The following is a 119,356-nucleotide window of genomic DNA, read 5'->3' as shown; positions in this document are numbered from 1 at the left end:
ACATGTTGTGATCTTATAGTTTATTATTCATAATGGGGTAAATTGAAAACCAAAAATTCAGGAACATTTTCCCTGTATCCCAGTTTTTTAGGGGATTTTAGGGGATAGTTGATAATTTAGTTAGCACTATACACTATCCTTTAAAATCTAGCTTTCTAGTTGACAAAGGTAAGTTCTTCAGTATCACTAGTCTTGGAAGTTGCCTCCAGAGTATTCCTAGATTAAAATACTGAAAATCAGACCTTCTAGAGAGAGGGGAAAAAAAGGAGATTTTCCAGAAAAGAATCCTTTTAGAGAAAGAACAGGTTCATCCACATGGCCCTATGTGCAGAATATCACTGCTATAGTAGTGACTGTGTCACCATGAGCAAGTCAACTAAACTTGAGTTTCATTTTCCTCTTCTAAAGAATGAAAATAATACTGCTGTTATACCTCAGAAGGTTGTGTCAAGGCTTGAATGAGGATTTGTAAAGGCCTTTGTAAACTGTATAGTGCTATGTAAATTATGAACTGCCACCTCTATCAACAGCCCCTAGTTTCCTTCAAGAGACCATGTGACTTCCCTGATAGACCCCTAGCTTTATCCTCTTCTCTGTTCTGAATTCTGGGTGTTCTGAGTCCTGAATCTTGACAGCAATGTGACAGTAGAAAGAGCATTGAACTATGAAAACCTACATTTTGCTCCCCATTTTAATAGTGAGTTTGGGGGATATTTTAGGATTGGTGTGAAGGGGATTGTCTGCCCAGAAATCCCAAAGTGTGTTTGCCTCCATATATTTGAACTGTCTGATGGTAGCCAGTTCATTTTCCTTTGGAGGAGTTTATGGGTTACTGTGAATACTTACTGAATTTTCTATATTTATTTATGGGCTCCTATGAGATGTTTGTTTTTCTGTGATTAAAAAAAAACTGTCCTGTACCAGATATGCATTTATTATCTTGTTTTTATAATTCCTAGGGGTTTGTTATCTACATCTATGAAAACCTAGACATATGCTATATTTAAGCTACATATGGTGATTCAGAGAAAATCTGGGTAGGGTCATATGAATTAAAAGAGAAAATTGCTTTTAGGGCCAGACTCTGAGATTAGAGGTCTATATGAGCCTGGAAAATGGAGGTCTCTGATTATGGGTTACAAAATTAGTCTTCTTTTCTTGGGTTGGGGTAATCCTCAGTCATTTTTTCTCTTCTGAGATCAGGATGATTGAGTTCTCAAAAGGCAGTAATCCTATTGTCCAAACCAATCCCAATTTCGAGAAGGATAACTATAGATACATAAAATGGTAGAGCTTTTGAGATACTTTTATCTAATCTCCCTATTTTACATATGAGGAAACTGAAGCCCAGTGTGAAGAAGTGCCTTGCCCAAGATTTAGTACCAGAACTAGTACCAGGACCTTGGTTTCCTGATTCACAGTTCAAAGCCCCTTCTACTAAGTTACATCACTCTCAAGTGAATCTTGGGCTCAGAACACTCAGGATTCAGAACAGAGTAGAGGGGATAAAACTAAAGGCCTATCACATGGACTCTTGAAGGTAATCAGGGGCTGTTGTGGTAGGTGGCAGTTGATAATTTAGATAGTGCTTTACAGTTTACAAAGGCCTGTGTAATAGTTGATAATTTAGAGTAGGTACTTGAGGATTTGATCGTTGATAATTTAGTTACACTATATAGTTTTCATGAACCCTGACTCATTCAAGCCTTATTACAACCTTCTGAGATACAACAGCAATATTATTTTCATTCTTTAGAAGAGGAAAATGAGACTCAGGTTTAGGTGACTTACTCATGATGACACAGATTGAAAATGTTGGTGGGGTTTGAATCCTAATTATCTGACTGTCCATCTCAAAGTTGAGCAAACAGAGCAAGAGAGAAGTAAAAAGGAGAGTGGAGGGGCTGGGCAGGATTCTTGAGCAGGAGCTGTAGGAATACACATCTACCAACTCTGAAATTCCAGTTTTGGGTAGACACTTCCATCCCTATGTTCTTGGGGGAAAGGTGCCCCTTGCTAGACCCTCATATCTGTCCTTGAGAAAATGTCCTTTATATACATTATCTCATCTGAGCCCAATGGCAACCCTATGAAATTAATATATTGTTTTCTTCATTTTATTGTTGAGAAAGCAGACTTAGAGAGATCAAGACTGTTGGAGATTTCCCCAAGCATCCTTTGGCCTGATGTTCAACAGAATTACCAAAATTTGAGATTCACTTATACAAATACAGACACACTTGCTATGGGTTAGAGGCACACAACAGAAGGACACTTCCACACACTGGCTTCAGCAATGTCCTTTATTTGAACCCTTTAGTAGGTGACAGATAGGGTTTGAGGGGACAAGGACTTTCATAAGGAGAGGTAGCCCTGGGCTTGCTAGATCTAGGTGGTTAGCAACTGCTGCATTCACTGGGGTAAACATCCCAGTGGAAACCAACAGCATTGATGAGAGCGCCAGAGCGGCCACTGAAGAATCGGAGAACGGTGTTGGGGTACAGTGGGGTAGCATTAAAGCTGGTGCCTGTGTCCTTGCCAAAAGGCAAGTAGCGGCCCTTGTCTGTCACAAAGACCAATTTCCGAACATAGTATTTATATTTGCCAGACACTTGAATGACTGACTCCCCAGGATACAGGAAAATCTCCTCCAGGTCACCCTGGGAACCGCCAACATAGGTGCTCCACTCCTTGCCATATCGAACCTGGAGTCTGGGATGGGGTTGGAGAGTAGGAAGAAAGAAGGAAAAAGGGATATAGATATTTAGCATTCCACTAGCAAGAAAAACAGAATGATGTCGTAGTGGGCAGTGCTGGCCTGACAGACTGAACATTATATACTATAAGCATGGAAGACATCCATCAAGTGCCTACTCCGTGTAAACACAGAGGGGAGATATGTATTTAGATAGAATATTACACCTTTAATAATAACAATAATAAACATTTAAATAGCACCTTAAGGTTTGCAAAAGACTTTACAAATATTATCTTTTCTTTGCAGCCACCCTGGGAGATAAATGCTATTATTATCCTTATTTTTAGAGATGAGGAAACCAAGGCAGACAGAGGTTAAATGACATACTCAGAGTCATTCAGCTGGTAAATGTCTGTCTAGACTTGAACTGTGCCACCTAGCTGCCCTTCCCTTTTAGAGTTTGTTATTATTCTATGACCGAGGAAATAATTGAACTGGGGATATAAGAGAGGACCAGAATTCAACAGATGATGAAGGCATTCTAAGCACAGCCTCAGGGAAAAAAAATACAGAGGCAAGAGAATGTGCGGCATATTTGAGGGTCAAAGAAGACCAATTTGACTGGAGTGTGGGATATACAGTAGAGAGTAAAATGAGATATGTTTGGAAACATGACTATGAAAGTCCTTGATTGCCAAGGCAAAGAAATTTACTTAGGGAGGTAAGAGTGGACCAGAGTCATGAGGACTAACATGAAGCAGATGGTGGAGGAGGAAAAACCTCTAAGGAGGCTCTGACAGGAGTTTAGAAAGGGGAGTCCCAAGGAACTGACCCAATATAGCAAAAGTGAGGACAGAGAAAAAGAAAGTAAATAGAGAAGATGCCCTAGAATCAATACCTGATTAAGAGCTGAGGGACAAAGACAACCCTGGGGATTTGAAAATGGAAGGCTGAGGGGAGGCTAGGTGGCACAGTGGATAGAGAACCGGCCCTGGAGTCAGGAGTACCTGGGTTCAAATCCCGTCTCAGACGCTTAGTAATTACCTAGCTGTGTGGCCTTGGGCAAGCCACTTAACCCCATTTGCCTTGCAAAAAAAAAAAAAGAAAATGGAAGACTGGGTGAATTGTGGTGCTACCAAAACAGTAAAAATCAGAAAGAGGTAAAGGTCTAGGGTGAGGGGAACATGTGCTGTGCGACAGATAGATGGAAATATAAGTGCAAATTCCAGAAAAAAGGATTGGAATGGAATTTCCATTTCATAGCAATGGAAATAATGGATTCTGGAGTCATTTACATGAAGGGGATACTCAAGGCCATGATGGCAATTATGTGTACTGAGAAGAAATAATGTAATGAGAGAAGAAGAGAAGGACTAAACATAGTCACATGAGGAAAATTAAGAGGTGGAAAATAGGATGAGGAGTCAGATAAGGAACATCTATAGAAGTAGGAAGTAGGAGGAAAACCAGGAGAGTAGAATATCTGTGAAGCTGATGAGGGCAAAGTTGCTGGGAAGAGAGGATGGTTAGTAATATCAAAAGTGACAGAAAGGTAAAAAAAGAAGATATTGGGGACTGAAGAAAAGGTCATGGAATTTGGGAGCTCATTGGTGATCAGAAAGAATGGCTGCAGTAGACTAAAGTCATTAAGGTCCCTGTACACTCTAAATCTACAATCCTATGATTTGATAATAGGATTTATTTAACACTTTAAGGTTTGGTAGGCCCTTCAAATGTATTCTCTTATTTGATCTTTGCAATGTAGGTGAAGGTGCTATTTTTATGCCTGTTTTACAGTTAAGAAAACTGAGGCTGAGAGATATCAAATAACTTATCCAGGATCACAAAGCTAGTAAATGTCTTAGGCAGAATTTGAACTTAACGTTTCCCTGACTCCAGATCCAGAACTCCTTCCATTACATTATCTAGATGCTTCTTTAAACCTATATTTTGTTTATTTCATTCATTTTAGTCATGCCCTACTGTTTGTGATCTCATTTAGGGTTTTATTGACAAAAATATTTGAGTGTTTTGCTATTCCTTCTTGAATAAACCTATATAAACTCCATCCAAGAGAAGAAGATGAAAGGACCTGGGAAATACTTTTCTCTCCAGGTGAGCATGAAGAATGAAATTCTTTGTAGAATAAAAGAAGGGAATCAATGAGGAAAAGAAAAAGAAAAAGGATCTGAAAAAGTGGAGGGGAATCTTGATCTGTATCCTTAAAGCAGGAAAGCAGAAGAAGGTGACAAAAGAGAAAGGAAGAAGGACCTTTGAATAGTTGGAAGCAAAGTCATTAATAAGAGGGGCCTCCTGAAGAGGAGGAAGTATCTGCTTGTTTTCCAAACAGGGATGATAGACATCCACCAATATGATTAGGAGAGAGATCATTGGGTCGTGGTCAGAGGAAGAAAAGATGAATTACAGTGTTGTTGGCTCCCTGTTAGAAATTTTTGAGACAGTTCTTTGTCTAACCGATACCAACAATAATGAGAACCACAGTCAGGATATGTGTTCAAGAAGTTACAGAGAACCTCCAAAGACAACCCAATAATTATTATCCAATTCTCAAGATTCATGTGGGTACAAATGATACAGCCAGGAGGAATTTTAAAATCATTGCCAGGGATTATGAAGTTTGGGAAAAGAAATTAACAGGAAACTTTCAAATATAATCAAAAGATTTAAAGTTGAAAAAGAAAAAGAAAAAAGAAAACTGACTGCCTATTTTTTCCCTCTTTTTTGTTTTGATTTTGCAAGGCAATGGGATTAAGTGACTTGCTCAAGGTCACACAGCTAGGTCATTATTAAGTGTATGAAATTGGATTTGAACTCAGGTCCTCCTGACTCCAGGGCCAGTGTTCTATCCACCATGCCACCTAACTTCCCCATGACTATTTATTTTTTACAAAACTAGCTGGTATATAGAATAGTGACAACATAGGAAGTATAACAATAGAGATTTCCAGAGATTCACAGGAGACAAATTTCATAGAAGCCAGTAATAAGTATCCACACATAAATGCTCCAAGTATTAGTAACAAGTAAAACTAATAATCATAAAGCAAGAAGTGTAACTCAGAAATATGCCTGAGACATGGTAGGAAGGGACTCATGATTGGAATGTATTCCTGCAAGGAGATGCTTTATTAAAAAGCAACAAGATGGGGTGGCTAGGTGGTGTAGTAGATAAAGCACTGGCCTTGGAGTCAGGAGGACCTGGGTTCAAATCTGGTCTCAGACACTTAATAATTACCTAGCTGTGTGGCCTTGGGCAAGCCACTTAACCCCCATTTGCCTTGCCAAAAAAAAAGCAACAAGATAGGTAAATAAGGGAGGGATGGAGGAGTAATTGAAGAAATCTGAGAACAAGAAAGTGAGGAGGGTTAGCCCCACTCAGAATCCTTACCCCACAATGTAGTATTTGTTGACCCGGATCCGAATGGCAGTAATGGGGCCATCGAGCTGGTTGCCAGAGTGGGAGAACCGTTCTCCTCCTCCTCCCCCATATTCCCCGTTGTAGGAGGATGACCGTGGCTGAACTAGAAGAAAACCAATTGATTAGGGGGATAAAGAAGGTGGTAGTTCCACCAAGAAATCATCTCTAGGAGTCCTCCCATAGATCCCCTCTAGACCCAAGTTTGAATGTCCATCCCATACACTCTAGACCTAGATATCCTGTGCCCACAGATCACTTACCGGATTCAGCTGACACACAGATTAGGGCAAGGACAATCAATGCCAACATCCTAGGAATCAAAAAGAAAGGAGATGAAGTGGGTTCACCCTATCTGTTCTTACATTAGATTCAGTCATTCTATTTTCCTAATCCAGGCTCCCTACCCATCAGCCTCAGACATTGGCATCCCCACCAAAAAATAATGTAGACCCTGGCTATTTGCCTTCATAACTCTGGCATTCCCATATATCTAACAAATCTACAGGAATTACTCATTCTCCTAATTCAGGACCAGGAGACCCCATATCTACTCACCTGGCAGATCTTGGTATAAAGTGACCTTATGGAAAAGCCAAATCCTTTTTATCTCAGGCTTAGACCCTCCCCTATTTCTTATCGTGTGAACTTCACCTCCTGAACAAATACTCTAAAACTATTAGGGTCAGATGTGATGTACATAGCTGGATATCTCTCACTGGTCTCCTCCCTCTCTTGGGTCTCTTCCAAGGCTATAGCTGCCTAAACCAGGATCCTAAATCAAAAATCATGGGTAACAGAGGGGGCAAGGCCTAAGAGGGAGATAAAAGAAAGAACAGCCTGAATGTAAAGACACTGAAGGTACAGAAAAGGTCACTCTGTCTGAAATAAGCTCCCTTGTCCTATTTCTTACAATGCCTGAAATTCTACCAATAGATCAATCTTCCTTTAGATCAATCATTTTTCTCTATAGGCTTTTAAAAGGTAAATTACCCTCAGGCACAAAAGATATTCAGTCCCTGTCACCTCAAAGTAAATGAATTGATCAGGGATCCAACACAGCAAGAAAAGAGGTCATGACTGACAAGAGAAATGAGGGTAGCAAGGTTACTCAGCAACAACTTCATTTTCTTTACTCTTATTTGGTTGCTAGCACTCAGAACAAAGAGAGAATGTGGCCAGACTTGTTGATAATAACAACTTGAATTTTTATAATCTTGAAATATAATACTATAATTACAATCCTGTTATACCTACAATCTCCATCTGAAATAGTAAGAACAAGCATTAGTCCCATTTTTTTTTTTTTAGATTTTGCAAGGCAATGAGGTTAAGTGGTTTGCCCAAGGCCACATGGCTAGGTAATTATTAAGTGTCTGAGGTCAGATTTGAACTCAGGTACTCCTGACTCCAAGGCCAGTGCTCTATCCACTATGCCACCTAGCCACCCCAGTCCCATTTTTCAGATAAGGAAACTGAAGTTCTAAAATTTGAATTGACTTACCCAAGATCATACAGCTATTAGTGTGATACATTACACAGAGTTAGGATTTTATCCCTGATCACCTAATTCCAAATCTAACTCTCTTTCCACTTAAACCATCTAAAGGTCTTTGTGGATGACCCCAAGATTGATTCAGAACCTTCTGGACATCAGGAGTCAACTTCCCTTGTCCCATTATTTTGGGGAACCAAAGCATGATCTTTCCTCCTCTTTTCTCAGACTAAACAGGATTAAACATGAAAAACTAAAATCCCTTGGAACTCAACCACCATCTCCCATGCCTACAAGGCTCTAAGGGAATGAGGAAAGGTCAATGGAGTTGTTAGGGCTAAATTTGGGGCCACTGGAAGGGAGTAAGCCAAGAGGGAGATCAGGGAGAATTAAAAAAATGGAAAGAGGCTAGAATTATTAGTTAATCAACAAACATGCATTATGTGTTAAGGCATGGTGAGTTGGGTTTTTTCCCCTTACTTCACTTTTTTAGGGATTGGTAGGAGGGGGTGGAATGGGTCATTTAAAAAAGTGAACTGGACTGAAAACTCACCCCATATCCTTTCATATAGGTCAAATGACCATCTGGGACTGGGGAGCCATTATTACATTTCACATACCCTCTTTCTCTACCTCTCATCACTTTAGCTCCTCAGCTCCTAGGTTGATCATGCTGACCATCTGAGGTCCTATGCCTTAAATTTCCATGCCCATTATCTGTGGGTGTTGCCTAGACAATGTCTTGTGCCCTCTTCTCTTCTTTCTCTACAGTATATTATCTCATCTGTTGACTTCATCAGTTGATTTATACATTTAGCCCTAGTCTCATCTAAGCTACAATTCCAGACCGCCAACAACCTTTTGGACATTCAGAACTAGATGTCCCACAGGAATTTTAAACTCAATAGATACCAAACTGAACTTATTAACTTTCTCCCCAAACCTTCCCTTCCTCCCAACTTTGTTATTTGTGCTGAAGGCACTACTATCTTCTCAATTATCTGTGATTGCAATCTCACTGTCATCACTCATTACTTGAATTCATCCCACATATTCAGTCTGCTGTCATATTTTGTCATTTATTCTTTTACAATGTCCCTTATGTAAGTTTTCATTCTTGTCATTCACAAAGCCACAAAATTCGTTCAAGTTTTTATTCCCTCTCATCCAGACAAATGCCATAGTCTAATGAGTCTCCTTGTCTCATATTCTAAATGAGTCTCCTTGCCTCATGTCTTTCCTCACTCCAGTCTATCCTTTGCTCAGCTGCCATGGTGTTTTTTTTCAGTGTACATCTAAACATGTCAGGAACTCTAGTGGTTCTTTATGACCTTCAAGATCAAATATAAACCCACTATTTGGCATTTAAAACTCTTTATAACTTGGCCCCTTCCTATCTTTTCAGTTTTCAGTTGACTCCTTTCCAAACATTCTATAATCCAGGTACATTGGCCTACTTCCACTGTTAAACATGGTGCTCCATCTCCTTTGCACTGGTTGTCTCCCAGTTCCTGTCTGATAACCTACCCTTTTATTCTTAGTTTTCCTTGGTTTCTTCAACATTAAGCTTAAATAACACTTTCTACAGAAGGTTTTTCCTGTTTCTCCCAGTCTTTAGTGCTTTCTCTTCCTGGATTACCCTTCATGTATTCAATCTATATATAAACTAGGTCCCAGAGTTCAAATAATGAAGGAAGGAAATAACATTACATACCGGCTATGTACTCACACAGCTAATCAATGTCTAAGGTCAGATATGAATTCACATCTACCTGACCCTAGAGTCAGCACTCTATTCACTGCTGTACTTAACTGTTTCTAATGAGTTCCTTGAAGTAGTCCCATGTACTTTGAATTTACACTATTCAAAGTTATAATTATATAAAACATTGTGATTAATTCCAACTCAATGGAAATATGTAGTGCAATTTGAGTAATGTGTTCATTTCAAGGTATTTATTATTCTCAGTAAATAGTCAATCAATCAACATTTATTAAGCTTCTACTAGTGGCCAGAAACTGTGTATATAGAAACTATCTGTAAGCAGTGCATAGTTATTTGGGTATGGTCTTCCCCATTAGAACAAAGACTGTTTTAGGGGAAGGACTGTTTTTGACTTTCTTTTCATCACAAGCACTTAATATAATGTTTGGCATACCATAAGCATTTAATAAATGCCTATCATCTATTTCTGGCATCATAGATTAGCACTTTCTTTGCAGTATAGAGGTTTGTCTAGAACGCTGAGATCAGTGATTTGCCTAAGTTCATCCAGGCAGTATATGTCAAAGGTAGGACTTGAACCCAGGTCTTCCTGGCTCCTTGACAACTCTTTATCCTTCAAAATAGGCTCTTGCCTCTATATAATAGAATAGTCTGCTTTCTATATAACAATAATTTTACTTAAGGTTGGAAAGAGACTCACTGTGGGGGTAGAGCTAGCAGACTATATGGGGTTTACTCTGGCATCAATCATAGAATCTTAGAATATGAGAGTTGGAAAGGGCTCTTTTTATGTAGGGTTAGAGTCTGGGGGATGCCCAACCTGGAAGACAAGCAAGTGTAGAGAAGGGCCTCATAAAAGCCTGTAACCGGTAGCAATTTCCTGGTTCTACAACTCTTGTACATGTTATACAATTCAGTTATCTATACTCGTTGTTCAGGGTAGATAGTGTGAAGGTTGCTTTCTAGGTGCTTATGACAGAACCCTAGGAGCAATGAAGCATGATCCTGAGAACCAGACTGTGGCAAGAGGTAACATGATAGTTTGAGACTGTGCTGCAGAGCGTGATCAGAGTTTCTAAACTTTGAGTAGCAATAACGCCTTTGAAAGAAGTTGTTGGGGGGCGGAGCCAAGATGGCTACAGGAGAGGATCATCTCTTAGGTGCATTCGCTCAAAACTTATAAGCTAAGGACTCTAACTAAATTTTTGAGAGACAAAGAGGGATCTAGTGAGGCAGTTCTCCAGCCCAAGGTAACCCGGAAAAGGGTGGAAAGGCTCCCCTGCACAGGGCTGGAGGGGTAGCCCACCAGAGCGAAGGAACTTCAGCCTCCCACAGTCAGCCCCAGGGCACTGGGAGCCATGGCTCCCAGCGGCGAGGGCAGTTTCCTGATCTACACCCTGGGGAGCATCAGGCACAATTTGGGGGATCAGCAGGGGTACCTCTGCCAGAGCAAGCAAGTGAAGCCCAGCCCTCAGGGCACACAGTGAGCATCGTGGCCAGAGAAACTGGAAGCAGGCAGAGCTGGTAAGCAGGAGCCCCCAGGGCATGAGTGCTGAGCCTAGGGAGGGGAGTGGAGAGAGACTGCCAAGCTCTGTTCTCTGTCCCTGGAATAGAACTCTGGGGTTCTGACCACATTCAGATCCTGATTGCAGTTTAGGCCCCCCATAGAACAGCAGGGCCCCCCTCCACCTCAGCCCTGTGGCAGAGGGGTGCGCTTATGGTCATTCACAGACCAGGAGGGATGACAGAGCCACTGAAATCATTGTGGGAGTGTTCCAATAATATTCAAAAGTTCAGGAAGCACCCCCAAACCAGGCACAGGCTGGAGAAATGAGTAAGCAGAGAAAAAAGAGGAACACCATTGAGAAATACTTTGTCTGTGATCCCAAGAAGGATCAAAACACTCAATCTGAAGATGAGGAAGTGCAAGCTCCTGCAATTAAAGACTCCAAGAAAAACAGAAATTGGGCTCAGGCTTTGACAGAGCTCAAAAAAAGACTTTGAAAATCAAGTGAGGGAGATAGAAGAAAAATTGGGAAAAGAAATGAGAGAGATTCAGGAAAAACATGAAAATGAAGTCAGCAGCTTAGTCAAGGAGATCCAAAAAAATGCTGAAGAAAATAACATGTTAAATACCAGCATAGGTCAAATGGATAAAACAGTTCAAAAAGTTATTGAGGAGAAGAATGCTTTAAAAAGCAGAACTGGCCAGATGGAAAAAGAGATAAGAAAGATAAGAAGATAAAAGATAAGAAAGCTCTCTGAGGAAAACGAATCCTTCAGACAAAGAATGGAACTGAGGGAGGTTGCTGATTTTATAAGAAATTATGACACAATACTTCAAAACCAAAAGAATGAAAAATTAGAAGAAAATGTGAAACATCTCATTGAAAAAACAACTGATCTGGAAAACAGATTTAGGAAAGATAATTTAAAAATTATTGGAATACCTGAAAGTCATGACCAAGAAAAGAGCCTTGACATCATTTTCAAAGAATTACTACAGGAAAATTGCCCTGATATCCTAGAAGCAGAGGGCAAAATAGAAATTGAGAGAATCTACCGATCTCCCAGAGAAAGAGATCTAAAAAAAACAACCCCCAGGAATATTATAGCCAAGTTCCAGAACTCCCAAGTCAAAGAGAAAATATTGCAAGCAGCCAGAAGGATACAATTCAAATATCGTGGAGCTGCAGTCAGGATCACACAGAACTTAGTAGCAACTACATTAAAAACTCGTATTCCAGAAGGCAAAAGAGCTTAGAATGCAAATGAGAATCAACTACTCAGCAAAACTGAACATCCTCTTACAGAGAAAAAGATTGACTTTCTATGGACCAGGGGAATTTCAAATGTTCCTGTTGGAATGGCCAGAGCTAAACAGCAGGTTTGATTTTCAAATACAGGACTCAGGTGAAGCACAGAGAGTAGAGGAGAAGGGGAAAATAGGAGGGACTTAATGATAATGAACTACATGTATTCCTGTATAGAAAAATGATACTGATAATACTCATATGAACCTTCTCATTTAATAGAGCATGTAGAAGGAGCTTATATAGATGAAGCACAAGAGAAAGCTGAACTTGAAGATATATTGTGGTGTAAAAATGGAGTCAATAGATAAAAGGGAAATGTAATGGAAGAAAGAAAAAGGAGAGGAGGAATAGACTAAGATATTTCATATAATAAGATTTTTCTTTATTACAATGATATTGCAATGATATGGAAGGAGGAAGGCAAGGGGGAATGAGGGAATCTTAGCTCTCATCAGAGGTGGCTAGGAGAGGAAACAGCATATATACTCAATGGGGTATAGCCATCTGGAGTAAGAAGGAGAGAAGGGGGACAGGGGGATGGGGGGGTGATGTGAGTGATGGAGGAGAGGATGGATCATGGGGGGAGAGTGGTCAGATATAACACATTTTCTTTTGTACTTCTTGCAAGGGGCTGGGATTGGATGGCTAGTCCTGGACCATAGGGCCTAAGGGGTGGTATGTGGGCTTGGGGCCTCTGGGCTCCAGGGCTGGGGATCTGTCTGCTACGCCACTCAACTACCCTACAGCAGAGACAGAGTGAAAGGAGAGAGAAAATATAGGATATGGTAGTGGAGAAGTATGAATGGAGGGAGTTGTGATCAGCAAAAGGCAATGGTGGAAAAATATGGAAGTAATTTCTGTGATGGACTTATTATAAAGAATGTGATCCCCCTGTGACAGAGCTGGTGGTGTTGGAACACAGACTGAAGCACAATTTTATTATTATTATTTTTGGGAGGGTTGCAGGGCAAATGGGGCTGGGTGGCCTGCCTGGGGCTGCTTGTTGGGTGTCTGAGGCTGGATTTGGACCTGGGTACTCCTGACTCAAGGGTCAGTACTCTGTCTGCTACCTGGCTGCCCCTACTATTATTATTATTATTTTATTTTATTTTGGGTCTTTTTTTTTTTTTGCAGGGCAATGGGTTTGGGGTGGCTTGCACGGGGTCACATAGCTGGGTGATTGTTGGGTGTCTGGGGCCAGATTTGGGCTCAGGTGCTCCTGGCTCCAGGGCTGGTGCTCTGTCCACTGTGCCATCTGGCCATACCTACAATTATTATTATTATTGTTATTATTATTAAATTTTAATTTTTTTCTCTTCCCTTTACTTTATCGCTCATGCAGGTCTATATTTTTTGGGGGAGGGGGTATTATGTTTACTCTTAAACAAGAATATTTTAGTAATGTATAAAAAATTATTTGTACAAAATAAGAATAAATAAATAATTAAATGAAAAATTTTAAAAAAGTTGTTGTGCCTCATCCCCTTTTTATCATATAATCCATGTAGATAATTTTCCTAGATCATATTCTATTCAATAATATAAAGAATTTATTATAGTTTTTTAAATAACACAAATATTGAATCTGAATGTATTAATGTAAATAAAATATAAAATAATGTAAACCATCATCAATCAGAGATACTTAACTTTTACTGTATCCTGAATCCCTTTGAATCCCTTTGGTGGGAATATAAAACCCAAAAGCTCCTTCTCAGAAGAAAGTTCTTAGATGTGTAAATAAAAGACAAAGGATTTAGAAAAGAAACCAAATTTAATTGAAAGTTTTCTTTATCTCATCCAAATTCAAGTACCTCCTGAAATCTATTTACTAAATTAAGAATACCTATTTTTTAGCCATCTAACTCCCTCATTTTTCAGGTGAAGAATCCAGAGCTCAGAGGTTAATAACTTCCCTAAGGTCACACAAGTATTAAGTAGCAGAACATGACTTTGAACTCAGGTCTTCTGAGTCCAAATCTAGCACTCTTTCCTCTTAAGAAATTGCTGATGCTAATAGCTGCCCCTATATTAAACACTTTTGCAATTTCTTATAGCATTGTTATTTTCCATTACAATCACGTCCATAATTTTTTTTGATCATTCTCCAGTTGATAGGGATTGAGAAAAAGTGTAGATAAAGAAGGAGCAAATGGCAAAGCTGGTTTGATCATGATTCCATTATTGAATATCTGAAGGGGAGCAAGGAGACTGATGGGGAAAAGATGACTGGAATGAAATGACATAGCTAGGGCTTTTCTTGAAATAGTGCTCTGAGAAAAGCAGTCACCAATCAAAAAGTGGATTCCCAAGAAAAAAGTTTCTCTAGGGCAAGAAAGACAGGGTCTGAGATTAGAAAGTGAAAAGCAAAGTTAGAGTAGAATATCAGAATAATAATAGACTATTTGAACTGAAAGAGATCCTAGAGATTATGTCATCTATCTCCTTCATTTTGCAACTCTCATTTCAATTAATTAACAATCATATCCATGAATGTAATGGTTTCTAGACATACAAACACTAAAATGAAACAGTCCCTATATTCAGGTAGTTTAGACATTGACTGGTTATTTTTTAATAATATTTTTTATTCTGAATTTAAGAAACACCAAAATAAGCATTTTCAAATAAGTTAGCAAAATAGAAAAAAGAAGATTGCATAAAAAAACTATCTTTCTTTTAAACTACATAACAAATTCAACACGTAGTTTCAAAATTGTCTTTGCTAGACTAATTATTTTTGTCTCCTGTACTTCATTATGATTTAAAATAAATGGTTCAATAATCCTATTTGTTTTCCTTTTTAAAAGTTAAATTTTAAAGTTATGAATTTAAATATCCTCCTTAAAGGATATTTCCATATACATATCAGTATTAAAGAAAAACATGGACATCTATCTCATACCTCCAACTTTTTTGCTTTCTTTTGTTTTTTAAGTTTTTGCAAGGCAGAGGGGGTTAAGTGGCTTGCCCAAGGCCACACAGCTAGATAATTATTAAGCATCTGATGCTGGATTTGAACCCAGGTACTCCTGACTCCAGGGCCAGTGCTTTATCCATTGCACCAACTAGCTGCCTCAGCTAGGTAATTATTAAGTGTCTGAGGTTGGATTTGAACTCAGGTGGTCCTGACTCCAGGGCCAGTGCTCTCTCCACTGTGCCACCTAGCCTCCCCCTGAGAATGTGTTTTGATCTTCCATAGGACTGAAATAATTCTCTATGATCAGATCCTTCTTTTTCTGTTGTTTACTCATTTCCTCAATCCAAGACTAATTTACAGCACTTCCAAGGCTTTGGGGTTGGTTTTTTTTTTGGGGGGGGGGACACCCCACTGGGACCTTTATTCCTCCAAGGTCTTATGCTCTCTAGGCTGTGCTTTGATATGCAGATGACCCAGTACTTCCCTCTGCCCTGAGGCTATAAGGTGGAATCCAGCTATCTTAGTTGGAAGCCCAAACTGCAAACTGGGTCAGTGTAGGCAAACAGGAGGGTCCTACCCTTGGGAGAGCAGAGAAATCTCTGCAGATTTCCCTTACCTTCTCTGGGGGTGCAGGCTGCTTTCTCCCTATTCTCGCTGCAGATTCTGTGGCTGGGCTCCTCACTCCACACTCACCCAGGTGCAGCAGCGTTCTCTCACTGCCCCTTCAAGATGTTGTGGGTGATCTCTGGGCTGGGTTGGGCTTCCTTGTCTGGGCTGTGCCTTGGCTTTTTTTCTAACCCCATCCTGGTGAAACACACTTTTCCCTTGGAACTTCTAAGTTATCTTGGAGTGGGAAAATGTATCACTCAGTCTTTCTGTGGGTTTTGCCCCCCTCTAAATTTTGGCTAGAGCCATCCTTTGTTTTTTTTGGGGGGGTTTGGAGTTCGGAGTTGTTGGGGAATGCTGTCTTCATGCCGCCATCTTGGATCCCCAGATTTGCTTTTCTTTACAATATTGTTGTCTTTATATCAGTTGCTCTCCTGGTTCTACTTACTTCATTCAGCATCAATTCCTATATTCCAGGATTCTGTGACATCATCTACTTTATCACTTCTTAAGGGTATCAACATTCCATTACATTCATATATCATAAGTTGTTTAACTCTTCTCCAACTGGCAATTACCATCTCAGTTTCTAGTTCTTTGTTTTGTGTTTTTCTTTTCCCCCTTTAATTCCCACCTTTAGAATCAGAAGTTGGCTTTATCAACTGGCATATTTTTGATTATTTTCCTAGTATTATCCTCCTCTCCCAATGCTTACTTATTTCTCTGTTGAATTTAATGTATTTCCATACCAAAAAAGTGTGTATATGTGTGTATAAATATATATATATATATATATATATATATGTTCAACCCTGCTTTGTTTATTTCATGGAAGTTAGGTTCAGCTGATATTTGCTTCCCTGACCTTTCTTCTATTTTTAAGAAATAGTCTGCCCCCTTTCTTCTTTCTACATTCCTTCTTCTTCCCCTTTTTAAAATCCTCAGATCAGAACCATTCCATATTTAGCCCCTCTGTTTTTCTCATTTAACTCCCTAAATACCCTCTGAAGACATGATTCTGAAGAGACTAATTTCTTCTCCCCAAATTAGAAGCTGGCATTATATCATTATACAACTCCTTCCAATTGCTTAAGTACAATTAACTTTCTAGGTTTCTCTTGACTTTTGTTTGCATGTCAAAGTTCCTCCTCAGCTCTGTTCTTTTCACCAGAAAGACTTGAAAGTTCTCTATTCCACTAAAGATCTCCTCCCCCCCACCAAGGTTATATTCAGCTTTACAGGGTAAGTTATTCTTAGTTATAAGATTAAATCTTACTGATTTTGGAATGTTGTATTGCAAGATTGTCTCTAGGTTAAAGTTGAAGTTGAGGGCCAAGATGGTGGAGAGAAGCCAAGCATTGTCCTAAGGTCTCCTAGCTTTCCCTCAGAACTAATATGAATTAAGCCTCCATTTAACAGAATTTGGATCCACAAAAGTCAGGGAAAAAACCTAGGAGAGTATCTACCAGGGAGTGTGGGTGATCTGGGGGCAGAGAGCAGAGAGTGAATGCAAGGGTGGCAGGGTGAGTCCTGGGACTTACCTAAGAACAGCTGTGGAAGCTTTGGCTGTGTGAGCAGTGGGTAGGAGAACTCCAGTGAGGCTGGCAGGAGGGTTCTAGAATGTGGCTAGACATCAAACTGGTCAGCTCAGCTGGTCTGGAAGACCAGGGCTGCAAGCCCTGTATTTTCTTTTTCTTTTTCTTTTCCAAGGCAATGGGGTTAAGTGGTTTGCCCAAAGCCACACAGCTAGGTAATTATTAAGTATCTGAGGCTGGATTTGAACTCAGGTACTCCTGACTCCAGGGCCGGTGCTCTATCTATTGTGCCACCTAGCTGCCCCCAAGCCTTGTATTTTCAGTGGAGTCCCTGTTTTCAGTTGAGTCCCACCCCCCATCCCTGTGGGACAAAGTAACTCTTCCTAGAACAAATACAGCAATAGTCCTCCCCCACACCCAGGCTCAGGTGTGGGCAGTGGAACTCCCTCAGTACTGAGTGAGCATTAAGGATATTAACTATCTAGCCCTAGGACCCAACACACATTGTTGGAGGATAACCAGGATCCTGCTGCATACCCCCCCCCAGGGAGTGGGCCACAAATCAAGGTCACAGACAATCTAGAGGAAGCAACTAGTATCCCCTACTGCCTGGCCCACTTGGAGTTATTAAGCCTAGCCAGCAAAGCCTCTAGGGATTTCAACACCAAAGGTCTATGAACCAGCCCCTCCGCTATCACAAGTTCCTAAGAAAATGAAGGAAAAGCCAGCAGAAAGAGGAGGGTCCATTGAAAGCTAACTCAAAGATAAAGATCCTAACTCAGAAAGATCTAGAACTTCTGAGGAAACTATGAATTGATCTCAAGCCCAGAAAGACTTCTTAAAAGAGATCAGGAAGGAGCCTAAAAATCAATTGGAAAAACTGGGAAAAGAAATGAAAGAGAAAATTAACACCTTGCAACAAGAAAACAAATCCTTGGAAAATACAATTGGACAAGTGCAAAAAGAAAACAGTCCTCTCAAAATCACAATTGGGCAAATGGAAAACTCCTTCAAAAGTAGAATTGGCCAATTGGAAAAGGAATTACAAAAGATAAATGAAGAAAATTATTCTATAAAAAAGAGGAATGGGTGTGGCTGGGTGGCGCAGTGGATAGAGCACCGGCCCTGGAGTCAGGAGTACCTGAGTTCAAATCCAGCCTCAGACACTTAATTACTACCTAGCTGTGTGGCCTTGGGCAAGACATTTAACTCCATTTGCCTTGCAAAAACCTAAAAAAGAAGAGAGAGAGATAATGGAATCTGTGGAAACTAATGACTTCATGAGACAACAAGAATCTGTTAAACAAAACCCAAAAAATCAAAAAATAGAAGAAAATTTAAACATGTCATTGACAAAATAACTAACCTAGAAAACAGATCCAGAAGAGACAACTTAAGAATCAATGGGCTTTCTGAAAACAATGAGGATTAAAAAAAAGTCTGGATTTGATACTTCAGAATTTAGTGAAGAAAAATGCATTGATATCATAGAACCAGAGAGTAAAACAGTTATGGAAAGAATGCATTGATCTCCTCCTGAAAAGGATCCCCAAATGAAAACACCAAGAAATATTGTGGCCAAATTCCAGAACTATCAGATAAAAGAGAAAATCCTGCAAGCAACTAGAAGGAAACAATTTAGATACTAAGGAGCCACAGTAAGGATGATACAGGACCTGGTAGCATCAACATCAAGGTATCAAACATGTTATTCTGAAAAGTAAGGGAGCTTGGAATGCTGCTAAGAATTCACTCTCCAGCAAAGCTGAGCCTTCTCTTCCAAGAGAAAAGATGGACATTTAGTAAAATAGATGACTTCCAACTTTTCCTGATGAAAAGGCCAGAGCTAAATAGAAAATTTGGACTTCAAACAGGAGACTCAAAAGATACATTAAAAGATAAAAAATGGGGAAAGAAAAATAAATTGCTATCCAATAAGATGAAACTGGCTATATCCTCACCTGGGAGAAAGATTCTTATAACTCTTGAGAATTGTAACTCTATTAGAGAGAATATACTTAGCCAGAAATAATAAACACTCATGAAGAATGATTTAAAAACAATATCTCCTTAAAAAGTGGGTACAGTAAAGATACAGGAGGATGGAGGAGATTATTTGGGGTAAATCACATTACATGAAGAGGTACAAAGGACCTACTGCAATAGAGAAGAAGGGAGGAGGTGAGAACTGCCTGAATCTTACTCTCATCAGATTTGGCTCAAAAAAGGATTAACATATACACACTCAGTCAAGTTAGGAAACTTATCTTTCAAGTATTAAAAGGGGAAAGGGGAAGGGGGGGAAGAAAAAGAGGAACTAACAGAAAGAATGGAAAGAAAAAGGGGCAAAGGGAAAGGGGAAAGAAAGGGAAGAAGGGTTAGATTTTAAGGGGGCAAACACACTGAAAGAAGTGGCATTCAGAAACAAAATACTGGGGAATTTGGATAAGGTGAAAAGAGGGGAAAAAACAAAGGGAAGATAGCATGGAGGGCAATAAAGAGTTAGTAATTATAACTTTGAATGTGAATGGAATGAGCTCTCCCATAAAACATAAGTGAATAGCAGAATGGATTAAAATCCAGAGTCCTACAATATGCTGCATATAAGAAACTCATTTGAATCAGAGAGAACATATAAAGTAAAGGTAAAAGGTTGGAGCAGAATATATTTTGTTTCAGCTGAGGTGAAAAAGGCAGGGGTAGCAAATCTTATCTTAGACAAAACAACTACAAAACCTTATCTTAGACAAAGCATCTACAAACTCATTAAAAGAAATAAGGAAGGACACTATATCCTTCTAAAAGTTACCATAGACAATGAAGCAATTTTAATACTAAATATGTATGTACCAAGTGGTATTATATCCAGATTCTTAGAGGAAAAGTTGAATGAGTTACAGGAAGACATAGATGGAAAAATTGACCATGTAGTGGGGCATTAAAGCCTCATAATCAAATACAGAAAGGCAGAAATAGTGAATACTTTCTTCTCATATCATAATGCAATAAAAATCACATGAAATAATGGGCCATGATGAGATGGCCCTAAAACTAACTGGAAACTAAATAACCTCATTTTAAAGAATGAGTGGATCAAACAAAAAATTATAGATAGAATTAATGATTTCATCCTAGATAATGACAATAACAAGATAACATACCAAAACTTATTGGATACAGCCAAGGCAGTTATTAGGGGATGTATTATATCTTTAAATGCTTACATGAATAAAATAGAGAAAGGGAACTAATCATGCAACTAAACTAAGCATGCAACTAAAAAATTAGAGAAAGAACAAATTAAAAATCCCCAATTAAATATCAAATTAGAAATTCTAAAAATTAAAGGAGAAATTAAAGTTGAAGTTGCCAAGCCTTGAGTGATTTTGACTATGATTCTTTGAAGCTTGGACCCCTTTTAGGTGTTGTTGTGAGGTTTATGTAGTGGGCACCCTTCAGTCTCTATGAGGAGCCCAGGAACCCTCAAAGTTCCTGTTGTGGGAAACTGAATTGTGAGACATAGACCATGAAGTAAAAAAATCTTAGTCTTTTTTTAGGACAAGGAAGTGGCATGGGCCAATAGGTCTAGGTTTCCCTTTTCCTTTGATCACCTTTAGGAGAGGCTTTGTCATTGTCATTCAGGGCACAGAAAGAGCAAGCAGCTGATGGGATCAAGTTGAGATTTTGGGATTCACAATGATAGACTACAGAAGTCACAAGTTGTTAGCTTGGATACCTAATTGACCTATCTAAATATAGCTCAAAACTCCATTTTTTAAGAAATATTTTTTCCCCAATTACATGGGGAAATTTTTAAAACACTTTTTCAAATTTTGAATCCCAAATTCTTTTTCTCCTTCCTCTCCTCCCTCCTTGCGATGGTAAGCAATCTGATTTATTTTATACACATACAATTATTACTCTGAATGTGAATAGTATTTGTCATCATAGTCTTTTGGGATTGTCTTGGATCATTGTGTTGTTGAGAATTAGTTCAGAACTCTTTATCCCCTGGCTTTGGTCTCCCTGAGAATAAGACTTAAAAGCATGTGCATCTATACTGAGCAATAGATTTCTTATTTTTTTAACATTTTGAGCAATATTTAATGTTGTTTCCTAGTTTAAATCTGAAACCATTCATTGATGTTGCTGGGGGAGGGGAAGGATAGTAGTATATGCACCCTATTAATAATTTTTAGAAATCTCCTTGCTATTAAAAGTTCATGTTTCCTCTTTTGGATTCTATTCAGTTTGCCAAAAGGCTTTTGAAAGCCTTAAATGATTACTTTTTACATTATTGTATTCCAGACTTCTCTCTTTTATAGTGGCAGATGCCAAGTCTTGTGTGATTCTGATGCAAGGATGTGTGATCTTGTGTGATCTTGTGTGATCCTTGATACTTTGATCTCTTATTGACTACTTATTTCTTTGACCTGGAAGCACTGACTTTTACTGTGATGTTTCAGGAAGTAGTTATTTTGGTGTTTCTTTCAGGAGGTGACTGATTCTTTTTATTTAATTTTTTTTTTTTGCTTCACACTCCAGTTCTAATAGATAATCTATAGATAATATGACTTTTTTGAAATAAGGTAGGCAGGATTTTTTAAGAAATGATTTTCAGATGATCTCTTGATTCTAAGATTATCTGTCCTTGAGCTGTTTCCAGATTAGTTGTCTTTAGGAACATATAATTTACATTTTCTTCTCTTCTTAATCCCAACCTCTTCCTTTCTGATTTTGCTTTAATATTTCTTGTGTGAGGCAAGCCTTGCTTTCTGTCTAGTCCATTCTAATTTTTAAGGAGTTAAATTCTTGAGTAATGTTGACATCTGTTCTGTTATTAATTCTTCTTGCCATCTTTCCCAGCTATTTCCTTTAATATTATATTATACTCTTGAAGTCTTTGTGATCAGGACATTTTTTTTTGGTTTGAGGTTAGACTTGTACTTGTTTTTTAGTCATTTTTTTTTTCTGGGTTTAAAACTTGGGCTTCTCTCAATCCAATATATTTCTTTATTGTGTTTGATTTTTTTAAAAATCTGCCCTTTCTGAATTGTGTCTTTGTGTTTGAGTCTGACTGCTTCCTTCCATTTTCTTGGATTGTGTAGGCAAGTTCTGCTGGGTTCTGGGGCAGGTAGTTAAGACTAGACCCTCCGTTTTGTAGGAATGAATAAATTGTGTCTCAGTTTCCTGGTAATGCCTTAGTTTTTGGCCCTGACCTTTTTTTTGCATAGTGAAGAATTCAGTTTTGACTCTGCCTCTTTCTCTGAACTTGACAGACTTTTCTCAATGCTGATGGGGCTATTCACAGGTCTCTGAGACCATAGATCTCCTGATGCTACTCTTCCTCATGCTGTGTTGAGTTTTCTAGGTTCTGGTCCATTGGTAATGTTGGGTGGTAACTCAACCTAGGTCTGAGGACCCTGGTCTGAGCCAAATTCCTGTTATGCCTTGACTGGGACTGGTTGGGATTGAGGGCTGAGCTGGGGATGGGAGAGTAGTGATAGTAACTTAAGCATTTCTGGACTATTTTCTGGTGGCCATTGAGGTTGTTGCAACCTTTTGAGAGGCCATACAACCTAATGCACCAAAGATGGCCATTGGGTTGGTGAGTTAGAAAATATCATCTTGTGGCTATGTCAGATATTAAAACCTGATTCATACCTGAACACTGGACCTAGATGTCTCCAGAGGAAAAAACTAGACTGGTGATTAAGCACAACCTCCCCCTCACTTAAATCCAATTTATTTGTATATCATGGCAACACTTCTCTGATGTGATGGTTTTCTTCAAGAATGAAGGACAAATATTATCATCATCATCATCATCATAGTGACAGCATAGTCTTTTCTTTTAGGCAGCATCCAAGTTGATGTGGACTGCTCACAACACATTCTGTTGCAGAGTCCCATGTCTCTCACAGTGCACACACAACAACATACTCATGTCCATGGGTCACATCTGAATAGAAGAGTAAATTTATTTTCTCTTCTTGACTCCACCTTGCCTTGGTCTACAGGCTGTTTGACTTATCTCACTCAGCCACTCCCTTTCTCTTCCCTTTGATCTCAGGTCTTTGAGAAAATAAGGCCTTTGTTTGCTTTTTGGGCAGACCAGAGACACCTTGAATATCTGCTCTTCCCCTCTTTTACCTCTTGGTTCTCTCTCCCAAGAACCTACCTTCATAAACTACCCTGTATAAGCTTCTAACTGAGGATGACTTCCCTAAGGTTCTCTTTCCAGCTCTCTCCTTAATTTTCTAAATCGGTAATTTTGTGAACCCTAGAGTGTTCTAAAGAGTAGGGAATTATTACAGGGGGTCTGTGTATTAGTACCATTGAAGACAAACTATTAATACTGTACTCTACATTTTAGGAACATTTCTGATAGAAAAATTTTATTATTAATCGAATATACAAATAATTTCTGGTGTGTGTGTGTGTGTGTGTGTGTGAGAGAGAGAGAGAGAGAGAGAGAGAGAGAGGTTCAAACTGACTCAGTTTCCCTATGTCCTCCAACATAATTTTTTATCCCAAGATGATTATAGTTAACATTTTTTTAATTTATTTTTTATTCTCATTTTGTACAAATGTTTTTCTTTACATTAATAAAATATACTTGTTTACAAGTAAACAAAATACCCCTCCCCCCATGAATATAGATAATCTTGCTTGGGCAAAAAAGTAAAGGGGGGAGGAAAAAAATTATAATAAAAAAATAATAGTAATAATTGTAGCTATGGCCAGGTGGTGCAATGGACGAAGCACCAGCCCTGGAGCCACGAGCACCCGAGTCCATATCCAGCCTCGTAAACCCAATAATCACCCAGCCATGTGACATGCAAGCCACACAATCCCCACTGCCCTGCAAAAACCAAAAAGAAGAAAAAAAAAGACCCAAAATAAAATAAAATAGTAATAATAGTAGGGGTGGCTGGGTGGCAGACAGAGCATTGGCCCTTGAGCCAGGAGCACCTGGGTCCGAATCCGGCCCCAGACACCCAATGATCACCCTGCTATGTGGCCCTAGGCAGGCACCCACTTGCCCTGCACCCTCCCCCAAATAATAATAACAAAAAATGTGTTTCAGTCTTTGTTCCAACAGCATCAACTCTGTGGTGAGTGGATCACATTCTTTATGATAAGTCCATCACAAAAGTTACTTCCATATTTTTCCAACGTTGCCATTGCTGATCGCAACTCCCTCCTTTCTTATTTCTCCATTACCATGTACTATGTTTTCTCTCTCCTTTCACTCTGACTCTGCTGTAGGGTTGCTGAGTGGTGCAGCAGACAGATCCCTGGTCCTGGGGCCAAGAAGCCCTGAGCCCCCATACCACCCCTTAGGCCCAGAATCCACCTGGCCCTATGGTCCTGGGCAGGCCATCCAATCCCAGCCCCTTGCAAGAAGTAAAAAAAGAAAATGTCTTATATCTGACCACTGTCCCCCCATGGTCCATCCTCTCCTCCTTTATTCACATCCCCACCCCTTCCCCCTGCTCCCCCCTCCTTCTTACTCCAGTTGTCTATACCCCATTGAGTATATTTGCTGTTTCCTCTCCTAGCCATCTCTGATGAGAGCAAATGTTCCCTCATTCCCCCTTGCCTCCCCCCTTCCATATCATTGCAATAGCTCATTGTAATAAAAAAAAATCTTATTATGTGAAATAGCTTGGACTATTCCCCCTCTCCTTTTTCTTTCTCCCATTCCATTTCCCTTTTTTTCTTATTGACTCCATTTTTATACCATATTTTATCTTTGAATTCAGCTTTCTCCTGTGCTTCAACTATAAAAGCTCCCTCTACCTGCTCTATTAACTGAGATGGTTCATATGAATATTATCAGTATCATTTTTCTATACATGCAGTTCATCCTCATTAAGTCCCTCATATTTCCCTCCTCTCCTCCAATCTCCATGCTTCACCTGAGTCCTGTATCTGAAGATCAAACCTTCTGTTCAGCTCTGGCCATTCCAAAAGGAACCTTTGAAATTCCCCTGGTTCATTGAAAGTCCATCTTTTTCCCTGGAAGAGGACATTCAGCCTTGCTGGGTAGTTCATTCTTGGCTGCATTCTAAGCTCTTTTGCCTTCCGGTATATTGTATTCCAAGCCCTCTGAGCTTCCAATGTAGCTGCTGCTAAGTCCTGTGTGATCCTGACTGCAGCTCCACGATATTTGAACTGTATCCTTCTGGCTATTTGTAATATTTTCTCTTTGACTTGGGAGTTCTGGAACTTGGCTATAATATTCCTGGGGGTTGGTTTTTTGGGATCTCTTTCTCGGGGGGGGATCGGTGGATTCTCTCCATTCCTATTTTGCCCTCTGCTTCTAGAATATCAGGGCAATTTTCCTGTAGTAATTCTTTGAAAATGATGTCAAGGCTCTTTTCCTGATCATGACTTTCAGGTATTCCAATAATTTTCAAATTATCTTTCCTAAGTCTGTTTTCCATATCAGTTGTTTTTTCAATGAGATATTTCACATTTTCTTCTAATTTTTCATTTTTTTGGTTTTGAAGTATTGATTCCTGATTTCTGGTAAATTCATCAATCTCCCTGAATTCTATTCTTTTTCTGAAGGATTTATTCTCCTCAGACAGTTTTCTTATCTCTTTTTTCCATCTGGCCAATTTTGCTTTTTAAAGCATTCTTCTCCTCAATAACTTTTTGAACTGTTTAATCCATTTGACCTAAGCTGTTTTTTAGCATGCTATTTTCTTCAGCATTTTTTTAGATTTCCTTGACTAAGCTGCTGACTTCATTTTCATGTTTTTCCTGCATCTCTCTCCTTTCTTTTCCCAGTTTTTCTTCCAACTCCCTGATTTGATTTTCAAAGTCTTTTTTGAGCTCTATCATAGCCTGAGCCCAATTTCTGTTTTTCTTGGAGTCTTTAGATGCAGGAGCTTCTGCTTCCTCATCTTCAGACTGAGTATTTTGATCCTTCTTGGGCTCATTTGCAAAATATTTCTCAATGGTCTTCCTCTTGTTTCTTTGTTTGTTCATTTTCCCAGCCTAAGCCTGTTTTTTGGGGTGCTTCCTGATCTTTTGGGACACTCCCACAAGGGTCTCAGTGTGTGAGGCTCTGTCCTCCCTCCTGGTCTGTGAATGACCATAAGCGACCCCCTCTGCCACGGGGCTGAGGTGGGGGGGGCTGCTGTTCTATGGGGGGGCCTAGACTGCGATCAGGATCTGAATGTGGTCAGAGCTCCAGAGTCCTGTTCCAGGGGCAGAGGACAGAGCTCTGCAGTCTCTCTTTACTCCCCTCTCTCAGGTCAATGGGCTCATGCCCTGGGGGCTCCTGCTTACTGGCTCGACCTGCTTCTGTTTCCTGGTCTAGGCTGCCGAAAGACCAGGCTGCTGGCTGTGTGCCCTGAGGGCTGGGCTCCACGTGCTCGCTCTGGCAGGGGTCCCCCCCCCCCCGCTGTTTCCCCACTTTGTGCCGGTGCTCCCCGAGGTGCAGCTCAGGAGACTCCCCGCTGCTGTGAGCTGAGGCTCCCAGCGCCCTGGGGCTGCCTCCGGGAGGCTGAAGTTCTTTTGTTCTGGCAGGCCACCCCTCCGGCCCCGGGGAGCAGAGCCTTTCTGCTCTTTTCCAGGTTACCTTGAGTATGAGAACTGCCTCACTGGGTCCCTTTGTGGGTTCTGTCTCTCGAAAGTTTAGTTAGAGTCCTTAGTTTATGAGTTTTTATCAGAGAGCTCCTAAGACTCAATCCCTTCATGTCGCCATCTTGGCTCTGCCCCCCCTATAGTTAACATTTATAGGAATCCTGAGCAAAGAAAAAAATCATGTTAAAATACAGATAGGAGATTATTCACATTCTAAAATAATAGGGACTGTTCAGTTTCTTTGTGGATCACTATCTTCAAGTGTTCGGGACTTTTCTTTCTATTTCTCTTTTCTTTCTCACTAGAGAAGGTTGGGCATCAGTCTCTTCAGAAATAAAGAATACTGCTGTTTTCAACAAGATCAGAAGTATTCTGTATTCTAAGATTTGAGAGATAAGCTTTTTTCTTCCTCTAAACCTATTGTCCATTTCCTTAATGAAGTCCTTTTCAGTAAAGTTTAGAAGGATAAAGTTTTTTTGTGTGTGTGTGTGTTCTTAATATTTGCAATTTTACTTTAAAAAGTGTTGAGTTTTTTCTTTGTTATTGTTTTAAAATATTATTTTACAATGCTTTTTTCTGTCAAAGAGTCCCAGTTTCTCTTGAGGTTGATACAAAATAATTGAGGAGAATGAAACAATCAGATCCTCTCATTCACATTATTTTCTACATTTAATGGCAATTGCTATCTAAATGGAGTAAATAATTGTTAAGTAAATTTCTGATAGTGTGACCACTACACCAAGGGGCTTCATACATAAAATTTATCAATCAATTAGTACTTATTAAGCTCCTACTATATGTCTGGTCCTGTATTAGTTAACAAATATATAACTTCAAGTGACCAGAAAAGTCTTTGGACAGGTGGGGATGAGCCAGTCAGGTCTGGCTTTTAAGTTAAATTTCCACCAGCTATCTGAGCCTGTAGAAGTGTTACAGTGGAGGTAAGGGAGTAAGAAAAGGGAAATGGCAGTAGCTAATAGAGATGGTGGTTGTAGTTTAGTCTTTTTTTTTTTTTCTGAGGTGTGTCTAACTGTGGCCCTTTTGGGGGTTTTCTTGATAAAGATACTGAAGTGGTTTGTCATTTCCTTCTGCTTATTTTACAGATGAAGAAGCCAAGACAAATAAGGTTAAATGACTTGCCCAGGATCACTCAGCTATAAGTGTCTCAGGCTAGATTTGAATTCAGATTTTCACTGTACCACCTAGTTATCCAGGCATTTTGATGTCTGCTATTTCTAATAGTATCTAGTGAAGGGAAGGGAAGAGAGAAAGAAGGTAAACAATTCAAAATCCCATCCAAGATGACACAATATTTTTATACAAGAAGTGGGGTTGTATCACTGATATTCTTATTTGATTTTTTTTTTCCCTGATGAATGAATGATTGGCTAAATGGAACTGTGGCTTATCCTTTTTATTTGTAACTCTGCTTAGGATAAGAAACCTTTTATTTATGAGAAATAGAAAACTACAAATAATTCTCTCAACTGGGCTGAGCTGAGCATTATCACACTTTTGGACAAATGTTTCCTGCAAATTTGGAATGTAAGGCAAAATAGTGAAAGTGCTCAGGTAAGAGGAAAACATACAATGAAAATTTCCTAAAGGATTTTCATTGTCTCTGATTAGTTTGATAAAGGCTGAGTGGAATGTTTTGTTTTTCTAGGGACATCAATAGTACCTTTTTTTTTTCTTTACATTTTTTTGGCAAGGCAAACGGGATTAAGTGGTTTATAAAGCCAGTGCTTTATCCACTACGCCACCTAGCTGCCCCACCCTTTCCCTTTTCTACACACACACACACACACACACACACACACACACACACACACACACACACACAAACTTATGATTGTTGACTTGTTTAGCAAAATGTAGGAGGAGAAAACTTTCATTAGAATTCTAATGTTGAAGAGAATAACAATTATTATAAGAATAATAATTATAATGATAATAGTGGGAGATTGGTAATTGAACTTGTGAAACTCCTAAATAGCAAACACATCCCTTTATATATTACTTTTGTTTGTTTTTAATTTTTGCAAGGCAATGGAGTTAAGTGGTCTGCCCAATACCACACAGCTAGATAATTATTAAGTGTCTGAGGCCTAATTTGAACTCAGGTACTCCTGACTCCAGGGCTGGTGCTCTATTCACTGCACCACCTAGCTGCTCCCCTTTATACATTATGGATGAAAGTATTGAACCTCAGACATTCTGGATAGAACTGTAGCATTTTAAAGCTTTACTGGTTTTCAGCAGTCCTTGAATCCATATGCACAGGAGATATTAGTATTTTGACAATGTTTGACTGGTAAATACAAACATCTGGAAACTAAATAAATAATATCTCTTACTTATATATGTATTGCATGTGCATGGGTATGTATGTTTGGTTATGTGTTTGTGTTTGTGTGTGTGTGTGTGTGTGTGTGTGTGTGTGTGTGTGTGTGTGTGTGTAGAGACAGTATGTTGCAGCAGATAGATAGAAAACTGGATTTGGAGTCACCCAGACTTGAGTTCTCTACTTGCTTCTGACATATACTGTCTGTTAACTCTAGGAAGATCAATGGACCATTCAGTAATATAGATAACTCTTGCAGTTGTAGAGAAGTTGTTTATCTAAATTAGTAGATAAACAGTAAATCCAGTCCCTATCCCTATATACAGTATCATGATTAATGAAATCATTTAAAATCATCATTTAATGTTCAGTAGCTTTTTTGTTGTTAATATGTATTTTCTCAGACTATATGTTAATAGTACAACTATCGTGGAGATAAGTGAAACTTTTTTATGTGAAAACTGAGTCATATGGTTAAAGGATATGCAAAGGGAATTTACAGTTGAGGAAATCAAAGCAATCCATAATCATATGAAAAATTGCTCTAAATCATTACTTATTAGAGAAATGCAAATTAAAGCATCTCTGAGGTATCACCTCACACCTCTCAGACTGGTCAATATGACCAGAAAGGACAATGATCAATGTTGGAAGGGATGCTGGAAATCTGGGACACTAATACATTGTTGGTGGAGCTGTGAACTCCTACAACCTTTCTGGAGAGCAATTTGGAATTATGCACAAAGGGCAACAAAAATGTGCATACCCTTTGATACAGCAATACCACTACTGGGTCTATACCCTGAAAAGATGATGAAAAAGGGTAAAAAACATCACTTGTACAAAAAATATTTATAACAGCCCTGTTTGTGGTGGGAAAGATTTGGAAATTAAGTGAATGTCCTTCAATTGGGGAATGGCTTAACAAACTGTGGTATATGTATGTAATGGAACATTATTGTTTTATTAGAAACCAGGAGGGATGGGAATTCAGGGAAGCATGGAGGGATTTGCATGAACTGATACTGAGCAAGATGAGCAGAACGAGAAAAACATTGTACACCCTAACAGCAACATGGGGACAATGATCAACCTTGATGGATTTGCTCATTCTGTCAGTGTAACAATCAGGGAAAATTTTGGGCTATCTGCAATGGAGAGTACCATCTATATCCAGAGAAAGAACTGTGGAGTTTGAAAAAAAACAAAGACTAGTTACCTTCAATTTAGGAAAAAAAACCTGATATCTTATTGTCTGATCTTGCTATCTCTTATACTTTATTTTTCTTCCTTAAGGATATGATTTCTCTCTCATCACATTCAACTGAAATCAATGTATACCATAGAAACAATGTAAAGACTAACAGACTGCCTTCTGTAGGGGGTGGGGGTGGGAAGCAAAAATAGGGGAAAATTGTAAAACTCAAAACAAATAAAATCTTTCTTTAAAAAAAAACTGAGTCATATTGAAAATGTTAGGAACAATTTATCAGAAACTTAGCAACTGATGACGAAAAGCCAAGTATGGACTCTGATTGGTGACATGTATGAGCATGGGTTTTCTAAAGTAACACTGAAGAAAAAAGGTTGAGAGGAGGATGTATGGAAAAGATCAGGTGCAATATGTCCTGCTTGACTTGGGATGAGGAGGGGTTTGGACTTCCCTACCACCAAGGTTGGATGTTGTTATTGACCCAGATTCATCATTCTTGCTGATGCCGGGCTTGCAGACCTACTGTGGTAGCTACTGGACAGACCTCTGGACAGACTTTATCTCTTATACAGAAGAGAAGTTCTGGCAGACTGTGAAGATGCCTTTGTCCCCCAAGTGATGGGCAAGACCTACCCCTGCTCCATTTTCCCTAGATTAAAGTTCCTTCTGAGGCTATGGGACCTTGGAGGTTATGGGAACAGAAGACCCTGAACCAGAAGATCCCAGATGCTCAGCAACACCGTCTTTTGAGCTCCAGAATGGGGGTGAAATAAGAACCTTAACCTTGGGAGGTGATTATGTTTTCTATGCCTTATGTTACTTGTGTCTGATGCTTTAAGAAAATACTGTGTTTTCCCTTCTAACCTAAGTCAATATTTGCTTTTTTATAATACGATATCTAAATATTTTAATGACTGTATGTAAGACAAGTAAGTTTCCAGTGGGGTGGGGAGTTAGGCTAATATACAGGATCCTGAATCTGGGCCCTGAGAAGAGTTTCAGGGAGTAACTGTTAGAGAGTTTGCCCACATACTTCTAAATAATTGATTACATTTATGTGATAGCTTTTTCTGGGATCAATTAAAATTTTTTAGATTTTTTTTTGCAAGACTATTTGATCATGGGGTTAGATAAGTTGCAAAAACTATATGATCATCATCTATCTCTGTATTTATCTGTCTGTTTTTCTTCTGTAGCCAGTAGGGTTTTTTTTTTTTTTTTGCTTTTGTAACTAAATTCTTCCTGACCAGGCAAATTGTAGTTTCACTGTATCTCTTTATCCTATGGGTGTGTAAAGAATCAATTTGGTGTGTAGTGATATTTGGTGTGTACAGTTGCTATTTGGTGTATAGCATATGACATTTTACGCTGTCACAGAATAACTACTGTTATTGTTGAATGTTACTTTATTACTGCAGTGTTTTCTGATTGAGATTGAACTAAGAATGATGACTGCCTGAGGTCACAGAATTATAGAATTTTAGCACTGGACAGTGGACATTTAGTAGAACCCTTCCCAATCCTAAATGAATCTTCACTATAGCTTCCCCATTCCAACTGGCAGAAACAAATTCTTCCCTTCCTGAGGTGGTCCATTACTCTTTTGTACACTGTTAATTGCTAGGAAGTTTTTCTTTCCACCAAACCTAAATCTGCCTCTCCCACTTTTCACTTCATTTCTCCTGAATCTACTATATGAAACCAAATAAAGTAATATAATAAACTTGTAAATTCTGAAACACATCAATTATATCCCTTCTGAGACTTCTCTTTTTAAGCCCCTTCAGGAGATCACTCTTTCACAGACCCAGGGCCCGTCACTGAACTACTTCTGACATTCTTAGGTTTTATCAATTTCTTTCCTAAAAGGTTACCCTCAGAAGTGAATACAAAACTTGTTACAGTTTGACCAGGGCAGATCACAGATGAATCATTGCCTCCTTATTTCTGGAAGTGATTATAATATTCCTTATTTCCACGTAATGCAATAACATCAGCTTCTTTGGCTCTCATATTACATTATTTCATATTGAGTTTGTGGTCCAGACTACCTCCAGATCTTTTTTCAGATGGGCTTCTGCTGCATGTTTTCCCCACCATGTGCTTTGAAGCTGATTTTTTTTTAACTCAAGCTAAAGACATTTATCCCCATGAATTTCATTTGTTTACATTCAAGCCATATCTCTGGCTTTGTCAAGATAGATAATTTTGGGTTTGTTTTTGTTTGTTTATTTGTTTTTGCAAGGCAAATGTGCCCAAGGCCACACAGCTAGGTAATTATTAAGTGTCTGAGGCAGGATTTGAACTCAGGTACTCCTGACTCCAGGGCCGGTGCTCTATCCACTGTACCACCTGACTGCCCCCAAGATAGATAATTTTGGATCCTGATTGCTATCCAGGATGTTATAGTTATCCTTCCCAACAGGTGTCAACTGCAAATTTGATAAGCATATCATTTACACTTCTAAGTAATGGAAAAGACAAATAGTACACCTCTAAAGCAACCTTCTGACACATTGACATCTAATCTTTAGTGACAACTGTTTAAGTTCAGCCAACAAATCTATTATACACATAATTTTATTATCATGTAGCCCATGTCTTTAACTTTAAAATGGTATGAATTAACTTATCAAATGCTTTGCTAAAATGTAGACAAAATATATTTACAAAATCTACTTACTTTGATATAATGACACTATTCCCGTTGCCCCCCTCCAAAGGAAATAAAGTTCATCTGGTGTGACCAGTTCTTTAAGAAGCTACTTTTTTTGGCTATTTGTGGTTGCTGTTTCCTTTTTTTAAGATGTTTACCAATCTACTCTTTAATCATTTGTTCTTAAATTTTTACAAGAATTACAAGTCAAATTTTCCCTAACCTATATAGTTCACAGGCTATTTTCTTCACTTTTTTGAATATTAGAATATTTTCTCTTTTTCAATATTGTATTAACACCTTTGTTCCCTATGATATTAATTTTTTTAATTTAAATTTTTATTTTTATATCACTTTCATTTCTGAATATATCCTTCAGTCCTCAATGAAACTTTTTTTTTTTTTTAGTTTTTGCAAGGCAATGGGGTTAAGTGGCTTGCCCAAGGCCACACAGCTAGGTAATTATTAAGTGTCTGAGACCAGATTTGAACCCAGGTACTCCTGACTCCAAGACCAGTGCTCTATCCACTGCGCCACCTAGCCGCCCCTGAACCTTTCTTCTTAACAAAGAATAAAAAAGAAACAGAAAAAAAATAAAGTGCAGTTGAATTAAACAGCACATCAGCTAAGACTGACAGTATGTGCAATATTCCACACCCATGGTCTTCCACTTCTGCAAATACAGGAGGGAAGTGAAGTTTTTCATTTATTCTCTGAGTTCAAGCTTGGATAATTTTAAATTTCATTTTGTTGTTTTTCTTTCCACTTGCATTGTTGTTGTCAACATGTTGTCTAGATGTTGCCTTACTTCACTATGCCTCAGTTCATGATTTTCTAAATTCTTCTTATTCACTTTTTTTACATTCTGAACTTAAGAAATAAAACAAATCTTTTCATAACAAAGTGGAATAGAAAAAAAAAGAGGATTACACATGAAAATGTACAACTTGCTGTTCCTTTCAAATATACTACAAATTAGCTTTTTCCCCTTCCTCCTTCCTGCCCCCTAGAGATGACTACCATTAGACACAAATATGTATATATATATGAATATAAATAATATTTGTATGTATGTATGTATGTATGTATTTTTGTCAATTCTTTTTCTGGATGCAAACAGCATCTTCCTCCATAGGAAGTTTTGCAGTTAACAGTATAATAGAATAACTTGATCATTCAAAGTTGTTCTTATAGCAATATTGTTATTACTGTACACAACATTATCTTGGTTCTGCTCATTTCACTCTTTATTATTTTGTGCAAGTCTTTCCATGTTTTTTCTAAAATCATCAGGCTGATCATTTCTTATAATGGAATAATTTTCCAACATGAAAATATTCTACAATTTCCCTTAATTCTAGTGCCTTTCTTCTGCTGGTTATTTCCAATTTATTCTGTATATAGCCTGTTTGTCAGGTATTGAAATCAGGTATTATGCCTTTTTTTCCCCTTCTCCAATACTTAGTATAGTGCCTGGTGCAATATAGGAGTTTAATAAATATTTATTTATTGTCTTTAAATTCTTTTCTCATGGGGATTTTTAAAAATTGCTCAATCTACAAGAAAATCCACTGAGGTAGAGCTCTGAGTCAATGCCACTTATTTTCTTTTTTTGTAAATAGTATTTTATTTTTTCCAATTACATGTAAAGATAGTTTTCAACATTCATTTTTATAAGATTTTAAGTTCCACATTTTTCTCCCTCCTTCCCTTCCCTTCCCTCCCCCACTTCTTAAAACAGCAAGCAATCTGAAATAGGTTATACATGTGCAATCTTGGAAACATATTTCCACATTAGTCATGTTGTGAAAGAAGAAACAGAACAAAAGGAAAAATTCACAAAAATTATAAGAAGACAAAAAAAGCAAAAAATATGCTTCAATCTGCATTCAGACCTCATAATTCCTTTTCTGGATGTCTAGAGCATTTTCTTCCATGAATTTTTTGGAATTGTCTTGGATCATTGTATTGCTGAGAAGAGTGAAGTCAAATATTGTTGAACACCATATGATATTGCTGTTAGTGTGTACAATGATTTCTTGATTCTACTCTCTTCACTCAGCATCAGTTCATGTAAATCTTTCCAAATTTTTCTGAAATTTCTCTGCTCATCATTTTTATAGACCAATAGTATTCCATTGTATTCATATACCCACAGTTTGTCCAGTCATTCCCTAATTGATGGATATCCCCTTCAATTTCCTGATTTTTGCCACCATTCAATTGTTCTCCAGAATGGTTAGATCAGTGCAAAACTCAACCAACAATTCATTAATTTTCTCACATCTCTAACTTTTCTGTTATAAAAGCAAATCTGATAGGTGGGAAGTGGTACCTCTGACGTGTTTTAATTTGCATTTCATTAATAATTACTTTAGAGGATTTTTTCATATAACTGTGGATAGCTTTAATTTCTTCCTCTGTAAATTGCCTATTCATTTGCTTTGACCATTTGTTAATTGAGGAATGACTTGAATTCTTATAAATTTGACTCAGTTCTCTATTTTAGAAATGAGGTCTTGATCAGAAACACCAACTATAAAAATTGTTTCTCATCTTTCTGTTTTCCCTTCTAACCTTGGTTGTCTTGACTTTGTGTAAAAACTTTTCAATTTGATGTAATCAAAATTATCCATTTTGCATTTTATAATATTCTCTCTCCGTCATAAATTCTTCCCTTCTCTTGCTCTCCTATTTTGCTTATGGTAATCATGTCTAAATTTAAAATGTGTACCCAGGTTGATCACATCTTGGTATATGGTGTGAGCTATTGGGCTATCACTACTTTTTGCCTATGGAACTTTATTAAACATCCCTTTAAATGGTAAGTCTATGATCATATGATCTCTCCACCTGAGCAGGACCCATTCTCTTTTGCATCTCTAAGAAACCTGAACAGCCAATGACCAAAGCACTAGGTTTTGCTCTAGGGCTCAGGGAAGAAAGAAGGAGAAAGGTAGGAACGTGGGGTTTGGGGGTCAGAGAATTTATGAGAGTGGGAGGAACAGGGGAATGGGAAAGAGAGAGCCTGGGGAGGCAGAACCATTTATAGCAGGACAACCTCTATAAGTGGGTGAGCCAAATTCTCATGATGCCCTTGGAGTTCCAAAGATTCACAACTGGTCTGACTGTTATCCCTTCTGATATCTGATTGATATCTTTCTGAGGAAATACCCAGACCCTGTACCCAGAAAGAAGATAGAAGGTTCTTGCAGCAATAGACTGAGAACAGAAGGCAAAAAAACAAAAACAAAACCTTTCATACTGGGGAACAGAAGAGAACTACTCCCTCTTCCGGTACCACCTCACCCCAGGAAATGGCTTTTTACCATGGGTGACCACATCCACCCTGTTTCCATAGAAACACCTGGGAGGAAGAGGGTGGCAGAAGGATTTGGGTCACAGTTGACTAACTTGCCTTCCACAAATGGGCCTGTTTATGCTATTCTGAGGACCCCCACCCCACTCAGGACCGGTCCAGCATACACTGAAGTGATCATCTCTCAAAGTGTATGAGAATAGAGGTTCGTGGACTGTCTGAAAATACCAAGGTGAGAAGCAGGGGTAGGGAAGAGAGGCTGAGGGGTCCTAGGGGCAGAAGAAGAGCTGGAGATTCAAATGGGGTGGGGAGAGGGAGAGAGGGAGAGAGAGAGAGAGAGAGAGAGAGAGAGAGACAGACAGACAGACAGACAGACAGACAGACAGACAGACAAAAAGACACTTAGAAAGAAACAGGCCTAGGTAAACAGAAAGACCCAAGGGACAGAAATGGAGACAGAGAGACAATTGGAGAGATTCAAAGAGACACACAGAGAGAAACCAACCAAGATTACAAAAGACTGAGAGACAAGAACAAAGAGAGTGAGAGACAAAAGGAAGAGAACCTAGAACTAGGAGAACAGAGATGACAGGAGAAATGGACAATTGGGCCATCTGGGCAAGACAGCAAAAGGCTTGAAGAAGCAGCAGGAGAGCCAATCTCTGTTCTAGGAAGATAGACTGGGGGGGCAAAAAAGACCCAGGGATAGATTTGGGGAGAGAAGAGAGGAACTAAAATCAAAAGGAGAGGTGGATTTATTAAAAGATCCAATGGCATTCAGAAAAAGGAAAAAACAAAACAAAACAAAACAAAAACCAGGAAAAAAGGAGAAGAAACCAACTGTAAGCAATGGGAAGAGAGACTGGGCCCCGGGGGTGGAGTGGGGAGCGGGGAGGATATTTCTGTTTTTCCTTCCCCAACGATTTCCTCTTAAGCAAGGTGGAGGGGGTGAGGATCTTTGGGGGAAAAGAACCCAAATGTTTTTTTTAAATGCCAATGCTAGGGACACCTGATTTCTGGAATGGAAGTAGAATACAAAATGTTGAAGTATTTCCCTTCTCTTTGCCTCTGTCTTTCATTCTCTTGGTCTCTTTCTATCATCCTCTGTCTCTTCCTTTTCCCTCCACTTTTTCCATTTTCCCCCCTCTCTCTTTTTCTGTCTCTGTCTTTGTCCTTATATTTGCATGGGCCTTTTTTCCCCCTCTCATTTTCTTTCCCCATCTTCCTTCCCTTTCTGTTTCTCTCTCCCTGTTTTTCCCCAGCTCTTTTTCTCCATTTCCCTCTCCCTCTCCCAGATGTCTGTGACTCTGGAGCAGTCTCCTGGGCAAGTGGAGGACCTAGCCATGCCCCAACCCTCCCAGTGGCCTCCCCTTCTGTGTGGACCCTGCATCCCTATCATGCTGGCCCTGGCTTTGGTGGCTGCCATCTTCCTCCTGGCCACAGCTGTGCTGGCTGAACGTCTCTTCCGTCGATCTCTCAGATCAGATCCTGGGGTTCGGGGACCCAGTCTGGTCTGGCGCCCAGGGGGAGAGCTCTGGATCGAGCCTATGGGGACACCCCATGAACGATCTGAAGATTGGTATGGTGCAACAGCCCCTCTTCTGCATGCCCAGGCTACTGAGTTCCCTCTGCTTGAGGGTACTTTGGAGGTCCAGGCCTCAACACCCCCCCTTTCAGAACCTCCTGTATGTCCCTCAGCTCCACCACAGGCCCCTGAGTCTCCCAGCAGCACATTCTACATAACAAATCCTTGGGAAGAAAGGCCTCAGATTACGGGTTTGGTAGGATGGTCTGAGCCACAGCCAGGGCCAGAACCTTTAACTCCACCATTTCATGGCATCCGGAGGCCAGGGAGCCCTGAGCCTGAGTGGGGCCTCCAGCCACGGGTAACCTTGGAGCAGATCTCAGCCTTTTGGAGAAGAGAGAATAGGGTGCATGGGGGCCCCTGAACAATGGGACGCTGGGCCTGCCCCACTCCCACCAAACTTCCCAAAGAGAAGTTTCTCCACATTTCAGGCCTATAGGAAGCTAGACCTCCAGAGGATCACATGAACCTGGGGGCACATGGACACAGGCTCTGAACCACACCTTTGGATCCCAGACCATCCCTCAAAGAAGAGGGCTCTGGAAAAGATTGAATACTGAATATTTTAAAGAATATCAAGACATCTTTCTTCTGGACTCTGGGGGTCAGACTGAGCACTGGTAGAGCTGTCTCTCAAGTGGAGCTCCCTCTACAATGAGGTTCATCCTCTGAGGTGCCACCTCTAACTTGAATGGCTAGTAGAGGGGGGGGAGCAAATGCCAATGGGTGTTAGTATAATTGTAAAGTAGCCAGGGTAAGAGCATCAGATGTGTGAAAAATAGAAAATGGACAGTTTTCTCTTCCTCCCTGCCCTTGCATTCAAGTCTTCCACTTGCTATTTCTTCCCAACCTCCCAGTCCTCTAACCTGTGGAGAATAGCCCTCTTTCCAAGCATATATAGCTCCCCCTTTTATAGACAAAAACAATTTTATTTTCATAACTTGTAGTGGTGGATACCTGGCAATGTTACTGTATAAAGGATAGAAGACTAATTCTTCTGTTCCAGTTCTTAGGGCTAGAAGGGATTTTACAGGCCACCATACCCATTCTTCTCACTTCATTAATGAATTAACCGCAACCTGAAGAAGGAGAGGAATTTGCCTAAGCTTCTCTAGTCGCTAGTGTCAAACTCTAGGTCTCCTGACTTCTGGGTCAGGTATTTTTCCATCTCATCTTCCCGAAGGAAAGATGAGGGAAGGCCTGTACAAGCCAAGATCAAGATGGTATTACATGAGGAGGTAGGTAAACTAAGTGAGGCCTGAAAAGGCTAGTTCAGGGAAATGACGGTGTTAATGGGTGGTGTACAGTTGGAGTTGAGGGTAGTGCCTTAAATAGAGGACTTTCCTTCCTTGGGGAACAGGCAGCCTGGAGATCAAATTGGTCTGGATTCAAAAGGGGAATTAAAATGGAAAGGAGATTTCTTCAAGAGGAATTCAATTTTACAAAATACTTATTCATTGTCTACCATGTGTATGTTAAGGTCACTACACAAACAAAATGTGTGATCTTTGTCTTCAAATAGCTTACAATCTACTAGAAGGGAAAAACACATGCACCAAAAGAAACTCCATTAAACAGGTTTGTTGTTGTTAGATCCTTTCAGTCATGGCTGACTCTTCTTGACTCTATTTTGGAAGGTCTTGAATGCCAGAATCAGAAAGTTTTTTAACATTAGGAAAAAAAAAACTTAAGACAAAAAATGACTTGGCCTAGGGGACTAAGCAAAAAGATTCTTAACTGAAGGAATTATATGGTAAAATGTAAAGGAACCCTGGACCACCATCCAGGAGACCTCACCTGTCACTTCTACTAACTGTGTGACCTAGACAAGTCACCTCCCTTGTCTAGGTCTCAGTTTTCATCTCTGTAAAATAAAAAAAAATTGAATCTGATGGGCTCTAATGTCTTTTATTAGATATAACATTCTGGAATTCTGTAAAATCCCTTATGAAATTTCCTCATTTGGACAAAATGACACACTGCAGTGATACTGCTACCCATTGTGTGGTAATCTGACCAATCACATTGGAGGAAAACCACTTATTGAACTCTAAAGCATAGGGTAGGTATGATGTGACTGTCGAGTTATTCTGGTACAAAAGGGGAAGCATGGAAGCCAGACTGAAGAGGAGATCTACCATCCATAGCCTTCGAGGGAGGGACAGCAGACCAGATCAGTGGAGAACACACTCTGACTGGTCAATAGGACAGTAGGTGTTTCATTCCCGCTGCCTTCTTCTCCCCATCATCTTCATATTTGGTATTCTCACTCTGAGGATGCAGGGTTCTTGATAAGTTCATCATCCTGCTGGGGATATTGGACTTAGATATGGAAAAACATAGCTACTGATACAAAGTCATATTCAAATTCCAAGAAAAAAAAGTGAGGCAATATAGAAGAGTAGAAAGAGTCCCAGACCAAGAGCCAAGAGACAGTTTCATATGCCATCTTTTCTACTTACTAGCTGTTTGACTCTGGATAAATCATTTTAAGTTTTTAAGTCTCAGTTTCCTTATCATTAAATTAATAATTAATACTATATTAAATATTAGATTTTATATTTTTATAACAAATGTAAATTTTGATTATATTTTATACAATTATATAAATAATAAAACAAAAATATTTAGTTTTATTAGTAATTAAATTAAAATGAATAATATTAATTAAATTGAAATAATCATATCTTTACTAGCTATCTCACAAGATTGTTCTAAGATAAGTAGATAAGATAAAGACTTTGGACAAGTCATGTCCTCTCTCCAGGACTTAGTTTCCCCACATAGAAAACTCTGGCATTCAACCCCCCACCCAGCCATGCCTGCAATGTCCTTTCTCTATCTCTTTGTCTATTGAATTCTGACTCCTTTGAAGCCCATTCAAATATCACCAAACTTTTCCTGGCATCTCCTCAGTCTGGCACTTATATATTATTGTATATTATTCAATTCCAAAAACATTTGCCAAGTACCTATCTATGATCCAAGCATTAGAGATATAGAGGCAAAAATGAAACAATCCCTGTCTTCGAGGGGCTTACTTTCTCTTGTATTGACAGCAGGCAACCCAGTCCAGATTTGACAATTTGATTCCAACTGTTGGGGTGATCAGAGAAGGCTCCCTGGAAGAGGTGGTGCCTGATCTGAGCCTTGAAGGAAGACAGGATTCAGGACTCAGTATTGAAGAGGAAGGCAACAAATGGTAGGCAAGACTAAGGTCAGGGAACAGCTACTAGACCATTTTAGCTGGAATTTTGTGGGCTTGAAGTAGGGAAAGGGAAAACTGCTTACTTTGTGCCAGATACTGTGTTAAGTGCTTTACCAATAGATTATCTCATTTGATTCTCACAACAACCTTGGGAGGTAGGTGTTACCATTATAATATCCATTTTGCAGTTGAGGAAACTGAGGCAAATAGCAATTAAGGGGCTTATCTAGGTCTGCACAGCTGGTAAATGACTAAAGCTAGATTTAAAGCCAAGAAAGGAAAAATAAGTCTAGAATGGAGTATTCTGGCCAGGTTAAATCAGATTATGGAGAACTCTTCAGGTTAGACTGTGGAATTTGTATTTATCCTAGAGGAAACTGAAGTCACTGAAGATTTCTTAGTGGAAGAGTTTTGATGGTTAGACCTTATCCAAATCCTCTTTTGTGACTCTCATGAGAATTCTCCCCAAAGTTTACCACAAGGAGACTATTCAGTGTGCTAGAGGTCTTTCTTGTTTTTAGGCTCTTAAGAGATCAGATTTTAAGATTATTTTAGCAGTTATGTGTAGGATTCACTGGAGAAGAGAATTTGGAAGAAGGTTAGAAAGATGGTATAATGGTAAAGGCAAGTGCTCATCAAAAAGAGCCATCCTAAACTAGAGATACCTGAAAATATGGAAAGATGGAAACCAATTGAGACATAGAGCTATAATCAATAAGATTTGTCAATACCTTGATTATAAGGGATTGAAGGAGAAGGAAGAATCAGGGATGATTCAGAGGTTGAGAATCTGGGTAACTGATAATATCCTTAGCAGAAATATGGAAGTTAGAAGGAAGGGCATTATGAGTTCTGTTTTGGACCATGTAAGATACTAACCGAATATCCAAGTATAGCTATTACTTTTCATTTTAAGTAAAGATTCCATTTATTCCTTTACTTTTTAAATAAGAATTGGAGTTGTATTTTGTTAAAAAAAAAAAAGCTTTTTTGACATCTATTGTAACAATCATCTGATTTTTGTTTTTTTATTAATATGTTCAATTATGGTTATAGTTTTCCTAATATTGAACTGAATCCTGCATTCCTGGTATAAGTTCAGTTTTGTTATAGTGAATGTGATATATTGCTATGATTGCTTTGTGATATATTACTGCAATTTCCTTGCTTGTATTTTATTTAAAATTTTTGCATTACTCTTCATTGGGAAACTTTTTCTATAATTTTCTTTCTCTCTTTTTTTGCTTCCTGGTTTATGTATGAAGATCATATTTAACATGACTAGTTTATGTAGCTTGGAATCAATTGCTCTTTAAATGTTTAGGATTTGCTGGTAAATCCTTCTGTTCCTAAAGGCTATCCAGGTGGTTGGGGGACTGCAGATTAGGGCTGGATATGTAGATTTGGAAGATATTTAGATAGAGATGTTGCTGATGAGATCACCAAGGGAGAGACTGTAGAGAGGTAAGAAGAGGGTTAAAGACAGTCTTGGGGGATCCTTTTTGTTTTGGTGTAGAGAAACAGGAAATAGAAGATGAACCCACTAACAGAATGGAAAAAGAATGGTCAGAAAGGTAGAAGAGAACCAGGAGGGAGCAGTGAGCTAGGATCAATCAGATAGGCTTAAACTTCTTTAGGATTCAGATTCCACTTCTGTAAAAGGAGAGGTTGGACTATTTTGGAGAGCAATTTGGAACTATGCCCAAAGAGCTATAAAACTTGTACATACCCTTTGACCTAGCAATACCACTACTAGGTTTGTATCTCAAAGAGATCATAAAAAGGGAAAAGGACCTACATATGCAAAACTATTTATAGCAGCTATTCTTGTGATGGCAGAGAATTGGACATTGACTAAAAATTGGAGATTGGCCCAAACAAGTTCTGGTATATGCATGTAATAGAATACTATTGTTCCATAAGGAAATGATGAGCAAGCGAATTTTAGAAAAACTTGTAAATACTTATATGAATATCTGATGCTGAGTGAAGTGAGAAGAACCAGGAGAACATGGTATGATGATCAACTATGATAGGCTTAACTCTTCTCAGAAACACAGTAATCAAAGGGCGGCTAGGTGGCGCAGTGGATAAAGCACCAGCCCTGGAGTCAGGAGTACCTGGGTTCAAATCCGGTCTCACACACTTAATAATTACCTAGCTGTGTGGCCTTGGGCAAGCCACTTAACCCCACTGCCTTGCAAAAACTAAAAAAAAAAAAAAATACAGTAATCAAAGACAGTTCTTAAAACTTGTGATAGTAATGCCATCTACATCCAGAGAAAGAACTATGGAATCTGAAAGCAGACCATTTTTTTCATTTTTTTTTTTTTTTGCAAGGCAAATGGGGTTAAGTGGCTTGCCCAAGGCCACACAGCTAGGTAATTATTAAGTGTGTGAGACCGGATTTGAACCCAGGTACTCCTGACTCCAGGGCTGGTGCTTTATCCACTGCGCCACCTAGCCACCCCCATTTTTTTCATTTTTTTAAAGTTTTTTTTTTTTTCTGTAGTTTTTCTTTTTGTTCTGATTCTTCTTTCACAATATGACTAATATATAAATATATTTAAAAATAAGAAAAAAAGGGTTGAATTAAATGGCTTCTGAAGTTCCTTAAGGGTCTATGTTGAGAGGTGTAACCAGACAATAAAGGACCCTGACCTCCAAGAGTCTTTAATCTAGGGAAAAACAAATATTAATGATGGGTGGACCCCTTTATAAGATCACCAAGAAAAAAGTCAATATTGACAATATATACAGAGCACAATAGGATTGTAAAAGAAAGGAGAGGGTCTTGGGCCTTATTTAGATTAGGTCAAGAAGGTTTGATGAAGGAAATGAGATTCTAGGAGGGATGTGAAGTATAGAAGGAACCAATGAAGAAATAAATATATGTGGTGTGAATGGAAGAGAAACAGGATATAATGGGAGAAGATTCCAACTTGGAGAGGATGACAACCAGACCATTGGATAGATGATCTACAGGAGCAAAAGGAGAAAAGCAGGCCATCATTCCTGAAAACATGAAATCAGAATGAATAGACTATTAGGCTTGACTCACAAATCCTGCTGATTCTTTCTTCCTGAGATCCCTTCATCATTGGCTCTTTCTGACCCTCATCATACTTCACATGAACTGTTACCATCAACTGTTAATTGGTCTTCCTACCTCCAGTCTCTCCCTCTTTTCAATTCATTAGACACAGATTACTCTTGCTAACAAAAACTTCTGAGCTTGTTGGGCCCTGTTCATATACCTTCAGTAACTTCCCTTTTCCTTTTCAAAAATATTAATTTTTTTTAAGGTTTTGTTAGGCAATGGGGTTAAGTGGCTTGCCCAAGGCCACACAGTCTGAGGCTGGATTTGAACTTAGGTCCTCCTGACTTTAAGGTTGGTGCTCTACCCACTGCACCACCTAGCTGACCCCCCAAAATGTTATTCATTCTTTAAAAGGAACTCACTGATGTCATTCCCCCTACAGGAAAAGTACAAACTTCTCAGCCGGGCATTCAAGGTCTTCCATGTTCTGCCTCCAACTTGGCTTTTTTTATTTTTAAAGGTTTTTTTTGCAAGGCAAATGGGGTTAAATGGCTTGCCCAAGGCCACACAGCTAGGTAATCATTAAGTGTCTGAGACCGGATTTGAACCCAGGTACTCCTGACTCCAGGGCTGGTGCTTTATCCACTGCACCACCTAGCCGCCCCTCCACTGTGCCACCTAGCCGCTTTTGTTTGACTTTTCCTTCCTTCTATTCTCCATGGAATATTCTGTGTCTTGGATAAATTGGTCTCCTCACTGTCTTCTGAATAGACCACAATAATTTCTGACTCTGAACCTTTGCTTGCTCCATTTCTCTTGCCTGGAATGTTTTCCTTGTTTCTGTCTATGCAATTCCTATTTTTATATACATATATAAGTATATATACATAACAAATAACTAATTATAACTTTAATAGTGATCATCAATAATTCAACCAATCAATGCCTACTCTTTATCAGCCCCTGTCCTAGGCATTACACATTCTGTGATCCAGCCAAATTTGCCTATTAGCTATTAAACACAAAGGTCTCATTTGCTATCTGCACAACATAAATATCTAGGCTTTCTAGGCCTTCTAGATGCCCCAGCTCAACTACTGAAGCACTTTAAGGGCCTCTGAGCCTTATCACTTGTTTTCCTGTAGAACCCCTGGGACTCCTGGGCCTTTCCATCCACATCGTAACCTTTTTTTTTTTTTTTTAATTTATCCTTGCTTCCAATTACTGAGAGCAGAGATTGTCTTTTTCTTTTTTCTTTTTTTGTATCTAAGCACTTGGCAGAATGTTTGGCACCTACAAGTGCTTATTCATTCATTCATTCATTCATCTATCTATCTACTATCTATCTGTCCTCCTACTTGGTAGCTTAGTGGATAAAGTGCCAGATCAAGAATCAAGAATCAGGAAAACTCATCTTCCAGAATTCAAATCTGGCCTTAGGTACTTACTTTTTCTTTTTTTTTTAGGTTTTTGCAAGGCAAATGGGATTAAGTGGCTTGCCCAAGGCCACACAGCCAGGTAGTTATTAAGTGTCTGAGACCAGATTTGAACACAGGCACTCCTGACTCCAGGGTCGGTGCTTTATCCACTACACCACCTAGCCGCCCCATACTTACTTTCTGTGTGACCCTGGGAAAGTCACTTCATCCTGTTTACCTCAGTTTCCTTATCTGTAAAATGAGCTAGGGAAAGAAATAGAAAATATTCCAATCTCTTTGTCAAGAAAACCCCAAATGAAGTCATGAGGAGTTGGACACAATAATAAGGGGGATGAGACTGAACAAAACAAGACAAATAAATGCATATTTAGAACATAAGCTCCTTGAGGTCAGGGGGTATTTTGTTTTTATGCTTTCAGTGCTTAAAACAATTTCTGGCACAAAGTCAGCACTTAATTAAGCACTTGTTGGTTGATTGATAATGATACAAAGATGTAAACGAAAGCATTTTTTCCTTCAAGGACCATTTTTCTGTCAAGGGAAGCAAATTGTACATATACAATCATATATATATATATATATATATATATATATATATATATACACACACACACATATATCAAATAAACATTGCAAAATACATACAAAATAAATGCAATATATTTTGAGGAGAAAAGGCACTAATAATTGGGAAGGGGATCAGTAAAGACCTATTGTAGGAGGTGGGATTTGAAGTGGATATTGAAGAAAAACAAGTCATTCTAACAGGGTAATAGGCTTGAAAACAAAGGTTGCAATAGGATTTTGAAGGACTTTAAATACCAAACAGAGGAGTTTGCATTTGATGCAGGAAGTAAAATGGAACTCCTGGAGATTATTGAATGTTGTCATTTTAGTGGGGTCAACTGAACTGGAACCAGCCTCTAACCTGGAGGTGGCTGGAACTGAAACTGGAGAGTCAAGACCCAAAGAGAAGTTTAATTTCAGAGTAAGGAAAATGACACCTGCAGACAGAAGCTACACATCCCAATTCTCCCACCCCACAAAGAGGGGCTTAATGCTGCTAAGGCTGGGGCCACTTATGTGCTTGAAAGGGATTGACCCACAAAACAATCATTCTTAGATCTTGAGATAGTTTTCATGATTAGCATTTCTTGAGACAATACAAGTGCTCTTGGGTTCAATAGGAATAGTCATTGCCTTAAGTCTTTTAGGTCATGCCCACCCTTTGGAGCACAAAAGCATAGTTTTGTGATGGGAAAGGAGTACAGGACCTGTCAGTGACAAGGAAAAGGGATTGTGAGCAAGTGATGAATGACTCTGGGAAATAAGGAGGGAACTAAATCCCTCAGTGAATACCTCGTGCTGGTCCAAGCACTACACCTTACCAGAGAGTGAGATCATTGTAGGACTCAAAGGAATATTGAATTCAGAGCACATCCTGCTTGCTGAGTCTGGAAAATAGGGTACCTCCAAAATATTTCAACAGTGGGAATTGAGAGGGGTCTATAGTGGAGAGAGAGAATAGAGGTGTCAATCAATAGACTATCATCATATCAAGAGGTGATGAGGGCTTGAGCCTCATCAGCAGAAAGAAAGGTATGAATAATATTGGAAGGCAAAAATATTGATTGATTTTGTGGAGGAGAAGAAAGTATAAGGAATCTAGGTTAGGCTGACAGTAAGATTGTGCACTTGTATCTGGAAGGATTGTATTGTCCCTGTCAGAAACACGTGAGATGAATGAAAAGCTAGAGAGACAGAGTTTCTGGATGATTAATCAATTTAATAATGAAGCTGGTTGGGGGTGGCTAGGTGGCTCAGTGGATAAGAGCACCGGCCCTGGAGTCAGGAGTATCTGAGTTCAAATCCAGCCTCAGACACTTAAAAATTACCTAGCTGTGTGGCCTTGGGCAAGCCACTTAATCCCATTGTCTTGCAAAAAAAAAAAAAACTAAAAAAATGAAGCTAGTTCATATTCAATAAATTGATAGCTAGTAATTTTTCTCAGTATCCAGAGAGAAAGCCATGGAAATCCTGGAATGCTTACATATCTTTGGAAAAGGAGGTACCTCTGACAAGTGGAAATCAACCCTGATTGGTGAACAATTAATGAGGGAGTAGATGCATTAATGAGGAGGTGAGCTAAAAGTCTTCAGCTTCCCCATTAAGAATGTGATTTGATCATGCTCCTCAACCCCTCCAGCAATCTAGACAAAGGAATTCATCTCTAGAACACTCTGGTGTTCTATCAGAATCCTTCAGAGAATACTCTGTTAGTTTTCTCCTTCATAATAAGCCCACCCTTATGAGGTGGATGGAACTTCAAGGGCATGGCTTTACTTCTTAAGGGCAAGAATTCACCTAAATTAGATTCTGTTTATAAGGTCTTCTAGTTTGCAGGGATCCTGCCAAAGATCAAAGAGCATATATGCAGTAGATTTGGGGGATCTCTTCTATTAACAATATCCTTCAGAGAATGACTGACTCATCTAGAGGGACTGGTCTCTGAATGAGGAAATAGAAAGGAAAAACCTCCATTCTAATTTAGTAATTGGTTAGTAATACAACAGAAAAATAATTTCTCTCATGGGGAAGTTTGGATGAGAGGGAAATATTGAATTCATATTTTGGGTATGTGGAGTTTGAGATGATTATGGGACATGTAGTTCAAAATGTCAAATTGCTATTTGATGACACAGGATTAGTGTTTAGGAGAGAGATTAGGGTAAGATCTGTAAAAAGTCTGTAAGTCATATCCATGGAAGCTGAGGTAACCAAGTGAGATATGTAGAGAGAAAAGAAGTCCTAGAAGAGAAGTAGATGGTGCAGTGGAGAGAGAGCTGGACTTCAAATCCTGCCCCAGACTCTTAGTCGCTGTGTGACCCTGGGCAAGTTATTGAACCTTGGTCTTGCCTCAGTTTCCTCATCTGCAAAATAGGGAGATTTCTCTTCCTTCCTGGTATTTGTAAAGTGCTTTCCAAATCTATAGCACTTCATAAATGTTAGCTGCTAGTAGTCAATCAAACCTATTTCTTTTTTTTTAAATCTTATTTTTTTCCTTCTAGTGCATTTAAAAAACCCCACAACAAACCTCCAAAAAACAATAGTCACCCTTCTCTTTTTCTTTTCACTTCTACCTCTACTTTAAGAATCAAGCAACCCAAGTACCACCTTCTAGAAAACTTCTCCTGATCCTCCCAGATGATATTTTCCTCCCACCCCCTCATTCCTGACTCCTTGCTATTATCTTGATTTTACTTTATACTTATTTTATACATATTTATCCATGTATACGTTTTCCCCTCCAGTAGCAGGTAAGTTCCTGAGGACAGGGGATGTTCTTAGTAGCGCACCCAACATATAAGAGATCCTTAATAAATTATGGTTGGATTGAATCCAGCAACTTGAAATTGACCAATATTTTGTTGTCTTTATACATTTCCAGTCTCAGCTCATCCTAGCCCTTGACCCCAAGATTCTCCCAGGATCACACTACTCTTTTGTACTCATCCTTCATTACTACTCCTTGCTTCTATCCATGCCTTTTGGAGATCAAAGTTAGTGGGTGAGTTACTAGTACATTTCTATTACTTTCAGCTTTTTTTTTTTTTATCCCTCACTGGGATGGTTGACATATGTAGTTTTAGAATTGAGCTTCTCTTTTGGTTTCAATTCAAATTCAAATAACTAGTTCAAATGTCTCTTCCTCTTTAACTCCTTCCTTGGGCCTCTGTAAGGATGTTCTCCCTCAGACATCATATAAAGTTATGCCATTTCACATATCTCTGCTTCTGCTTCTGGAATGTAGGCTCCACAAAGGCAGGAGAAATATCTTGTCTAAACTTTGTTTCTCTTCCAGAGCCTACCACAATGTTCTTGTGACCTTCTGTACCCAGATTACTAATGAGACTAGTGGCCCTTTCTACTGCTGGTGATTTCCCTTTGAAATTACCTTCCATTCACACTGTATGCATTGTGTATATGCAATTTTTGTTTGCATATTTTCTTCTTGAAGCAGGGACTGTGTTTTTAACTTTCTTTGAATCCCCAGCATGACCTATATAAAAACTTAATAAAAGACCTTACTTAATGGAGAATTGGAAGTTATCTTGAGTCAATAATGCCATCTAATGGCCAAGGTTGAGAACTGTATGACCCAAGAGCTCTTCCTCTTCAAAGGGAATTATATCGCCAAACTGTCTCTCATATCTCCTTTCCTCTGTCTTTCACCATTCAAACCCTATTCCATCTTAGGCAGTATCTTTATAACATCTATGTAGCTTATTCACCATTTTCTTATTTTCCTTTCTTTTAAGATTTGCCCAGTTATCTTGGGGGAAAAACAACAAACACCTCTCCTCCTCACTTCACATGTGTGAGTCCACAATTAATCAGATACAGATATGTCTTATTCAGAAAATACCTTTGGTGGCCAGCAGTTGTCCATAGCTGAAATCTTATAATCCAATAGGGTTCATTCAGAGAAATGAGGTACATCCTTCTTTGTCTCCTCATAAGCACACATTCTGGTTATTCTAGTTATGGAAGCTCCTTAAGAAAAGGCAAAGACTATTTTATCTTTATAGCCTGAGACTTTTGGAACACCATCTATCTCTATCTCTATCTCTCTCTCTCTATCTCTATCTCTCTCTCTCTCTCTAATCTCTCTCTCCCTCCATACCTATACCTATACCTATCTCTATCATCTCTCTCTCTCTTTCTCTCTCTCTCTCTCTCTCTCTCTCTATATATATATATATATATATATATCTCTGTCTCTGTCCCTATCTCTATCTCTATCATCTATATCTATATATATGCATGTGAAAAAGCACTTTGTAGGCCTTAAAACAATATATAAATGTGAATTACTGTTGCTACTGGAACTTCAGGGCCTCTATACCTCTTTTGGTTCCCTGGTTTAAGATATCTTTTGTATTGAATTCTTGCTACTGCTACTGTGACTGACTGAGTACCCTGGTCTGATATCTATTTCTCCCTTCTCTTCATATCTCAATCTTTACACATTTTGGACCACAAAAATGTGATTTCTCAGCTTTATTTACAAAGGAAAACAATGTAAAAATTTAAATTAAAAGCAACAACAAAGTTCCTGTTCTTTGCAGATTCATTTTTAGAGTTGGTATTAAGTGACCAGGTTATTTCTGTGTCTGAGGAAATCTGGCATGTTCATTACAAGGGTTGAATTATTTAATGGAGGCAGTAGAGAAATAAGGATACAGAGGTGTTTGAGTGCCATCAGTCATTTGATCATTCAAGATATCTCCTCTACTTGGACAATATTAGAGTTGGTGGGAAGTTCTAGAATCCCTTTTGGATTCCACTTCCTAGGATCCGAAATGGGGTGGAGCCAAGATGGCAGAGAAAAGACAGGGACTAGTCTGACTATCTCAAATTTCCCTCCAAAAAACTTTATATAATTCCTCAAAACAAATTTTGGAGCAGCAGAACCACAAAAAAGATGGGCAAAGAAAATTTTCAGTAAAAGACAACTTAGAGAGTCAGCAGGAAGGGTTGCATTGGGGTGAGAGTGAAGTAAAGTCCAGTGCAAGCCTTGCATCAAATCAACAGCAGACCTTAGGGACAAATGATGGTGGAGGGAGTGACTTTTGAAGCTCTTAGCCTACAGATGGTAAGGAGGTTGGGCAACTGGTCAGAAGGAGATTATGGAGTCCCTTTGCTGGCACTGGGTCCAGGACTCTTATTACATTGCCCACACTCAGATGTTGTTTGCAGGTTGAGGAGGACCACTAGAACACCAGAGTTGGTGGTCTGAGATCCTGGTCACAGTTCCAAGACAGAAAAGAGTGTGGTCCCTCACAGATCAGAAAAATAGTAAATGCACCTCTCTTTAGATCATATTGCCTTGTAAGATCTAGTAGCTTATAGACCCCACTCTACCAAAAAAACTGGAAGGCTTCTTCTCACCAGGAACAGAATCCAACTTTAATAAAAAACTAAAAGTCAAGAAAGAGACTGGAAAAATGAGCAAACAAAAGATCCTGACCATAGGAAGTTACTATTGAGATGGGGAAGATCAAAACAGAAATTCAGAAGGCAAAAGTAAAAAACTGCTACACCCAAAGCCTCAAAGAAAAATATGAATTGATCTCAGACCCAAAAAGAATTCCTGGAAGAACACAGAAAGGATTTTAAAAATTAAATAAAAGAAGGCTAGGAAAAACTGGGGAAAAATAAGTGATGCAAGAAAATCATGAATAAAGAATCAACATATAAATTGAAAGAATCCATACAATCCCTTCCTGAAAGAAGTGATTTCATGCCCAGAGAAAACTTTCAAGAACATTATAGTTAAATTCCAGTGACCTCAGGTCAAGGAGAAAATACTGTAAGCAGAAAGAAAGAAACAGTTGAAATATCATGAAGTCATAGGATTACACACAATTTAGCAACTTCTAGATGAAAGTACTGGAGGGCTTAGAATATGATGTTTTGGAGGGCAAAGTAGCTAGGATCACAATCAAGAATCACTTACCCATCAAAACTGGGTAAAAAATTTCAGAGATGGGGTGGTTAGGTGGCGTAGTGGATAAAGCACCGGCCTTGGAGTCAGGAGTACCTGGGTTCAAATCCGGTCTCAGACACTTAATAATTGCCTAGCTGTGTGGCCTTGGGCAAGCCACTTAACCCCATTTGCCTTGCCCCCCCAAAATTTCAGAGATAAAAATGGATATTCAAAGAAAAAGAGATGAAAAGACCAGAGTTGGATAGAAAATCTGACTTTCAAATACAAAAATCAAGAGAAGCAGAAAATAGTAAACAGGAAAAAGAAATCATAAGGAATTCAATAAGGTTAAACAGGAAGATATTTGTAACTTCTAAGAACTTTCTCATTATTAGAGCAACTATACATAGAATGAGTATACATCAAGATAGAGGTCTCAGGTGTGAGTTGAATATGATGGGATGATTAAAAAATAAAGGGGTGAGAAATATGACTGCACTGGGAGAAGAGGAAAGGGGGATAGATAAATTATTTACATAAAAGGTGAGAAAGCTTTTACAGTGGAGGGAAATCTGGGAGGGGAGGGAGTAAGCTCTTAAACCTTATTCTCTTTGGATTGCTTCAAAGAAAGAATAACATATATATTCAGTTGGATTATAGGACACTATCTTGACCTACTGGAAAGTAGGAGGGAAAGGGATAAGGTAAGGGGTATGTAAAATACTTTTTTATTAAAAATTTTATTTTGAGTTTTATGTTTTACATTTTTTCCCCTAATCTTACTTTCCTCCCCCACCCCCCACAGAAGGCAGTTTGTTGGTCTTTACATTGTTTCTATGGTATACATTGATCCAAATTGAGTGTATTGAGAGAGAAATCATATCCTTTAGGAAGAAACAAAGTATAAGAGATAGCAAGATCAGACAATAAGATATCAGTTTTTTTTTCCTAAATTTAAGGTAATAGTCCTTGGTCTTTGTTTAAACTCCACAGTTCTTTCTCTGGATATAGATGGTATTCTCCATTGCAGACAGCCCCAAATTGTCGCAGAATTTTGCACTGATGGAATGAGTCAGTCCATCAAGGTTAATCATTGCCCCCATGTTGCTGTTAGGATGTGCAGTGTTTTTCTGGTTCTGCTCATCTCACTCAGCATCAGTTCATGCAAATCCCTTCAGGCTTCTCTGAATTCCTGTCCCTCATGGTTTTAGTGTTTTATGACATACATATACCACAGTTTGCTAAGCCATTCCCCTCAATTGAAGGATATTTTCTTGATTTCCAATTTTTGCCACCACAAACAAGGCTGCTATGAATATTTTTGCACAAGTGGTGTTTTTACCCTTTTTCGTCATCTCTTCAGGGTATAGACCCAGTAGTGGTATTGCTGGATCAAAGGGTATGTACATTTTTGTTGCCCTTTGGGCATAGTTCCAAGTTTCTCTCCAGAAAGGTTGGATGAATTTACAGCTCCACTAAAAATGTAAGAGTGTCCCAGATTTCTCACAACCCTTCCAACAGTGATCATTATCCTTTCTGGTCATATTGGCCAGTCTGAGAGGTGTGAGGTGGTACCTCAGAGAAGAGAAGCTTTAATTTGCATTTCTCTAACAAGTAATGATTTAGAGCAATTTTTCATATGACTATGGATTGCTTTGATCTCCTCATATGTACATTACCTTTGCATATCCTTTGACCATTTGTCAATTGGGAAATGGCTTTTTTAAAAAAAATATGACTCGGTTCTCTGTATATGTAAAATATTTTTGAGGATGAACAGGGTGAAAGGATAGAGAGAGAGAAGAGAGAGAGAGAGAGAGAGAGAGAGAGAGAGAGAGAGAGAGAGAGAGAGAGAGAGAGAGAGAGAGAGGATAAACAGGGAAAAAGAGAGAAATACAATTAGTAATCATTTGTGGAAAAGTTTATAGCAAGTTTCTCTGATAAAGTTTCTTTGATATATTCTCAAATATATAGAGAACTAGATCAAATTTATAAAAAGAAGATCCATACCCCAATTGTTAAATGGTCAAAGGATATGAACAGGCAATTTTTAGATGAAAAAATCAAAGCTATCTATATTTATATGAAAAAATGTTCTCAGGCACTATTGATTAGAGAAATGCAAATCAAAACAATCCTGCATCTATCAGTTTATCAGCTATTATGTTAGAAAAGGAAAATGATTGTTGGAGGGATGTGGTAAAATAGTGATACTAATGTATTGTAGATGGAATTGTGAACTGATTCAACCATTATGTAGTGCAATTTGGAACTTTGCCCAAAGGGCTATAAAACTGTATATTCACTTTGACCCAGCAATAGCACTATTGGTCTGTGTCCCAAAGAGATGGAAAAATAAAAAGGAAAATGACCTATATGTATACAGATATTTAAAGCAGCTTTTTTAGTGGTGGCAAAGAATTGGAAATTAAGGGGATACTCATCAAATAGGGATTGGCTGAATAAGTGGTGGTAATGATTATTATGAAATACTGTTGTAGTATAAGAAATGATGAGGGGGAAAATTTCAGAAAAATATGGACTTAGATGAAATGATGAAAGTGAAGTGAGGCAGAACCAAGAAAACATTACACACGGTCACAATAATATTTATGATGAGTAATTGTGAATGATTTAGCTATTTTCAGCAATACAATGATCTAAGACAATTTTGAATGACATGATGAAAAATGATATCTATCTCTGAGAAAGAACTGATGGAGTTTGAATACGGATTGAAGCATTCTCTTTTCCTTTCTTTTTGGGGGCAGAATTTATTCTGTTTTTTTTCACAACATGGAAATATTTTCCAGGACATATACATGTATAACATATATCAAATTGCCTGCTTTTTCAATGAGGGGGAGGAAAGAAATGGAGGGAGAGAACTTGGAACTCAAAATTTTAAAAAAAGTGTTTAAAAATTATTTTTATATGTATTGGGGTAAAATAAGATATTAAATAAATTTTTAAAAATCATCCAAAAAAGACCAAGGAGAACTCTTAAAAAAGGATTAATAATAGAGAGTGTCCCAAAGGTATTACTTCAGTTTTGAGTTTTTAGTAGCTTAAAACTGCTCTTTTTTTTTAAAAAAGTTTTTGCAAGGCAATGGAGTTAAGTGGCTTGCCCAAGGCCACACAGCTAGATAATTGTTAAGTGTCTGAGGCCGGATTTGAACTCAGGTACTCCTGACTCCAGGGCTGGTGCTCTATCCACTGCACCACCTAGCTGCCCTTAAAACTTCTCTTAAAGCTGACTTTTGGGATATTATGGCAGCATGGTATAATGTAATGAAAATATTACCAGCCAGTAAACTAGTAACCACATTCTAGTGTCTAGAAGGTGAGGTAGTAGTAGAGCAGGCCTTAGGTAAAGTTATAAAACAGGTGAATCTTGTTCCCTTCTCACTGATTTTTCTGTCTCAAGATTCATATTTATGAATGAAAAATTTCATTCCATCATATTAGTGCCTGTTTTACTACTTTTCCCCCTTCTCTGCCTCAGCCTTCCCTTTCAAGGAGTAGTAGAATGTGAGTGTTTGGTTCCACCTTGCTCATCTATCTGACTTGGATAGTTCTGCTTACTCATCTCCTCTCTCTATAATTTGGATCCTGAAAGCTGAGAGCTTTATAAGACTAGTGGGAGAAGAGTCAAGATCAATGGGTATGACAATGTCACCATTTTCTAGGGCTACAAGGAACTGCAAGGGGAGTGTTGAGCTACTTTGAGCAGATGAGCACAGAACCATGGAGGGGAATGGCAGTGAGGAATAGACATAAATAACAGAATTTCTGATGTGGCAAAGACCTCAGTGACCATCTAATTCAAACCTGTGACAGAGAGGAATCCTCAGCACAAGCCTATCTGACAAATGGTCATCTAATCTTTTCCTGAAGGAGGAGGAACCCAATCAGCTCATTCCACTCTTGGAACTGTTTAATAGGATGTCTCTCATAGTATTAAGCCAAAATTTAACACTTTGTTCCATCCACCTTTTTCTTTAGTTCTTCCTCTGGGCCAAGAACAAGTCAATAAAAAAAAAATCTCAAGACAGATGGCTTGAGGTTGGAAGCTAGAGTTGTAGCTGGGAGCTCTGTCCAGTGCATGGATTATACAAGTGTTCAAGGCTATACAGGTCTCTGTGGAAAGTTCACTAGGCCTGGTGCATTTGACCATTCACTGTTGAGAAGAAAAATCTTGCGGGGAACATGATAGCTATTTTTTCGAATCATATGAAATATTAGACTTGTTCCCTTGGCAAATTCCACAAATTCCTAGTTTTGCCCTTTGGGACCAAAGAGGAAAATATAGGCTTTAAGTAAGTATGGATCCTCTTGGGGGGAGGAATATCTGCCTAAATCTAACTTGAAAATTTTCAGATTAAGCCTCCAGAGGGTGAGGACTCTCATGGTATAGAATCTTTGGGTGTTCCCTATCCCTAATAATGTTTGTCCTTCATTTTTTGAAGAAAATGACATCAGGGAGATGATGCCATGACAAGCATGTGAATTGAATTTGAGTGAGGGGTTGCTGTGCTAAGTCACGAGTCTCACTTTCTCCTCCAGAGCCATCTAGGATCAATGACTAGAAATGAATCAGTTCAAGAGCCATTGATAGCTAGTGGACATAATTAATTCAAAGAAAAGATATTTATTAAGGTGGCATAGTAAAACATAGAAAATTCCATAAACCAAGGTTCACTTTTTCACAAGTATACACAATCTCTTGGAAGAGTGGGCACAAAGTTAGAATACACTAGAGATAAGGTAGATATTCAGAGAACATGCCATATGACTGTGATACTGCAGGACCCCTATGTCCTTTCTCTTCCTGTAATACTCTCATGCTTCTCTTCCCAAACTGCTGGGTTGTTTACTTAGTTGGACTCCCTGATCCTTATTAATAGTAAGACCATGAAGAACAGAACATTCTTTTGCAACTCAACTTTTTTCTTTTTTTAAAAATATTTTATTTTTTCCAATTACATTTAAAGACAATTTATAACATACATTTAAAAAATTTTGAGTTTCAAGTTTTTCTCCCTCCTTTCTCTCCTCCCTCCCTAAAAGGGTAAGCAATTTGACATAACATATATATATATATATATATCATATCCAGAGCTAGAGATTTTGGCTTAGAAGTAGTAGTTGAAACTGTGAGTTGATTAGACCATCAAGGAAAGATTTGTATTGGGGAGAGTCAGAGTCATCCCTGTATGGGTCCACCCAAAATGTTGAGGTTAGAAAAAAAATTTTTTTGAGGTTCTGGATACAGATCATCTTCCTAAAGAATTCAGACTCAGACTTTCTCCAAGTCTAGTAAAGGATCACATTCCCCAAGAGTGAGCTAGTCTCCCAAAGGGAGAGAACCCAGTTTTGTCCATCTTTATGTGACCCAAAATCTGTGGGATTTTCTTGACAAACGTGCTGAGATGGTTTGCCATTTCCTCTTTTGATTTACATATGAGGAACTCAGGGAAATAGGGCTTGCCCAGGGTCACACAGCTAGTAAGAGTCTGAGGTCAGATTTGAACTCAGATCTTCCTGAAGGTAAAACTGTCTATTAGTGGCTTGTCTTGAGGAGCTACAATTTCTACCTAAGAAGTGTTCAAGAAGAGAAACTGGACAGTCACTTGTTGGGTATGTTGTAGTGAGAATTTTTTTCATGTATGGACCATACTAGATGGTTGTTGAGCTCCAAGTAACTCTTGAATTCTGTGGTTCTGTTTTAGTGTACTCTGAAAACAAGAATAATTATCAAAAATAAGAAGCTAACAAATCATATGCTGAATCCTCTCCTGGGTTCTGTTTTCAATGATCTTTCTTTGGGTCTTGTGAATTTGTATGCTAGCAAGGGGAAGACTGTGACAACATGTTGGGTGGTATCAGAAAATGAAATTCCAGATTATCTGGATGGGAGCAATGAGACAGAGAACTGAGAACTCTCTCAAAGTAAACATGTGCCCTTTATGTGTTCCATGAGTCATTAATAGAAGGCTTATATTATAGAATAAGGAAATCAAGAATATATGTGTATGATGTACATATATTTACATTTATATATACAAACACACACACACACACATATATAGAAAAACACATCTTTATCCAAAAATATCTTTACACAGATCCAGGGAAGAATGAACAAAAAAATGGGAGGAAATTCAGTATAAATAAACAGTAAGGTATTATGGATGAATTATATGGAGAAACATGTTACAAATACTTGTAAATATGTACAATTAGTTTTGCCATTCACTTATTAAATGTTTACTGTGTGCCTGACCCTGTGTTAAGAGATGCAAAGAAAAGCAAAAAACATGGTCCCCTGCCTTTTTTTTTAAAGGGATTTAACCAAAAAGGAGAGGATATAAGATGATAGATAGCAGGTATAGCCAGATCAAGTGCAGATTTTTTAGTATGGGGGAACATGTGTGTGTTTGTAGACAGAGCGAGTCACAGAGTGAGTCACCAGATAGGGAGAGAATAACGATTAGAGAGTGGGTGGAACTCTTAGAAGGGGGCAATATGCTGGAGAAGGTGAAAAGGAATGGAATCAAGAATGAGTGTAGAGGAGTTTGACAGGGAAAGAAAATAGGATTTATAATGTGTCTACTACTACTACTACTGGAAAATGAGTGTCAATACTGTCCCGACTAATGAAGAAATTGAGGCAGATAGACTTGAAGTGACTTGCCCATATCATCCTGCTAATAATTGTCTGAGGTCACATTTGAACTTGGGTCTTTCTGTCTCCAGGTCCAGTGGTCTATATGCTGTCTTTAGGAGCAGGATAGGGCTATGTCTTCATGAGAAACACTTGTGAAGGGGGGAATAGGAAGGGAAGATGTCCAAGATGTCCAAGATTAGGAAAGGAGAAGAGGGAGGCTAATGGATTCATTCGTGTGTGTGTGTATGTGTGTGTGTGTGTGTGTGTGAATTATAAGGCAAAATCTTCAACTGAGAGGATGGAGGGAGGGGATACTCTGAAGGCTTGAGGAAAGAGAATATTTGTGGTGAGTGGGAAAGTGAATTAAACATTTGTTGCTGTTGATTTGTTTTTCAGTTATATCTGACTTGGGACTCCATTTGAGGTTTTTCTTGGCAAAGATACTGGAGTGGTTTGCCATTTTCTTCTCCAGCTCATTTTACAGATGAGGAAACTGAGGCAAACAGAATTAAGTGACTTTATCCAGAGTCACACAGCTAGTAATGTCTAAGACTGAATTTGAACTCACAAAGATGAGTCTTCTTAATAGACTTAATAGACCTGGTATTCTATCTACTATGTACCCCTGGTACTATGTATCAATCTACATTCCAAAGTTCTGTAAATTAATGAGGAAGATAGATGAGGATTGCTTTCATGCTGGAAGGACCAAGTCAACATATAACATAAATTTCAGGGAACACATTCAGCATAGTTTTGTGATTTCTTCCAGATACAGACATGTGAAGGATGGTGGGAGTAAACTAAGGGGGTTGGCAAGGCATGATTGACAATAGGATAAGACAATAAGGAGGCTCAAGTGTAGAGGATAGTATGGAGCTTAAAGGATTCACGAAGGCCAGAGTGATGGAGGTAATGGCCTTCAAAAGAACAGAGGGATGTCGAGGACAAATTACTGGGTCAGGACTCATAAGTCATATTTAAGATAGAATGATGAAAGATTCTACTGGGATTCTATTGAAAGATTCTATTGGAGAGTTCATGAACATGAACATGAGCATATTCTAGCTGCCTTCATGGCCACTGGAACAACTTTTTCATCATCCTCTCATTATCTGGAGAAGTCTTCACATGCTTGAGGTAGACATCTCCCTAAATCATTGACTCCTTAACTGTCAGCTATCCTCAACCTGGTTTAGCCTGTCTTCAAAAATGGTTTACTGGGGGGCAGCTAGGTGGCGCAGTGGTAGAGCACCTGCCCTGGAGTCAGGAATACCTGAGTTCAAATCCAGCCTCAGACAATAATAATTACCTAGCTGTGTGGCCTTGGGCAAGCCACTTAAACCCATTGCCTTGCAAAAAACCTAAAAACAAAAAAAAACAAAACAAAAATGGTTTACTGGGTTGTGGTCACTGAACAGGTTACAGCTTCTGGAACCCACAGATGAGAGTTGGGTGAGTCAGGTGGACAACAAAGGTTGATCAGCAGCCCTGAAAAGGATTTGGCAAACCCTTATACAGGGTTGTTGGTCCTCTTGAACTCCCATTGGCCCCATGTATGAGATAGAGGGTAGGAATAGATCATGAGAACTGAATAGATTGGAGAACAGAAAGGTTAGAATCTTGAAGGAGCACCAACACTGGTATGAGGACAGGATTTGGACTGAGAAAACAATGATCACGAGGAAGGAAAAAGAAGATATATAAGTAACCTCTAGGATGTAGATTAGATGATAAATTTGAATAACAAAGAACTCAAAGGAGAAGAGGTTGGGAGTGACTGAAGAGAAAGAACCTGGGAATGTCAGTGAAGAGAGCAAGGAATAATCTAAATTTCTCATCATGAATTAGAGGTATGACTGAAAATGAAAATAGCAATGGGAAAAGTGGTCAGGGATGCTGTTTTTGTTAGCAGGTGACAGGTACTTGCTAGAATAGGAAGATAGTCTGAGAATAGGTCATACTTCCTACTTGTGAGCTTTAAAATTTTTAAATTAGTTATTGAATAGATTATTGGTCCTCCAGGTATGCTGCACTCTCTTCCCAGCTGGTCTTCAGTCTTCAGTCAAATTCGGAACTGATCTGATCATGTTACTCTCCTCCTTGAGAAGCTCCCAGGATACTAATGCATTGTTGGTGGAGGCAGTTTGTGAACTGTTGAAGCTACTCTGGAGGGCAATTTGGAATTATATCCAAAGGATAATAAAACTGTGCATAATCTTTGATCTAATAAATCTATATCTCAAAGAGATCATAAAAAAGGGAAAAGGACCCACATGTAAAGCAGCTCTTTTTGTGGTGGCAAAGAATTGGAAATTGAGGTGATGCCCATCAATTGGGGAATGGCTGAATATATGAATATAATGGAATATTGTGCTATAAGAAATGATGAGCAGGCAGATTTCAGAAAAGCTTTAACTTTTGTGAACTGATGTACATCCTGATAATCAACTATGATTGACTTAATTCTTCTCAACAATTCAATGACCCAAGGAAATTCCAAAAGATTCATAATAGAAAATGTTATCCACATTCAGAGTTATATAATCTGAATGCAGATAGAGGCATACTATTTTCATGTTAGTTTCTCATGGCTTTTCACTTTTGTTCTGTTTCTTTCATGACTAACATGGAAATGTTCAATATGATTAAATATATATATATATATATATATATATATATATATACATATATACCTTTTTTTCAAAGTGCTAGCTGTCTTGAGGAGGGAAAGGAGAGAAAAAATTTGGAACTCAAAAAAATGAATGTTGCAATGTATATATATATATATATTTTATATCTCTATATATGAAAAAATAAAGTATTTGCTAAAAAAAAAAAAACCCCAGCAGTTCCCAGGGCTTTCTGTTACATCTACAATCAAATACAAACCCTAGCATTTAAAGACCTTCACCACCTGGCTTCTGGCTATGGTTTTAGACTTGGGACACATTAGTCCTCTTTAATCCTGCCAAATTGTTAGGCACAAGATGTTTTATCTGTCTCCATGTCTTCTTATGGATTATCTCTATAGCAATCTTCTTCCCTCTCTTCAGCTTGGCTTAATGTGTGATTGATTGATGAGTTTGGTATTCAAGAATGCCCAGTGGTGTGTGAAGGAACAGACCAAGAGATTTTAAAGGGAGGCCAAGATTGCATTTGACTCTGCTTTGGAACTGGGGATTCTCAAAGAGTCAAGGACTAATACTTTATGCATTTTGCTTAGTGTTCAGAGCTGGACCCAAATCCATGTGACTGAACCATTTAAAGAGTCCCAGGTCCAAAACAACACAACATTTGGACTGAACATACAAGTCACAAGAATCTCAGCTTGATGATTTGTCATGGTCACACATATAGCCTGTCAAATACCTTATGATATTCCTGTATGACTTCAGACAAGTTACTTTCCCTTGTTTGTTTCCCCAACCATAAAATGAGGCTGAAATAAAATTTGAGTCTTTTCTAGCATTAAGTTCAGTATTTAACTTAGACACTGCTGCAGTGGCTATCCTTAATCTTTTTTTTTTTCAATTTCCTTTCCCAGGGTGGTGAACTAAGGTCTTGACTTCCCTAAACAACCAGATAAACCTAAGGGTCTCCTGAGCAGGAAGCAAAAGCACAAGTCAGCAGACTGGGGGGTGGGAAAGTCTGGAGACATGGGAATTTATACTAGGTTAGGGTTTTCAGACTCCGTTAACTAGATAGTCTCAAGCCCCTGCAGCTGACACTGCTCCCAAGACACTAATGCATTGTTGGTGGAATTGTGAACTGATACAACCATTCTGGAGTGTGATTTGGAACATTGACATTGCTCAGGATCCCATCTTCTTCATTCTCTTACCCACAAGAACAGGTAGGTGGAGATTCAGAGTTAGAAATGAGGTGCTTTAGTCTTTGGACAGGAAGAGATTAGAACACTAATATTTTTATTGTTCACATTTATCCTCATTGGATTAGAGAGAATGGCCAGAGGCAATTTTGTAAACTTCCACTGATGTCTCATAGCTTGGCTGAGGGGCAGGGCTAGATTCTTGGTGTTCTATGCAAGCTGTATCTGGACTCAATTTAAAAATTGTGTTTTACTTGTATTGGTCTCTCAGAATCTGACAGCTGGTTTTAAAAATGGGAGAAATCAAGAATTCAGTGACACAATGGTTTCTCAGAAGTATAATTTAGTCAGGGGGTATTTTGCTTATGGTAGAGGTGGTTTTTAAATCCATTTACAGTTTCTCTAATTTCACAAACCCAGACAACTTCATATTCCAGCTCAACTAGTAGTTTGCTAGTAGATAAAATCAGGACCAGGTAATCTTCCTGTAGGTGAAACTTGAATTTCAAGCTGTATCTGTAATTTTCTATAAGTAGGACCAACATGGAAGTTTTTTAATGAGAAAATGCTCAACTGCAACAACTATTTGGTGTTCCTTGCTATCATCATTACCTAATAATCCTCTGAGACTCCTTTAAGCAGGTTGCAGGGGTGGGAATGAAGAGGATGGAAAAAATTCTTTTCCAACAGCATCCTAAGATTTGCAATTGTTAGGATACTTTCCAATGAAACATGGCTCTTAAACTTCTCAAATATCTATAATGAACTTTTTTTTTTTTTTTTTAGGTTTTTGCAAGGCAAATGGGGTTAAGTGGCTTGCCCAAGGATGCACAGCTAGGTAATTATTAAGTGTCTGAGACAGGATTTGAACCCAGGTACTCCTGACTCCAGGGCTGGTGCGATATCCACTACACCACCTAGCCGCCCCTTACAATGAACTTCTAACAACACCCTCATAAACCTATGTGTTTTTTCATTTTAATTTAAAACAGTTGAAACTTCTTTTAGTTTTGAGTTTCTAAGTTTAAGCTTCAAAATAACCACATCCCTAGGCATGCTTCCATAGAAATTCTGCCTGCTGCACTAATTCCAGGGGGAAAATATAGAATGAAAAGCTGGTGGGCTTACACATCATTTCCTCAATTTTGCATAGTTAAAGGAATGCTTAAAAAAACTAGCAAGAATTAATAAAAGTAAACAATGACTTTACAGCTTCGGTGTGATTCCATTTCAGACAACTTATAATGATGAAACCCTTCAAACTTAAACTGCATTAGTTCTTTCCCTCTCAATCCATTTGGCCATTCTCCGGCAGGAAGCAGATTGAAGAACTCGCATCTTGAGGAAAATGTTTTGCCATGATGCCACTTGGAAATAGTTTGGAATTTAAAAAAAATTTTGAAATTGAATTTATTTTTCATCTTAGAGGATGAATTTAAATGAGGGTAGGGCAAAGATGATAAAAATAAACTAAGAATGGTCCTAAAATCTATTGTATAAGGAGCAGTTCTTGGCACCAACAATGGAATAGATCCAGAAAAGATGCAAACAATGAAGTTATTTTAAAAAAGGCATTTGACTCCTTTATTGTAAAGACCCAACTCTTTGAAAAGAGTTAAAAGTTGGTGGGGAAAGCATTTGGCAGTGAAGGCTTCAGACAACCTGGTTAGTGACAGGGAGTTCTAAGCTAAAATATACCATGTGTAAAACAACAGCCTCTGCCACCATTGTACACATTTCTAGGGCTCCATGGGGATAGAATCCCTTCTGGATAAGATCTTTAGTTCCCCAAGGCCCAGCCAAAACCCTGTACTAGAGAACCATGCCAAATATTGGGGGTAACCTGTCAGCTGTCACTCTGAAGGGTAACATCCAGAAAGCATGCCCAGGGAATGTATCTTTGAATTCAATATTGCTCAAAGCCTAGAATACCAGCTCTGGATTGGGTCTAGACATTTAGTCAAGTAAAGAATTCCACTGGAACACACCTGACGTGGGAGCCCTTCTGACCAGGAAGAAGGAAGGTGGTCAACTTCAGAGAGCCAACAGAAAGCAAAGGGGGGGTGACTTCCCAACAGAAGGCATGATTGCCAAAGAAAAGGTCTTGGTACTCTTCTTTTGAATGAAGAGCTCAACTGTGCACTTTTTGTTTTGCATAGGACTAAATAGAAGAACATTCCCCTGGTGCCCACAGTGACTCTTCTCCATCCTCCATGTGCTGGGGTTGCCGGTACAGAGACCCCAGCCTTGGATGTTGGTTGCCTTTGGAGTTTACAAGGTCTATAGTTTTGGCCTCCCCCCACAACCCTTAGAAGGCATTACAGAAATTCTCCTTTTAGTAAACATTTAAAGCGACAAACACCACACACACATACACACATACACACACACACACAATCACAGACTCCAGAATCCCAAGTTCTTCTTGTCACTATGCTCGGCCACATTTTTCCTCTTCACCTGTCTCCGATGCAGGTTGCTCTCAATGGGACCAGTGTGAAGAGACTGTAAACATGATTCCAAGTAGGCGGGCGTACATGGGTGAGTGTTCGGGTCACTGCCTAGGGACGGTGCTGAGGTAGTTTTGAGAAACGCTCCAAAGTTGTTCTCCACGGAGGAAGATGTGGGGCTGGCACTGTTGACTGAGGAGTAGCCTGAGGTCACTTCTGTTCTGGACTCCCTCCTGTCCTGAGGAAGGAGCCCGTGTTTCTCAGCATGTGTGTGGTTCAGTGGCGGCACGTCCTGTTTGGAGGGGTCCTCTAGCCGGCTGTCTTCATCACTGGACTCCTGACAGCAGTGCTGTTCAGGATCCAGATAGACCACAGTGACATCAAGGACCCCACTGGGAGATGTGACTGTAGGAAGAAAACAAGAGGTGACTAGTGACAAAAGCCCACCCAGAGAATTAAGCATGTAGGAGCTAAGAGCATCAGATGAACCCCCACCTGACTCAACCTCACATGGGGAGCCCTACCCAGGACACTGTCGCTGATAGAGGATATTGTGGGAAAGAATGAATGAATAAGGGATGGCCTAAAAGTCACTCAAAGTTCAGGAGTAGCATCCACATAGCTTTCAATGACCATTAAGAACCTCACCAATTTTCAATTCACATTCAGGTGATTTTTAGAATTCAAATCTGATCCTATCTCACACACCCCGGTAAGATGTTACTGTCTAAATATACAGACAGCCGAGGAGGTTCAGATAGGAGAGGCCTAGCCTGCTGGTCCAAATGGTAGGAGAGGTACAATTCTCTATAGAAATAATAATTTCTGCCTTTCTCCAGTGGTGTTAAAATAATGAACCTTAAGCAATTTGTCTATTTTTCTGGGCATGAGAATAGAGCTGATAGCCACTTCTGGGTGCATGTTTAAATAGTGATGCTTTTGAAGGTGGCCCTGTCCTGACAGAGGACCCCAATCTGAAGACCTGCTGAGGGGTGCCCTGACACTTACCATCCCCTTCTTTCTCCCCTTCGCTTTCCTGGTCTCCCTCATAGCCAGAGCAGTAGTCCAAACTCCAGTCCAGGAAGTTGCCCAGAAGAGTCTCCTCTTGGCTGGATAATTCAGCTGTAGGTGTTGTTACGAAACTGCCCCTATCTTCCTGAAGGCTGTTTTCTCTTCTTCTGAGGAAGGAGAACACAATTCAAATCAAATACAGAGAAGGGAATGTGGGATAGTGGAGACCCCCACAAAGTCAAAAATGAAAGAGGCACCCTAGTCTGGCAGTCAAGAGATGTAGATTCTGGGGCTGGTGCTGCCAACGAACAAGTTGGGTGATCTTTACCAAGTCATTTATTAATTCCCTTTGGTCACTAAGTTATGTTAAATGAGTAAGTGAACATTAGCCCCCCCCCCCCCATTTTTTCTGCTCTTACTGGATGGACTCCCTAGCAGAAGTCATACAACCATGTCTACTGAGTCCACTACAAATGGGTGATCTAATCTCAGAGGCCTTTATACTGTGGCATGGCAGCCCTTTTATTTTTATTTTTTTTGATGGACTCTGGTTATTTCCAATCTTCTCTATGCCTCTACTAACATCTTCTTACTTCACTCTACTTCAGTTTATATAGATCTATCCATGTTTCTCTGTTATTTATCACACACATAAATTTTTACAACACAATACTAATCCATTATATTTATGTACTGCAATTTGTTTAGCCATTTTCTAGCTGAAGGGCATCTATTCCCACCCCCCCCCCCCAATTTTTAGTTATTGCAAAAAGTGCTGCTATAAATAATTTGGAGTATATAGGTACTTTCTTTTTATTGATGTCTTCTTTGGGGTAAAAGTCACCAGTAATAGTTCCTAGGGTGTGGATATATATTTTTTTTTTTTTTTTAGTTTTTGAAAGGCAATGGGGTTAAGTGGCTTGCCTAAGGCCACATGGCTAGGTAATTATTAAGTGTCTGAGGCCAGATTTGAACTCAGCTATTCCTGACTCCAAGGCCAGTGCTCTATCCACTGCACCACCTAGCCGCCCTGGTGTGGATATTTTAATCATTTTATTTACATAATTCTAAATTACTTTCCATTTCATAGCTTTCTCAACAATGAACTAATGTGCCTTATCTTTTTACCACCATTAACTATTGACATTTTTAGGGTCATTTTTGCAAATTTGCAGGCTATGGAGTGAAACCTGAGAATTGCTTTGATTTAATTTCTCTTTTTATTTTATTAGCAATTCAGAACATTTTTAAGGTTTTTTCAAGGCAATGGGGTTAAGTGGCTTGCACAAGGTCACACAGCTAGGTAATTATTAAGTGTCTGAGACTGGATTTGAACTCCTAACTCCAGGGTCAGTGCTCTATCCACTGTGGCACCTAACCACCCCTTCAGAACATTCTTTAACATTGTGAGTACTTTCCAATACTTTATGGGAATTGTTTTACATATTTATTTTGTTTCTATATCTTGGATATCAAGGCCTTATTAGAGAAATTCTATAATAAACATTTTTTCCTATGACCACTTCCCTTTTAATTTTAGGTGCGCTAATTTTGTATGTAGATACGTTTTTTGGTTGAAAGTAATCAAAGTTATCTATTTAATCTTTGGCAAATGCTTTTATCTCATTTGGTTAAAAAAATAGCTGTGAAAAATTTATGATCTATTTTTCTTCTAATTTTTTTAATAGCATGATTTTTTTTTTTTTGGTTTTTGCAAGGCAAACGGGGTTAAGTGGCTTGCCCAAGGCCACACAGCTAGGTAATTATTAAGTGTCTGAGACCGGATTTGAACCCAGGTACTCCTGACTCCAGGGCCGGTGCTTTATCCACTACGCCACCTAGCTGCCCCCTATATAGCATGATTTTTAATATCAAGTTTAGATTTACATTTAGAATACATTGTGGAATATGGTGCAAGGTATTGGTCTAATTGGTCAGATTGCTTTACAGTTTTCACTGCAATTTTTAATCAAACAAGGTATTTTTCTCCTAGGTAATTTAGTCTTCCCTGTCAAATCTGTTGCATTGATCCATATCTCTATTTTTTTTTTTTTTAGGATTTTGCAAGGCAAATGGGGTTAAGTGGCTTGCCCAAGGCCACACAGCTAGCTGATTATTAAATGTCTGAGGCCGGATTTGAATTCAGGCACCCCTGACTCCAGGGCTGGTGCTCTATCCACTGCATCACCTAGCCGCTCCCATATTTCTATTTTTAAACTAATAGCAGAAGGCTTTATAAAAAGTCTGAGATCCAGAAGTGTATTTCCCCCTTGGCCTCTACTTCTTTTATTATTTCTCTTAATATACTAGGTCTTGTTTTTCCAAATGAATTTTATTACTTTAGCAAGTTCAAAGTATCATGCTCATGGTAGAGCATTAAAACTGTAAATTAGTTTTGTTAGTATTATCTTTTTTAAAATATTGGTATAGTCTAGTCATAAAACACTGAATTTTTTCCCCAGCAATAAGAGATTTTTTCATTTCTGTAAAGTGTACTTTTTAATTGAATTCATATAAAAATTTTTGTGTGGCTTAATAGGTAGATCCTCAGATAGTTTATGCATTTTGTATTAATTTGGAATGGGATTTTTCTTTCTATTATTGCTTATTATGCGTTGATATTATATAGAAATACTGATGATTTTTAAGAATTTATTTGCCTTGCAAAAAAAAAATTATTTGATGGGCTGCAACTTTGTTGGGGCTATCATTTCAATAAGCATTTTTCCTGATTCTCTAAGATTTTCCAAGTAAACCATCAAATCAAATGCATATAGGGATAGTTTTGTTGCCTCTTTACCAATGTTTATGGCTTTAATTTCTTTTTCTTGTCTTTTTTGTTAGTATTTGCAGAACTATATCAAATAATAGTGGTGAAACTGGGCATTCTTGCTTCGTTTCTATATTTATTTGGAAAGGTTCCAGTATATCTCCATTGTATTTGAGGCATGTTTTAAGTTTTAGATAGATACTTTTTATCTATCTAAATAAGTCCTTCTATGCCTATATTTTATAAAGTTTTTAGCAAAAAAGAGCGTTGTACTTTGTCACAGGCTTTTTCCTGCATCCTTAAACTCCTACAATGATATCTCAATTGATCATAATGTATGATTTCTTGGATAAACTGTAGTCTAACAGGATTTTGTTTAAAATTTTGAGTCAATGCTTATTAATGATATTGGTTTGTACTTTTCTTTTTGTGTTTTATCTTTCCCTAGTTTAAGTACTATGACTACATTTGTCCCGTAGAAAAATTCTGGAAAGGTGGTTTCTTTCTCAATTTTTGACAGTAATGTGTGGTTTGTATACTGTTTTGTAAAAGTTTGACAGAATTCTCCTACAAATCCATTAGGACCAGAATTTTTTTCTTTATAGTTATAGGTATTTTCTTTATAGTTACATCTGTTTTCTTTTCTGAGAAAAAATAGCACACTGAGACTATTGAATAAGTTAGAGATAAAAAAGCAGGACACACATTCCCTCTGGTGAGAAAACTGAGCCTCTGTAGAGAGGACTAACATTGTGGACATGCATCTCACCTACCTTTTGGTTCTCTTCCCAGATGGTGAGTTGAGGAAGGTCTGAATTTCTGCCACATTCAGGGAGGAAGAAGGTTCTGTGTCCTCTTGCTTCACTCCTAATAACTTGCACAACTGGCCATAACCCATTACCTTTGGGGGAAAAAAAAGGATAACTAGTAATAGTGCTTCTTCATTCCTTTTTCATCCTCTTCAATACCAAAATAGGAATGAGACAAATATAAAGTATCAACTAATTTTTAAACAGGTAATCTCAGTTATACATACTTCTCCCAAAACTGGACCTCTTTAGATAACTGGCCAAAGACAAAGAAGAGTACCTTTTCTTGGCCAATTCCTTCATATCGTTTATCCTCAAAACGTTGTTTTACAGCTGTCAAGGAAACTTGCCTATAATCCTTGGGGGCATCATCATGGAAGCTAAGAGAACAAGGCACAGGAAGAAGAAAAGAAATTATAGTAGTCAAATGCAGAGAAGTGACTCCCATTCCAGGGACAAAAGTCAATAATAAACTAGATGGAACAATACAGATGTTCTAAATTGTGTTTTGTTAGATTGATACTAGAAAATTGACAATCATTTAAGATCCACATGGAGCATGCACCTGACCATAAGAGAAGTCAAAGTGCTCACCCAAGAAAACCCTCTCATAACTTTTCATGCTATTGGTTTCTCTGGGGGGAGGAAGGGAAGAAGGGGTGGAAAGAAGACAAAGGCCAAGGTTAGTGCCTTTGTTTTGAACAATTGCTATTCTCATGGAAGTTTCTCATCCAATCACTAAAATCATTTCTTTGTCACAATCTGGTCATCAAAGAGTACAGAATCTTGGAGAAGCTAAAAGAACCATAGTATCAAGGTCTATTCCATTTAGTTTGACAGAATCAAACTTTGTATAGTATAGAAGTCATCTTTGGTAAAGGTCTGACTGTTGTGGTGGTGGTTATTATTATTTTCCATCCAGTCATCAGTGACACCAAAACCACTGGAATAAAGAAAAATAAAATTTTCTTTGAATGTTGGTTATTATAGCTTAGCACTAATACAAACAATGTTTGTGGGCAGTACAACAACCCATCCAAAGGAGGTCTTTGAACTGAACAAGTGTTTTCAGATCATTTGGGGGAAATGCTGTAGCCATAGAGTTGCTCAGAAGTTAAGGTTAACAGCATCTACATGAAGTTCCTTTCCCTTCAAGTTATTGTGAACTTTTTAGCTAACTTACCATTTTTTGTGAAGGCTCAAAACGCAGGGTATCAGGTCTTCATAGAAGAATCCAGTGCATTCCCACAACTGGCTTGTCCAGGGATGTGCTGGGAGAGAATTTGACAAAATAGTAGGGCTGCAGCATCACAACACTCACTTCTCAAGGGCATTTTATTTCATATTACCAAGATATTGAAGCGACTTTATTTCAAGTCAATTCTTTCAGCACCAGTGGCACTGCAGTCTAGTCAATGTACATGGGCCTTATCAGAGCAGAGATCTACAATGCCAAATAAGGAATCAGAAAAGGAACTTCAGTTTCTTTATATGGATAGAGTATTAGGGTGACAACCTGCCTGTCATGAAATGAAACCATAGAGATCTCATACACGGAGAGCTCTTTTTTGGCCACATTTCCACGACCTCATTCAAAACCCCAGATGCAAGAGAAACTGCGTGTTATCTTGTAAACTCTTTTCCCCCAGAAGTACATACAAATAAGTTTTTTTTTTCCCTTAGGTTTTTGCAAGGCAAATGGGGTTAAGTGGCTTGCCCAAGGCCACACAGCTAGGTAATTATTAAGTGTCTGAGACTGGATTTGAACCCAGGTACTCCTGACTCCAGGGCTGGTGCTTTATCCACTGCGCCACCTAGCTGCCCTACAAATCAGTTTTGCAGAGATAAAAATTACTTATGAAATATGAAACATCATCATTGTCAAATTCCACACCAATCCTATAACAAGACTGCACTCCAGTGATGTAGGAGAAGAGAAAGTTGTGTGACCAGGATAAGTCACAACATCTTAGGGAAAAAACCTGTTTCCTCACCTATAAAAGGAGGAAAATAGCACCTGGATTACTTCCTAAGGTTACTTGTGAAGATCAAATTAGAGAACTTTGTAAACTGTAAACAAATGCTAGCTAAGAGTGTATCTTACCTTGCCCATGCATCAACTTGGCCAGCAACAGGGCTGCAGCAGCCAGGTGGGCCGGGGAGTACACAGAGAGACTCGTATACAACAGGGAAAGTTCACAGATGAAGCTGTACAGATGAAGAGTCCTTCGCTCTGTCGGGACGACATTCATTAGCACTTCTTTGTAATCTACAAGAGTAGGGATCTAATAAAAGAGAGAACACTCCAATTTGTTAAACTTAAAATTTCAGATATGAATAACATTTGCTGCTTTGTGTAATGAAATATCCTATTATATAGAGAAATCAGTCTCTAAGATGAATTTAGATTTGTCTTCAAAATGTTTCATTTATTTTTAGAAACACAAATTTGGGGGCTAGATGTTCAGAAACTCATGTTATTTAGACAATATTTAGACATAATTGTGAGAGTCAATAGCAGCGGGCACTGAAGGGAATTCTGCTCTTCTAGGCCCTGGAATTGTATGCTTTCTAGAAGGTTCATTTAGAGTTTGCACTTTACTGGCCTCTCTGAGACCCCTGGATCACTTGCTTGGCATGATTAAGAATCAGAAAGATGATTTAATGCACACTTTTGAGCAGCTAGAAGGCTCAATGGATAGAATGTTGGGTATGGAGTCAGGAAGACTACTGTTCCTGAGTTTAAATACGGCCTCAAACACTGGCTGTGTGACTCTGGCAAGTCACTTAACCCTGTTTGCTTCCGTTTCCTCATTACCCAGAAGACCCCAAATAGGATCAACAAGAGCTGATATGACTGAAAAGACTGAACAAGAAAAATAGGTGCCAAGAAAGCCCCAAGTAGGGTCTTAAAGAGTCAGCTATGATTGAACAACAGCATGAACTGACACAAACTAGGCACTGTGCTTTCAAATGTTTAAAAAAGAACAGTGGGGCGGCTAGGTGATGTAGTGGATAAAGTACTGGCCCTGGAGTTAGGAGTACCTGAGTTCAAAAAAAAGAACAGGGGACAGCTAGGTGGGGGCATGGACAGAGCACTGGCCCTGGAGTCAGGAGGACCTGAGTTCAAATCCAGCCTCAGACACTTAAGAATTACCTAGTTGTGTGACCTTGGGCAAGTTACTTAACCCCATTGCCTTGTTAAAAAAAAATAAACAAACCAAAACTTTAAAAATGGGCACATTCTTAGTAAATCACATCCATAAATAAAGGAAAACTGATTAAACCCCCATCTCCCCCACCCCCAATCACTGACTCATTGGGGACAAAGAGAAGTACAGCTTTAATTTAAAAACACATAACTTACTCGAATCTTTCCTTCTAGGGCAGAAATGATCTCTCCCATCATTCTTACTAGATCTTCGTATTTATAAGTGTTATCTGTTAGCCAAACTGCTTCACGAATTGTCAAGATCTCTTTGCTAATGAAACTGAAATAGGAAGAAATATATAGCATACCTTAGTTAAATGTTGAAAGCTTGTGGGGTTTGGCAATGATCAGGACTTTATGGAAAGTTCTGCAATGTGCCAGAGAAAAGGTTTGAAACAATAAGATAAAATAACTTCTTTAACTTTCAATGCCACTGGAGAATGAAACAATATACAGACAAGAAAGAAAGGTGGTGATGGGGAGAGGAATAAAAGGAAAAAAAAAGACCGACATATTAGAGAAGGAAGTTAGGACAGATTAAAAAGGGGAAAAAAAAACAGCTGTCTGGTGGCAAATGATCAAACCATCTGCACAATCATTGCTTCCTCCATTAAGCCACCCCCTGAGCACCCTAAAATCTGTACTGAAAGAATGGGTAAAGGTCTAGAATAGAGATTTTAAAACTAGCTAAAAGTCAGAGGATTCCTTCCTTCTTTCAATATAACTGTTAGCCTTCTATAGGTATTAGACGTCCTAAAGCAATCATATGAATTGACAAAGGTAACAAAATGAGGTAACAAAATGAAAACTTCATCATGTATCTCCTGAATAAAAGGCTTTTTCTTGAGTTCCACTCCTGCATTAGCTACTACCTACTAGGATTTCTCAATCTCATTGTGTCCAAAAGAGAGCTCAGCAACCTTCTTGCCCAAGGCCTATCTCCTTTCTAATTCCCCCTACTCCTGTGAAGAGTACTCCCATCTTTCCAGTTGCTTGAGATTCATAACCTTGAAGCTATTTTCCATTCTCCTTCATTTCTCAACTTCCCCTTCACCATTAAGGTGAGAGGAAGGGACTCCCTTCTCTCCATTCACAAAACCACCCACTGGTTAAGGCCTTTAGCCTCTGCCACCTGGATTATTGCAAGAGCCTCTTTACTCTTTACTCAACACTAGTCTTTGTCTTCTCCAGTCTAACCTCCACATGAGCAGCTAAAACAAAGTTCATTAAGCATAGCTCTGACCATGTTATGCCCATGCACAAGCAGCTCTAGGGGTTTCTTAAGAGAAGAATATAAAAAACAAAGGTTTCAACATGAGGGTAGATAGTCAGAATTCAAAATGAGTCTGAAAGGCTGGGACAAATAGGTTGAAAGGGATAAGTGTAAGGTCCTATATGTCTTTATTTTGGTATTTTAAAAGTCAGTATATGGTTTATTTCTGTGAAGTTAATAAAAAGGAGCCAGACTCATTCCCTGTCAAAAACGAACAGAAATTCCATAAAGGATCAAAATTACAAAAAAGTTTTATATTAAAAAAATACAAAATTCCTTGGAGACAAAGAATAATTCAGATTTAATTATTTTAAAAATGCACAGCTTTTTATAAAAGGGAAAAATTTAAGAAATAAACTCAGAAAAATCTATGAAGGCAGTAATAGAAAAACTTATAAATAAGGAAAACAGAATAAAGAAGTTAAATATTTCAACAGATATGGCCAAAAGCAGAAATCAAAAAGTGAAATAAAAAGCAGATGTAGTAGCTGAAGTAGAAAAACAAGCATAGAAAACTGGCTAAGGATTTGAAAGTAGGAGATTGATAAATTTGTAGGACAGATATAGGTCAGAAAATCTCAGAAGTACTAGGGTTCTGGGAAATATTAAAAAAAGGGGAAAAGAATCTCATCACAATATTTTGAAATTTTCCTCCAAAACCATCCACAACGCCCCCCCCGCCAATAATTCTATCTAGCATCAATCCAATGTGGATAAATTTCAAATCCAATTCTCATAGCACATCATTACTAAATGACAAAACTGGTGAGAAAAAAATCCAGACTACCAGAAATTATGTACTGTCCACCCTCCGCTTCCTCCTGTCTTCTTAATTAATCAATACTTTACCATGATTTAATAAAAGACCTTAGTCCTGATTTAGCCTTTCTCTGAGTTTATTTTTCTTATGTTAAAAGTTGGACTAAATGAGGTTCCCTATTATTCTACATTCTTATACTAAGTAGTTAATCATGTTGCAATCTTAAGATCTTTTACAATGTAACAAAAACAAATAATAAAATATTATATTGGCTGAATTAGTAAATGATACAGTTGTATTTGAAAAAAGGAAAAAAAATGACCAATAAAGATGAAAATGTAAAGAGAGGAAAAAAATGAAAGGTTGGAGGAAATATTTTAGGGATGTTTACAGGATAACTAAAAAAAAGAATCTGTGGTCTCTCTTAACTAGTCTTGGTCTTCTCCAATCTAAATTCCACAAAAGCAGCTAAAATAGTTCTCTTAAAAAGCATAGATTAAATTTGATTTGAGTTATAGAAATAGAAAAACAAGAAAGTTTGAATTCTTTCTGTCAAAATAACCTAAAAATGATAAGATATTAAGATAGTGGTAAACTCTAACAATTTAATTGTACTTTCACCCTGTCTGCATTTATCTAACATACAGCACATGGATTCTACCTTTCATTGTGACTAAATCTATGGGAAATTCTCTCCCAGACCTCTTTCCAAAGAGGACTACATCAGAGGTGGGAGTGGGAAAAAGGGAGTGGTATAGTTTCTATCCCCCCACTTCCCCAGTTGCAGTGTAGGATACAATACTTACTGGTATTTGTTTAAAAAAAAAAGACAGGCAAGACTTAAGAGAAGAAATGTACTTTCCTCCTTTCATTGGAAAGGTGGGGGTACTGTGGGAGTGGTCAGTTTGTTGGTTTTACTTAACCTTTTCTTTAAAAGGGAAGGCTTACTGCATAGGAGCAGAAGTAGTAAATTTGGAAGTGACTGTGACATTAAAAAAAGGGGGCTTTAAAGAATTTTATTTTTTTGAAGGCAGGGAATAACTGTCATGACCTTAGACCACTGAGTCTTATCACCATTTAAGCCCAGTACCCTCTTAATCCTGATCTGATAGACTAATTGATAAGCACAATGATATAGACTCCAAATGAGACTTGTGGAGATGGTCATATAATCTGGTACAGATAAAAAGAAGGAATAAATGTAAAATGCCATTCCAGGGATGGTATGGTCTACTTGGTTTGTATGGTGCTTCTGAAATTTTTCAGCTTCATGATTCTGAAGTTAAAACCTGCTGCTAGTAGTTTTCTTTCTGATATTCTCATCTATACCTAGGATCCTGATGAACATACTGAATTGTTTGGACTGTCTTCCTAACCACTAGTTGCTAAAGAGAAGAAATAAGCTCTTTTGCAAACCTTAAAGTCCTAAATGATTGATTGATTGATTGTTCGTCCTTTGTTCTTGTGTGGCTTTATAAATTTTAGCTATCATCATCATTATAATATGCCAGTTTGAAGGAGGTGATGGTATACATGAAGCATAGAATGGCAGTAGCATTGTATATTGGAAAAAATTCAAATCCTGCCTCTGACACATATTGAATGACCAGGAGAAAGCCAATTAGCTTCTCCAAGATTAAGACTCCTCATCAGTAAAATAAGAATAATATCTACAGTACTTAGATTATAATATCAAAATGATACATGGGCAAGGACTTACATTCTTTTGTGCTCCCCCCAACCCCATTATTAGAAAAGAAATCTATATTCCAGTGGAGAAGGTTTTACTTCCATGGAAAATGATGGCTCTAATTATATAGCAATATAAGACATACAAAGCATTTTAGCATTTTTCTCAAAACAAGTTTGTGCTTTGGCTTCATTGGATACTACTGCTGTTTTATCCTTAGGTTTTCCATCTTAAAATTCCTCTCAGTAATCTTATAAAGCATCTTAAGGGTTTCTACTGGACACCAGAACACCAGTTTAAAGATGTTACTCAAATCTGCAGAAACAATTCATCATAGAGAATGATACAGCAAAGTTCTCAAAGGGGCTATCTTCTCACTACCCTACAACCAGCTCTGCATGTACTTCTCCCACTATTCACCAATGAATTAACTAGGGAGAAGGAGCCATACACAGCCAATGCCTCATTTGAAGCACAGAGGTGCCATCAGGAGATAGTGTGATATAATCATTATCCACACTACAGCAACTCCTAATATCCAATAGCTCAATGTATGGTAGCTCTGTCAGGCATTATTTTTCAAGAGGTTCAACTTTATTATCTAGGTTCCTAGGTATCATAATCTGCATGTGACTTTTGGTATCCATTATTGAGACTGGAATTGATTAGCATCCACAGTCATATGATTAGGCCAAAGACTGAGGAGCAAATCTTTGGACTATATTAGTCTTTCTTGCTCTACACATACCACCACCTCCCACCCCAATGCTTTCTCTCCTATGGTAACTTATTTTCTGTTTGTCTTAGCCTTCCTCTTCAACTTCAGTGCTCCTAAGAAACTCAGGTACCACCCTAGTCTGACCTTGATGCTTCCTGCACAATCTTTGCTTAATCATTGGTACATATTGTCCATGGGGTTATAATGAAATTAAACTAGAACAGTAATAAAGAAATTAAACTAAAACAAACAACTATTATTTGATCAAAGGTGTAACTTTATAAGGGAGTTTAATAATGAATTTCAAGGCCTAAGTAAGAGAAATGATAAAAACAGTAATAGATCACCTCATAGATAACACTGATATTATATATCAATGGGAACGTAGCCAAAGTGATACTCAGAAGTAAACTTATAGTGCTGATTGCCTATAGTAAGAGAAAAAAAAATAAACTTGAGTTGAATGTGCATTCAGAGAAAAGGAACAAAGTAGTATGCTAAATGAGAGAAGTCAGAGGATTATTAGTGATTATTATCATGGTGAAAAGCTAGAGAATAACTGAAATAATAAATAAAACAAAATAAAATGAAGTTGATTTTTAACAAGATCAACAGAATTGGTAAATAATTAGCAAATAATTTTCTTAACATGAGAGAATTTAAAAAATGTACAAGGCTTTGTTTGGAGATTTATTCCTAAATAGTTCACAATTTAAAATTTTTTTGGGGAAAAAAACTGGGATGTTTTGTTTGATTGTAAATCAACATCATGAAGTGGTTGCTAAGATTTTCAATAATTCCACAGGCTATGTTAACCAGAATATAGCATCCAGTCTCCATAGGTTATTATGTTCGATTCTAGGGACCACATTTGCACATTGGAGAGTATCTGGAAAGTAGTATCTCTGATGATGATGTATATAGAAACCACATCATATAAAAAATGGTTTGAGTAATTGGGCATATTTAATCTAAAGCAGACCTGGGGACATGATAATGTCACTTTACATGATGGTCTTTCAGATAACATGAAGGGTTTTTTTTTCTTTCTAGAAAGCAGAACTTAATGCAATTGGTGAAAGTCACATTAAGATAGATTTCATTGGAATGTAAGGAAGAACTCCATCAAATTAGAATGCCATCTCTTGAAACAACAAGTTCCTATCCCAAGGAGTAAGTAAATTTGTTAGGGATATTGGACTTAGCTTCCTACATTAAGTGTTTAGCTTGTACTAAGTTTAGTTGGACTAGTAACTAAGGTTAGTCTTAAGATTCTAAAAATGAGCAAAAAAAAATTCTAAGATTCTAAAAGTAAAAGTGGAATAAATTTGACAATTCAGATTTAGAAAGGTATATTTTAGAACTTAGAAACCCAGAGGAACAAAGAAGCTACAGCTGGGTTACATGTTGTAATAAAGTATAAAAACACAGTAGAATTATAAGGTTAAAATTCCTGCCTAAATCCTGCATCTACTGTTTATTTGGCTTGGTTTTGAGTTTCTGGAGAGTTCTTATGTATAAAGCATACCATTAGGGTCCAAATAACCTTAGAAAATCAGCAGTCACCCAATCATTAGATCATTAACATTTAGCTAGCATGGCAGGATCTGTAAACAGGCAGGCATCTCACCGGGTACAGATGACCATGCAAGCAATTCCTAGAAGCTGCAGTTTGGCTCGCGGCACTACTCTCAGCTTCAGGTACCGATCCACACATTCCACTGTCATATGAAGGCAGAGGCTTGTAAAATCCTTCATGGTGGCAACTTCCACTAGCCAGTCAATCAAAATGTACCTATGAAAACAGCACCAAACAACACTCACAGTCTGCATAAGTAAAATCATTTAACAAATTATACTTAATAAAGCTAATAAATCTCCAATATAAATTTTTTTCCTCCTTCAGGAGGAGTCTTTAACAAGCATATTCTAAGCCAACCTTGACCATAAACTGAATCAACTTGGGCAAATGAATAAGCTGTGGTCTAGGTGACTCCTTTCATGATGCATGGAGATGGTACATGATTAATTTGGGTAAAATGATCGATTCTAAGGAGATCACAAACCTGAATTGGTCATGGGGTGTTTACTCTCCCTTGGACTGTCAAACCCAGCTTTTGGTTCTCCATTACACCCACAAGACTTGCTCAGTCAAGTGTGTCTAAATTCCTATAAACTTGTCAGCCTCAGGACCATGAGTTAATCCTTTAACAAGGGTTAAAGGATCATCTGCTTTCATATGACATTGACAAAACCTTCACTAGGAATTGGTATTCAGTTTGAAATACTACCTTTCTAGATGGTTGTGTAAAAGGTAGAAAGTTAAGATGAGAAAGAAGGGAAGTCACTTATCTAGGGACCTCACTAATTTGATGGTCATAAAACGAATGAACTAAAACTTCTATATCTGAAGGAACTCTTTCATCTGTCACTAAGATTACATATTCTTATTCAGTACAAGCAAGCTTAGTCTTGGCTATAGTTGCATGAGAGTGGAAGACCTTTGAAGAATAGATACATAGATGGTGCAAGAAGAGATGGTCAAATAGTCTAATCATGAAGGAAACATCAGAAAAGTCATTAAAAATAGCAGGGCTGTTGAGGGCATGTAGCAAAAGAACAGACAACTTTAAAATGTACCTGAAAAAGATCCTGAAAGCATAACATAATTATAATGGTCTAATAATTGTTGGTCATAAAAATAACCTAATCATGCAGTTCTAAACATTAAAATTGTATTTAATATAATTATAAGTAGGCAGGAAATATGAAATAGATAAAACCGACTAAAAGAATTTTAAATTAAAAACCTTTAAGGTGTTTTAGTTAAGTTGAAAAAATGATTTATGTGCATTCATTCAACCCTAATAAGGCTGGATAAACAAAGCACAGTAAATTCCAAAGAAAGTAATTCTATGTTTCTTATTTTATGAGTGCTTACCTCATTGTGTCATTCATTCCTTTCTGCACAGTGAATATGCTCTCTTTACTGACAGGACGAGAAGCCTGAAAGAGCTGTAACACCACTTCATTCGAAGATTTTGCTTCTAATCCAAGTTGATTTCCATTTCCACAAGCTTTGGCTAAAGATATCTTGAGGAGAAAATCCCAAACCAAAACTTAAGCACAAGTGCACACATGTGGGCAGGTTATAGTGGCAAAAAGGAATGGACTTGGAGTCAGGGGCCTGTCTGGCTCAGATCAAGTCATGGGCTCTCTGGGACTCAGCTTTCAAATTTGGGGATTAGACCAGATGACTTTTTTTTCCCCCTAGGTTTTTTTGGCAAGGCAATGGGTAGGTAATTATTAAGTGTCTGAGGCTGGATTTGAACTCAGGTACTCCTGACTCCAGGGCCGGTGCTCTATCCACTGCACCACCTAGCTGCCCCCGATCAGATGACTTTTAAGGTCCCTCATGGGTTTTCTTGCAGTATGGTGTAGAGCAGGGATCCCTGGCTTTGTAGTCAGAGGATCTGGGGAATCTTATCAGATGGGCCCCTGGCAACACGTTCATGTCAGCGGGTAGTACACTGGGCCTGGAGTTGAGACCCTTAAGTCTACACCCAGCCTCATAACATCCAGGTGATGTGTAGATTATTATTAGAAGGAGGCATTAGTAAAGACTTGAAGATGATAGGACTTAACTGAGCCTTGAGAGAGGGTTAGGATTTGGACTGACCAAGGGGAAAGGAATATCCTTTTCTTTCCTCTACGTTTTTAAGTAATGTAAAGAAAGAAAAATGTTATATGACCACATGAAATGCTTATGTACAAAAGAGATCAGATTTGATTTGCTTGGCCCCAGAGGCTGTAATGAGGAGCATTAGATAAAAGTGACAAAGAAAAATGTGGGCTTCACTTAAGAAAAAAAGAAACAAACCACCCCCAAACTGATTAGAACTATTTAGAGTAGAACAGACTGAGTTGAGACGAAGTAAAATTCCCCTTCTTCCAGATTTGAAATCTCAGATTAGATGCCACTTGTTGGGGATATGCTAAAGGGAATCCTTTCTCAGTTATTAGTTATACTAGATGGCCATTCAAGCTTCTCCCAGCTATGAAATACTGGGCATGAGATCTGTTTTTTTTTTTAAATTTTTTGCAAGGCAAATGGGGTCAAGTGGCCTGCCCAAGGCCACACAGCTAGGCAATTACTAAGTGTCTGAGACCGGATTTGAACCCAGGTAACTCCTGACTCCAGGGCTGGTGCTCCATCCACTGCGCCGCCTAGCCACCCCTGAGATCTGGTTTTTAACCTAGATTTTAATCATTGATTTTTCACTTTTCTTCTTTCTGAGTCTTTTTTAAAAAAATTATTTATTTAAGGCAATGGGGTTAAGTGGCTTGTCCAAGGTTACACAGCTAGGCAACTATTAAGTGTCTGAGGCCAAATTTGAATTCAGGGCCTGTGCTCTATCCACTGTGCCACCTAGCTGCCCCTTGAGCCTCTTTCTTTATCTGTAAAATGTGGAAAACATCTACTCCAGATAACTCACAGGGTTTTGTGAGATGAGAGAAAAAAATATAATGACTAAAATAAAATACACTTAAGAAATATAAACTTGTATTCAGAGTGAATAAATAGTAATAGTTTGGTTTCAGAAGATTTTACCTGTGCTTCCCAACAGCCCTTGGTTGCATAGTCCCTGAGTTTCCGGAGGCTCTGGAGATATCTTCCAGGGTCTGACATCTGTCAATGGAAGAATATCACAATTAATTTAATTTTTTTGTCTTTTGTGGAACTCAAATGTGACTCCACCATTTCTATTCTACATCCACTTAAGAATACTGTGACTTGGTTTATTATCAATCCTATCACTACCTAAAACCCCTCAAATTCTGGAAGGTGCTGCCAGTATAAAACCAATCAGAATCCTTTTCATTACATCAGAGATATTAAGCTTTAGAAGGACCTGAGCTCAGAGAAAGGGGAGGTTTGTTTGATCTATTGATATGACTTTTACCATATCAAAAAGTCCATTTTGAGTAAGAACACACTATTTTTATTTTTGAATTAATCAATAAACATTTATTAAGTGCCTATTGTATAGCTTGTTGAAACAAAGACAAAAACTAAACAATCCCTGTCCATCAAGGATCTTAATACAGTATTGGAAGAAACATATACATAGGTAGTAAACATACCTAAAGTAAAGGAGGAGAGAGAGGATAAGCAGTTGGAAGAGGACAAGGAAAGAAGATTCAAGGTTACTTACAGCAGTCTTCTGACTACTTTCCCAAAGGAGGTAAGAACTATTTAAACATCCCTGATTAGATGATGCCTCAAACATTTCAAGTGCTTCTTTTCTTTTCTCTTCGTCCTAGGAATAAGTCAAACCATAAATTCTCTTTCACTTAAAACCAGCCATATATTAATTTTTATTGCCACTTATATTTACATCAATATGTACATTAAATACTATGCTAATAGGCAATAGGATATCCATCCTTAATGGTCAACATTCCAGCTCTTAAACAGCAATGTTTTGCTTCCTAGAAAATGTTACTATTTTAAAACCTAAGCTTTCTGAGAAATGAGGTAATGTATATATAGTACTTTGGAGATCTTAAAAAATATGGAAAAATTTCACTATTTCTTATTTTTTCTCAGAAGTTTAGCTTTAAAAAATTAAGCAAGAAAAAATGTAACTCCCAGTGTGATCAAATATCAGCACAAACTAGCATTTGAAAAAAGATTCAGGTGATAAGGAAATCACTTTCTATGTGGACAAAAAGACAGGCATGTGTGAAATGGAAGATTTCATGGTCACAAGTAGAATGACAATATGACTTATTAGTAGGTTAAAATTAGAGAAAAATTTGACCACACCATGATTAAGAACCTAAAATGTATCAATAAAGAAGACTGGGGAATCTCCATTCCTTGACATTTTTTAAAAAAGGCACCTAAGGGGCGGCTAGGCAGCGCAGTGGATAAAGCACCAGCCCTGGAGTCAGGAGTACCTGGGTTCAAATCCTGTCTCAGACACTCAATAATTACCTAGCTGTGTGGCCTTGGGCAAGTCACTTAACCCCATTTGCCTTACCAAAAAAAAAACCTAACCAACCTAAAAAAGGCACCTAATATGAAATGATCAAGTCATGGCTTATATAGAAAGATTTCCATCCCCTTGCTAGCTCTGAGCTGGGAATCCTTTCCTCAAGTAAAGCCAAATTATCAATAACTAGAGAATTATATACTATGTGGTGACAGCTAACTGAGATGTAATTGGTGATTCCTACAGAATGTTTATCCCTTCACTAAAGTGCCTCCAAACTGCTCTACTCTTTGCAGTCTTGTACAAGATTTAAGACTTTTGTCTTCAGCTTGGATGTCTCTTGTTGCTCCCATTGTGCTTGACTCTAATTTTTGCGTTATCCTTTGCCTCCTTGTAGTCAGCCATGGGCTGAAGACCAGTTAGCCAAGCTTGAAGAGCTGATGTCCCAGAGAGGAATTTGGTACCTTTTATTCTCTACTTCCTGGTGACCTGCTCTTCTAAAGAAGTGAGGTCACCAAAAATGTGACCCCTGAATAAAAAAATTACTTGTGTCACCTTATATCATAATCTGGAATCTGTATATGTCACCAGCAGAAAATTATACTCTAAACATATTTTTAGAATGTCAAATCTATACATAAATGGTTAACTTACCTCAAAAAGACTTAAAACTTTACCCAAACAATATAGTATAGATCCTTTATGAACCTTAAAAGAAAAGGAAAGGCAATTACTTCAAACGATCACTACTCAAGCCTTGAAAAATTTCACTAACACAAAGCCCCAAGATGAAGAAAGTAACCAAGATAGGCAGGGGTGAGGGATGATACCTCAGCAGAACCCTCCTCCTAAGTGTGAACACCATAGTGTTATAGGTCTTTTATAAACTGCAGTCATTCTCTCCCATATATAAGAAGAAAAAGAAATCTAATTTATCTCATTGCCTTTCCACTAGCTAAGGCTTTCTTGTGTGCTCTCTCACGCACGCTCGTGCGCTCGTGCTCTCATGCTCTCTCTCTCTCTCTCTCTCTCTCTCTCTCTCTCTCTCTCTCTCTCTCTCCCCAAGCCTTTTTCTTTAACTAGTGGGTTTTATCAGGATTCCAAGAACACATGTTTTGCTTATGTCATCCCTGTTATGTTGATAAATACAAATCCTACTACCTCTTCAAGATGCAGCTCAAATTTTCAGTCAAGCCAAGGGTGAAATAATTTCCTCTAAAGAGTTTAGCAGTTGTTGCCTTTGTTTCAATGACTGGCCAATCATACACTTGAGCCACTTGAATGACTTAAATCTTTCCTTTTTATACCTCTGTATAGTTTCCTTTTATACCTTTGTATATTTTCTTATACTTATGAGTATTAAGTACTGAATATACCTCTGTTATCTAAACATTTATTGTTTGAGGTGCAGTGAATAGAACACTGGCCTTAGAGTTAGGACAAGAGTTCAAATGCTGCCTCAGGCACTTGACAATTACTTGCTATGTGACCTTGGGCCCCTGATTGCTTCACATCCAGGGCCATCTCCAGTTATCTTGATTCATATCAGGCCATTGGTCCCAGATAGCTCTGGAGGAGAAAGTGAGCACAGCATCCCCCTCACTCAAATCCAATTCACATGCTTATCATGGTATCACCTCCTTGATGTTATGCTCTTCTTTGAGAATGAAGGACAAACATCATCAAACATTATTGATTAGATCAAGCTTTTATCCACATTCCTCAGGGCCCTGATTTTGATCAACTAAAACCCGAGATATTGTCTACTCTGAAGGACTAAAATAAAGATGTATCAAATACTTAATACATGCAAAGTATTATTTTATACTTTTTAAAAGCTTCAGGTGATCTTCAAATGAAAGGAATTATATTATCAAAGTGTGGATCCTTATAACTCACTTTTTGAAACTGACATTCTGCTTTGAGGCTTTCAAAAACTACAGCTTTACAGCAGCTTCCAGACACAGACCACGGAGGGCGAATAAATAGCCAGATAAATGGAGCAGCATTAACATTCAGGCGTTCCGTTAAGCTGAAGAAACGAGATGCCTTTAATCCATTCACTTCTGCACGACCCTCATCAGAAATAGACACTAGAATGATAAATAGGAAAAAAAATTAACCATGCTCACCACTTGTGCTCTTACATGGCTTGATATACAAATATGGAAAGATCTCATTTATCAGATGGTCAAAATTTTTACCAGTATTTCAGTAAAAAATCCTGGAAATGTCCATAAAGCTATACTGCTAAATCAACTTCCTTACTAAAGTACATTTAAAAAAAGCCACAGAGAAACACCAACAATAAGGCATTTACTTTTGGGGCACAATCGTAACAATATTAATTCAAAAAAATTTGATCCACAAAGGTTGGAAACATTTCAAGAAATTTAAAACGGGTCATATCTATTTAAACATTTCTCAATCAAAGATCAATGCCTCTAATCTACTCTCCCATAACCTTGTTACAGACTTGTGGTCCTATTCAACTGAATACTTACAGCCTTCATTATAGAGGTAGGCAATCCCTAGCTTCACAGCAGCTTCAAAATTACCACTTTCAGCAGCCCTAAAACAAAACAAAACAAAAAGGATTGATTATAGATCTTATTCTTTTTTAGTGTTATAGAGGAATTTGATAATGACTTAATAAAATTTCTACAATTCACTTGGCTCATTTCACGCTGAAGTGGATCTGACACAACATGTGTACCCATAAGATAACAATGAACAGTTTTTTATTCATTTACCAAGTGCCTATAAGGATGATCAAGGTTAGACCTTTACTAATTATTATGTATATGGAATACAAAAGTAAAAGATATAGCCCCTTCCTGTTAAGAGCTCAAAGTGTATTGGGGCAAACGAGAGAGAATTAAAAAGATATAAACACATGAATGGTAACATATTACAGTCTATAAATACTGAGGAAACAACAAAGGAACAATGAAGTAGGAGAGTGATTTCCAAAGAAGGCTTAATTTCCAGAGGCTTAACTAAGAGTGTACCAATTTAGGTTCATGGATTAATTTTAAAAATACAAAGTTCTATTACTTTTAAGTATTTCTAGTGCCTCCACTAGACTAAATATTTTTATTAAAAGATCTTTGGGTACCTATTTAATTAGATAATAATGAACATTTGTTTCTATTGCACATTAAAGTTTATGGACTATTTTTTTTTTTGTAATTCCCTTCATGAAAGCAAAGCCTAAGTGACTATATATATCAGGTATATTGTAGAACAATCCTTGTTCAGATGTACTGATTTATGTGGCTTTTAACATCCATTCTAATTCTTAAGATTATCTATAAAGCCTTCTATGCAATCCAGACTGTATCTATCTTTCCAGACTTAAAGTCTCTTGAAGGTAGAGGTACTTAATGTGAGCTTTGAAAGATGGTAGGATTTTAAGAGGTAGGGATGAGAAAGCATTACAGGCATGGGGAATAACCTGGCTAAAAGCATGGAGGTAGGAGGTGGATATTATGTATGGGCGGCAATAAGTAAGTCACTTCGACAGATGTAAAAAATGAATGAATAAGAATAATATACATTAAGCCTAAAAGATAGATTAGAGGCCAGGAGGAGAAATGATGAGGTAGTGGAGGTGAAATTGTGGAGACCTGGCAATTGAACAGATAAGAGTAAAGAGTCAAGGAAAACTCCTAAGTTGCAAACTGAGGTAAATGGAAAAATGATGGTGTACTTATGGGTGTTTTTAGGAGGGTAAGATAAGGAGTTCTATTTTGGACAGAGTTTGAGATACTAATGTAATATCTAGGTGGAGTTCTCAAGAAAACTGTTGGGAAAATCTATCTCCCTGGATGTAAAATAAGGGGTCTGGATAATAATATATAATGTTATAATAAAAAGGTCCCTTGTGTTCTAAAATTCTGATTATTCTATAGTTTAGATATTTCTACAGTTGATTGAAACAACTGGCCACTGCTGAATTTGGCTATTGAATCCGAAGGATCAGTGGTTTAAAATGACACAACAAAGGTTAATTACCTTTCAAAAAGCTTTAGGTTATCCGGAGAGGGCCACATCTCCCGAAAACTTGCACATGCCCAGACACTGGCATGATTATCTACAAGATATTTAAGATGCGGGTGTACCTACAAAAAACCAGAAAGGATTATAAACAAAATGGTCTCATTAAAATGTTTTCCTAAGCATTCTTAGAAACATAGTAGAAATTTACTCTTAATTAATTCAAGAGTAATTCATTAAGCATTTAGCATAGGCAAAATAATGTTGGGTGGGGGTATAAAAATAGAATGAAAATCTGGTCCCTTTTAATTCAATTAATATTTATTGTTTACCAAGTGTAGGATGCTTGAAGACACAAATATGGAAAAATATGAAAAAATCTCTGCCATCAAGGAACTTAATTAAAAATGAAGAAACATATATAAGGAACATGAAGACACACATATACAATAACTAGAGTGTATAGAGAACATGCCAGGACTACAAGTACAAAATACTATGTGAGATCAGAGTAAGGAAAGATGACTTGTGACTAGGAAGGTTATCAGGAAAAGCTTCATGGAGGAGGTAGCATTTAAGGGATGGATAAATTTAAAGGATAGATAAAGGATGGGGCTTTTAAGGATGGATAAATTTTCAAGAGGTGAAGACATGTGCAGGGAAGATGGAGTGGATATTCAAGGCACAGTGAACAATGTGGGCAAAGTTGGTGATGGAGTGAGGGTAAAGACTAAAGAATGCACACTATCACTCAAAAACTCTTTGGATTTGCTTACCCTCTCTGGACCTCAGTTTCCTCATCTGTAAAATGAGGGGATTGGACTAGTTGGCTTCTAAGGTTCCAATTCTAAATCCCATGATCCTAAATAGTTAATCACAGCTGAAATTTTAACCTAAGAACTTCTACAGTGAGAAAAAAAACATACTCAGTATAGAATTGGTTAAATTACTGAATGATATAGCTGGACTTGAAGAGAAAAAAGATGAATAGGTAAAAAACATATAAAGATGTAATTAAAAGGATGTTTGAACAAACAACAAAAAAAGACAGGGAAGAGAATAAGTTAGAAACAATTACAGATTTTATAACACAAAACACTGGAATTATATCTAGTGTCAAGTTCTACTTGTTAAGGTTCTGAAGGTTAAGAATAACATTTGTGTCTTGAGAATATATTTTTGAATTGAGTTGGAGAAGGAGAAAAACAGTAAAGTTTCTATTTCTTCTGACAACTTAAAAGAATGGTAAAAAGATAAGTAATATATAACAATTATAAAATTAAATATGAGTCCAAGTTCTTGTAGATCTCACAAAATATCTCAGTGATGGATTAATGATAAATTGGCAAACTAAGGACAATTCCAGCTAAGTTTAGAGGCTTTATATCATTAGAAAATTGAAAATCCTAGTAACTCATAAGTACAATTAACTTACTATGACAAGTTTTTCAAATTCCACAAGGTCCAAAAATATTTGTTATAGGGTGACAGAAGACAATGAGTTATAGACTGCCTAGAGAATGAGGAAACCTGCATTCTACCTGATCTCAGCTCTGCCACAAACTTGCTGCATTTACTGGGGGATAAACTCAGTTGTGAGCTGTTTCTTAGTCTGATCTGTTAAATGAATGGGTTAGAGAAGAATACTTGCCAAAGCTCCTCCCAGCTCTGAATGTCAAGAGTGACATTTGTTCTTGAGAATGTATTTTTAGAGTTTTAACAGTACTTCCATTTGCTAAGAGAAGCCAAGCATGAAGAGATTTGGGGGGGGGGTTTGAATAACTGGAACAATTAGACATAAATAGAAACCTCTTGACCACCAGGGTAACTATATTTTACTTTCTCTTAAAAGGCTAGGGAAACTAGATTTAGTTTATCAGTCTCTCTATTTTCTTCAAAAACAGTCACATAATTGGAGAAACTTATTTGGAAGGGACTCTTACAACCTATACTTGCTCAGGAATCTCATCTACAATATCCTCCACAAGTGTCCAATACATCACACCTCTCAGAGACAATTCAATATGATATTGGATAGTTCTAATTCTATGGAAACTTTAAGGGAATAGTAAGGTGAAGAACAAAGAATACTGCACTGGGGAGTCAGGAGACCTTGGGTTGAATCCTGACTGTGGCTAATTGTCTACAGGACCTAGGGAAAGCTTTATAACCTCAACCAAATTTAATTTCCACACCTGCAAAATAAAGAGGCTTAACTAACTTCCTTTCCAGTTTGTAATTTATAATTCTGTTATCTTTACACGAAGCCAGAATCTGTCTCTCAAACATTTAGTAGCTACTTCTAGGTGTATCCTGTAAACAAAACAATACTCTTTTCCAAAGGCCAAGACTTCAAATAACTGAAATGCAGGTGCTATTTTCTTCCTGAGTATTTTCTTCTGTGGGTTAAATGATATCATTTTCTTCAGCTGATCTTTGTGTGGCAGTTATCCTTTGTCAATATCCATCTTAAAATGTGGCACCCAAAACTCAACTCAGAGATGATTTGAATAGGGCAAGGAACAGTGGAATCATTACTTCTTTTATTCTAGAAACTATGTAACTTTGAATGCAGCCTAAGATTGTGTTAGCCAAGAGGTATATCATTATTATAACATCATCATCATCATTTTAGATCTAGGAGAGACCTTAGGGGTCATTCGGTCCAACATTCCAATTTTACAAAAGAGGAAGCTGATACTCAGAGAAACTGAGAATTTGTTCAAGATCACATGGGTGGTAAATGAAAGAACGGGGCTTGAACCCTGGTCCTCTTCAAATCCAACCTCTTCTCAATGCCATTACACCTGACTCTTACAGAGTTGGTTCACTGGGCTTGCATTGCACTGGAACCCCCAGCTCTTCTGCTGGAACTGTTCAAGTACCTATCCCAATTCTTTGTTAAATATTTACATTCAAATGACAAGTGGGTGGATTTCAGAAAAAACCTAGCAAGAATGAACTGATGCAAAGTGAAGTGAGCAGAACCAGGAGAACATTGTTCACAGTAACAGAAACATTGTGCAATGATTAACTATGAATAATTTAGCTCTCCTCAGCAATACCAGGATCTAAGATAATTCCAAAGGACTCCTGATGGAAAATGCTATCCATATCCAGGGAAGGAACTGATGGGGTCTGAATGTGGATCAAAGCATATGATTTTCACTCTATTTTTCCTTTTGTTTGTTTTCTTCTCTCACAACATGACTATTATAAAAATATATCTACATGAGTGCACATATATAAAACCTATTATCTAATTGCTTACCATTTCAAGGAAAGGGCAGGGAGAAAATCTGGAACTCAAAAAAAATTTTTTTTAATGAGTATTGAAAATTGTCTTTACATGTAATTGGAAAGAAAAGAACTAGTAAAAAATGTCTTTTGGTAATAAAGCACAGCAACTTACATTTACCCCAATTAAATTTTATTTTTTGTTTTTTTGCAAGGCAATGGCGTTAAGTGTCTGCTCAAGGCCACACTGCTAGGCAATTATTAAGTGTCTGAGGCTGGACTTGAACTCAGGTACTCCTGACTACAGGGCCAGTGCTCTATCCACTGCGCCACCTAGCCAGCAGCCCTTACCCCTAATAAATTTCAACTCATTAGATTTAGTCTGTCCAGGATCTTTTGGAACTTGACTTTTGTCCTAGAAACTAGGAACCCTTCCCAGCTTTGTGCCATCTTTAAGTTTTATTACACAAATCTGGCCTCATACACTTAAAAATTGCCTAGCTGTGTGACCTTGGGCAAGTCACTTAACTACATTGCTTTAAATAAATAAAATAAAAAAATAAAAAAGTTTTATTACATTACTCTTTGTCTGTAATAATAAACTAAGTTCAGCAGTATCCAATTTACTAAGGGATAGAATTTTCTTGTCTTTTTTTGTGCCATAATAGTCTTTTTTCTTTTAACCAGACACTTAGCAAGTAAGATATTTTGATGCACTAATTAATGAAAGTAACTCACAGCTCTTATGGCAAGGATATCCTCCGCAGGAAGCCATTTCAGTATATGAAAGAGGACATCTTCAGGGAGACTCAATAAAGTTAAGACTCGGGGCCTCTTTTTAATTCTTCGCTTTGAAGGAAGACAAAAACACTTGGAGCACCTACAGTGAATCACTGAAAACAACAACAATAAAATTCAGGGAACAGTAAAGTGAAAAACAAGTCACAATGATATCGATTTTAAGGAAAGATTAAAATCTAAATCTCAGACTATCACAATAAAGGAAAGTACTTAAGCAAAGAACAATAAGACCTCATCTATCAAAAACTTTGCTTCTAAAATTTAACTGAGAACAAGTTCATGAAAAAGTCTGTGAACCCTCAAAACTGAAGCCAAAAGTCTAGGCACTTTACTTAGAGGAACGATTCCTGGGTGCCCACTGAGCCTATTTACTCTTTAGACACAATTTTTGTGGTTTCAGTTGTGTCCAGTTCTTCTTGGTCCTATTTGGGTTTTCTTGGCAAAGATCCTTGCCATTTCCTTCTTCAACTCATTTTTATAGATGAGAAAACTGAGGTATACAGAGGTCACATACCTCTGCTCACGGTCACATAGCTATAAAATTTGAAATCAGGTCTTCCTGGTTGCCAGATACAAAAATGACAGTAAGAACATAGAAAAAAGCTGACAAACTAAACAGAAAATCTTGTCACACAAGTGTGGGGGGGTAATTCCCATTAATCTCACTGCACAGCAGATAATATACTTACTGGTGATCTGGAGTCAAGAAATTCCTTTGTCTGACTATAATCTATTAGCTTTCCAACTCTGCCTTCCCACAGCAAACCCTGTTCTTTTAGCAACACTGATTTCCAATTCTTTGACCACTCACTTCTCTCTCAGCTATCTTCCATGCAACTGACTAGTCCACCACCATTTCTTGCCCTCTCCTCCCCTTCCCAGGACTCTTTAGTAAACCAGTTCACTGTCTTCTTTTCTTCAGTTCCTTGTCCCTTTATCATATAGCCAATTTTGCCTGCCTGTGCTCCTGAACAAAGGAGAAAATCATGCAACCGTTCTGACTAGGTCAACTACAAATTTATATTCCATCACTTACTGGGCACTCACTGCTGTTAAGTAATCCTTTTCTATCTCCCTTATTAACTCATTCTCCCATTTTCCACAGTGGTTCCTCTAAAGTTTTTCATTCCTCCTCAAATTACCCACAGCTCCCCTGCCCCCACTCTTGCCTCATATCTTTTTTTTTTAGGTTTTTGCAAGGCAAATGGGGTTAAGTGGCTTGCCCAAGGCCACACAGCTAGGTAATTATTAAGTGTCTGAGACCAGATTTGAACCCAAGGTACTCCTGACTCCAAGGCCGGTGCTTTATCCACTATGCCGCCTAGCTGCCCCTCCTGCCTCCTGGGAGCACCCTCTTCTATCATTCAGAAGTCTTCTGCAACAATCTCTACCTCTATCTGTCTCATACAAAGAGATGTTCCATCTCTGACAAAGTTCACCTTTCTACCTCCATATCATTCCTTCTTCAGACCACCATCCCACTTTCTTACTTTCCTTGATTTTTCCATCCCCACTACTGTTTTATATCGCTCCTGTATTTTGTGGTAAAACCCTTTGAGAAGACTGTCTACAGTTGCTACCTCCACTTCCTCTTTTCTCATTTTCTTCTTAACCACCTATAATCTGGCTTACAAAGTCAGCATCCCACTGAAACTATTTTTTCCATATTTCCTAACTGCCAAAGCCAATGGTCACTTCTCAATCCTCAGTCTGTAGTGGATGACTCTGGATATCATCTTTCTCTCTAGCTTTTCCTGACATCATACCTGGCTCTTCTTTTACCTGTCTTTTTTTTTTTTTAAGGTTTTTGCAAGGCAAAAGGGGTTAAGTGGCTTGCCCAAGGCCACACAGCTAGGTAATTATTAAGTGTCTTGAGGTTGGATTTGGACTCAGGTACTCCTGACTCCAAGGCCAGTGCTCTATCCACTGCCCCTCCTTTAACCTATTTGACTACTCTTTTTCAGACTTTGCTGGGACCTTCATCCTCATCCATAAGCAGTGGGTCTTCCACAGGACTGTCCTGAACTCTCTTCTCTTCCTTCTATACTAGTTCTATACTAGACCACCACACATGGTCTCATAAGGATTTAATTATCACCTCTGTGCTAATGATTTTCAAATCTACCTATCCAGTCTTAATCTCTTTGCTGATGTCCAATTGAAATCTCCAAATACCTTTCAGATGTCTCAAACTGGATGTTCAGTAGAACTCATTTTCTTGCTCCACCAAATCTTCCCTCCTTTCACACTTCCCCATTACTGTGGAGGGCACTCCCAGTCTCCTCAGCTCTTCTTTCTCTCACCACTACCTCTATACCCAATAGGCTGCCAAGGCACCTCAATATCACTTCTGTAATATATTCCCCCTTTTCTCCTGCCACCTCCGTGTAGGTCCTCATTATCTCATTTCATACTTGAATAGGCCACTCCAGTCCAGTCATTTGGCTCCTACAATGATTTTTTCTAAATTGATAGTCTGATGACGACCTCATTATCAAAAGACTAAAGTAGCTCCCTATCACACCTCCTAGATCAAATACAAAAATCCTGTATGGTGTTCAAAGTCCTTTATCACCTAGCTTTGGGCACTACTCTCTTTCCAGACCTCTTACTTGGATGCAGTGACTCTGGTCACCTCGGGTATTCTACAAACAAGACAGTCTCAAGCATTTTCTCTGGTTGTCCTCCTCACCTGGAATGCTCTTCTTCCTCATCTCTGCTTCCAGACCTCAAGTCCTAACAAAAAACCCCCTCCTTCAGGAAGCCTTTCTCAATAACTCACCTCTAAAGCCTTACCCCTGCTAATTATGCCCTGTTCCTTCTAAATCTGCCCTGTTTGTACATACAATATGTGGCAATACGTTTCATCAATTAGCTTGGTTGAGGACAGGCTGTCTTTTGCCTTTCTTTGCATTTATGGCCCTTAGCACTTTATAGGAACTTGACTAATTGAAGAAAAGGTTCAAGTATGTTAGCAGAAGTGTGAAGTAGGTGATATTGAGCTGGCCTCAAGACCAGAAGACTGGGTATTCAGAATGTGTGAGCCTGCCTTTTAAGACTATAAAGTACAGAAGTAGTACCAATATATATATTGGGAGAAAGAATTTCCTGCATCAATGAATTTGCCAAAAAAAAGTTTTGGAGTTAAAAGCCAGAGGCTTCTGGGCACTCACAGGCCCTTTCTCCCTCTCCCTAGCTTTTCTACTTAACTCCTTTTCTTTTTCCTTTCCCCCCTCTTTTTCCTTTCTCCTCTGCCTCTGCTCCAAGCCTGGCCTTACTCACCACCGCCTTAACTGTTGGGACCCTGAGAAAATTACTTACCGCAGTTTTCTCAAAGTAAAGGGGCAGTTGGACAAAATGAACCCTCGATCTTTTTTCGGTTCCAAACTGATGAGCCTGGGAATTACTTTTTTACAAAACAAGCCCTCCATGGTCAGCTCATTCAAACCTGTTCTTTCAAGCCCGAAGCCAAGGCGGCTTGTCCCCGGGGGACAAGTTGCTTCGGAGGTTACAATTTGTTACTCGAGAAATCTATCGGTTAAGAAAGCTTGGCGCTACATTCTTTCCTTTTTCTGTAACTAGGATTTTGAAGATCAGGATGCTTCGCACTCGTTCCCCGTTTTGTTCATTTAAAAGGCCCCTCTGCAAAGGGATCGGAAGAGCCGCCCACGAGAGGTGGCACCTGGACGGAGGTGGCAGCCCTTTAAAACATGGAGATGCTCGATGCCCGGGTTCCCAGGCCGGGCTGGAGAACGCGCCTGGAGGAGGAGGCGGCCGGGCATGGAGTCCGGATCTGGACCCTCTGCCCCCGGGGCCGGGCCGGGCCGGGCGGAGGGTCGTCTCGGCCCTCCGGCCCCGGGGCCGGGCCGGATCAGCTCCCGTTCCGGCTCTGCGGGGGGTGTGGGGGGTCCTGCACTCAGTCGGGGGAGCACACGGGGGTTACTCGGGAACCTCGAGAGCGGAGGACGCGCAGCGCCCGCCCAGGAGCCGGGGGTCGCAGGCTAAGCCCGCTCGGTCCGCTCGGCCACTCACCCCCGCCGCGGACCCTCATCGTTCTTGCCGCCGTGGCCGCCGCCGCCGCCGCCGCCGCCTCCGAGCGCCCTCCGCCAGTGCCGTCCCGGCCGGAGCCGCGCGTGCCGCCCTCTCAAACCCCCGGGCCCCGCCCCCCGCCTCGCGCCCTTTTTTTCAAACACAGCAGGCGTCCTCATTGGCTGGCCCGGGGCGCAGGCGGCAGGCGCTGGCACTGGGCAAGAGCGACTCTCCGGGCCCGCCCCGCGGCGTCGGGCCCTCTGATTGGACGCGTGAAGACGCGAATTCGAATAGGGGCGGTTGACTGGCCGGGAGCCCCGGCCTCTCCGCCCAGCGGCGGCCGAGCACTCGGGGAGGGGGCGGCGGCGAAGTTGCCTGAAGCCGGACGCGGCTGCCTGCCTTCCCTTGACTTTCCCTGTACCTTGAATCTGCCGTCCCCTCCTGGAGATCTCAAGCTTGAGGTGGTTACTGAGAAGACCCAGAGCTCAGCAGTGACCGAGCACCCCCACTGCGGACAGGCTGGGCCTCCATCCGCTCCACCACCTCCCCTGCTATTAGACCCCTCTAGTCATCCTTGACACCATTCAATAGGTCAGATGACTTTTAGGATTCTATTTGGCCCACAGTTTTATTTTATCATCTTTATCACATCCTAATGATTGCCTTGCCTTATAGGTTATAGGGCCAGGAGACAGTATTCCCTGGAAATCCCAGAGGGGTTAGCATAGACTATTAACTGCTATTTATACACCAGTCTTCTGAGGGACACGCAGAATGCCCCTTTTCTATCAGTGCCCTGAAAATACCTAGTTAGTTCAGAGCTGGAGATTTTTCAGCTTCCACGTTATGCTGGGCAATTACAACAGACGGTACCTAATTCTTATAAAGAAACAATTGCTAAAATTGCCGCATAGGAACTGATTGATTAAATTGAAATCTTCTGCAAAACAAACATGGGCACATTGGATATAGTCACCCTCTCACAAACTTTTACCTTCAAAGTTTGTGATGAACTGTCATGGAGGTCAGATGCGCAGCCCCTGTCCTTGGCACCTTTAGCAGGTGCTAAAGATGAAAAGATGATGGTTGAGAGAAGTCAAGTGCCTTGGCCAGGGTCACACAGCTAGTGTCTGAGGCAAGATTCAAACTTCAGGACTTTTCTGACTTCAACTTTACCACTAGCCACCTAGCTGGCTCAAGGATTTAAGACATAATTCCATATAAGATGTGAGCAGGGCAAACAGGAAAGATACAAAATGGAAAAGGTTTGCATTTCTATCAGTGCAGATGAGAGAAGACCTCCTTCAGAAATATTCTGTTCAGTTCCACAGACTTTAAGCACTATGTACAAAGACTTAGAAACAAAGACAGTCCCTGCCCTCTAGGAGTTTACATTTAATAGGAGGGAGAACTATACTTTGAACAACAAAGAAAAGAAAATAAAGGAAAAAGAATTCTTAGGGAATTCAGGGGCTTGGAGAGTTGAAGGTGACATGAAAGGGAGACTTTGGAATAATGCCCTAGGTCTGAGCTTCTTCAGAAGCAGCTTCTCCAGAATTTGTGACCAAACAAGAGATAGAGAACATTTTGAAATGAAAAATGGATGATTATATTAAATTGAAAAGTTTTTGCACAAACAAACCAATGCAACCAAGATTAGAAGGAAAACTGGAAAATAATTTTTACTGATAGTGTTTCTGATAAAAGAGAACAGGGTCAAATTTATAAGGATTCAAGTCATTCCCAAATTGATAAGTGGTCAAAGGATATGAAGTTATCTATAGTCATGAAAAAAAATGCTCCAAATCATTATTAGAGAAATGCAAATTAAAATAACTCTGAAATACCACCTCACATATATCAGACTGGTTAATATATAACAGAAAAGGAAAATGATCAATGCTGGAGGGGATATGGGGAAATTGGGACATCAGTACGTTCTTGGATTTGTGAACTGATCCATTCATTCTGGAAATTAATTTGGAACTGTGCTCAATGTTCTATAAAACTGTTCATAGACTTTGATCCAGCAATACCATCACTAGGTCTATATATCAAAGAGATTTTAAAAAGGGGAATAGATATGTACAAAAATATAGCAAAGAATTGGAAATTGAGGGGATGCAAGGACGGCTAGGTGGCGTAGTGGATAAAGCACCAGCCTTGGAGTCAGGAGTACCTGGGTTCAAATCCGGTCTCAGACACTTAATAATTACCTAGCTGTGTGGCCTTGGGCAAGCCACTTAACCCCATTTGCCTTGCAAAAAACCTAAAAAAAAAAACTGAGGGGATGCCCATCAATTGGGGAATGACTGAATAAGATGTGATAATGAATGTAATGGAATATTATTCTATAAGGTGGATTTCAGAAGAGACTTAGATAAACTGATGCTGAGTAAAGTAGGCAGAACCAGGAGAACACTGTTCACCTTAGCAGTAACATTGTGCAGTGATCAACTATGATGGACTTAGCTCTTTTCAGCAATAAAGTGATCAAAGCTAATTCTAAAAGATTTGTGTTGGAAAATGCCATCTACATCCAGAGAAAGAACTATGGATGTCTGAATGCAGGTTGATGCATCCTAATTACATTTTTTAAAGTTTTATTTTTGCTTTTTGTTTTTCATGGTTCCCCACCCCCTTAGTTCTGATTCTTTTTTCACATGACTAATGTAGAAATATGTTTAATATAATTGTACAGGTATATCTATATCACTGTCATGGGGAGGGGAAAGGGAAGGGTGGATAGTAGAAAAATGTGGAACTCAAAATCTTAGAAAATAATTGAGTGTTGAAAACTATCTTTACATGTAATTAGAAAAAACAAAATAAAATAACATTAAAAAAAGGAAAAATTCTAAGACTTGTGATGGAAAATGCCATCCATATCCAGAAAAAGAACTATGGAGTCTGAATGCAGATGAAAGCATACTATTTTTACTTTTTCAAGTTTGTTTTTCATTTTTTTACTTGTGGTTTTCCCCCTTTTGTTCTGCTGCTGCTTTCACAGCATTACTTATATGGAAACGTGTAACATGATTGTGCATGTATAACATATCAGATTACTAGTTATCGTAGGGAGAAGAGCGAGGTTAGTAGGGAGAAATTTTTACAAAAATGAATATTGAAGACTATCTCTACATATAATTGGAAAAAAAGAAATTTCAATGGAAACAATTAAAAAACAACAATGAAGCAGATTTGCCAGTTCTAAAGAATAATGAAAAGCTACTGGAGCCATCAGGAGACAAGACCTCTATGACTTGGTCCTAGAAGAATAGAGTCATGACAATTATTGACTTTGGCCAAGAGGTATTGAGGTGGCTGTGCTTAAGTTGATCTGACATGAATAGTTAGGAGATACTTTGTCTTCTTATAGGGTGTCTCTGGAACATAATGAAAAGCCTCCTGAAGCATTGTCTGACTAGAAGGATCACTGCATACTTTGGATGATTCACTCATGTGAAAACCTAGAAAATATTATTAGGGATTAATGGAATCTCAGACAAAACTTAAGATATAACATAAACAGATGGTGTTTTCATTACTGATGAACTGAAGGTAAGGGTTTCAAAAGAAAGGGGGAGGGGTTGGGCAGTAAACAGGTGGTTAATAAGATGGTGCCATAGGCAGAACAACTAATGTATATATTGTACACCTTTAACAAACCTGCAAATGATATATGTAGTGTTATTTTGTTCTTTGTATGTGGAAATGGCTGTGTTAGAGTGTGTCAATTTCAGGATAACAAATATATAAGACAAAAATTAGATGATATCAGAAAATAAGATTTGGATTTCTGGACCATGACTTTAGATACTGTTATGAGAGATTTTTGGCTAGAGATACGAGTGTTTTTTCCCTAGAAACTTGCCAATCTGATCAAAAGTACTTTAAATTAGAAATAGAGGGGAAGGAAGAAAATGTACAAAGTAATTGTTATAAAAACATAGAGGATCAGTACTTTATATATAACACCTTCTAACTCTGTAACTGCCTCATTTCTTGCTTGAAGGTCTAGCTGGACTAGTAAGGAAGGATGAAAAGGCAGCGGAGAAAGTTATGAAAGGAAATTAAAAGATTCAGGGACTTGCTGGGGTTGGTTGCCAATTCTATTCTCTCTGTAATTATCTGTGGCCAGACCAGATTCTTGCCAGTGACTAGATAGTAGAGACAGGAAAGTAACAACTTTCCTAAATTCTACATTTCATTCCTTGAGTAAGCTAGGATCCCCATCCAGAATTTCTACATATTCGCTTGATGATCAGTTCTGAGGGAAGTGTGAATCAAACATCCTGAGGGAGCTGTTATGTACCCCTGCCCTGTTTGTGGGAGGACTTAAATAATATATCCTATAACTCTTGGGTCCAAATTAATTCTAAATCCAAGGGACTTCCCAGGTCTTGGACTTAATAGCTACTTGGTAGCTGTTCATTATTATTCAGTCTCCTTGTTAAGTACTGTTCATTTACTTATTGATTCTATGCCAAGAATAAATGTACTTTATGATGAAGCATCCTAACTTGTGTTTTTCCAGTGGAGAGCCAGCTCCATTATGCCAAGGTCATTGACTAGTACCCATTGAAATACAGTACATTCAAAAGGAGCTAGGGTCTCAGACTCATTTTGATTGGATAGATCCATGAAACCACCCACCTTCACACAGAGTGGCCCTGCTGTGTAGCAAACAGGAAAGTTGAGGGATTGAAATTCTTGGATTGTCTGGTAACTGTAGTTTATCTCTTTCTTTCTATTGACTTTAAAAAAGTCATTTTTTCCCCCAATTACATTTAAAGGTAGTTCTCAACATTCAATTTTTTTGGTAAGATTTTAAATTTTTCTTCCACTCTCACTTTCCTCCCCCCTCCCCTTGTCAGAGAGTAATCTGATATATGTTATACATATACAATCATGTTAAATGTATTTCCATATTAGTACTCAGTATTTTTGCAGAATATTTATTTGTAAACAAACTATCAATATCTTGAGAGTGGTTCAATAGAAGATATACAAGAAGGGGACCTGAAAGTCTCAGATACCCAAATGCATAGAATAAAGAGAATAAAGCTATTTGTTCATCCTTCATTTAAGAAAGAGGAGCAATGCCATCATAGTAATATTTCAACTCTTGAGTGTACTGGTAGAGTTGCAGAAAGTTGTCAGCCTCACTTTCTCTTCTACAATCATCAGAGCCCAGTGGCAAGACAAGAGTCAAGATGACTGGGAAGAAGGGGATGACCTTGGCATCTTCAATGTCTGACCAAGCTTTAAGTGCTCCACAATGTTTACTTCAGCTAACTTTATGGCTGTTGGAATAGATTGTTCTCACAAGCCCAAAGCTATTTGAGATTTTAGTGGAAGTAAATAATTTGACCTCATTGATATGATTTGGTAGAATGTTACTTAGGACTAGCTAGACTCACGACTTCTATAGAGCAGATAAAAGGTCTACTGGAGTAGCATTGGACATTCAGAAGATACTGATGTGAGGAAATCCAAGAGCTGGAATGGAGAAAACTGTTTACCAAGAGAAGTAAAGATAAAGGTATTTATGGTAGGGGAAACAGGAAATAAACAGGAAATAAAAGATAAGTTCTGGAAAGATGAATTCATGTTGTGTCAAAGGGAAGCTCTACCTACCTGGACATTTACAGATATTCCCTCTTTGCTAAAAGTTAAAAATGAAATTTTTGCTTCCTCAAAATTCTGATATCCCTAAATTTGCTACTTTAATGTAAATTTTATCCTTCAAAAAATGGAGGAAATGATAAATTGGCCTTGATTCTAAGCAGTAAGCACTTGAAGTGATCTGGTATGTCAGAATTTGTGACAGCTAAGAAAAATTGGCCATAGTGTCCTCAGGATTTGGGGGGAGAAGTTTCAGAGTGCAAGAAAAAAATTAGGATTCTGTGATTTAAATATATAAAGGGAAGCTGATTTAAAAAGTTTAAGATGCTTTCTCGAACAAACTGATGACACAAACATTTCTGGCAAGAAAGAAAATGGGAAATTGTTTAAAGAGATTGATGTGAATGCTTAGGGAATGCAGTGAACAACTTAGCAAGAGTAGACAATTGATGATTAATATGAGTTTCGTAGGGCTCTAAGGTTGATGTCAGGAATGCAAAAACCCAGAATGAGCTGAGACTAGCCACAAATGTGTGGGAATGATAACAAGGGCTTTGGGAACCTTGCTGAGACAAGGGCCATGACCAATTTTTTCTTTTTTTTTTTTTTTTTAGGTTTTTGCAAGGCAAATGGGGTTAAGTGGCTTGCCGAAGGGCACACAGCTAGGTAATTATTAAGTGTCTGAGACCACATTTGAACCCAGGTACTCCTGACTCCAAGGCTGGTGCTTTATGCACTACGCCACCTAGCCGCCTGCCATTACCAATTTTTAAAATTTTTATGGTAGATAGGAGGAGGATCATAAAGAGAAGGTATTACTAGTGAACTCTCATTGCTTCTATTTTCTTTAGCAAGAAGAATTTGGGAAGCAAGAAATAAAAAGTCTACAGAGAATTAAAACTTAAGGTAAATAAGATGATTTAAACACTCAAATTTCTTTAGTGAGTTCAAGAGGCCAGAACAAAATTTATTGAGCAATATACTGAACATGATTACTGAACCACTGTTGTTGATCTTTGAAAAATCATAGAAAATAGATTTCTGTGAGGCTTCATCCCAGCATATGTTGTCCTGACTTTCAAGGCAGGGACAAATGACAAAAATCTAAAGGGATTTTTTTTTTTTGTGAGTACTTGGGAAGAAGGGAAATGGGAACTAAGAATCTGCATGCCTTCTTCACAAATAAATCATGCCAGATTAATCCCATTTCCATTTTTTGTTGACAGGGTTGCCAGGCCAGTTGATCAGGAAAGTATCACATAGAATTCCTGCATTACAGTGAAACATTTAACCGAGTTTCTTTTGATATCTCTGTGAACAAAAAAATAGAGATGTAGGCCAAGGGAAAGTAGGTAGTTTGAAATAACTAGACAAAAATTCAAGTAAATTAACTCTTCTGAGGTTTTCCTTGGGCTTCTCATTGATTCTATTATATTCAACACATTAATGACTTGGATGAAGCTCTAGGTGGTTTACATTTAAAATTTTATTATTTTATAAATATCCTTCTTGTGTAAATTTGGAGAGTAGAAATTACATTTCAAAAATATATCAGTAGATTAAAATGATGTGTCAATTACAATAAAATGAAATTTAATGAAGATAAAGATCTAAGTTTGGGTTCAAAAAATCAACTACCTAAGAATAGAATAAGGGGATAATATGAAAAAGATTTGGGGGATTCTGTGAATGTCTTGCTTGCAAAATGTCAACAATGTGACATGGCAGATAAGAAATTAGTAATAGTTACAACAACAGAGACATAATGTACAGAACAAGGGAAGTGATAGTCTGCTATTATGTTATTATGCTTCCAGGCTAACATATAACTGGAGTATTATTCATACATTCAGGGCACCAGCACATTGGCAAGTTCAAGCACGTCTAATGGAGAACTAAGAATCCAAGAGTTTTAGTCAGAAGTGACCTGTAAGAACCTTTTATGCACCAGGTACCTGGAAGAATCCTCCCTGCAACATCTCATGTGAAAGGTAATATAGACTCCACTATAACTGAAGTAATCCTTTCAATTTTTGGACAGTTTTATTGGAAAGTTTTTTCTTTTATCAATCTTCTCTTCCCTTCTCCCCTTATTGGATTAGAGTTATTATTTTTCCTTGGAGTGAGGGGTTGGGGGAAGGGTTAGGGTTATGTTTGTAGAGTCAGGTCACTACTAATTTTTTCCCTCCTGTGTCTATATTACTTTTTTAATAGTTTCAATAATAGTTTAATCATAGTATTTTTATAACTTTTCATTATTTTTTAGAGTTTTTTATTTTCTTCAATTTATTTACACATTACTAAAATATTCTTGTTTAAACATAATACCCCTTCCCCACAAAAATAAAAAAACCTCATGAGAAATAAAGTGAAAGAAAGAGAAAAAAATGTGTTCCAGTCTGTGTTTTGATACTATCAGCTCTGTCTTAGGTGAATCACCTTCTTTATCATAAGTCCTTTAGAGAAGTTATTTCCATATTTTTCCACAGTTGCTGTAGCTGATTGTATTTTCCTCCATCCATTTCTCCCCATTACTATCTATCATATTTTCTCTCTCCTTTCACTCTGTGACTCTTCGAAAATGTGCTGTGGGGTAGCCGAGTGGGGCAGCTGAGTGGCTTAGTGGACAGAGTACTGGTCCTAGGGCCAAGATGCCCCAAGCCTATGTCCCACCCCAGAGACCCAGCAACCACCTGGCTCCATGGTCCTGGACAGGATGCCCAATCCCATCACCTTGCAAAAAGTAAAAATTAAAATTTGTTATATCTGACTATCCTCCCCCATGATCTACCCTCTCCTCTATCACCAACACTCCCCCTCCCCTCCTCCTGTCCCCCTTTCTCCCCTTTTTCTTCTAGGTGTCTATACCCTTTTGAGCATGCATGCTGTTTCCTCTCATTTCCAATGTGAATGAAGACTCTCTCATTCCCCCTCACCTTCCCCCCTTCCATATCATTGCAAAATCTACATGAAATATCTTAGCCTATTCCACCTCTCCTTTCTCTTACTCCCAGTACATTTCCCTTTCACCCATTGACTCCATTTTTTACAATATATCTTCAAATTCAGCTCTCTCCTGTACTTTATTTATAAAAACTCCTTCTAACTGCTCTATTAAATGAGAAGCTTCATATGAGTATTATCAGTATCATCTTTCCATACAGGAATACATACAGTTCATCATCATTAAGTCCCTCATAATAAGTCCCTCATAAGTCCCTTCTTGTCCACTCTCTTTATGTTTCACCTGAGTCCTGTACTTGAAGATCAAATTTCAACAGGAACATTTGAAATTCTCCTGTTTCACTGAAAGATCATCTTTTCCCTTGGAAGAGGATGTTCAGTTTTGCTGGGTAGTTGATTCTTGGTTGCATTCCAAGCTCTTTTGCCTTCTGGAATATTATATTCCAAGCCCTATGAGCCCATAATATAGATGCTGCTAAATCCTGGATATTCCTGATAGTAACTCTACAATATTTGAATTGTTTCCTTCTGACTGATTGTAATATTTTCTCTTTGACTTGGGAGTTATGGAACTTGGCTATAATATTCCCAGGGGTTGTTTTTGTTTTGATCTCTTTCCATAGGAGATCAGTGGATTCTCTCAATTTCTACTTAATCCTTTGCTTCTAGGATATCAGGGCAATTTTCCTGTAGAATTTCTTTAAAAATAAGGTTAAGGCTCTTTTCCTGATCATGACTTTCAGGGAGCCCAATAATTTTAAAATTATCTTTCCTGAATCTGTTTTCCAGATCAGTTGTTTTTCTCAATGGGTTATTTCACATTTTCTTCAAGTTTTTCATTCTTTTGGTGTTGAATTATTGTGTCTTGATTTCTCACAAAGCCATCAGCTTCCTTTAGCTCCATTCCTCAGAGATCTTTCTTATCTCCTTTTCCATCTGGCCAATTCTGCTTTTTTAAAGCATTCTTTTCCTCAGTAACTTTTTATTGTTTTTTTTTTTTTTTTTTGTTTTTTTAGGTTTTTGCTAGGCAATGGGGTTAAGTGGCTTGCCCAAGGCCACACAGCTAGGTAATTATTAAGTGTCTGAGACCAGATTTGAACCCAGGTACTCCTGACTCCAGGGCCAGTGCTTTATCCACTGCAGCACCTAGCCGCCCCCTCAGTAAGTTTTTAAACTGTTTTATCCATTTGACCTAAACTGGTTTCTAATATGTTATTTTCTTCAGCATTTTTTTGAATCTCCTTGACTAAGCTGCTGACTTCATTTTCATGTTTTTTTCTGCATCTCTCTCATTTCTTTTCCCAATTTTTCTTCTATCTCCATTACTTGATTTTTTTTTTTTAGGTTTTTGCAAGGCAAATGGGGTTAAGTGGCTTGCCCAAGGCCACACAGCTAGGTAATTATTAAGTGTATGAGACCGGATTTGAACCCAGGTACTCCTGACTCCAGGGCTGGTGCTTTATCCACTGTGCCACCTAGCCGCCCCTCCATTACCTGATTTAAAAAAATTTTTTTGAGCTCTGTCATAGCCTGAACCCAACTTCTATATTTCTTGGAGTCTTTAGATGTAGAAGCTTGGACTTTCTCATCTTCAGATTGTGTATTTTGGTCCTCCATGGGATCAGAGTAATTGTCTATGGTCTATGTCTATGTCTATGAGCTTTTGAGTATTATTGGGACACCCCCACAAGGACCTCAGTATGTGAGGCTCTGACTGCTCTCTTGGTTTGTTGAATGACCACAAGCTTACCCCTCTGGGGCCCCAGTCTGTGACCAGGTCTGAACGTGGTCAAAGCCCCAGAGTCTTGTTCCGGGGAAAGAGGACAGACCTTGGCAGTCTCCCTTCACTCCCTTACCTTTGGTGGGCTGAGCACTCAGAGAGCAGCTGCCAGGCAGCTCCTGCTGCACAGCTCCATAGACCTGCTTCTGTTTCCTGGGATCTGGGCTGCACTAAGGGCTGTGACTGCACTGGGGAGGGCCACACTGGCCTGGGCTTCGCATTCTCTCTGGCAGAGGTATCCTTGCTGACCTTCCAAGTTGTGCTTGGTGCTCCCTGGGGTGGCAGGTCAGGAAACTGCTTCTGTTTTGAGGAGCCAGAGCTGCTAGGGACCCAGGCCCACTGGGACTGCTCCCGGAAGGCTGAAGCTTCTTCACTCTGGTGCACTGCGGCCCCTCCAACTCTGTGGAACAGAGTCTTCCCACTATTTTCCAGGTTACCTTGGGAAGAATTGTCTCAATGGATCTTTCTGTGGCTTCTGTCTCTCAAAAATTTAGTCATAATTTTAAAGTTTTTGAAATATTTTGGAGAGAGCACCCAAGAGAGGCTGTTCTCCTGCTGCCATCTTAGCTCTGCCTCACGTCTTTTCATTATTGATATAGGGACTTTAATGCCTGGAAATTATAAATGTCCTCTTTTGGTTTCTCAACCCCTCCCCCCCCGAGGGATTTATCTTTTTAAAAAAATATATATATATATACACATATATATGTGAGTGTGTGTGTGTTTTTATTTTACTTTTTCCAATTACATGCAAAGATACCTTTCAACATTCATCTTTTTGAAAGAACTTGAGTTCCATATTTTTCTACATCTCTTTCCCCTACCCATGACAGTATGTAATCTGATATGTTTTACATGTACAATCATGTTTAACATATTTCCATACTGGTCATGTTGTGATAGCAGAATCAGAACTGAAAGGAAGGAAAAATCATGAGAAATGAATAAAAACATAAAACAAGTTTTAAAAAGTAGAAATAGTATGTGTTCATCAGCATTCAGACTTCAGTTTTCCCCCTCTGGATATGGATGGTATTTTCCATCTCAAGTCTTTTAGTATTGTCCTTGATCATTGAACTGCTAAGAGGAGCTAAGATGATCATAGTTGAACATCACACACTGTGTGGTGTTACTGTGTACTGTTAATATGTACACTGTTCTCTTGGTTCAGCTCTCTTCATTATCAGTTCATGTTAGTCTTTCCAAGCTTTTCTAAAAGATGTCTGGCTTATGATTTCTTATAGACCAATAGTACTCCATTATATTCATACACCATAGCTTGTTTAGTCATTCCCCAGTTGATGGGAATATCTCCAATTTTCCAATTCTTTGCCACTACAAATAGAACTACTATAATATTTTTGTACATGTGGGTCTATTCCCCATTTTTATAATTTTTTTGGGATATAGACATAGTAGTTATATTACTGGATCAAAGGGTATGCAGTTTTATTGTGCTTTGGGCATAGTTTCAAAATGCTCTCCAGAATGGTTGGATCAGTTCACTACTCCACCAATAGTGCATTAGGTTCCCAGCTTTCCTATATCCCCTCCAACACTGAACATTTTCCATTTTTGTCATGTTAGACAATCTGATAGGTGTGAGGTAGTATTTCAGAGAGGTCTTAATTTATATTTCTTTAACCAATGATTTAGAGAATTTTTTCATATAGCTATATATTTCTTCATCTGAAAACTGCTTGTTCATATCCTTTGACCATGTGTAAATTGAAGAATGACTTGTATTCTTATAAATTTGACCTAATACTCTCTATATACTTTAGATATAAGTTCTTTATAAGTTCTTTTTTTTTTTTTAGATTTTTCAAGGCAATGGGGTTAAGTGGCTTGCCCAAGGCCACACAGCTAGGTAATTATTAAGTGTCTGAGGTCGGATTTGAACCCAGGTACTCCTGACTCCAAGGCCGGTGCTCTATCCACTGCACCACCTAGCCACCCCATAGATATAAGTTCTTTATCAAAAACACTAGCTGTGAAAATTGTTTTCCAACTTTCTACTTTCTGGGTTGCATTGGTTTAATTTGTGAATAAACTATTTTTTAATTAATTGTAAATTTTATTCATTCATTCATTTATTTTTTCACATTACCACAATAGTCACGTTGTAAAAGTAAACAAAAATCCCCCCCCCCCCCAAGAAGAACCTCAGTTAAAATAAAATGAGAAAGGAAAAAAAGTGTGCTTCTATTTGTATTCTGATACCATCAGTTCTGTCTTTAGGATGGATGGCATTCTTTATCATAAGTTCATCAGATAACTTGTTTAATATTTTTTTCCCACAGTTGCTATTGCTATTGCATTCTATTCCCATCCACCCCCATTTATTCTGTTCTCTCTCTCTCTCTCCTTTCACCTCAAAAGTGTGTTGTATCTAATTACTTCTCCCACAATCTTCCCTCTCTTCCATCACCTACACACTCTCTTCCTTCCCCCCGTCCCCCTTCTCCCATCACTTTCCTCTAGGGTGTGTATGTTATTTCTTCTCTGAGCCATTTCTGATGAAAGTAAAGGCTCACTTAGTACCCTCACCTTCCTTCCTTTTGTACTCCATTGCAAAATTTTTCATTCCTCTTTTATGTAAAATAACTTCAGCCTTTCTATCTCTCCTTTCCCTTTCTCCCAGTATATTCCTTTCTCCCCCATTAATTCTATCACAATTATATATTATACCTTCAAATTCAACTCCCTCCTGTGCCTTGTCTTCATATGCTCTTTCTAACTGCCCTAATAAATGAGAAGCTTCATATGAATTATCAGTATTATTTTCCCATGTAGAAATAAAAGCAATTCACCATTACGTCTCATCTAATTTGCCCTTTCTTTTCACCTTCTCTGTTTCATCTGAGTCCTGTACTTGAAGATCAGACTTTTTTTTTTATCAGTTCTGGTTTTGATCAGGAAAATTTGAAAGTCCCCTGAATGTTCATCTTTTCCTCTGAAAGAGTATGTTCAGTTTTGCTGGGTAGGGATTTATCTTAATGAGTTAAGAAAGCTTCTTCTAGATCTTGTAGTATTCATGAGGCCTTGATCTTCTTTCCCCACTTCCCCTGCCCAGTCTCAAAGAAAGACTGGAGAAGGCAGCAGAGAATTTTTTTTTTAATAGAGCCTGGCTGCTAAAACTAGTGATCTCAGAATTTCTGAGGCATAGGTGTCTTCCAGAGACTGGAAGGATATGAAGCAGATCAAGAATATGAAATTTCTTCCAGATCCATTGTTCTTATGGGGAGAAACCTGAGGAAGGAGTCTTCTGAGATAAAGAAATTGATGCCCACATCTCTATGGTTCCTCTGAATCTCAGCAATCTTGGATTGCAAAAGTTGTAGAAGCTGGGAATGCCTGAAGATGATAGGCACGGTTATGATAATGCCTTGAGTTTGACAGGCTGCTGGAGACACAGGGTCCAATGCCATGGCAGAGATGCCATCAAGATCACATCTACCTTGGTTGCTAGGTCTGAAAGACTTCAGGATCCTCCAGTTGAGCTAGGGAATCAGATAGGTGCGAGTAGGCCAAGGCCCAGGAGTACAAGAGGGCCCAAGGACTTGCCTACCTACCTTCTAATGGCACCTTCAAACAGTTCTAAATGTACCTTTTGATTCTGTCCTTTGGGACTAAAAAGAGCAAACCAATCTATCTCATTTGTCTACCATTCAAATACTTTTAGACTCTAGCCAGCTTTCTTTTAAGTCCTTTCCAAACTAAAAATTCTTAATTCTTCAGCCATTCTTAGTTGATGGTTTGGTCTTCCATATTCTCATTGTCCTGGATGTCATTCTTCTGGATGTCAATATCTTTTCTAAAATGTGGTATCCCCCAAATTCCACATGAACACAAATATTCATAGCAGCTCTTTTTGTAGTGTCAAAGAATTGGAAATCGAGGGGATACCCATCAGTTGGGGAACTGCTGAACAAATTGTGGTATATGTATGTGATGAAACACTATTGTTCTATAAGAAATCATGAGGAACAGGATTTCAGATAAGCCTGGAAAAGTTTGCATGAACAAATGAACAGAATGAATGAAATGAACAGAACCAGAAGAATATCATACACACAACATGAGGTGGTGATCAACCATGATGGACTTGTTCATTTCAGTAGCAAAATAATCAAAGACAATTTTAAAAGACTTGTAATGGAAAATACCATCCATATCCAAGTGAAGGAACAGTGGAGTTTAAATGAAAACTAAAGCTTATCTTCAGTTTTTAAAAGTTGTCATGAATTGTTATTTTTTCTCTCTAATGATTTTTCCATTTATATTTGATTCTTCCCTCACAACATGATCAATATGGATCTATATTAACATGATTATAAATGTGTAGCCTATATTAGATTACTTTCTGTCAGAGGAAAGGGGAAGAGAAGGGAGGGTGGGAGAAAAATGTAAAACTCAAAACCTTGCAAAAAAAAAGATTGATAAAAATTACCATGGCATATAGTTGGAAAAACAAATAAATAAAATACTAAAAAAATACAATGTGATACCCAGAAATCTATAAAGATGAGAGGGATGAAAGGATGGGAGGAAAGCTCTAGAGAAAATTCTCCAGAGCAGGTTGTCTTCATCCCTTCTACTTTTAATAATTTATGGCTCAATGGTTCTGTATGTGGAATTAAAGATAATAAAAGAACTGAGGTAACCACTTGATGAATCAGGTTGAATTAAAATAAACAAGTAAGAGAACATACTAAAATATTTAAAAAATGAAATAAAATGTAATACCTAGAACTGAACACAAGATTCCAGATTTGGCCTGACCAGGTACAATATGATTATTACCTCCCTCATTCTGAGTACAAAGGCAACTTAAGATTGTTTCATCTTTTTTTTTTTTTTTTTGACATACTGGCTTCACTTTTACTGAAGCATACATATTTTTTTCCTCATAAGAACTCATGTCTTCCTGTGCTTTCCTCCCCTATCTTGTATTTTTAAGTTAACTTTTTGAACCCCAGTGGAGGATTTTATACTAGTTCTATTAAATTTCACCTTTCTCCTCATAGTTCTAGCCTATTAAGATCTTTTTGGAGCCTGATTACCATCTAAGATATTAATCTTTCCCAGGATCATTTTATCATAAAATTTGGTAAAAATATGTCTATTATCTACATATAATTTATAAAAAAAATGTTAAACAGAATAAGGTTAGAGATAGGAACTAACCCCATCAAAAAAGGAAATAAGATTAGTTTAGTATGACCTCTTTTTTTTTTTTTGCTAGGCAATGGGGTTAAGTGGCTTGCCCAAGGCCACACAGCTAGGTAATTATTGTCTGAGACCGGATTTGAACCCAGGTACTCCTGACTCCAGGGCCAGTACTTTATCCATTACGCCACCTAGCCGCCCCGTATGACCTCTTTTTGATGAATCCTACTGACCCTTTGGGATCAACACTTACATTTTAAATGTTTCCAAATAATTTCTTTAATAACAAGTTTCAGGGGCAGCTAGGTGGCGCAGTGGATAGAGCACCAGCTTTGGAGTCAGGAGTACCTGAAAAAAAAAACCTAAAAAAAAATAATAAAACAACAAGTTCCAGATTTCTTCTTCTCCCCAACCCAGGTATTAAAATCAATCTCACTGGTCTATGATTTGAAAATTCTACCCTCTTTTTTTTTTTTTAAGGTTTTTGCAAGGAAAATGGGGTTAAGTGGCTTGCCCAAGGCCACACAGCTAGGTAATTGTTAAAGTGTATGAGGCTGAATTTGAACTCAGGTACTTCTGACTCTGGGGCTGGTGCTCTATCCATTGTACCACCTAGCCACCCCTACTCTGTCTTTTTTGATAATTGGGACACCCTGGCTAAAAATCTACCTCTATCTCGATCCTGGCAAGTTGGTTTTGGAGTTGGGAAGATCTGGTACCTCTGAAATATAGGCTGGTATGTGACCATGATCAAGTTATCTAATTTCTCAGGACTCCTGAAGTCTTAAGATTATAGGATGTTCTCTAGTTTCCAATCTATATGAGTGGATATTGTTTTCATTATGGTAGTTCCTTACACTATTATAATCTCAGGTATAGAACAATAACAGTATCAACTATAATGCTTCAAAGTATGAAAAGTGCTTTGTAGGTATGAACTAATTTGAACCACACAACAGCCAGAGGAAGTAGATAAGACAGGTATTGGATGTGTACTTACAAGTTCAGAGATGTTAAATAACTTGCCCATGATCATAAGATAGGCATCCATGCAAGAATTTGAAACCAGGTATTTATGATTTCTCAGTCCAAGACTGCCACACACTTTGAGGCCAGGCATTCATTCATTTTCAAATCAATCTAATTGAATTTTCCTTTGGCTTATATCTTTTCATCTTGTCCATGAGGATAGAATCAGTGAATTTAGTGATATGCTTTCCTGAAATTCTTTGGGGCATTCCCCGATCGAAACAACCCTTTCAAAGAAGGAAATGAGATTAAATTCGTCATGATTTTGTCTTGTTGAAGCCATGCTGTCCCTGAGGAACCAACACTTCCATTTTTCAATGCTTCCTAATCATCTCTTTAATAAAAAATTTTAGATTTTCTCTCTCCTACAAACTGAAATCAATCTTAACTGGTCCAAGATTTGAAAATTCTGCTGTCCTTTTCTTTAATGTTTGGGTAATTTACTGAATTCTAGTCTTAACAATGAAACTGCTGATGGATTCAAGGGATTGGAGACACTGCACCAACAAGTTTCTTTCCCTCAGGGACCTTTTGCTTTAGCCTCTGGTTTCAGTCCAGATCAGGTTCAATAAGGTGCTATAACCTTTAATGAGAGGGAGCCAGGCTGCTTTTTTTCCCCCACATAATTTAGCTCATTCAATCATTACCTTAGATCCCCTTGGACAATTATTTAAAATTTAGGTTTGGGCCCCTGTAAATTAAAAACGCAAATGCAACATTACACACACACACACACACACACACACACACACACACACACACACACATATTTTTTGGATAAGGCCAATCTGTGAATTTGTTTTGCTTGACTGTGAATATTTGTTTCTAGGAATTTCTCTCTCTCTCTCTCACTCTCTCACTTTATTTTATTTTTTTGTTTTGTATATATGTAAGTATGTGTAGTGGCTTTTTTTTTTTAGGTTTTTGCAAGGCAAACAGAGTTAAGTGGCTTGCCCAAGACCACACAGCTAGGTAATTAAGTGTCTGAAACCAGATTTGAACCCAGGTACTCCTGACTCCAGGGCTGGTGCTCTCTCTCTCTCTCTCTCTCTCTCTCTCTCTCTCTCTCTCTCTCTCTCTCTCTCTGTCTTGTATGCTCCTTTGACTACTTCAAGTCATGCCTGCACCCTCCAACTCCTTCTGTTGCCAATGAGATTTGGGGAAAACCAAATAAAGATAGAGATTGAGGGTTACTGAAAAACAAAGGAATTCACAGTCTCCCTGGAATTTTAAAACTGCTCAGGATTTATTACAAATTATTACAAAGTATACAGATCAAAACTCCTAGAAAAGCAGTAAGCGCCTTGAGGACAGGTTAGGTGAATTTTGAGAGAGAGAGAGAGAGAGAGAGAGAGAGAGAGAGTGAGAGAGAAGACAGGCAGTCATGAGGGCTAGCTTAGTCCCGCCACATGGATGGCATGGGGGCCCAGGGTGAACCACTAAGGGCTAGCTTGGGAGCACATGGTCTAGGAAGGAAAAAAGAAAGGCATCCTTGCAGATAGTGTCCTAGAGGGACCTAGAGCCCAAAATATGTGGCGCTTCTTAAATCTACTTCTGTAGAGGGTTGGTGCTGGGGGCAGTGGTCCACACTTGGGCCAGCTATCTTCCAAAGGCAAGATACATTATGGTCCTTCCTGTCCCAAGGTGGGTGACTTCTAAGTTAAACTGGAAGCTGGGTGAAGGAGGAATGAGGAGTGAGTAAAAATTTTCCTCTTAACAATGAAACAATAGAAATCGGTTTACATCTTGGGAGCAGAGAGAGCATTAAGAAAATTTAACAACATCCTATAGTCATAATTCTCAGCATCACTTCCACTTAATTTAGATAGTCCTCTTGGCATCCAGACAAGAAACAACAAACATTTATTAAAAGTTTACTATGTGCAGTCACTGTGCTAAATACTGGGAATATAAAAACAAAAATAAGCTCTCCATTTCCTGGAATTTACATTATAATGGGAAAGTTGAAAAGTTGGGGTAGAGTATGACTTGATGATCAATGAAGACCTGATTATATGGGATAGCGATCTTTTCTTTTTGCTCACTTTTTTCCCCCATTGCATTTTCCTTTCCCTTTCTTTTTTTCTTTAAAAATAATAAAAATACAACACAATACTCCTTAGCCTTCTGTTTTGTTTAACTTCCTTTATGAGTATTGATTTAGGGTTCTGAGGGGCTTTATTTTCTACAATTCATTCTTGTATAGCCTCTTACAGTTACTTAACATATTTACCTTTTTATGCTTTTCTTGACTCTTGCATTAGCATTTCAGTGTTTCTAATCTGTTTTGGACTTTTCATCAGAAGTTCTTGCAAGTCTTTGATTTCATTAAAGATATACCCTCTCTTCAAAGGAAAAAAAGGGTCATATTTAGTTGGGGTTTTTTTAGGTTTTTTTTTTTTTTGCAAGGGCAAATGGGGTTGAGTGGCTTGCCCAAGGCCACATGGCTAGGTAATTACTAAGTGTCTGAGACCGGATTTGAACCCAGGTACTCCCGACTCCAGGGCCGGTGCTTTATCCACTGAGCCACCTAGCGGCCCCTCATAGTTTTGCTGGGTAAATTATTCTAGTTTGTGAATTTATCTCTTTTGCCTTTTGGAAAATTGCATTCCAAAGTATCCTTTCATTTAGAGTAGAACCTTTGATCCTGGCTATGGCTCTTTGGTACTAGAGCACTTTCTTCTTGCAGTATTTTTCTTTGATCTGGGAGCTCTGGATTTTGGTGATGATCTTCCCTGGAGTTCTCATTTAAGGATTTCTTCTAGGAGACCCTGGAGAATTCTTTCTATTTTCATTTTCCCCTTAGAGGTCTTAGCCTTTTCATTCATGATTTCTTCATATATATTAGTTAGGGCCCCCTTTTTTGTTACGACTTTCAGGTGGTCCACTGATTCCTTTTTTTCTCTTTTCAGTTTGATTGTTTTTAATATATACTTCTTTCTTCTTTTTCATTATTTTAACTTTTCTTGTTGTCTTGAGGGATCATTAATACCTGTATGTTCAAGGAGTCTATTATTTGAGTAAGGTTTTATATTTCTTTTCTTTTCTTGTTTATTTTTCTTTTGCAGGGTAATGGGGTTAAATGACTTGCCCGAAATCACACAGCTAGGTAATTAAGTGTCTGAGGCTGGATTTGAACTTCAGGTCCTCCTGACTCCAGAGCTGGTGCTCTATTGCACTGTACCACCTAGCTGCTTCTTTTGTACCTCTTGTATTAAACTATTAATTCTTTTAAGTCTTTCTTCTAACACATTTAGTTTGACTTTTTAAACTCATGTTTCATTTCATACAGAAATTCTAGTTGACTTTTTGGCCAACTTATGTTTTTGTTTGAAGTCTTGCTTGAAGATTTTTTGGGTTTTTGGTATTATTCCCAGGGACTGACATTGAGGAGGCTGTAGATGAGGCACAGCTGAATTGTACCTCTGATTGTGAAGGGTTGAGTGCAGATATTAAGTTGTAGTTGGTTTATGCACTAACCCTACACATTTAGAGATGAGGCTCAGCTCTACCTCACCTATTGCCCCCTCAACGCAAGTCCCTTGTTATTCCTTTTCTTCTGGGTTTGCATTCAAGGCATCCCTAGTTTCATCATATTTCTTTAAGGTGCTTTTAAATTTATTCATTCTTCCAATCTTACTTCTTAAATTGGGATTTTATGTTAGGATCAGGTTAGCCTTTTGGAGGGTGAGAAATATCAAGGTCCTGATCTCTATTACCTAGAGGTCTGAAATTGCTTTCTCTGGGTTAGATATTTTGTTCTTCAAGGATCTCAGGGAATTGCAGACTCTCAATGTTCCCTCAGCCATCTGAATCAGCCTTCCCAGTCTGGGCTCTCTAGGCTCTAGAGCACAGTTCAGACTCTGGGTGACACTCTTATTGAATGCCAGAAGACAGTTGGTGATCCCTACTCCTGTCACCTTGATAAAAAACTTGGTAGTTTGAGAATGACACAACTGAAGGTTCACTTTGGTCCAGGCTCCCAGCCCTGATCACTCAGCTTCAGGCTCCATCCTAGTCTGAAATCTGGATTACCTTCTCCTGGGTAAGAGTATTACACAGTTGCAGGTAGCTGTCAGGTGCAAGATCATTTGTCTGTGCTTTCTTCTGAGTGGTATAATTTCTGGTGAAGTCCTCTCAGGGTTAAAGAAGTGTTTATATCAAGAAAAACCTTGCATTTCAAGGGACCCTGGACATCCTGCTTTTGCAATAAGACTGTTTTGCTAACTGAGGCACTGACCATGAGAATCCTACTTTTTCTAGTCAAAACAATTATGAAGGTCGTCTGGTAAAAGCTCACTGCACCATCTGGTGAGATACATATTTTAAAAATATTACATTCCTTTCTTTGTGCCTGTTGCTGGGGTAGATTTCCATGAATAGACTGTACCCCCTGAAACCCAGTCAATGGGCTAAAGGGGAAGGGGGATTAGGGTTAGGGAATTGTGGTTAGAATCTTTATAAACCAAACTAGCTATGCTGTTGAGAGTGGTTCTCTAAAATATTATCTCAAGAAAAGTAAATAAAAACTTTCATTTACTCAGACTGGTCTCTAAAAATTTTATTTAGTGTATTTTTTTTTAATCACACACTTCTTTGGTGAATAACTGTAAGTAATAGGGCCCAGGCCTGGTCTATAGCCAAAAGCTATCTTACCTCTTTTTTGAGTCAGAGCAATAATATACAGTGTGTTCATCTTGTTTCTGCTTCTTATCCTGGGTCATAGCTGAAAGTTCCAATCTAATCTGGGTGCTGGAAGGTTTTGTTCTGTGACTGTTTCACTAAATTGTCTTCCCAGAGCCCATAAAATTTGGGCTATCCTTTGGTTTCTCCTGAGATTTCCTAATGACCACTCTGTATTCCTTGATCTTTGTTGGAAAGTTGTAGGAGTGAACTGAACTGTACTGCTTTCTCTGCCCTATTTGTCAGTCTCCCCCTTTGTTAGAAGTGTCTCTAAAGCCAGATTCTTCTTGGTTTAATTTCGTTTTGGTATGAATTAAGACACTTGTAAATTATTGAACATTTGCAAGTGGAAGTTAACTTTGCCCTAACACAGCAAGGATAGTATTTAGCTTCTCTAGTCTCCATCTAGAGAAACGTTATGTGACTAGTCCATGGTTATACAGCTAGACAGGGACATGTAGTGATTGGGTAACAGGTGAGACAGAGCTGAGTCACATTTCTGATTGTGAAGAGTGGAACATTTACACCTGACTCATACTCTAAGTAGGATGCCAGATGTATGCTCTTAAGCATTTTACAATCAGGAAAGAGGCTCAGCTCTGTATCATCTGTCTCCTCCTTCATCACATATCCCTAGGTAGGAGGTCCCTAACTTCATGTGCAAGAAAGGCTTTCAGTCAAAATGGAAGAGATTGGAAAGGAGTTAGGATCCCTTTTTTTGTTCCTAGCAAACAATAATAGATACAATAAAGCAAAGTAAAGAAGCTGAAAAATACTAGAGAATAAAACTTTACTTAAAAGGAAAGTTTGTTTAGTGAAGAACCATCCTGATATAATGAAAGAATACCAGAGTGACTAAACTATCAAAAGGACCCAAAGTGAAACAACTCAATCTTGAGAGATACCCTCATATAAATAAAAGACACATTTTAAAAAATTCAGGCATGTCCCTTATGACAGGGACTTCCTTCTAACAGAGAGACCATGTTTGCTTGGCAGGATTATTCCCTTTGCCGCTTTTGGTGCTATGAAGTGAGAGTTGCATAGAAGGTGCTGATCTGCCTTGGTAGATTCAATCTCTATCTTTTGGTTGTTGTTTTTATAAGGCAATGGGGTTGAGTGACTTGCCCAAGGTCACTTAGCTAAGCAAATATTTGCTTGTGCTTACATTCAGGTGGTCTGAGAACTTTCTGCCACTATACTATCATGTTTTTCTCAGGTCCTTTGGCAATTGTATAGGGCTTAAATAACAAATAGGTTTATTTAAAGGGTAGTGAAGAACTCATAAGAAATATGTAGAGATAACTACAAGTGAGCAGTGTTTCCCCAGAGGCCTACATTGCCTTATATAAAGCAATGGTTTGAGCTCCCAAATATGACTCAGGACACATTTCCTATAGAAGTTGCTAAAGAAGAGGTGTTCCCTCCTTGAACTATCCTATCTTTCATCTTCTCTACTTGTGGTTCCCTCCAACTCCCAGCAGATGGTGCCCAATGTCTTTAAGTATAATTTCTTTTCTCTTTTTTTATCATTAGCAAATCAGTGTAGGAATGGAATAGTGGTTGGAGAGCAGATCTGGTACTTCACAATATTTAGGTTCAAATCCTGCTACCAGCCAGGTTACTGTGGACAGGTTATTTAACCTCTTGGTGCTCTAGGTAACTCTCTAAACTATACACTGAAGTGTCCCAGGACACAAGAGTCACAGGGTAGTGGTGTGGGTTGTCATTGTGTGGTTCCAACTAATGTCAATTCTGAAATTTGACTTTGATATTCCTTATATTTTGAAATATCTTTTTGGGAGGGTGATTGATTCTTTCAAGGACTATTTTCATCTTCTTGTTCTAGGATATTAGAACTTTTTTTTCATAATTTCCTGCATGATATTTTCCAGGTGTTTTTTTTTCAGTTTGTAGCTTTCAGGTTGAACAGTAAATCATAGATTATCTCTCCTGGATCTATTTTCCAGGTTAGTGAATTTTTTCCTAAGACGTTGTGTTTTCTTCAGTTAGCTTTTGTGTTTCTTTATCCAATTGGTTAATTTTACTTTTAAAGTTATGTTTTCTTCAGACAATTTTTTGTGATTCTCTTGCAAGATTCTCATTATTTTTCATTTTTTTCTTATTCCTCTCTGGTTTTTAAAATTTTTGAACACTTCCAATTTGAGACCAATTCAAAAACATCTTTAAGGCTTCTTTTATAGGCATTTTATCAATGCTTTCCTCTTCTGAGATGGTGTTTTTGTCATTGCTATCAGAATAGTAGCTTTTTTTGGTTAGCACTTTGTTTTTTTGCACATTTTGATAATTGAGCTCTGTTCCTGGAGCAAAGGGGGCATAGTCCTAAGTTTTTTTGTACTCTTAGCATGGGGTCTAGTCCCTCGCTAACCCTTTGCTATGGCATTTCAGATTGCTAGTAGTTGCTAGTATTCCCTGCATTAGGGTAGCCTATTGTACCAGTGTTCTGGATGCTTGAATTTTTGTCTTCTGAGGTGGGGTTGGAACCCTTACTGCTGGTTTGCTGAACCCAGACCTGAGCTTCACGGTGGCTAAGAGCTTCCCACTGGCTTTCCAGTTCTACCATCTATGCTGGGCTATACTCCCCTTTTATTCATGTAAGACAGACCTTTACTGAAGGTCTTCCATGACATCTTCAACCTAGAGATTTTTATTTAATCTATAAACATTAATTTCTGAATGTAATTTCTTTGT

The 119,356-nt window shown here is 38.4% G+C and overlaps 3 protein-coding genes across 12 annotated transcripts; 1 reads left to right on the top strand and 2 right to left on the bottom strand.

Annotated features, from left to right (window-relative positions):
• Positions 1-2,292: 2,292 nt before the first annotated feature.
• Positions 2,293-33,151, bottom strand: ZG16 (zymogen granule protein 16). Of its 2 annotated transcripts, none has more exons than XM_074197286.1 (4): positions 33,076-33,151; positions 6,398-6,447; positions 6,108-6,240; positions 2,293-2,712 (listed from the first exon to the last, which is right to left on the bottom strand). In XM_074197286.1, exons 2-4 carry the CDS (start codon positions 6,444-6,446, stop codon positions 2,397-2,399), a joined length of 498 nt encoding a protein of 165 aa, XP_074053387.1. In that variant the 5' UTR covers position 6,447; positions 33,076-33,151; the 3' UTR covers positions 2,293-2,396. The 2 variants fall into 2 exon arrangements, with proteins under 2 accessions (XP_074053387.1, XP_074053388.1); XM_074197287.1 differs by lacking the exon at positions 33,076-33,151 and adding an exon at positions 9,344-9,418.
• Positions 33,152-35,400: 2,249 nt separating this feature from the next.
• On the top strand, positions 35,401-70,351 carry C8H16orf54 (chromosome 8 C16orf54 homolog). Of its 9 annotated transcripts, XM_074197278.1 has the most exons (5): positions 36,658-40,162; positions 41,012-41,154; positions 49,088-49,207; positions 65,107-65,172; positions 70,005-70,351. In XM_074197278.1, exon 1 carries the CDS (start codon positions 37,552-37,554, stop codon positions 38,314-38,316), a length of 765 nt encoding a protein of 254 aa, XP_074053379.1. In that variant the 5' UTR covers positions 36,658-37,551; the 3' UTR covers positions 38,317-40,162; positions 41,012-41,154; positions 49,088-49,207; positions 65,107-65,172; positions 70,005-70,351. The 9 variants fall into 9 exon arrangements, with proteins under 9 accessions (XP_074053386.1, XP_074053379.1, XP_074053383.1 ...); XM_074197282.1 differs by lacking the exons at positions 41,012-41,154; positions 49,088-49,207 and adding an exon at positions 69,655-69,878 and having other exon boundaries at positions 70,005-70,350; XM_074197280.1 differs by lacking the exon at positions 65,107-65,172 and having other exon boundaries at positions 70,005-70,348.
• CCNF (cyclin F) lies at positions 64,189-95,473 on the bottom strand. Its single transcript, XM_074197275.1, has 17 exons — positions 95,392-95,473; positions 91,297-91,451; positions 87,340-87,446; positions 85,827-85,894; positions 85,222-85,415; positions 83,977-84,030; positions 82,540-82,644; positions 81,936-82,013; positions 80,265-80,416; positions 78,954-79,118; positions 73,039-73,162; positions 71,776-71,956; positions 70,855-70,942; positions 69,952-70,051; positions 69,636-69,763; positions 66,090-66,259; positions 64,189-65,486 (listed from the first exon to the last, which is right to left on the bottom strand). Exons 1-17 carry the CDS (start codon positions 95,408-95,410, stop codon positions 65,029-65,031), a joined length of 2,346 nt encoding a protein of 781 aa, XP_074053376.1. The 5' UTR covers positions 95,411-95,473; the 3' UTR covers positions 64,189-65,028.
• Between the last annotated feature and the right edge of the window lie 23,883 nt (positions 95,474-119,356).

The sequence above is a fragment of the Macrotis lagotis genome, chromosome 8 (assembly GCF_037893015.1).
Source record: "Macrotis lagotis isolate mMagLag1 chromosome 8, bilby.v1.9.chrom.fasta, whole genome shotgun sequence".
NCBI classification, from domain to species: Eukaryota; Metazoa; Chordata; class Mammalia; order Peramelemorphia; family Peramelidae; genus Macrotis; species Macrotis lagotis.
Note: the sequence above shows the minus strand (reverse complement) of the source record. Positions and strands in the feature narration are given on the sequence as shown.

Bases quoted from the DNA above. Each gene is read 5' to 3' on its own strand.
- ZG16 (XM_074197286.1), bottom strand. From the start codon at position 6,446: ATGTTGGCATTGATTGTCCTTGCCCTAATCTGTGTGTCAGCTGAATCC. The intron at 6,241-6,397 runs GTAAGTGATCTG...GTTTTCTTCTAG, and splicing joins CTGTGTGTCAGCTGAATCCG to TTCAGCCACGGTCATCCTCC. The intron at 2,713-6,107 runs GTAAGGATTCTG...ACCCCATCCCAG, and splicing joins AACAAATACTACATTGTGGG to ACTCCAGGTTCGATATGGCA.
- C8H16orf54 (XM_074197278.1), top strand. From the start codon at position 37,552: ATGGGCCTTTTTTCCCCCTCTCATTTTCTTTCCCCATCTTCCTTCCCT.
- CCNF (XM_074197275.1), bottom strand. The intron at 73,163-78,953 runs GTGAGATGCCTG...TTCCTATTTCAG, and splicing joins TGCATGGTCATCTGTACCCG to TTTCATTAGCAAAGAGATCT. The intron at 71,957-73,038 runs GTAAGTTATGTG...CTCTTTTATTAG, and splicing joins CCCTAGAAGGAAAGATTCGA to ATCCCTACTCTTGTAGATTA.